This window comes from Solea solea, chromosome 4, assembly GCF_958295425.1.
Source record: "Solea solea chromosome 4, fSolSol10.1, whole genome shotgun sequence".
Taxonomy (NCBI): domain Eukaryota; kingdom Metazoa; phylum Chordata; class Actinopteri; order Pleuronectiformes; family Soleidae; genus Solea; species Solea solea.
In genome coordinates, this window is record NC_081137.1 from 9,980,518 (window position 1) to 10,102,413 (window position 121,896).

Sequence of the window (121,896 nt, forward strand, 5' to 3'; positions counted from 1 at the left end):
CCACAACCCACAATGTGCTGGCCGACTACCCAAGAATATTGCTTTGAGTGTTCTAGAGCTGTTGACCAAATGTGAAGTTGATCATATCTCCCATTTAGGAGGACTCCATTGTAGTAAGACATTCAATTGCCAAAAGAGCTGCTGAATTTAAAATGGCCCACGTCATGTCTGTGCATTGTATGTGTCACACAGAGGAAAAGTGGTTAGCATTATTGCCTAAGCAAGAAGGTTCCAGTTTGACTGAGGGCCTTTCAGGTACACTGGCTTCCTCCAACATTCCAAAAACTCTGAGAGAGTGAATGGTTTGTTTCTGTATATTGGCCCTGCGATGGACTGGTGACCTGTCCAGGGTGTGCTCTCCCTTCACCATATGTCAGTGGTGATTGGCTCAAGCCCCATGGAGCACAACGCAGCATATTTGAGCATATGTCGGCCCTAAAATATTTCATTTTCCTCAGAACCTCACAGCAACAGGGTCACTAGTTCAGATCCTGGTTCAACTGTGGGCCTTTATGGCTGGATTTTGCATGTTTGCATGTACAGTGGTACAGTGGTACAAGAGTGGTAAAGTGGTAAAGTGGTAGAAAATTGATGGTGTTTTCCTGAGAGGATTAATCATTGGGGTTTCAATAGCATCCTCATACCAGGTGGTGCTGGGGCCCTAATAAAGTAAAAGTGGCAAGTACCTTTCCAAAGGCCCCTTATTCCCTCATCTCGTGCAATCGTCTTGTAGGCGTCCATAGTCCCCTTGTATCGCTTTCCACCATCAGCCAGTCGTACCTGGGCTTGGAAACGCACTTTCACCACATCTGTTGGTTGAGCAAAAGCCACAGCCATGGCTCCTGTGGTACAACCCGCCATGAGCCGAGTCACAATCCCAGCACCTGAGCAGAACATCAGTAAGGGTCACAATAAGGCAGCAGAAGGGAAACAACACAGTGATTCTCAAGTTATGATACACACTCTCAGTGCTCCGTGTGTAGAATTGCTTCATGGAATCATAAAGACCGATTCGAACAGAGGCAAAGCTCATCTGCCTCTGCAGTCCTGCCACCAGTCCACTGTAAAGACTCCTGGGCCCCTCTGTGCGTACCATAGTCATGATGGTGCCAAACACTCCTCGGTACTTTGTGGCACTAGCCCCTTCAATTTTATGAGCCTCTCCTTGAATCTGATATAAAGGATGACATTCATTTTGATCAAATATAAACATATTAAAAAAAATAATAATAATAATCCCGAGTCAAAATTCATTTAACATGGTGCATCTAACCTGTAGTCTGACTTTGGCGGTATCAAGAGGAAATGTGATGAGGTCAGCAATGCAGGCTGCCGTTCCTGCACCGAAGAACTTGACTGCTGCAGAGGGCCCTGCATCTACGGCTTTCCTTGCAACCATTTCTGCACCTGCTTTGAAGACACAGGAAAAATTTGCTTTTTATACAAGTTGTCCAGGATCTCAGTGTACACCACACCCCTGTACACTGAACACACAACACAGCAGTACACAATTATTACTCAGCTCAGCTGGACACACACATAAGTCTTCTTCATTTAACCATATCTGTGTAAAGTGTACACGTAGCTACATTTTAATTATTAAATAATTTAAAAAAATAATCTAATTTTGGTTATATAACACGTTAAATTCAGGAACATTCGCTGCTCTGGAGAGAAAGCATTTTCAGTCTTTACTGCACAGTTGTAATTGTTTTTACATTCTCAGCCTCTATTTTCCAACATATAAAATGTGTGAGGAGAAGAAACTCACCATTTAAGTTTAAAAAAGATTTCTTTTCTAATTCATCTTCAAAGTAAAGAAGAGTTTTAGCTTACTTTTAGTCTAAGGAAGTGTTTCTGTTGTGCAAAGTCTGTGGCCATAATTTATATTTGAGGTGAGCAAGCCGGCATATTACACCGTGTAAAAGCAAGTCATCCAGGAAAACTCATCTGATATGCTTGCCATAAAAGCAGACACATCCAGAATTTTGTATTCTATATTATATAACATATTGTTGTTGATATAAATCTACTATTAAATGCCAGGTAGTATAAGTTCAGTCTGTCCTATAAAAGGTCCATTATTTAGTTGTTTATTTTAAATGTTAGTCAGTTAGTTTACCTTCGTAGTTTCCAGGGAAGTTATAATCCAGCAAAGTGGGAAGAAAAGGGAATCCGTTCAGGAGTTAGTCCTGTTAGTGTTCTCATGCTGTTTGTTCACTGTTGTGAAGTGAGGAGGAAGCTCCTAAATTTATAGGCACCTCTTGCACATGACCGCAGGGCAGCATGACACTCCTGTTATATGATTCTCATGTTTACCCAATATCCGTCTGAGAGACGGGTGGAAACTTAAGCACTTGTTGATCTAGTCCTCATAGTCTCATTAAAGCAGCCTATAGTATGGCTCTTTGAAAACAGAAACAATAATGTTAAATGACAAAAGAGTAAAACATCAGGCACTTTCACATGAAAAGGAAAACATACTTAATAATACCACTTAAAGTATTTTGTCAAGTTCAGCTTTTTTGTCATGTTCTTAGAGAACACCTGCACACAACTGAAGTCTAAATAAACAAAGACAGGCACACCTCTACTCAGTTTTTCCAATAATGTCATAATAGTTTAACTTTAACCTGCTCAGATCTGAGCTCATGTACACTGACATCACTAAGTGAACCTCACATTTCTATTGGTCAGTATACGTGTGTGTGGCCAATCTAGAAAGAGATGCCTGTCTGAATTCCAAAATGTTTTCCTGGGGCATCTGACTGCCTGAAATGTTACACCAGTGTCTGCCCCACACAGTAAAATGCAACACGGGTTGAATTCTTTCTCCCCTCCTCCCTGCAAGCGGCAAAGTTACATACTGTTCCAGGCGAAAGAACAGCGATGCTTCTTAGCCAATCGATATGCCGACTGAGGGTGGGTGGATGCTCATAGCATGTGTGTGCAATCACTCAGCCATTAGCATCTGTAGCAGGACAACGAAGCAGAGGGGGTCAGAAAGGACACAGTCAGAAGTGTTGGTGGTCAGAGTGTGCATACTATACATACTATACAACATGTGACTCCATAGCTGCCCCAGGACATGGTCTCAGCAATCTTACACAACAGACCATGCAGTTGACTGAGCAAAATACTGCCCACTGTCCACTAATGGTTTTTACCTGCTGCCCCACCAGTGATTCACACATTCACTGACTGATGCTGTGTCAGTGTGGATAAGCACTTTTCACACTGTGCTGGATAAAGTTACAATCATTTCATGTTCCACTTGATCATGTTCTTATTAAATGTTTATTAGATTAGATTAGATTAGATTAGACTTCACAATTGATGTGTGTTTCATGAGAACGTAGGGATTTTGGCACCAAGACAGAAGCATGAGGTGTTTTATACTTTATTTTTAAGGTTAAATAATATATACATAGTATTGTCTAGTTTCGGACAGAAAATGTTATTATTATAAGAGAAAGCACAACGACATTAACAGGAAGCACTAAGAGGAAGGAAACACAAATGTAAATGATGTAATACAACAAGATATATATATATATATGTATATGTATATATACATATATATATATATACATATATACATATATATATTCATGTATATATACATATATATAATTCTAATACATAATAAGAAGATGATCTCCTAAACCTTTTTATGTTCACGCAGTTATAATTTTTGATTATTTCTTCATTTATTTCAGAAACTACCTTTTCCATCTAAACCATTAAAAAAAATTACTTGAGTCATGAGCGATCAACAAGAAAAAATGCTTTTGATGAGGTCAACTTTAACTGGTCCAGGGTTTATCTTATTTACAGTACATTTAAATATTGAGGTGATGTGCATTAAATTGTTACAACGCTGTGCCTACAGTCTACATATCAGTGAGATTAAAGATTAGATTTGTACATTTTCTTAAAGGACATGGTTAAAACCTGAATGAATATAAAAAAGATGCTGCTCTCACCACCTTCTTTCTTTGGCCAGCTCTAAAAACAGCTTCCTGAGAACACAGCGTGGGTAACCTTTGAACACAGTCTGACCAGTAAACAATTTCCTGGTCCAGCTTCAACCAGTCTGTGGTACCCCCCAATCCCCCCCCCCCCCCCCCCCACTATCCGTGAAAATGAAACCCAACCAGCACTGCAGTCCCTCGTCATCATCATTGTGACCTTCAGTATTTGGAATACCAGGAACCATGAATCAGTGCTGTGAATTAACTAATCTTCACACTATTAATACATTGTCTTGATCTATAAATAGCCAGCCACTGCGTCACTGGATTGATAGCAGAGTTGCCCACTGTGTCTGTTTTCTACATACAGACATGTTTACCCATGAACTTCTGTTTTAAAATGTATGTGAAGTCACAATTTGGTTTGAGAGTAAGGGAAAAAAAGTGCTATGTAAAATGAAATGTCTGAGGGCTGTTACATAAAAGACACTTTTGAATACTAAATGTGATCGATAGTGCACGTGATATTTAAGGGCCTTTTTTTGCATTAACAGAAAAAATTACACCGACATTACCCTATACCGGAAGAGACGGGACCACCAAGCTGGTACTTCCCATCATTCATGATCATATTATATGGAACAATAACAACATAGTAAGAAGTAGTTTCCTAACTCCAGATTATTTCACTCAACCTATATATTTTCAACTCTAATTTATGTGTTCATCACATTTATCAGTAACTTTACTGTTTGAACCGATAAGACAAGCAGCTTCCCCAGGAATCACTGGTGAAGTGAGCGAGGTCTCAGTGCATCACATGGTCACAGCTCCACAGTCCACACTGTCACCAGTGTCACGATGTCCAGGACTGCACAAAGTGATAAAGTGCAGTATGTCAGTTTCCTCTCCTCAATGAATCCACACAGCAGCTCGTTAATACATCGATAATAAGTTTGAAAATAAATGCTAATGAGCAATGAATAAATAACTAAAACCTGCGTTGTCTAAATATTTGAAAAAATGTAGACGCCTTCATTTATTCACATTTCTCATAAAGTTTTCATATCGTACCGTTCTCTGACAGTAGTGCTGTTTGCGAGACGCCACATGACCACGCTTTGCTGTGCTTGTTCACAGCTGTGACGTCACTCTGGGAAATAAGATTTTTCTGGGCTTTTTATGACCTTTGGGAATGTTTCACAAATATGAAACTCCATGAATTATAGATATAAATATATAGAATATAAAGATCTATGTCCTTGTCTCGAGGTGTCCTGTGGACACTTTTATATGTGTCTCTTTTATATTGTGGTCAATGGGAAAAAATGGGCCACATGAGTATTTTCTGTTGCAGTACCACGAGTGGCCACCATGACAAACTTGTCTTCAAGGCAGAGGGGGCGGTGCTCTATCCAGTTCTTATAATAAATCCATGTGAACTACCGGCAAGAAGGTACCTGCAGTTTGTTAGAAACCCGACACCATGACGATGAGTTGAGACCATGAGTTACACTCGTACACGCTTCTCTGTGCTTCTTTGACTCCTTTCGAGCAGTCACCACCTAAATACCCCATAGAGACTGTGTCTGTCCCACGACCTATTAATGTAAAGTGTAGAGTAAAGTCGAGTAGAGTGGATATGCAGCACTTCTATTTATGGCGGATGCCACAGCATAGCCGCATAAAATTACCAGAATTGAGCAGGCGCTGGAGAGGAAGTAGGAAAATAATATAGCCGGTTTACTTTTCAGAATAAAAGATCCATACATCGTATTTCACTTAACTACATCACAGAAAGTATCCTCGCAAGGTCAGCGTGCTCCTGTTTATGTGGTCGGTAGAAATACCGCTCTGTTTTTTGTGTTTACAACATTTACAGTGTATTTGTGTGCGAGAAGAACCCCAAAAAAAACAATTTTTGCGACTCCAGCTGTCCAGCTGTCTTAGTGGGGTTCCATGTATAGGCAATTTGTCATTTTCATTTCGTTGTCATTCAATTTTGGGCCAAGGACCAGACAGGCCGGTCAAAACATTGTCTAGGGGGACAGGAATCATAGACCTGAATTAGAATTGCAATAATTGATTAATTAATAATGTATTAATTAATTAGAAATGTTCATAAAATATACAGTATTTACACAATACAGAAATAGAGATACATACTGTTGGGCTGTCGTCCAGATGCTTGCTTAAAAGACACTCCTTTTGAGATGTTGATCCAAACATGATCTCTCCACATCCCTAATCTTCTGTGAGAATAGCCTCATTCACAGAAGATTAACAACAATATCTTCATTTGAGTCATTGGAATACAGCCGACAAGTTTTGCCACCACTTCTTTCATCCTTGGTGATGTTTGGCATCACAATGGTCGACAATGGTTGCACATTCCACCATGAGGAATGGCACATTGTGTATCAACTTGCAGCAGGATTTCTTGACCTTGAACTTAAAAGAAGATGTGCACTCCGATCTAGTGAATTCAAGGAAGAGAACCATGGCTTTGCATGGTTGTCTTTTCAGTCTGGCAGAATCTTCTTGTGGCAGGAAGCAATCCTTCAGAATAACATTTATTTTGCATTGTCAAGTGTTGTTGGCTGGTAAAGGTTACGACAGTTTTTATGCCAGGCAGCACGATTCTGATGCATGGATTCTTCATCTGGGTGGGGAGTAGCACCAATTTCTCTGAACTGACGTGCATGGCTGGCAATTTCTGTGTATGCTCCCTCTCTACGACTGATAATTGGATTAGCAAGAGGGCAAATAAGTCTGTCCTCTGTTTTTGGCACAGAACACATAGCTGCCATTACGTTGTCCCAGCCATCTCATAATACCTAGGCCTGTCGCAATATGCAATAAATCATTTAATAAATCATCAATTTCCATTTGCATGCCTGTTTGTTTTCTTCGTCTCTTTCTCTCTCTACCAAAGAGACTGTATGACCACTCCGGTGCATCAGTGACCCTTCTCGGTTCCTTGAACCCTCGTGTCAGTCACTTGTCAGCCTAGTTGAGAGTTGGAGGAACAAAAAAAATAAGATGGAATTGGTTTCAAAGCCAAACGCGACAGCTGCAGTGTGGGAGCATTTCGGATTCAAACCGAATGACCGTGGTGAACCACTTAACCTGAGCGAGTCGGTATGTCACATTTGTTGTATACAGTAGCAACTAAACACGGCAACACAACAAACATGCATATGCACCTAAAACACAATCATCCAGTGCAGGAAAAAAAACAGTTTCACTACTACTTTATTCCAGTGCATTTTGTTATGCCATTACCATTGAAAATGTCTCAGAACGACAATATTATCGTTTATTGCAATAATTTCTGTTAGATTTTCTTTCTCCGTTTCAGGGTTGGTTCAGCAGTAACAATAAAAGAAGGAATACTTACTTTTTATGTTCATTGCAACTTATGCATTCTCTTCAAAATAACAGTACCACGTGCAGTTATCCAGTAAAGAGCCAAGTGGTTCAGTGAATTGTGATCACTGAGAGGCATCACTAAAAATGCACGATGGAATTCTTGTTCTCTTCAGGCATTTATTCACTCTTCCTACATGGACTGAATGGACTTTGCAAATGTGGCACAGACGCATTAACTTAATCAAGTTGATAACAGTACTTAATCAAGTTCATGCATCTGTACCTCATTTGCAAAGTCCATTCAGTCCATGTAGGAAGAGTGAATAAATTATTGTTTCTTTCATTAAAGAAATCTAGATATCTTTAGATAAATCTAGATATCTTTAGATATCTACTTACACTTCTAAATAGTGTTGAGCTTAAATCATTTGGTTTTATTTTGGAGTTGAAGATTGCTCATTTAATGCACATTTTGCACATCTGTTCTTAATCCAAAGTCATTAAACTGGTTTACCTTTTATACAATCTCCCATGACCTAAAGTAGGCACCAAACATTGACTCCATAGTCAAAAAGGCCCAGCAGAGGCTGTACTTCCTGAGCTGACGCAGGAAGTACAGCCTCTGCTGCCCCAGGAGCTGCTGATCCAGTTCTACACGGCAATAGTTCAGTCTGTTCTCTGCACCTCCATCATCATTTGGTTTGGATCAGCCACCAAACAGGATAGAAACAGACTGAATCGCACCATCAGGACTGCAAAGAGAATCATTGGTGTTAAACTGCCCACCATCCAGGACCTGAATACATCCAGATTCAAGAAACGGGCAGGTAATATATCTGCAGATCCATCACACCCCGGACACAATCTGTCTGTCAAAACTTCTTCCCTCTGGCAGGCGTTTCAGAACACTGTACGCCAAAACTTCTAGACATAAGACCAGTTTTTTCCCCCAGGCCGTCACACTGATGAACACTTGATCAGTCACCCAGTGTCATTAACCACTCCGAATCCAACAGAGTTTATAATTATTCACTATTTTGCACTTTATATTCTCATCCTGTAAATAATGTAATATATATATATATATACCTATATATATGTATATTAAAAATAGACTGGACCTCTGGACACCTTATTTATTCACTTATACCACTCTTATTGTTCTTTGTTGTCCTGTTCTTTCCAGTTAAATGTATGTTATGTTAATGTTGATGTTAATGTATGTTCATGTTTTACGTTTAATGTACAGCGTGTGCTAAGGATAAAACTGGAGTCAAATTCCTTGTATGTGTTCACATACTTGGCCAATAAAGCTGATTCTGATTCTGATGTTACTCTGCTATCGAAATGTACATCTAGAACTCAAATTACCCCTCTGACTCCAAATCATTTCCAGGGAGTTTCAAAAAAGTATTCTCACTTGTGGAAAAAAAATCACTTTTATCCTCTTTATTTTGTTGCTCTGTTGGTCTTTGGTGTTCTTCAAAGGAACAGGCTTCTGCCTCTTTTTCTCCAGAACGTTGTGCTCAAGTGTACAGTTGCGCAGTAGAGGGCAGTAATGAGTATCATTCTGTTACTGAGCATCGAAGAAGAAAAGACACTACTTGAAAATAAACAACATAAGCAGCAGCAGAAGAAGAGTGGGAGAGGACCGCTAGCCGTTAGCATTCCGCTAAAGCTAGTTAGCCTCAACTGATATGTGTGTCTACTGCTAGCGTCACTGCTGGTGTCTTCGTAAAGTCATATGCTGCGAATGAGAGGGGGGGATATATTAGAAGGCCCCTGACACAGACCGAACCTGCTTTCCACAACATGGAGAAACAGTTGCATTTGAATCTGTTAGCTTCCAGACCTCCTATAGCTGGTGGTTTTCAGTCCAGCTCCAAAATGAAAATGGGGTGAGTTGTCTTAATTACAAGCTGCTATTCCACCAAAAGCCATCCCACCACGACATTATTCACGTCAGTTTATACTCTTTTCATAAAACAACAGACTGGATTCGTGTACTCACGCCTAGTTTAAATAACAGTGAAACTGGCTGCGTTAGCCAAGTTAGCTTATTATGAAAGTTACTGACTGTCGAAACGCTTCATAAATGTTGTTTTAGCTGACCTGTTAGCATATTTACTTGGTTTGGTAGATACATATTGGCTCATGATACAGTAATGTCAGTGCGGTCATCTATGATAATTGACTGCTTTAGATCTTCCTGTGTGATGAAGTCCTTCTGCAGGAATTGGATGTCCAATAGCATCCATTAATGTAACTAACAATAATGTAACAACTGCCAACAATTAGGGATGCACGACATAGGACCTTTTGCTGATATATCAGGAGTGCTTTGGCTGATATACCGATATCATTTATTTAGTCTCTTCAGTAGTGAAATTAACATAACATTTTCATACTCATGTCACAGTAGATTCACGTGCAATATAAATTAACATAAAAATAGTTGGATAGGACACCAGCACAAGGAGGTAGCAGGCTTCTGTTTTAGTCATTTGTGAAATCAGGGGATTCTGGAGGTTATTACATTTTCAAGCCAACATTGTTCTCATTAAAGCCAATATAACGTAATAACTGATACAAAATAATATAACAACATTATAAACTTTTGTCCATGAGCTAAAAAGGCATATCATTATTGGATAAATAAAAAAAAATCACTAACAATGTGAAAACAATCATGATAGTTGATGGTAGAGTTATCTGCTGCTCTACTCCTTAGTGATATGAGAATTATTATTTGCAGGGATGAGCCGATACGAATCTCAGTATCGGTATTGGTCTGATACTGACAGATAAAAGTGTAAAATCTGATACTATGCACAGACAGTAAAAATGTGAACAAACATCAGCAACAGCAGTTGAGTCATGTTGTGGGCTGTGTGTTCCTACTTTGTGGGAGAATGCAGTCTATGTATTGATATAGTATTTGAAATGGCTAGCACAAAAGTTTTGTTAACAGTGAAAACCAAAGTCACTGCACCCGTTTACCTTTTTGAAGTTGCTGATTTCATTTTCCAGCTGGATTTGGCACCTGCCCATACCGCAAAAAACACCAAAAGTTGGTTAAATGACCATGGTGTTGGTGTGCTTGACTGGCCAGCAAACTCATCAGACCTGAACCCCGTAGAGAATCTATGGGCTATTGTCAAGAGGAAAAGGTATGGGCTTCCATACCACCTCAGCAGTGCTACAGACTGATCACCTCCATGCCACACCAAATTGAGGCAGTAATTAAAGCAAAAGGAGCCCCAACCAAGTATTGAGTACATATAAATGATCATACTTTTCAGAAGGCTAATGATTCAATTAAAATGTTTTTTTTTTTTTTAAATTGGTCTTATTGTGTATTCTAATTTTTTGGGTTCTGGTTTCTTGTTAAATGTGAGCCAAAATCATCACAATTAAAATCACCAAAGATGTAAACTACTTCAGTCTGTGTGTATTGAATTTATATAATGCAGAAGTTTGACTATTTTAGTTGAGTTACTAAAATAAATGAACTTTTCCCACGATATTCTAATTTATTGAGATGCACCTGTATATATTGGCAAATAATTAGGGATGGCACGATGCCATTTTTGGTGTCTAATACCGTTATCACTAACTCAAGTATCTACCTGATAAAGTCATTTTAGACCTTTTCAAATAGAACGCTGTTAACAAAACTTTTGTGCTAGCCATTTAAAATAATATTTCCCACAAAGAAGCAACACACAGCCCACAATATGACTCAACTGCTGTTGCTGATGTTTGTTCACATTTTTACTGTCTGTGAATAGTATCAGATTTTACACTTTTATCTGTCAGTATCAGACCAATACCGATACTGAGATTCGTATCGGCTCATCCCTGCAAATAATAATACTCATATCACTAAGGAGCAGAGCAGCAGATAACTCTACCATCAACAATCATGATTCAGTCTGTGTATATTAAATTTATATAATACAGGGTTTCACTATTTGAGTTGAATTACTGAAATAAATGAACTTTTCCATGATATTCTGATTTATAGAGCTGCACCTGTAAATCTTAAAACAGTAAACCTCATCATTCTGTGATTCCAATGAGTTAGTCTGTCAGAGTTGCCAAGTCAGTATGACAAAATTATCCTATTGGCAACAAAGCTAGCCCATAAAACATTCCTGCCATAACTCCAACAGTATCACTGTCATTGCCAAATATGTATCTACTAAGGCTACATAAAAAGCATACATGTTAAGTGTGCCAGTATTAAAAAAGCAGTTCGTTCTAAACAGTTATTTAGTCAGTGTCCTCAAATTTAATTTTATAATTAGACACAGTGTGTTATCATAAATTAAAAAGAAAATGTTAATTCGATATATTTAGTTTAAATGATTAAATGCATTTGTCTTGTCTCTGTGTGTTTTTCAATACAGACCTGGACGGAAGAGAGATTTCACGCCCCTGCCCTGGAGTCAGTACTTTGAAACCATTGAAGACATCGAGGTGGAAAATGAGAATGGCAAAGATATATCCTTGTTACGAAATTCTGCATGAATTATTGATATAATTGATCATGCGCATTATTCAAATCATAGTCATATTTGACCCTTTCCTTACTTAGTTTGTCATCATCAAACTTGCCGGCCATTCTGGTATATATTAACAGGCTGTTAGACACCTATTTTTACCTATAGAAGTAAGCAAAATCAATTGATTCAATAACTATTTTAGAGACAGATTCAATAAGAAGTCCTCATTCAACTATTCCATATGCATCAGCCTGTTTTTTTTAAACTCACTGTTATGGCCAAGATAATGAAATTAATTTGACACAATTTATCACCAACAGTGAATTTTACCTATGCCTTTAAAATAGTAATGGCTTTCATGAAGTTTATACGACTGACTGCAATACACTCAAAATAAATATTGATTTGAGTATACATTTTGGATCTGAGTCGAACTGGATGACTCACAAACAATTAGTATATGTAGTTGGCAATCTTCAAATAAATGAGGCTTCATAAAATTCTAGTTTGAATGGTATTTTCATCAGCTGAATTTTAAAAATAAGCTCAAACACTAGCACTGTTTCTTTGCTGAAAATACTGAAGCACTGGGCATTAAAACATATTTACTGAACTCCCAATAAACCTTTTGGATGCGATTATTTTATTCTTACTGATAATAAAAAAAATACCAGCAGATGGCACACTGGGCATTATACTAGGCATAGCTTATGCTAATAAAATCTAAATTTTACATTAATCTAACGTGACCTAGTGCTAATATAGAGGCTATGTAATAAAAGAATAAGGCTTTAGCAAAAGCTGAACATAATGAGATAGCACTGGGGCTGAGGATGCCTCATCCAGCTTTGAGCAGCTTGCATTGACTTTACTTGCTGTGGCAATTATGCATGCATGCTGTGAGTTGTTGTAGGTTGGTAACAAGGAAAATCTGGAGTAGATTTTCAGTGGTATGGGTATTCTGACAATCAAGTGGAATGGATTTATGGCGACACAATGGAAACAACCCTGGGTGGATAGACCATCTTTTCCTTGACTACGCTGAACATTTTCAGACTGTACTGTAGTGGGTCTCATGGTCCGGTGCTGCTCCTGCTCCATGGAGGAGGTCACTCTGCACTCTCCTGGGCAGTGTTCACTGTGAGCATATTCACTGTTACCTGTCCCTGTCTTTAATTTGGTTAATCAGTATATTTATGAAGCTGCATTTCATTCTGTCATATTAACTGTCATATTTTGATGATTTGAGTGTGTGTCTTTGTAGGCTGTCATATGCAGCCGCATCAACTGTAGAGTGGTGGCTATGGACCTTCGAGCTCATGGTAAATATCGCATAGTTAATTCCCAATTTAGAGAGAGAGAACTTAAGGGAGATTTGTCAGTTTAGTTACTTGATTTCTACTCGCAGTGGGTTGTGGTGGTGGGGGGTGAATGGGGTGAATGTCAGCTGGGACTGACAGGGTGCCAATTCATCCCAGCCCCAACACACAGAGACAAACAACCATTCACTCTCACTTAGATCTTCTTAAAGATGGGAAACTATTTTGGTGCAAATCCCAACATAAATAGACAAAAGCATTTTTTTCCATAATGCAGTGACTAATGTACAGCTGTATCTGTAATATCCAGTATCACTTTGCACATTTGTTTGATAAGATGTTTAGTAAAATAATGAAACTGTAATTTTATGCATTTTATTTAAAACATATACTAATAAATCTGAGCTAAAAGTTTTGAAAAATTCTGTGAATTTGTTGGGAACCGGCCACACGGTTGGTGTATTGGTTAGCACTCTTGCAACAATGCTAGACACTACTATCCCCCAAGGCCCCAGTTTTGTTACCTCTGAAAGTGTAATTGTGTTAATGTAAGCACATATAGACATCCTTTTGATAACTGTGAAATATGTTGGTCACTGCTTCCCAGTACATCTGGCTTTTTATTCACTTAATGTGGAATATTCGTAACACCCACTGTTGCTGTTAAAGGAGCCACCTTTAAGTGACAGCACAATAGCTTTTCATTCAATGTAGATCTTACAATTTCTCCTCTAGAAGTTTGTACCAAAATAGGTTCATGACATTGTGTGATCTGGGATAAGTCTCCCTCTATAACATGTTAGGTCATATTTGCATTATTATTAGTTCAAGTAGGACTGCAACTACCTATACTAATCTGATGATTATTTTCTCAATTCATTGTTTAATTCAGAAAATGTTGAAAAATATATTTTGCATCCACGAAAATATGATGTTCTCAAATGTCTTGTTTTTAACAGTTTAATCAGTTTTAATAATTTCTTTGTTATATGGAACAAAGCAAATTTTCACATTTAAGAAGCTAAACAAAAGTCAGAGAGCTTGTTTTAATTATTAAAAAAAGAAAACCTCATACAGATCATCATTCAGATATCAAGATCATTTGCTTTATTTTCACCTGTAGGTGACACCAAGGTGAAAAACCCTGAAGATCTCTCTGCAGACACAATGGCCAAGTAAGTTGCTCAGTGTGTGAGAACACTTTCATCAGCTTTGCTGGCTTAAACACAGAAAACCTGTAGACTCATGATCAATTTGTCAGGAACAATAACAACGTGTTAAAAGCAGTTTTATAACTTAAGATACTTTGACTCAACATTTTTATCTTCAAGTCTTATTCATGTCACATTTATCAGTAACTTTATTAACCGATAGTGATGATAAGACTGATGAAGTGACCGCAGGGCTCAGTGCTTCACATGGTCACAGCTCCACAGTCCAAACCGTCATCTGTCCCGTGTCACGATATCTGGGACTGAACAAAATGATAAACTTCAGCATGTCCGCTGAACTGCCACAGTGGATCATCTGCTTTCATCTTGACCTATCCCCTGTGTCCTCTTCTGCTACACCAACTGTCCTCATGTCCTCCTTCACATCATCCATGAACTTTCTCTGTGGTCTTCCTCTTTTGCTCCTGCCCTCCTCTGCATGTGACCAAACCATCTCAACCTTGACTCTCTTACTTTATCTCTAAACTGTTCAACCTGAGCTGTCCCTCAAATATGCTGATTTTATAATCCTGTCCGTCCTGGTCACTCCCAACAAAAACTCTTAGCATCTTCAGGTCTTAAGCTACATGATCCATGTATATGTTTATAGTCTTCATGTTTGTGGTTGTTTGTTCAGAAACGCTGACACCTGATTTTAATTTTACAATGTTAACAGATTTCTCTTGTTTCAGGGACATTGGAAAAGTGATGGAGGTGCTTTATGGAGACAACACTCCTCCAATCATGATCATCGGACACAGCATGGGCGGAGCCATTGCAGTTCACACAGCTGCTGCCAATCACATACCATCTCTGCTGGGCCTTTGTGTGATTGATGTTGTAGAAGGTAAGAGCTGGAAATTTCATCAACCTCAATCGCTATTTTTAATTTATTAGGTGATTCATTGGAAAAAAAGCTCACTGAAGTATTGACTGTTTATATTAATTACCAATGCATTTTTGTTAATTGCATTCAGGGACAGCAATGGATGCTTTAAACAGTATGCAGAATTTCCTCAGAAGTCGGCCAAAGTCCTTTAAATCTCTGGAGAACGCCATTGAGTGGAGGTAAACACATTATCATTATCAAATAAATATTTACTTTACTAAAACCAGTATTGTTAAAATAATTGTTATTTACTGTATTCTATGTGTTTTTACTGAAACTGCATCCATTTCACAGATTGTTTAACTTGCTTCATTCTGGGTTTTTTTGCACAAATGTCTTTATTTCCTTTGCGGGTAGTGTGAAGAGTGGCCAGATCCGAAACATTGAGTCAGCACGAGTGTCAATGGGAGGCCAAGTCAAGAAGTATGTCTACTCTTGTGTCTACACATGAAAGGAATATGTCGGGGGGGTTTTCTAATGTCTTGTCCACACATAGCTGGGTATCATTTAACAGAGCTTTTTTTTATGCATTTTGTTCTTCTGTCCACATGTAAACATGTTTTCTGTCACTCACTGCTTTTACATGCACAGCTTAATTGAGCTGTGGCCGTAGCTAGACTGAGTCAGGTAATCTGACGACTTGCAGAATCCAAGTGTACATGCAAAGGACAAATTTGATTCATTGGCTGTGTACGTCTAACTCCGCCTCCAGAGGTGGCACTGTATCTCTCTATAAGCTAGTGCTATTGAATCAGTTTCCTTTTGACCTTGTGTCACAGACAAACAAACAGCAAAAGGTGAAATGAATGGCCAAATCCTTTATTTTTGCCATAGACTGAAAACATTTGGGTTTGACATCAAAAGATAAATATGAGACAAAAGATGAACATTTCAGCTTTTACCTCCTGGTATTTACACCTGGGTCTGATAACACAACATAGAATATAACACCTTTTGTTTGAGCCCACTCATTTTTCATGTGAGCAAAAGTATTGGAACAGATAGACTTTAAAAGGATTAAAGTGAATAAGACTTAATATTTAGTTGCAAATCCTTTGATTTCAACAACTGTATCAAGCCTGTGACCCACTGACAGAACTAAACTTTTGCATTCTTTGGCTGTGATGCTCTTCCAGGCTTTCACCGCAGCCTCTTTCAGTTGTTTGTTTTGGGGTTTTACTCCCTTCAGTCTCCTCTTTAGCAGGTAAAATGTGTGCTCTATAGAGTTTAAGTGTCGACTTGGCCACTTCTTTCCGCTGATGAACTCCTTTGTGTGTTTGGGGTCATTATCTTGCTGCATGATGAAGAATCTCCCAATAAGTTGGGTTGCATTTTTCTTTAAAGGGGACATATTACGCAAAGTCAACTTTTTAATCATTTCAATACTTATATTTGGGACTCTGGAGGCCCTACCAGTCGCCAAAGTGTGGAAAAAGAATACTCAGTCCTTTTTTCGTGGTCCCCCTTAGTGTAAGTATAGGCGATAAAACACGCAAAGTTGAATTCCCTGCGCTTATGACGGCAGCATGCACATTTCACCGCGAATGTTACCACCCACCAGTAAGTTTACTTCGAGAGCTCCACCTTAGCTCCACCTTGTCCTTATAAAATGCAAGTGTGCAGGCGAGGGAGGAAGAGCGGTATTATGTCAACACGGAGGGACAAGTGTGCTGTTCGTGGCTGCACAGTGGAGCACAGTGTTTTACACAAACTTCCAGCCTCAGAGGATTTTATATATGAAGCTAATGTGCCGGATAAAGTCAGCAAACGTGTGTTTGTGTGTTCGCACCACTTCACATCAGACTGCAGCCAGCGGTCGCCGTATTTAGTCAGCGACCGTATTTCACCGACGTACAAACACACACATTTTTAAGAAAAGGTCAAATAGAGCTCTGACCATTCTGACAAGTCCTAATTAAAAATATTTGTTCAGTACGTCCTCCATGACTGGAGCACAGACTCAGTCTGACACAGTCACATAAAGCGGCAGTTTATGCAGCTCGCCGCTGGCGATCAGCGGTGGTGATCGGCGGTGGCGATCAGCGGTGCTGTCCCTAAGTGTTTTTAACTGATTTACAGTTCGACTTGATCCTTGTGTCGGAGGTCTCCGGAGCACAGACTCATTCTGATACAGTCGCATACAGCGGCAGTTTATGCAGAATTGAATGATGAATCAATAGTTAAGTAAAGATTAACCTTTTCGTTGCAGTCTCTTGACCTTTTATAGTTATTATACTCAAATGTAACTCATTGTTTCCACTCCATATAATTGTCTATGGTTACCGTTTATGACAATCGCACCGAATCCATCCGACCACTGCCCATAAGGATGAACACTTCACCGTAGAAGACCTGGTGTAGACCATTCAGGGGAAACATGAATACCAGGCACCAGGCAGTACAGCACCGTAGAGATTCTTCATCGTGTACTTCAGTCACGAATGCAGCCAGGCGGCAGGATCGATGATGGTCAAGCTCTTACTGTAGCATCCCCCAGCTAAATACCTGGTAGTAAAAGCTGAAATGTTCATCTTTTGTGTCATATTCATCTTTTGATGTCAAACACAAATGTTTTCACTCTATGGGAAAAATAGAGGAATTAGCCTCACTGTTCCAATACTATAGGAGGTCACTGTATGTTAATCATGAGTGGGTCTTCACTACAGCTTTTGCTATGCATTTCAACGTACTGACTGAAAACAGAGACTTTTGAAAACTCCGGCTTCAGTGTTTGTGTGGATGGGGAAAATGTTGTTTTTGCCTCTGGATGTTAGGATGCTTTTGTTAACAAGGTCTGTCCTTCCAGAAAAATGGAGAGAGAATTTTCACATGACTAGAATGCCTCTTCTGTCGCTGCTTGGATAATCACTGCGATTGACAGGGTCGCCATGCATTGTCGTGTAGATGGAGATATTTTTAAAAATGAACTTATGTGGAGTGTTTTTTGTACAAAAACGATAGCAGAAAATAACTTTTACAAATACCTTGCCTGGACCAAGTGTGGTTGTTGAAGCTACTGACAGAGAACCAGCTTTAGACATGATGTTCACTCTCAAACATAAGTTTAAACAGATTTTAGCCTCCTAAAAAGAAGCCTCACCTAATAAAATCTACACCTGCTGAAATATATGATATCTTAAGAATTGTGCTGTCCAAAAACAAGTTGAAAATTTAATATTGTAGACTTACACAGGAATAGACTTTATTAAATGAGTCTTATATTCAGTTTTGTTTTGTTTACGTCAGATGTGAGGCGTCCAGCAGCAGTCCAGGAGTCTCTAATAGCATCGGTGATGATATTATAGAAGAAGAGGATGAAGAAGTGGAAGAAGAATCCAACAAGAAAAGAATGAAGGAAGATGATAAAGAGGTTCTGTTCTGCTTTTTCATGTAACATAAACTGTATTGGTGTCATTGAAAAGTAGCTCAAAGATTTTTTTTTTGTGTTCCAGATGAAAAAGGAAGTCATGTTTACCTGGCGAGTAGAGCTGTCAAAGACAGAAAAGTACTGGGAAGGCTGGTTCAGTGGCTTGTCTGCACTCTTCCTCACTTGCCCCATGCCCAAATTGCTCCTGCTCGCAGGTTCACACTCTCACTTCTTATCATATACAGTATCTGGTTTGGAAGCTCTGATGTCATTACGGGGCAATTTCACTTGTCTAGAATAGATAAATATAAATAAATAAATAACGTCATTGTCACAACAGCACAGTGAATTTCATCACTGATGTGTTTCATTGTACAGGAGTGGACAGGCTTGACAAAGACCTTACTATTGGACAGATGCAAGGTAAAGAGAGCAAATAGGCATGTTGTGACTTTTGTTCCTGTAGAACATATACTTGGTCTCACTGTTTGTGTGTCCACAGGAAAGTTTCAGATGCAGGTCCTCCCTCAGTGTGGTCATGCTGTCCATGAAGATGCACCTGAAAAAGTAACCTCTTTTACTTTATCTATGTTCCATTTATGGTTTATTTTAAAATCAGTTGTGTTTATTGTGTATTACTATTCTCTGTGTCTGAAGGTGATTCACTTTGTATTCAACTCTGCCCTCTGTTAGGTAGCAGATGCGATAGCAACATTTATGGTCCGACACAAATTCACTGAGTTTAAAGAAGGATATCTGTGGTAAGTTAACACCACACACAAGACCTCTGACATTGTGTTTCTTTCATTTGCTATACAACTTTTAATACAAATTTCACATGTACTAAACCTTTTGGATTTTGTATAAAGTAGATTGAAACTTGGACACAATCAACTTAAAAATATTACTTTTAATATTGATGTTTTAACCCTTAAGCACTTGTACAGTAATTTGTGACACTACAGCAGGGTGCCCAATCTTTTTTTTAAATCAACATCTACTAAAAAGCCTGTCGAGATCTACTGGTTCACATAGTCGTTGCTTGTCACTTGCCGACAGCCTTTGAATGACGTAATTAGAATGAAAGAAACTCACACATCCAGATATAATCGAAAAAGTATTTTGTGAGTTGCTGAAACATGGCAATTTATGCATGCAAGGTAGAAAACCTTGGTGCTCTGGCACGGGGAAAAGGAAGCTAGTTTGTTTTAGTCAGGACAGTAGGAGCTGGTTGCAATTCTCAGGCAGACCACAGGGTGGTCATCTGTCACAATGACCTGACAGTAGAGTTTAGATCGGCCCCAATAAAAACAGCCCGACCCAATTCCGTGCACAATCTGTCGGGGCTGACCCGACCCATTAGGGCTGTTGGAACGAATTTCGGGTGTCGAATATAATTCGAATATTAAAAAAATCAATGATAATTGAATGCTGTAATTACTATTCAAATGTGTCTTTTTTTTAATACACGTGTTAAAAAGTGGCGACGGAAACCCGGCCCTCTTTCGTCTGTGTGAAAAACAAACTTTGGTCATGTAAGACCTAACACCAAAATAGGATGTTGCGATGACTCATGCAAAAACTGCGTCCAACGTGCCGGTCTATTCCCACGTAGGGTCCACAATCAGTTTGGAACACCAATAAAATGGTTGCAACAAGATGTGTGTACACAGTGGAAACAGCACCTATTAAATGCTAGAAAGTCTCTTTGCACAAAAGCGAAACTTGGCTGCAGACAGTGCAGATTATGAACTCCCTGCAACATTCACTTGACACCAGAGAACATTATCTTCTCGCCTCCTTTGAGCCACTAACTAATCTGATGCTTCTGTGGCAGACGTTATTCCCTTAATTGCAACACTAACGCGTCTTCTACACAAAGAGGTTGAGATGGACCACAGAGAGAACACAATGAAAAGTATGCTCTTAAGAGTCTGTCATGCTGTAAATCAGTGGTCACCCACACGGTGCCTGTGAGTACCCGGTCGCCCGCAGGCAGCCAATGAGGTGCTAAAATAGCAATGACAACATGATGTGGAGCAGCACAGCTGTGTGTGAGTTTAGCCACAGTCGATGGACATTAATAAAATAAACAATAAAAACCTGTCTTGTTAATGACTGTTGATTAAAGTGATCTGTCATTGAACATATGTGCAGTGTTTATATCATCACTCTGTAAAATGTCTGATATTGTTCGGCGTAAGCACTGACATGAATGTGTTAAAATGGAATTGTAAATGGTAAAATGCAAATCCCTCAACATAATAGCCCTTCATACTATTCTCCAAAAGGTTGGTGACCCCTGCTGTAGTTCCGGCAGAAGTGATGAAATTTCCCAGGGTCTGTGAATGTATCTCGTTAGCTCAACACACAGTGAAGCCTGCGTTACTTCCACTAGCTCTCATGCGCTGGTGTTTATAATATTTGAATAATCGCTGAATAACACCATTGAACATTCAAATAGCATTTTAGCTAGAAATGCTAGTGTTCAGATTTCTTGGAAGCTGTTCATGTCAGAGCAGCACTTTGTACCACCATGATTTGGTGACTGTTGCACTGTGTGCATTACATTGCTCTAAACAGGAGAAGAAGAAAAATGATTGCATGCATACATTTCTGAGACTCAGTCAGGAATAATCTGATTTTTACAGATTTTCTTGAGTTTAAAGTAACATGACTGTCCAGAATCCACTTGTTGTCCTCTTAACCAGTTGTCTTCCTTTTGTTTTTCCACAGCTAATGTCCAGTTTTCAGTCTAAATATAGCCAGCAGAAGACATCATCATACCATTTAACAGAAACTTAAGAAAGATATATTATTATTCTGTAGATATTTTGCCTTTAGGCTTTGCCTTATTTTCATTTTCAAGCACTGGGATTTTCTTGTACTTTTCCATTACAATATACTGTATATGTTTTGATTTCTGAAATGTAAAGCTCCCCTTGTTAGCATATTTCATTTGAAGAATCATTGTAAATGTGTTTGTAATGTTTGAAATCAAACAGTGAATAAAGATGAATGCTGCTAACACGTGTCACCCATGCTTTAGCACACCGTTAGTAATTGTTGCTTCAGTCATTTCTGTGGGCTGCACTATGGTAAAGACTCTGAAGTCAGATGTGATGCTGTGCTGTGCAGTGGTTCTCAAAGACTGGCCGGGGACCCACAGATGGGATCTGAAAGTTGCCCCTCAGTCAAATAACATTAGTTATTATGTGATGTAAATGGTAAATGGTCTGTTTTTATACTCATCGGCATGTAGACTAGCGGAGCCGGGAATCAAACCCACAACCTTCAAGTTGAAAGGCATACATCAGGTCTTGGTTCAGCCACATTTTGTGCCCAAAGAATGAGGTCAGCTGACTACCTGAATATAATGAATGACCACATTTTTCCATCAATGGATTTTTTCTTCTCTTATGGCACGGGCATATTCCAAGATGACAATGCCAGACATCATTTTCACACATGGAGGGGACACCACAGAGTCCAGACTTTAACCCCATTGAGAATCTTTGGGATGTTCTGGAGAAGGCTTTGCTCAGTGGTCTGACTCTCCAATCATCACTTGCAACACTGGAAAGGAAATAAATCTTGTGACATTGCAGAAGCTTATGGAAACAACGCCACAGTGAATGAGTGCCGTAATAAAGTGACCCTTTTTTTTAAGCAGCGACTTTTTGGGCCAGGCAGTGTATAAGACTAGTGGTCTTGCCATTTACTTGGAGCTAGGCTAGTGTGTTAGCCTGCTGAAAGTACTTTTATACACACCCACACCCATACAGTCATATGAAAGAACCCCTCTCAGCCTGCATAATAATTGACTCTGCTTTCACAAAATAAAGATGAAAGTGGTATGTCTTTCATTGACCGGGAACATCTAAGTACTGGGGTGTTTTCAAAACAAAGAGTTTTAGTGGAACACTATTTAGTTGTATGAAATGAAATCAATGTGAAAAACTGATGACCTGAAACACCAAATTGATTGGATTAGCTCGTTAAGCCTTGAACTTCACAGACGTGTGTCCAATCATGAGAAAATGTATTTAAATTGCACTTTTCTGAAAGAATGGGATCATCAAAGCAGCTCTCAAACATACAGTTGCAAGATAAAGTATGTCAACTCTTTGGAATTACCTGGATTTCTGCATAAATTGGTCATAAAATGGGATCTGATTTTCATCTAAGTCACAACATTAGACAAACACAGTCTTATTAAATTAATACCTCACAAACAATTGTATGTTTTTATTGAACACACAATGTAAACATTCACAGTACAGGGTGGAAAAAGTATGTGAACCCTTGATTTAATAACCAATAACAATAACCTCAACCAAACATTTCCTGTAGTTGCAGATCAGACCTGCACAACAGTAAGGAGGAATTTTGCACCATTCCTCTTTACAAAACTGTTTCAGTTCAGCAATATTCTTAGGATGTCTGGTGTGAATGTCTCTCTTGAGGTCATACCATAGCATCTCAATCAGGTTGAGGTCAGGACTCTGACTGGATCACTCCAGAAGGTGTATTTTCTTCTGTTGAAGCCATTCTGTTGTTGATTTACTTCTGTGCTTTGTGTCATTGTCCTGTTGCATCACTCATCCTCTGTTGAGCTTCATTTCTGTTGATGATGACAATCTGTCCAGACCCTGAGGCAGCAAAGCAGCCCCAAACCATGATGCCCCCTCCACCATACTTCACAGTTGGGATGAGGTTTTGATGTTGGTGTTCTGTGCCTTTTTTTCCTCCACACGTAGAGTTGTGTGTTCTTTGGTTTCATCTGTCCACAGAATGTTTTGCCAGTCGTGCTGTGGAACATCCAGGTGCTCATTTGTAAACTTCAAATATGCAGCAATGGGGTTTTTTGGACAGCAGTGGCTTCCTCCGTGTTGTCCATCTTTATGCAAGTCAACAATTGTTACTTGTAGGGCTTCTGGGAGCTCTTTTGTGTGAGGCATCGTTCACATCACGCAGTGCTTCTTGAGAATAGCAACCTCAAAAGTGGTGTGTGTTTTTATGGGGCAGGGCAACTTTATCCATCACCTCCAACCTCGTCTCATTGATCGGCTGACTCCTGAATCCTGACTCCTATTAGGTCTTGGAGAAGTCATTAGCCGAAGGGTGCACTTACTTTTTCCACCCTGCACTGTGAATGTTGTTATAATTGTTTATGAGGTATTAGTTTAAGAAGACTGTGTTTGTCTATTGTTGTGATCAGATTTTATGACCAATTTATGCAGAGATCCAGATAATTTATTAGGGTTCACATACTTTTTCTTGCAACTGTGGTTCAAAAGATAGTTCATTATCATGGTTTAGGGGAAGGCTGCAAGAAGCAGAAGAAGGTTTCAACTGTCAATTTCCAAAAATACCTCCATCCAGTATCCAGACACTCATCACAGGCTACAGGAGGCGTCTAGATGCTGTTATTTTTGCAAAAGGAGGCTCAACTAAGTACTGATGTCATTTTTCAAATGTATGTACTCGTCTAATTTTGTTCTGATGCCTATTGCATATTTCCTGTTAATCCAATCAACGAAATGTCACTGCTGTTTCCCATAGGTATGTCATATATGAAAAGGAAGTTGTTTCTTTGAAATCCCAGCTAATGATGAACAAAAATCCAAACAATTACTGTTTCATATGACTGTATATTCTCCCTTTACACACATACATGTTGATGCTGTAAACACTGTCAACAGTCACTGTAACCATGCATGAGTACATTACATCATCATTTCTCCTGCAGGGGATAATCATAACAGGATGAAGTGGACAAACAAAACTGTGAGACAAAATTGACATGTTTTTTTCTTCATGGAATTACACGCAGGTTTTAATTGTCCCTCTGGTGATCGACACACCCAGATGTGTTGCAGTGACACTCAGTGTAAACATTTGAATTATTAATGAGCCATAATGACTGTCTCCACAGAGCTGAAACTGCTGAGATTCATTGTGTGCTTCCAGTCTGTAAACACTGGTGATCTAACCAGAGGTGGACATTGACATTAATTGCATCAGTGACACATGCTTTCACTGTTTAGCCTGAAAGCATATGGTTTAAAGATGCAGCAGAATTACTACACAATAATAAATGAACTCTGCACATTTATGTATGTTACCTGTTTATCTTTGTCAGTTTGACATAAACACTTTCACTTGTCTACCACTTTATCCTCCACATGAGGGTTGCAGAGGGGAAATGGCGAACGGCGGCTACACCATGGACAGGGCATCACATTCACACCTATGGTCAATAGAATTAACCCTCTCATAATGAATTTCCTGTTTAACCTTAATGCAATGTAATGCACATCTTCAACATAATTCAAAATAAGAATCAGCTGTGTTAATGTGTTCTTCTAAGTCAGATACTTCACCAATTAACCTCTGCATGTTTTCAGACTGTGGGATGAAACCGGGTTCTCCAGCTTCCTCCCACAGTCCAAAAACATGCAATATAGGGATTAGGTCAATTGGACACTCTAAATTGACCATAGGTGTGAGTGTGAGAGTGAATGGTTGTTTGTTCTCTATGTGTGTGTGTGTGGCCCTGTGATGGACTGGCAAACTGTCCAGGGTGTACCCCGCCTATTGCCCTACGTCAGCTGAGATTGGCACAGCGCCCCCCGCGACCCTCTGGTGGAGGATAAAGCGGTAGATGATGACTTTTAAGAATTGTTTTATCTTTGGAGGTAGCTGTAGGTCCAATTTGCTAGATGCATTTGTTATCTTTGATTATTATTAGATTCAAGTGCCTTATTCTGGGTTTTTTTTGATGTGAGGTTTAGTGTTACCTCATTTAGAAGGATGTCTGGGTGGGTTGATCCAGATTGGGGTAAATTTACACGGGATATGTGAGGATCCATCTATTTTAATGAATCCCCACAGGCTGACAGGGAGGTCTATTTGTTTTAAGTAGTGGAGAATAGTATAATTGTGTTAGATCTGACAGTCTGGAAGAAATATTGAAATATTGATAACCAGGTTACCTGACTTGAGTGGATGTGGATGATTTGAAGCCAGGGTTGATGGGTAGGATAAATGATTTTGTCCAATGTATTGAGTAATCTGAAATTGCTGAGAATTTATCAATAAGTGTAATAGTTTCAGAAAGAGAGCTTTTTGAATAAAAAGTAATACATCATCAGCATAAAGGCTTATTTTGTGCTGGTTTGTTGTTTAATTACCGTCAATATTTTTGTTTGCAGCTTAATTAATATGGCAAACAGTGTGGTGTGAATGGTGTAAGATTTTGATCCAGGAGATGAAGTTTTAATATTATATATATACATGGATTCTAGCTTTATGAAAGTGGTCATATACTGGAGTTGGATATGCTCTGGTGATGGTCATTTCCTAGATGTATTCAAGTTATAATATATATGGAATATGAGGAGTTTGCACAGTGTTGTTCTTTTACATTTTCTCAGTTTTTATTGACATTTCCAGGTGAATTTTCACCAGGTTGATATGTTTTGTTTAACACTGGTTCAAAGATATGAATTTGCTATTGCAATTTCAATTTGATTTGCAATATAATTAAATATAAGTCAAGTTTCAGTTTAATATTCACTCTGAAGTAGATTGAACATGTGATGCAGCATTGTCCCACAATACCTTCCAAACACTAACTATTTCTATTGTGAGGATGAGAAGTCATGTACATAGAAGACAGAACAATCAGAATAATCACATCAACTGCATTTGCTAATTGAGTAATTTTTTAAATTGTGATTTCCATTTGAAAATGACTCAATCTCTGAGTCATTCAAGGAGAAGGAAACCTATTCTGAGCTTTGATTGGCTGTTGACCTGACACAGATGATGATGTCAAGAGACATATTACTATTTAAGAGGATGCATCAGCTGGAGACAGAGACACTTCACATGTGGCCCCAAAACTTTCACCTTTAAATGAAGAGAGACTAAACTGCGAACATGTAAGCTCTATGTCTTAGTGATATCATACATCTGTTTGTTATGCCTTTAACTTTACTTATATATAAGTATACTAGTTTGCATAGTTCTGGACTGTGTTCTTGTTACTGTGAAACTGTCTGTGTAGTTTTTGCATTTGTGTCAGTACTTTGAACTTCCGGGTCACTATACTGGATTCATTTTACACAGGATTGTTCATAATGTTGAACTATCAGTCTATTTCTTTATGTTGATACTATATTGTTGATTCTCTACTAGAAATCAATAGGTATTCAGTATCATGTCAACTTATAATCAGTCGACAATTCTACTGTTCTCCACTGTTTTTCCCTTTAATGAGATGGTTGTGATACACATTTACAGATGCAAGTGTAGTTTTCCTGTTTGTCTGTCAACATTTAAGCAACAGATTTTCAAATAACCTACGACTTAATGTTTACCTATTGTCAACAGACAATCAAATGACAATTGTTAGTTGATCCTGTTAACTTTCCAGTGACTAATCAGAAGTAGATAACCAACTAATAAGATGCTGACACAATAGTTAAATGATGGTTAATAACATTTTGTATAGGGTTAGGGTTAGAAACACTTGAAGCACAGACGACTAGCAGTTAGTGAACTGTATTTTCACTAACCAGTTGAATAAGTGATTATCTGATGATACTGGATACCTGTTGATTATGAATAGAGTCAACAATGGACTAATAAAATAAGTTGTTGCCAGTATCAGTCTAATGTGTTTTGTGTATGTTATGCTTTCACAGACACTGCGTGAAGCCGCAGTCATGAACAACACAACAGAAATAACCAACACAAAGCCTTTGAAAATCTTGCTGTCCGTCCTGCCGTGCTTTTTCTTCCTCTACGTAAACGTCGTCATGCTGTTTACTCTGCACAGGAAGCCTCTTTTCCTCGAGTCCTCGCGTTACATCCTGTTTGCTCATCTGCTCCTCACTGACTCCCTGCAGCTTCTGGTCTCCATTGTCCTGTACATCTTTGCCGTGGGCATGTTCAAAGTGTTTGCTCTCGTCTGTCACATTTCCTCTTTGTTAGCGAACATCACCCTTAAACTATCACCCCTCAATCTCGCTGTGATGTCTTTAGAGAGGTATGTGGCCATTTGTTTTCCACTGAGGCACACTGATATTGCCACCACCAAGAGGACGCACCTGGCTATAGCTGTTTTATGGATAGTGGTCTCTGTGGACTCTTCCACTCAGGTTTCTCTGTTTATCTCTCTTCAGAATGAAACAATGGCCTTGTCAAACACTGTTGTCTGCCACAGGAACAGAATCTTTCAGAAACAGGTTGATTCATTACTAAACAAAGCCTTCATCATTGTGTATTTTGTCCTGGTGAGCACTGTTATCATTTTTACGTACATTGCAGTCATGATGACTGTGAAATCAGCCTCGTCTAATGTCCATGAAGCCACTAAGGCCCACAAGACTGTCCTGCTGCACCTGCTGCAGCTGTGCCTCTGCCTGGTCTCTCTTCTCTATAACATAATAAACTCCAGCCACACGTCGTCCTTAAAGGGGGATGTGGCTATTCATGTTCACTATGTCTTATTTGTAGGTTTTATCCTTTTCCCCAAGTGTTTGAGTCCACTCATATATGGCCTCAGAGATCACGCCTTCAGGAAGGTATTCAAGTATTATTTCACCTTCGGCCTCTAAATCACATTTATCAAGACTGGATGTCAAACACAGTAAATGTTGCATTCATTACATACTGCACATTCATCTCTTCTGAATGACTCGTTTGCTGATTACTAACTAATTAAAGCACTTTCCAATCACCGCTTTATAGTTCGTATATGAAATATACAATATACTATAATATGCTATATTTATAAATGTGTATTTCAAATGTAACGGTTTGTTTGTGTAAGGAGCCTTTCATCATGTGTCCATAAAAAATGCAAACATTTTGATGTCAGAATTATATTGTTTGTATAATGTCAGTGAAAATAAAAAGGAAATAAATAAAAATAAATAATTATCATCATCATCATCATCTTTTTGAATCTCACATCTTACCCCTTTGTAAAGATCTTTTCATCTTTGACAGATGTTTTTTTAAGGTTTTTCATTACAATATACATTTTTCTACTCTATCTACATCATTTATTTTTTTTATTCTAATATTATTTATTATTTATACGCATTTGTACTTCTGTGTAATCCCTCATGTCTTTAAGTGAAAGTAAATCATGTAATGAGCTATGGCCTCTCATATATAAGGATGGTCTCACACATATACATATAATAACTGGTCATGTATCTATAAAATGTGGCAATTTCCATTAAAATTTTGTATAAATAAATCATTTAGTATCTGACTTCTAAAAATGTTTTCACTTAGCTCCATGTTCATCATTTGGCTTCAGTAATACAGTGAAAATGAATCTGCAATAAAAGAAGAATAAGGATCCTGACTTGGTAAATAATAATCATACTTACTGTTGTTGTTTTATTCATTATAAAAGCTTTCACCCAGTCATAATATGACACAATATGATTATTAAAAGCGCAGTAATACACTGAATGTACAACATTCATAAGAAAAAAGAAAAACCTAGAGTCATTTATTCACCTGGTTGTTATGTGGTCGACATTAATTCAGATTGGATGAGTCGTTTCCTTGTGTATTTATTCACTGATTCATTCATGGTCTACCACTTTATCCTCCACATGAGAGTGGCAAACTGACACGGGGTGAAAGGACAGGTCGCCAATCCTCATATACAATTGTAAATGGAACCACTTCATTAAGTTAGAACACTTAGATTACAGTGACACTTAGATAAGAGACATTCTTTATGATGAGTGTTCATCTTTTTAACCAACAGATGTCACCATTGCTCTGTGAATCAATGACGTGGCTCCAGCTGCAGCAATTTCACTTCAGTCTGCAGTTTAAAAGTAAATCCCAGATAAAGAGAACCCCAAATGTCCCACCAAATCGCCCATCTACATCCCAAAATTTAAAATCCAACACCTTTGAAGTGTTGTTTTAAATTGCTCAATCTCCTGCACCAAAGGCCAAAGACAAATATCTGCATCTTTACCTCTGGAGCTGCTGGTCTAGTGCTGCCTTGGTTGATAGGTTTGTATCACTACGGTAACTCCAAATGAAGGCTTTCAAACACTGCAGTCACAAATGAACACATTTGAATTTAGCTGTGTGCTGTTTATTTTATGTTGATTAAATCATTGGTTTTCTATTTGAAATTAGGTGCACACTCAAAAATACAAGTACAAGACAAGAACAATTCTGTATCCAAAGGAACACATTTTGGAGAAATCAAAAGAGGAACAAATGTGTACAATTTCCACCACAAGGCTATAGACACACGTTTTCCTTTTGAAACGTAAAAAAAGAGAAAATGTTCCTTAGAAATGTTATTTTACAAAATGTGAAACTTTAGTTAGGAGGCTAAAAAACTGCTTTGTGTTCCTGTCAGCAGTCGTGTTTTCACTCTAACTCCATTTCTCAGGGGCTGTCCACACAAACAAGTCTTGGTGTTTTTTTCCACACAGAAACAGTGTTTTGAAAGCCCTGAAACAGCTCGACTGCACCGTGTACGCGGCTGTTTTTGTCGTCCTTCTGGGAGGTTTTGTGTGGACGCCGTGTATTGCCCTCAAGCTAGTTCCCACACTGCAAAAACAGAAATTAGAAATAGAACAGAAACAAGAAAAATATTCTTCAATTGATTTAAATGTTCTTGAGAAAGAATGTGCCAATGAGGTGAGCAAATTTAGCTTGAGAAGAATATTTAATCTGCAGCCACTTTCAGCTTGTAATGGGCCCTAAAACCATGAAAAACGGGCCTCATTTTAAGAAACAAGCAAAGGAAGTCTTCCTTTAGTTAATTAAGCTGACTTTAACAATATATACTTTAGAATTTCTTATATTTGCACACACACATAGTGAATTTAACACATAATTAACACACCAGTAGTGAACACACAAACCAGGAGCAGGAGCAGTTGGGATTGAATGCAAACCATTGTTTTAGCTTGTTACTAATTAACGCTTAAAGTAAGCTTATTATGAATATACTGTGAATATGAATATGAATATACATTGAATATACATTCTTGAATTCTTCTGTCCCTTCATTGCTCTCCCAGTCACAACAGTCTGGCCCTGGGCCTGTTTAGGTTGAGAAAAATAACATGAACTAATAATGAAATTATTGATGAGATTCTTGTCCCCGCCTCTTTCTCACAGTCCAGATGGACACTTGTACAGAGTGACAATAGAAACAGTGCAGAGAACAACCAATTTATGTGGGTAAACAGGGAGGGAGGCGCAGAACCATAGAATAAAAGATGCCTCTGAGCAGGAGGTGGATTAATTTAACCGGTCTTTACTCCACCACAATCCTGAAGCCCTCTCAATACCTCACTGGGCTGTGTGAAAGAGCACTTGAGAGGCTGAAAAACATTCCAGAGAGAGAAAGTACCTGGTGACAGAGAGTGTACTGAGTTTATAGCCAGAGCTGAAGGGAAAGTGTGTTATTTTGATCACAAGATCCATCTCATCCTCAGCCAAGAAAATGCACTGCAAAAAGTAAAATAAGTATCATTTCTGGGAAATTGTTAAATTTAATAAAACAATTAATAAAAAAAATGGTCGGGAAGTTTTGCACTAAAAAAATAATTTCATTGTAAGAAACCACATCTCACTTAATATTAATAAAATACTACAGAAGTAAAATCCAAATGTGCTAATAGGAGACATTATTAAATAAATAAATATATACATTTTTAAAGTCAGTTTAATCAAATGAAAGGAGACTCATTTTGAGTAAACTTTTCCTACATAACAATTTGTTTGCTTGTGATAAGTTTAACTTTCTTAAATTTGGGCCGGTTATGTCTAATTTCTTCTCATCGAGAAACATTACAGTCTGAAAGTGGCTGTAGATTTACCAGCTAGTTTTAAGAATTATAACCAAGCTAAAGTTACTTACCCCATTGGCAGAATCTTTTTCTTAAAACAAGAACAATCTAATCAAATTAAGAATGTTTGGCTTACTTCAAGTAGGGCTGTTTTTGCAGTGGCTCTGTGGTTTTGGTTTCTGTGAACACAGCTTTTGGTTTTGAACTGTTTATAACTCTGATGGATTCGAGGCAAATACTTTTTTAAATAGGGGCCACATGGTTGGTGTAGACCTAGGTTGGAGCCCCGGTTGGAACAAGGGCCTTGCTGCATGGAGTTTGCATGTTCTCCCCGTGTGTGCGTGGGTTTTCTCTGGGTTTTCTCCGGGTTTTCTCCGGGTTCTCTGACTTCCTCCCACAGTGTAAAGGTAATTCGGTAAAATTGGACACATATTGACCGTAGGTGTGAGAGTGAATGGTTGAATGGTTGTTTGTCCCTGCGATGGACTGGCGATCTGTCCAGGCTGTACCCGTCTATCGCCCTGTGTCAGCTGACATTGGCACAGCAGCCCCCGTGACACTCCTGTGCAGGATAAAGTGGTAGAAAATGGATGGATGGACTTTTTTTTAAATAACATTTAAGGAATGTGCATCATGTTGTATCGGGCAAAATGCTAGAAAGAAAAACATTAAAGTTATCACTTGAAACTAATGACCATTAGATTAATTTAGTTGCCTGTCATTTAAAACATTAAACAATGGACAAGGAAGAAGAAAATTATTTATGTAGTTTAATTGAATTTAAGCCAGTTGTATTTTCTGTTAGTTTGTTCAGATGTGAACAATTAAAAATACAAAGTGTGTACATGCAATTACACCATAGAGTAATATCAAGGTCAAAGAGGTTGAGAAAAAGTCATCAGGAAACTTTGTAATGTGTAAATGTTAACACAGACGGGAGTTAGGAAGGAGTTACATCTTTAAGTCTGCTCCCACCTTAATTCTAAAAAACAACATACACTGTAGCTTCAAGTCGATACTTTACACCTTGAAATCTTCAGACTGCGAATATGTTGAGGAAGTCCATGCTGTTTTGCATGTGTGCACTTTCACATGCTCAAGAGCCTCTGCTTCATCGTGTTGCAGACAAAAAAGAGTGGTGGGAGAGTAATTATAGCGCTTGTGTGTTTCCAAAGGACAGCACTGAGACCCAAATGAAAGCACTGACCTGGTTAGCTCTCTGTCAGCAGTGGGTGGGGGTCGCTGTGAATGCCTCAACAACTCCCACCCACATTTACTCTAGCGATTAACTTGTTGAGTCAGTGAACTATTGGCAACAACTGGAGCAACATATGTTTGAATATGAAAGTGAACAGAAGAAAACTTCAGTGTTTGATGCCCATCACCAATTCAAGTATACGTCCACTAAGTTATAGTCATTCATTCATTTTGTTTCATTTAACCCTGATTGGGTGTTGCATCATGGGTGATAATCATGGTTTATGGGTAAGCCTCGTTATGCTCTTCACCTCCTCCAGAGGGATTCTAAGAGTTTCACAGTGTCATATCCATGCCTGACACTCTGTTGTTTCCTGTATTCCCCTCCCTTCCTTGTGTGTCACTCTCTCCCCAGGGAGAGAGTGACTCCCCAGGGAGAGTCACTCTGGCCTGAGCCTGCCTGTGTAACCTGCAGGCTCAGGCCACTGCAGGTTACACACCTGGTGCCGATCATCTCATCAATGCCAGATCGTTACAGTTTCAACGTGGTAAACAACGTCAGGTCGACCTCTCAAGGGTTCTCAGTGTTTCTTCCCAGTGCTTCTGAGAACTTATTTGGTGTTTCCGTATTTCAGAAATCCTCCTGCCAGCTCGCTGCCTCCCTGGACCCGCTTTCCTCACCACTAGCTCTTCTGCATTCTCTGGACCACTCTACTGCCTTGTCATCTCCTACCTACTTCTCACCCCGAGCCTCCTCCTACGCCTTCCTACCAACCTTTCCCCATCAAATACATCTGTTCATTGCTCAGCTCTGAGGGTTCTGGTCCTAGCCTATCCAAGCTCTCCTCACTGTGGGATTTGAAGACCTCAGTATGGATTCGTCCAGGAGGAATCTTGACCAGATGCCCAAACCACCTCTTCTGACTTCTTTGTGAAGAACAGCCCTAAAAAGACTCAATACTGTTTGTGATCAACTGTAGATTAGAAATAATCAAACCTCTGATCTATAAATAGCCCTGATTTAAATCTGGCTTTCCCTGCCCTGTATTCATATACACACTGACACTGTGTGTGTGTGTGTAATGTGTGTCCAGGTATTACTAATGTTGTGGGGACCTAAACCTGTTACAAAGTCACATTATGGGGACTTGTCTTCCTTGTGGGGACAAAAAGCAAGTCCCCATAATGTAAATTACAAGGTGAAGATATGTTTTAAGGTTAGGTTGAGGTTAGGGTCAGGGTTAGGATTAGGCCAGTAGTAATTGTGGTTAAGGTTAGAGTAAGTCTCCAGGAAATGAATGTAAGTCAATGCAATGTCCCCTCAAGTCATGAATGTCGAACATGTGTGTGTGTGTGTGTTCGTGTGACAGGAGAGAAAGAGTGAGTGAGGAGAGGCACTTCCTTGAATCAAAGCTCTGCTCACCCTGCTAAAATAAGATTTTAACTATTAGAAAAACCAATCATGTGGTGATCATTGTTAATATTGTGGTTGCTACATATAATGTATGAGTGCTAATTAGTGTAAAACAAGCTGTGAAAGTACAGCGGGTCAGAGATGTCAGCTCTCTAATGCATCCTGAGGACAGATGGTGTTCATGCAGCTCAATGGTCATTTGGTGTTCACACCTGAAGATAACATGATCTGCCTGTGATCAGATCAACACAGACAGATGACAATAATACCAGGTATGAATGGTGTCAAAGATGCAGAAAACAACTATGGTGCAGAGTTTTTCCCCCTCTCTCATTAACTCTGAGAAGAGCAGTGATGCAACGTGACAGATGCCAGCAGCCATGAAAACTCCATGAACAAGCAAACATCTCTGAAATCACTCAAAATTTCATTGCAAAATCTTAATTACAGCATCATGCACGGCAAAGTTGTCCAAACAAACGAGAAAGTGTCCTCAACTTCACTAAATGAGCTGCCGTCTGCAGTCACAGCTCTGTTCAAAACTGAGTGAAAAAGCTGGTTTTTGGATGTGAGCGTCTGCTGACTCAGCTACAGTGAGAAGCAACGATCTCCTCGTTTTTTCAGCCCATCATCACTGCTGCATCCAAACGCATGGTGACACATTTTTATAGCTCAGTGTCTCTCATTCCTAAAATCATCCCCAAAGTTTGAATATTTCTCTATCCATTGTCCTGCCAGGTAAGGTGCAATTTTATAAGTTATGGCTAATTATGCCACGGACTCTGTCCAAAAAAAGAAAAAGGAAATAAATCAGATATAATTGTTGCATTTTACAAGAATTATGGCATTTGTTTTCAATCAAATAAAACCTGCTTCTTTTGGAAGGGTCATCCAAATATCTTATATGATGTCATATGCCAAACCTCAAGAAAAATACATTCTTTGCATTTAAAATAAATAAATACTGGATGTCCAATCCATTGATTTTAAGCTGGCAATTCACAGTTCAGAAGTTATCAGAAAAGGTATCATTTGCAGAAGAAATTTGAATCTTGGCTTAAATTTTCCCATTTTATTGAATCCTGTTTGTGAGTTCACAATGTGTATCTAAATGGCTGCTAACAGAAGAAAAGGCCCGTCATTTGTAGGGGTTACACCAATTCTGTCAATATATCAATTATACTGCAAGACAGTCGTGTTGCAATACGTTTATCCCATCAAACTGCTGATACTACTACTACTACTACTAATAATAATAATAATAATAATAATAATAATAATAATAATAATAATCATAAATAAACATTATTTATATTGCACCTTTTAAAAACAGAGTTTACAAAGTGCTTTCACAAACAAGATTAATAAAAGCCAAAAAAGATTAGAAACAAAAGAAAGATTAGACAAGAAACAAACAAAAGTAAGAAGGAATCAAATTAAAAAATAAAATACATTGATAGGGGTAATACAAGAAATAAACAAAATAAAGCAATTGAGGACAAAGGTTTACAAGTCTTTGAATGTAGCAAGGGGCCAGAGCCATACTTAAGCTTGAAAAGTGAGCAGTTAAATCTTAAAATCAATTCTAAAATAGACAGGGAGCCAGTGAAGGGCAGCCAGGACTGGGGTGATGTGATAGGCTTAATCAGTATTGTGTGAACTCATTTGACAATGATTTGAACGTAACAGACATGTGTTCACATTTTCACACTATAGTTTTGAGACACCTTTGTGGGAATCCCCTAAAATGTTTATAATTGGTTATAGGAGAGTTGGGAACCCACTAACTAGGCCCAATGCCACTGCCTTGTTTGGAACATTTTACTTCATTTAAGCACCCACATTGTCAAATTACAGTATCCTCACCATACTGCTCTTCTTAAGAATATGGCTCCCCCATTATTTTTCTGCAAGCTATGCATGGTTCACTACGGAAGCTTAGAACTGTCACAGGGGAGAAAAAAGCCATTTCTCATTATAACAAGAAAAGCATCTCGTTATAACGAAGATATTTGTTCTCCCCTGTGGCAGTGCTACGCTTCACAGCAAAATGGACAGTGGGAATAATATTTGATCAGTTTCAGTATCTATATCTGCACAAGAAATCACAAACACAATCCTTCCTGTACCCCTTTCAAAGTAAGAGCACACAAACGTTCCATATGGAGACCCACTTGTTTAAGAGGCAAACACTATAGATCATGACAAGAACAAATTAGCTCATAATGTAGCAACACATTTACAGCCATATCTGTAACACGTTTGTAACACATTTGTTTGGGAACCCAATAATAATAACAATAATAATAATAATGATGATAATAATAATAATAATAATAATAACAATAATAATCTCCATCTGTAGATCCCGACCCAGATTTTGGGAACCACTGCTCTAGTATTTTGGTTCCCTAAACACATTCATTTTTCTAACAAGGTTTTTATTGGGAAATATTTTCAGAAGACCTGGGTTCGAGCCCCAGTTGGAACGAGGGTCTTTCTGCATGGAGTTTGAATGTTCTCCCCGTGTGTTAGTGGGTTTTCTCTGGGTTCTCTGGCTTCCTCCCACAGTCCAAAAGCATGCATTATGGGGATTAGGTAAATTGGTCATTCACTGAATGGTTGTTTGTCTCTATGTGTGCGGCCCTGATGGACTGGTGAACTGTCCAGGGTGTACTCCGCCTATCACCCTATGTCAGCTGTGATTGGCACAGTGACCCTCCAGTGGAGGATAAAGTGGAAGAAGATGGATGAATTTCAGTACCCATTAATCTCTACAGTGGCTCAGTGTGTTTCAATCTGGAAGGTCATGGGTTTGATTTCCTGCTCTGCTAGTCTACATACTGATGTGTGTTTGGGCTCCACAATGCTCCCAACGGCTGTATCAGCAGCATGTGAATCGGTATGAAAGATGTAGAGCTGCAACTAACTATTATTTTGATAATCGATTAATCTGTTGATTATTTTCTCCCTTAATCGATTCATCGTTTGGTCCATAAAATATCAGAGAACCTTAAAAAATGTTGAGTGGTGTTTGTCAAACCTGGAAATGCTGATGTTCTCAAATGTCTTGTTTTGTCCACAAACCGAAATTATTCACTTGTATTGATTTCTTTGTTATCCAGAGCAAAGAAATGAAAAAAAGATTCACATTTAAGAAGCTGAAACAATCGGAAATGTTATTTTAATCATGAAAAAAGCTTCAAACCGATTAATCGATTATCAAAATAGTTGTCGATGAATTTAGTAATCGATTAATAATTAATTGTTTCAGCTCTAGAAAGATGTGTGATGGAAATGGAATTTCAGTATCCGTTTTAACTGCTACTTGCATATCTTATATATATTTAACATCCAAATCCCTACACCCATGCACAAGAATAGTTTATAGAGTGTATGTATTAATTGTTGTTGCATACTAATATTGTATAACCTTTTTTATATAGCTGTGATGTATGTTCTTATATTTAATCTTGGATGCTTTTATCTTTGATTGTTATATCATATTTTTGTATTTCATCTCTAATGTTTTATAAAAAAAAACATAGATTATAATGTGCTTTATTAAACACAAGGATTTCCCACTTTTGGGATAATTCCAGAACGTCCATTATTCTGTGTATCCTGCTTTTTATGTTTTAGATGAATCAAATCTATATGTAGGGTTACCAACAGAGATGACGTAATGTGTATCAAAATGGACCCTTCCTCCAGGGGGATGCTGTTGTAGAACCTCGACAAATGCTCGTTCAGTGCCAGTGTCAGGTGTGCTCCCGGCCTCCCCTCTGGCTGCGCTGCAGATGGTACGGTCCACATGCAGTTCAGAGGAGTTGTTGCTGAGGAGCTTCTCTGCACATACCGTTAAACAGTCCTGGAGCGGGAGGCATCGCTGCTTTTCCAAACATGTCACCGTCCTCTCACCGCAGTCACGCCACGCACGCCTACCTTCACCTCCTGAGCTGTATCACAGGTGAGTCTCGTGTTCGGTACCGGAGTTTTATTTGTTCTCTTGTCGCCACACAGAAGTTTGGAGAGCGACGCGTGTGTGTGTGTCGAGCAGAAATCCCAGTGAGGAGGACTGGTGACCAGTGTGAGCTTCAAACTGGAGGCTATTTAAAGTTGCAAGTCAATCAACTTTATCTGATAACATAGACAGAGCAAAGGAAACTTGCTTACAAGTTTGATGGTGAACGCTTCGTAAAGAGGCAGCTGGTCAGCGCCACCTCCGCGGGTGATGGTGCGACCCGAGGCTGCCATAGAAACTGTGTGTGTGTGTGTGTGTGTGTGTTACCTCTTTAGGACCGTTTCTGTCATAAAGACTGACAGAAATCCTCATGGAGACAAAAACCTGGTCCTAATGAGGTGGAAGTGGTTGAGTTTAGGGCTAAGATTTGAATTTTGTTTAAGGTTAGGGATAAAGCCATGGGTAGGGTTTCCAAATTAATGGAAGTCAGTGCAGTACGAGAATGTGTGTGTTACCTCTGTGGGACCTTTGGTGACACTCACCTTGTCAGGACCAGTACTCCTCTTAGTAGGGCTGCAACGATTATTATATTAACCGATTACTAATTGATAACTAAATCAATTTTTGATAATAGGTTTAAGTGTTTTTTCAAAATTAAATTAAGCTTTCTGATTTCTCAGCTTCTTAAATGTGTTTATTTTCAGGTATTTTCCATACAACAAATAAATCATTAAAACAGAAGGATTTTGGTTTGTGGACAGTTCTCTACATTTTCTCACTTTTTACGGATTAAACACAGGATTTACTCAGTTAAACAAGAAAATAATTTACAGATTACTTGATTATGAAAGTAATCATTAGTTATTTGCAGCCGTACCTTTTTGGAGACCAAAACATGGTCATAATGAGACAGAGTTCCCCAATGTGTTTTAAAAGCAGAGAGGAGCTCACACCGCATTTTTCTGTCAGAACCCGAGTATGAGGGAATATTGATGAAACCCTGCACGTGTCCTGTATGTTGTTTTGTCTGAGCCTTACCCTAACCCAACAGTTTAAGCAATCTTTAGCAATCAAGTAATCCTTAGCATAATCTGACTGTCAATGTTGTTGTAGCCTTGTTTATAAGTGTAACTAAACCCTTAAACCACTATTCATGGGTAAAGCAGTGTATATGAGTATCTAGTAATGTTATTTTGTTGATCTATATATATATATGTGTATGTATATATATATATATATATATATATATATATATATATATATATATATATATATATATATATATATATATATATATATATATATGTATGTATGTATGTGTGTGTATATATATGTATATGTTTACACATGTGATAAAAATCGCTGCATCTGCTACCTCCCTGATGAAACACTTGCCACTGCATTCACTTTACCATTGGCTATTTTAGTCCAGTCTTGCGTCACTGGTACACACATAAGTCACCATTTCAACCAACGTGAGGCTTGTTGTCCCAGACTTCTCCCCCAACACCAGAGATGTCGCTTTGTCATCTATCTCTCTCTGTCGGGTGTGAGTGAGTGAGTGAGTGAGTGGTTCTCACAGAGTACCTCACACAGTTGCAACTCGGTGGCAGGGACTGCCCACAAGAAAATGAGTCTAGATGAATTTGCTGAATATTTTGTGTTTTCGCGTAGACGACCAATACTTTACTATTTTGGGAAAACGATAACGTCATAATGCCACCTCTCTCTTGTACTTGCATTCGCTGTCACTTATCTTCATTTTCTTGTGTTTGGAGATGGTCTGGACTTTATGATAACTTTTATTTTCTTTCCTTAGTCACCCTGTCTGTCTTTTGTATACATTGTAATGCATACTAGTTTAAAATTTGAAGAAAGATTTATTCCAAAAAAGTTTGTACTCGGCATACATGCCATATGCACACGCTCAGCGTCTTCTTCTGTGGTGTATTTCTGTGGCAGTGCTACAGCACCACATGGCATACGTGCTACAGTGTTGAGAGTTGTTTTGGGCCTGCATTTACAAGTATAATAACACTTCAGACTCGCTGTAAGATAATCATTAATTTACTTGAACTTTAACCGCCAATCACATCAAAACAATATGTAAATGATGCATTCTCTTGAGACACTCTAAACAGGCAGCTTGCTGAATGTCGTCTACTGTATGCAAGGCACTCACTCTTCATAACTTCCTTATAAACCCCCACTTCAAAAAACCTGCAGTACTTGTTCAAAAGACCTCAGGATGAGTAGAGTAGTAGGAGCACAATAACCTGTTGCTTAGTGATCCTAATAAACTAAACTAACTAAGATGGCGTTGCATTTTGTCAAAATGTTGAGAAACAAACTTGCATATGTCGGCACCTCCCATGTCAGGGTGGAGGAGGGTCAGTCTGCACACTATGGATTAATCAAAGAGCAGTATACTGACACTTTTTTAATCACTCTGTCCACACTGACCTCTAGTTAAACTTTGATTAACTTTCAAGTTGAATGCAAAGAGATGTGGATGAAGCTTTTTTCCTATAAAACTTAAGTAAAATCTTTCTCTACAAAACAAAACCTGAATAATTTGGATTATTTAAGAGATAGTTTTTACTGCGGTGAACTGCTGTGACGTCGTTTTATACACGACACACACACAGATTAGTTATGACCAAAGCAGTTGTTCTTTTTTGGTGAACTTAATAATTAGAATCAGTTAATTAAAAAAGTTTTCATTCAGTAACTCCTGCATAACCGGAGCGCAGACTACGTCTGACACGGTCACTGAAATAAAATATGGCGGAAGGGGTTGTGATTCAGCTCACATTTCCAGGCTTTTGGCCGTGCAAAATTCTAAATGTGCTAAATAGACCAGACTCCTCTGTTAAATATTGCGATTTTTGAAAATTCCTTGCTAAATTTTTGAGATAAACACGTTTTCAGGATTTTTTTTAAGTCTTTTTAACTGATCTACAGTTTGGCATTGTTTGGTTTGATTCCTGTGTCAGACATTGCCCTCATGACGTCACTCTGACCAATGTCGACGTCACATTTTAGTATCGGCTTAGCTCGCGTGGTGCCTCGCCAGAGCGGGTACTAAAAAGTGAAAGAGTACAAGGTACTATTCCTCTCAAGTCATGCCAAGGCGAGTTGTGCTAGAACTGTATTGTGGAAAGTCACCATATGTGAATTTTTTATGCTATTATTATTTGGATATTCTAATATTCTAAACTCCAGTGTAAGAGAGCTAGTGAAAGTCATGCAGGGTTCACAGTGTGTTAAGGAGCTAACGAGAGCAGCTAATGAGATGCATTCAAGAAACTTTGTAAATTTTATCCCTGCTGTTACTGTCTCCTTGTGGTGCAATAGATGCACCACATATTGGGTCGTCATTGAAGTATTGAATAGTATTGAAATATTTGTTTTTATGAATTTAGTCAATGACAATTGGGATGTCCCGATCAAATATTGATATCGGTCCGATATCAGCCAAAAAACGAGTATCGGATTATATCGGACTGCCTCTTAAGTCTCCAAAATAAGTGCTCTGATAAAACAGTCCATTCCGTTCCAGCACTTCTACCCAGTAGCGCGCGTTGTGATCACGTGGGCTCTGCGTGTTGGATACATGTAGAGCCCACATGATCACAACAACAGCGTGTGTGTGTGTGTGTGTGTGCTACTGCTATTTCAGAGGTTAAACATTTGGTAACGAAGCCGCACTGCGAGCACGAGCCAGCCGTTAGCACTATGCTAGCTCATCCTGAGGCGAGCTGCTAAAACATTATTTCATAAACCAGCGCCAATGTGTCCTGAAGCTCCACACACGGCGCTAAGTACGTATGTGGGGGCATACGTCCTCGGGCTCCGGGTTTACCTGCAGGACGTGTCCCTCACCCTGTGTGAATTGGGCTAATCCAAAGAAGTGAAAACAAGGGGGGTGTTCTCTGAAGACACGCTGTTACCTGTGAAACACTGGTGCTCTGAAAACACCCCCATGAGCACTTGGTACTTTCCTCCTGATGAAATAACCATAGACTGTATGAAATTAACCTACTACCTACTGTTGCTGACTATTGTTCTCTGTTTAAGTAATATCAATTGATCAAGCCTTTTCTAACATTCCACACTACAAAATAAGTAATTAAAGTAAGTATGATTCTTGCTGATATCGTATCGGATCAATATCGGTATCGGCAATACTCAAGGCTGCAATATCGGTATCGGCAATACTCAAGGCTGCAATATCGGTATCGTATCTGGTTAAAAAGTTGTAACGGGACATCCCTAATTGACAAAACATTTGTTTTGTATCTTTTTAATATGTTACAAATAGTCAAAGTCACTTACTGACTTTATGATCAAATGAATAATCAAATACTTGCCCATCACCAGTTTGCAGTATCATGCAGAATGTTTGCTGCTTTATCTCACTGTGAGACAGACTTGCCTAGACGTAAAGTTTGAAACTGCTTACTCCCCACACTGAAGCTCAAGCTAGTTCCCTGCACCTGGGCCAAGCACAGCACAGTTGGCATTGACTGTATGTCAGTATATCATACAGCCGCACAAAAAGCATTCTAAACTACAGTATGTGCCCAAAAAAAGTAGAAGGCCAGATGATTTCTGTTTCTCTTTTGTTGTAAATGTGTAAAACTGCTCAAAGCTACATCATACTTAATGTAATGTAATGTAATGCTGTTATTTTCAACTGCTCTCAGGTTTGTCTTTTTCTTCTGACTTAAAGAGACATTAGAGACATATTTTAGTCCTAAATATAATGTTTGTTTATCTCCTTCATGCAGCTGAAGTTGTCGAGGCACAGAGGCAGGTGTCCATTTGACCTGCATTATTTCAAGTCTGCCGTACATTTAAATGAGGAGTTTGACCTTGTACCTATGTTGAATGCAAAGTAGATGCACACACCATTAAAGCTAATAATGTAAAGCACTAAAGGGGAGCAAACCATGTTCCTTAAATTAGGTAATTAGGGATGAGCATGAGTATTTGATTATTTGCTTGATAATAAAAAGTCTATCAGTTAGTGACTATTTATAATATATATAAAAAGATACAAAACAAATGAATTTATCAATGATTGCCTTTATAAAACCAAATCTTTCTACTCCAGTCATCACAATGTGGCAGCGGCAACAAACATGTAGTGTTTGCAGTGTGATGAAAGTGATGAATTTTGAGGGATTGTTTAATTCTCAATCCTCATTTGAAGGTCAATAACTAGAGGTGTTGGTACGTACCTGATCAGCATTAGCACATATTTTGCACTCTGTTTTCTCCTTGCACTGGTGTTATCCACATTTGGAAGATGCCGTTTCAGATGAATTATGTTTAACGGCACAGCCGATTTCAGCTGAACAGTGCCGTCACGTCTTCACTTGTCTTTCTCGGCTGCTGCTGTAGTTCACTGGGAAACCGTAGTTCACCCAAACGGCAAAGCTGAAGGAGTTGGTGGCTCCTCAAGCTCTGGCTTCTCACTTGCATTCTCCATACAAGGCTCGTCTGTGTTAACATTACCCCGGGATTCCACTGAATGCTCCAGCTAACTGGCTGTGCTGCTCACTGATGGGGCTGTGAACAGAGCAGGAGGGTGTTGACGGATGGCGCTCACACAGCAACAGTGAAACGGAGCCGTCATGCAACGCAACACGCATGCAGTGGAATCCCTTTCCGTCGGTTCCGCTCTGCAGTAGTGTGGTATATTCAGTGTATATAGCACATGTATATTTTCAAAATGCATGGCAATGCATGTAGTGTATTTGTAATAATCTATTTTCAATTATTTTGTTTATGTAATCATAAACTGGGAGAAGACATTTTGATCCAACCATTGAAAATGAAATCTAGTCACTGTTTACATGGATGTGGTAGCATATTTTGCTACGATATATATATATATATATATATATATATATATATATATATAACTTGGTCTGCAATACAAGGAAGTTCTACAGGTGAGATATGAGATAATATGAGAGGAAAGTGTTGAGCAACACTTTTATCTGTCCAAAATATACAATAGCTGTTGCTCATTTGAATTTGCATGCCAGACGTAAACTTAAATGACTGTAAAACCTGAAGACAAACACAGATCTGTTATTACTGTTGTAAGATTGGCAACAGATAAGATCAAATAGACTTTGTCCATGTTGTAGTTTCTATTCTGAGTTGTAGAAATGAGGACATGCTTATGTAAGCTTGTCGTCATGTCACCACTAAAAATTTAATACAGTACCCATACCCCTGTGTATTCTGCAGGGGAAATGCTTTTTCTTCCCTGTTCTGATCTGCTGTCCATGCCATGAAGCCTCCTCGTTGAACCTGGCATATGCAAGTCATAAAGGGATAGTTCAGCACTTTGAGCAGCAGAGAGAGAAAAGCGAAGTAATGACAGCTCTGGCATTTATAAAAGGGGGAGGAATCTGGGACAACAAGCCTTGCACTGACTGGACAAGAGGGTGATGAAAGAGCGTACCAGTTACACGCAGTGATGGGAATAACAGCATTCAAATAAACGGCATTACTAACTGCGCTATTTTTTTCAGTAATAGGGTAATCTAAATAATTACTGTTTCAATCCTTACAACGCCATTACTGTTACTGACAATAAAATACTGCGTGTTACTATAATTAAGCTCATTGAAGCTGTTTTCATACGACCAGGCTCTCTAGTTTTTTTTTTGTCTTTGGTGAGGGGAAGGGACACCCACAAGTACTGAAGATTGGCTAAGGTAGAGTAAAATTTCCTGGTAAGCCAATCAAAGGCAGAGTTGAGCAGGCTTTGACACACAAACACACACACACAGTCGTGCATACACAAATAACCAAGAGACACAACCAGCGATGGCAACCTGCAAATTCTGAAGTAGCGTTTTTCAAGTACAGACATAACTTTTGAGATGAAAGGCAAGAATCATCATCATCATCATCAAAAGTTCTAAAACATCTTTGGTGTTTAATTCTACTATTAAAATCATAGTAATGATTATATACACAATAATGTGTTACATTTGTTAGGCGTCCTGTCTCCCAATGTCCAACTGCAACATTAAAATAGTTCATTTTAGATTAATGTGCAATGTTTTCTGTTATTTTGTGTCCAATTCATTCATTAAACATATTCAATATTCCGTTTCATTATCAATAATTGAACATGCAGTTGAACTTAAAGTTTTCATGGGGGGGGATACATGTTTTTTTTGCATATTTGAACATGAAAAAAGTAATGCAATAGTTACTTTCTTTGGTAACTACTTTAACAATTCAGTAACTCAGTTACTAACTTGGTTACTTTTTGGGAGAAGGAACTATAATTAATTACTTTTTTAAAGTAATTTGCCCAACATTGGTTACACAAGAGTAGACTAAGGTCTTACCACATGGAAACGGGACTTTCCGTATTCTTTGTAGTTTTTTTTTGTAAATGACATTTCTGAAAATGTCCTTATCCGCATGAAACACCCCTAAATGACCTTTTAAATGTTGTAGTACATATGCCAGGCCTGTACTTGGCACTGTAAAGCTGCTACACCAAAACAGACTTTGAGCACAAAGCATGCACACTGTGTGAAAACTATTTATTTATTTTAATAAAGCTTTATTTGACTAAGTATACGTTACAATCTACACAATCACACATAGAATAGAGACATTGTGAAGAAAGGCAGGATGAAGTGAAAGGAAATTAAAGTTATCTTAAAGCAAAATCTCCAATCAAAAGTAGAGCAATATGACAAAGACAATGATATAGCCACAGCAAATGCCAGAGCAAGAGAGAGGAGGATTATAACATGTTGGTTTTCCTAAAGTAGAGTATTCATTGGTGTTTTGAGATTTGCCCACTCTCGGACCTCCTTTCAAAAAATAGTAGATAATGTCAAATACTGGATAATGTAAATGTGCTTATCTTTAAAACAACAATCAAAATATTATCTCAGACTATATATATCCTGCCACCATGAACACCCATCCATTGTCTACCGCTTCACCCTCACTGTTGTAAAAACTCACCCCTGACTCTCCCCCTCCCTTCCCCTCTACTGGCCATGTGCCTTTATTTTCAAACACAAGCTGTGGAGCCTTGTCCAAGACATTTTGCATGTGACAATAATTTCCTCTTCCTTGCTTTCCCCGAAAATGTTTTTCTCTGCTGCTTTTTCGCTGCCTCTTCCATGATGAATGTGTAAAATAATGCTCTCGCTGCCTTGATCTACCGGTACTGGTAGGGTGGGTGTGTGTGTGTGTGTGTGTGTATGTGTGTGTGTGTGAAGCACTTTGTGTTTCTTGCGAGACCCGAGGCTTTGTGCTAGTCTCAGACTGGTTCTCGACACAGATGTGTCAGTACAACCACACTTAAAACATAATGAACTATCCCTTTAAAAGCCATTTTATATAGGATTCCTTTAGCAGGTGGTATAGATCTCGCATCAATGATAACTCTGTGTGTGTGTGTGTGTGTGTGTATCCACAGCCTTCAAAGCTCAACATTTCCCCACTGATATCTGCTTCCTTTTCTCTGCATGAGCCACACAATGACTCATGATGCCTATTCTTCCAGAAAAGAAATGCTATGAAGTTTCAATTCTCCCAACTACTTTGTTGGCTTGTGTTGTAAAAACTTATTTATAACCAGATTTGGGCTAACATAGAAATTATTAAATAATTTACTGTGCCGAACAAAATGTTATACAATTAACACTATGTCACACTAATTTGGATTTCTTTTGTTATTATCTGGAAGCTGTTATTATCAACTTTGTATTTAATCTTTGTTGGAAACTGCCTCACAGAATCAAACTTTACATACATGTTAGAACAGTTTAATGCAAAATGTAAAGTGAGACCATTAAAAAGGTTTCTTTCTGCTGTTTTAAATGTGTGAGGACATGGCCTTCTAGTGGCTGATTGGCCTGAGACAGAGCTGTTTTTGGCAAAACAACAATAGAATATTTGGAATCAGTTGCGAAGCAGCACAGCAGGTTTTGATTTATGATGATGTCTTTCCTGCTGGCAGCTTGTAGCAATTAGTGATCTGCTTGAAGGCTTTGGCAGTCTGCTGGTGTTATATTTTCTTTGCAACTCCTCTGTTATTTGTTTGCTGGAATCCTGGTGATATATTTCCCCTGACTTGCTTCTTCATATGTGACTCGGCTCTCTCCTCTCCTCATTCAGCCTTCTCTTTCTTCTCCCAGCGATGATGTCATCATTATGTGTTAGCATAGCTCATTCTGTCAGCTCATTTTCTGCTGCCAGTCGCCGTCTGCTCTCTTCATATCACTGACTTTCCTCAGCACAACGCTGAACTCCTGCTTTCAAGACAAGTCACATTTGTGACAAGTGCAGGTGACAGAGTGCATAGGTTAGTTATATCCGGACAAAGGACAGAAAGACGACCTGCTTTTGATTCCTGTATTCAGGTCAGGATGAGGAAATCTATTGAGACAAAACCCATTCCCAAGGAGCAGTCAGTCACACAGTCAGCTGTGTATTATTTGCTTGAGCGCCTGCTGTGGTGGCGTACTCTGGTTCCAGTCTGATAGTAGAGGTAATAGCAGAAGCACTCGTTTCACACTGATGCTGTCATGGTATTAGGGGTGTCACAATCTCGAATGTAAATCAAATATTGATCGAAACAACGTCACAATCTCGACCTTCGAAAGCAAAGATGGAATCGAGGATTTAACTACCACAGTGCGATGTGCCAGAGGGGGAAGAAAACAGTGTTGTAGCCATATCTGCTGCCAACTAATAACCACGGCAACTGCTGATTTGGGCGACGCATCGACTGAACTCAAACCCACGTTTCTCTGAAATCACCTGTGTGGAAATATTTTTGCGTTCCCCGTGATTTGTGTCAACAACGTTTGCACTGACGACAAGAAAACCACGGTGTGTAAGCCACTTTACACGTTTACACAGGTAACTCTTCTGTCCTCGTGGTGCAAGTGGTGGAAAATCCTGGATTTAAGCATTTAATTAGCATACTGGAGATTTCAGAGTAAGACAGAGCAACATGAATTATCTTCTTTTTACAGTTAGTTTCCAATTGTCTGGTTATTCTTTCATTCATATTGTTAATAAGTCCTTTAAATTTGACAATTTAAGGCCTTAGTGTTGTACATTGCAAACTAATAATGGGCATATGACTCATGACACCATATAGACAACTGAAATGGGAATTAAAAAAATTGAAATGATTTATAATGACATAAAACCAATGTTCTTAAACTAAACCAAACAAGTCTAAAATGGCAGAGAGAAAAAGAGAGAGAGAAAAAAAATTGAGAATCAATTCAAATCATGACGTTAAAATGGAAACTTTTCTCCAGGTTCTCCGGTTTCCTCCCACAGTCCAAAAACACACTCCAAATTGACCGTGAGTGTGAGATTGAATGGTTGTTCATCTCTGTGTGTTTGCCCTGCAATGGACTGGTGACCTGTCCTGGGTATACCCGGCCTTTCTCTCTATGTCAGCTGTGTTTGGCTCCAGCTCTCAATGACCCTCATATGGAGGATAAAGTGGTAGACGGTGAATGAATGAAGTACAAAGAAGATCTTTCCGGTGTTTACACTGACTAAATTGTATTTTGCAAATGTATAAAAATTGAAAGTGACACCTGCAACACACTCAAAATTGGGACAGTTTGCAGGACTGAAAATGTTATTCTAGCAACAATATTCTGGAAGGTTCCACATGTAGCAGGTTGAGGGGTAAATGGTCTGTGTCTATATCATGTTTTTCTCATCTTGATAACCACTCAAAGCTTTACACTACAGTTTTGCCATTCACCCATTCACTCACATTCATGCAAGCATCTCACATCTACATTCAGCACTTTTTCTACATCACACAACTACCCATTCACACGCTGCTTTTACAACTTTAAAGAGAAACATGGGGTAAAGTTTATTGCCCAGGGACCCACCAGCATGGAGCAACTTGGAGCAACTTCACAAACCCTGATATGGATCCCACCATACAAAAACACTGCTACTTTTACTGTTAACAGCGTTTCTGTCATTTGTTTCACAGTAAATCAGTAGTTCACGGTTTAATGCAACTGTAGACGTGTTGCTACGGTGTTTGTTTGCACAAAATACCACATAGAGCAGTGTTTATCAAACCTTTTCAGACCAAGGACCACTTAACCCATAAAAAAACTCTCATGGATCACCTAACTCAAAATAGCCCCAAAACAACATGCCAGCGTCAACAGTTCACAAATTACAACCCCCTAAAATGAACTAGTTGATTTGATATTGAAAACAACACATATGTTTGAGAAACACTGACATTTTAAATTTTAAAACATGATATGTTACTTGCTGTCACCTCACAGACCATGAGTTGCTGATAAAGAGCCTTGTCATTGACTTTTATTAAAAACAGTGGCCAACCCCAGGTGCATTTTCGACTTACACGACTGGAACACGGTGAATCCAGAGTGACGTCACTCCCAGTTGTGACTTTTGATGTAAATGTAAAGCAACACAAGTTTAATTAGTATCGCAAGTTAATTTCTTTTGGCAACACATTTCGAAGAATGGGCTCTGGAAACGTGAAGATGAGGATTATACTTCACTTGAACTGAGCATGGCATTTTAAAGATGTTTTGATAATAAAGGCAGTTTAATGAATTAGTTGTGTTATATTATACAATTGCAAATGAACATGATTGCATGTGGATTCAGTTTTGTTTTTGTGTCTGTGTGCAGGTGTGTGGAGCAGTCAGGTGTTGGTACCGCAGAGGGTGAGCGCTGTGCTGGGGAAGAATGTGACATTGGAGTGTAGGGTGGAGGTGGGAACAAATCTTACTCTCACTCAGAGTTCCTGGGAGCATCGTCTACCATCAGGCTCTGTCACGGTGGCTGTGTACAACCCACGCTATGGCATCTCCATCCCTCCAGAGTTCGGTCAGCGCTTGTATTTTCGTTCGCCTTCCTCTCATGATGCCACTATCATACTGGAAAATGTTGGCTTTTCTGACGTCGGGATCTATACCTGTAAAGTTGCTACATTTCCTCTGGGAAACACTCAGGCTTCCACTACTGTCAATGTGCTTGGTAAGTGTTTTACCGTATATTTAAGTTACAGTAACGAAAATAATGCAGAGTCACTTTTAAGATAAATATAAAAAAAAATCACATAAGTGAGAACAGACTGAGAAACCATTGATTTAGTTTGTGTCTTGTGTATAGCTCAGGTAGCTGACATCACACAACAAAAATAACGTCCTCTGGCAGGAAACAACGCTGTTCGTCTCTATAGACACGTATAGTCACATAAATCTGACAATTTGTCAGACGACTTGTCTCTTCGCTGGCAGTTTTCAGTGAAGATGGTGGATAGATGTGCCAAAACAGTCAGTGACAGGCTAACGGGAAGACATACAGATCTAGAGAGACGGTGAAGGTGAATCTGCTGTAAAACGTGCTCACAATGAGCAGAAAAGAGCAATGGATGCTCTTGGTAAATCATGGACTCGGACTATATTTACTTAGAGCTAGTCTGCACAGCAACTTTAACACAGCAATTATTTACATTTACGCTACCTGTTGCTAATGCAACACTTTCAACAACGCTATCTTTAGTCATTAGACTCCAGAATTTCCCTCCAGGCTGTTGTAAACTTTTAGTGACTCGCTAGAGTAAGATGAAGGGAAGCTAATCAGGAAGTTCAGTGTTTCCCCTAGGGGGGATGATAGATTTGTTTTTCTAGGAAAATTTAGCAAGGGGGAGCTCAGCATGGTGAGGGAGCGGATCGACCTAGCGGGAGTTTGGTGTGGAGCTTTTGAAAATTTGAGGTAAAAATAGGGCATTCTGAGGCTTTTTCAAGGATCATTATGGTGACTCATGAAGTCAGGGCAAGTAAATTCAAAATGGGCAAGTTACCACACACGCAGAACATTACACAACTCTGTATTACAGAAAACATGAACAAGAAACATCTTTATTGGCAAGAACAATACAACTAGAGATGCACCAAAATTAAAATTGTTGGCCGAAACCAAAAATTGGGGAAAACGAAAAACTGAAATAAATTATAATGCCAATTTTGTACCATTGTTTTTAATTTTGTTGTTATGGCGGGGACTGTGTGTACTTACCTCAGTAAAGTCTAGGCATCGCAATTATAGTGTATTATATTATAGAGTGTGCCCCTCATCTGATGCAGACAGACAGGCCTTTTTTTCTGCGCACCGTTCATGCGCTGTGGCTTCTCCGTCTCCAAGCGGGCTCTCTGTAACCAACGCAGACTGGATCATTTCTCTACGCGCAGCTTTATCCCCACATCCAAATAATGATCTTCATACAGTCTCGAGGAAGTGCAGGGGATCTGAGTAGATCTTAGTAAAACGTGTTGACAGACTCTTAAGAGTGCACTTTTCATTGTTTTCACTCCGTGGTCCGTCTCAACCTCTTTGTGTAGAAGACACTTTAGTGCTGCAATTAAGGGAATAACAGATGCATCAGATGAGCCGGTCTCTTTAGTTAACTGCTCAAAGGGGACGAGAAGAGAGAATGTTCTCTGGTGTGAAGTGAATGTCGCGGGAGTTCATAATATGCGCCGTATGCAGCCAAGTTTCGCTTTTGTGCAAAGAGACTTTCCAGCATTTAATAGGTGCTGTTCCACCGTGTACTCGCATCTTGTTGGAACCATTTTATTGGTGTTCCAAACTGATCTTGGACAGACTCTACTCGGGTATAGACAGGCGCCTGCTGGCCACAGTTTTCGCATGCGTCATCACAACATCATTTTGGTGGTTTTGTTTTGGTGATAAAAGTCTTTCATCGGGTTTTCATTATTGGCAGGAAAACAGATACCGATACAAACCGATATCACAATAATAGGCTAATATCAGGCCGACATTATCGGTGGGCTGATATTATCCTTAGATTATTCAGGCAGAAGCATTCTGAACCAGTTGAAGTTTGCATAGTTATTTGTTTGGAAGACCAAAGAGAAGGGAGTTACAGTAGTCAGTCAGGGAGTTTATGAGGCTATGGACAAGTCTGTTAAGTTTTGTGATATATATCCGTTGATTACCATGGATTTAAAGCAGGGGTCTCAAACTCAAATGACCTGTGGACCACTGGTCTCCTCAGGTCAGTCGGGGCCAGTCAAGTAAAAAAAAAGACCAACCTTTTTGGGAAAGCAACAGTTGCGGTTGACGTTATGAGCTCATATCATCAATATGCCATATTCATTCCTTTTTTTTTAACAATAAAAGTTATTTACAAATGTACTATTTTATAATAATTAACAATAAATAATACATTATACAGCCGAAGCTGCAGGCTGTACAAAATCTGACCAAGGGCCAAGATTGGGCTGGACTTGCCTGGCTTAGCTGAAGAAGTAACTGTGGTAGTAACTACAACAATGAGCACTTTACTAACTTGGCAGGAAACATATATTAGAGTAACAATACTGTATATGCAGATAAACGCACACACATACTCAAATGTGCTGCTAGCTCTCCCTCGCTCACCCAATACAAGCGGGGGGACACACTCACTCATGCTCATGCATAAAAAAAAATACCATGAAACCGTGAATAATATAATTTGTTGGTTGTACCGCTCAGCACTATGCACAGTAAACTTTGAAAGGTTGAATCCAGCACCAGGCTGTTCATTTTTGCTGCATCTTTGGTTGTCATGATGGAGGTTCATAGTCACGTGATATCCTGAGCTTTATTGGACCCTTTTGAAAGATCTATTTTGTGTTTATTTGCATCACAGGTTGTCATCACTGCTGGCACGTAAATCCATTGCCTGCTTAGATGCAATCAGTTTATTCACATTTCACATTGCAGGGATGGCTATAGCTGCTAATAATCAGATTGACTCAGTTATAATGGAATGACAGAGGTGAAAATGTGGAGCAGAAATTAAGCAACATGTTTTTGTTTTTAAGGGTATTAAAGTTCTAATGTGTTTTTCCTTACTTATGTTTCCTCGCTCTACAAATCATAGTGGAGCCGAAGGTATACGTCTCCGCAGGTTCAACTGCCCTGATCGATGATGGCAATGAAACGGTGGTGGCCACCTGTATTGCAGAGCGGGCTCGCCCCCCTGCAGAGGTGTCCTGGGAGTCCAATCTTTTCGGTCAGTCAGAAGTGCAGCTGTTTGATGAGGTCAACGGGACCACTAGCACACAAGTGCGCTACCTGTGGCAGCCCACACGCCACATCCAAGGTCACACGCTCACATGTGTGGTCCGCCATCCGGCTCTGCCAAGGGACTTCAGGATCCCCTACCAGCTCAATGTACAGTGTAAGTTTCTTAGTAGAGTGACAGATTTATAATAAATATGTTCATTTATAATAATTCTGTCCTACTATAAGCTTTTCATTTTTGATGTTTTGAATGTTTAAATTAAACAAACTGTATTAAAATGAATAGTTAGAGTTATTTGAGGTGTGCTGTAATGCTGTAGCTGTAGCGTTGGAAGTGGCTGTCATCCATCCAAACAACTACCCGCGCTTCCTGTCTCTTCTTTCCACCAAAATACACTGACTTCTGGAATTTGGATATATCAGACTGGTCAGAAAGAACATGTAGAGTACTTTGAGGTCCAAAGTTAGCTGTCATTTACTGACAACAAATACAACAGATATTTATTTGCTTACTTTTTCAGCTAAATAACAATGATAAAAGTGACGCTATTGATAGTCCTCTACTGTGTTGATGTTTGAGTTAGTTGAAGCACATCTTGGTGCTCCACCTTAGCTCCACCTTAGCTCCACCTTAGCTCCACCTTAGCTCCACCTTGTCCCTATAAAATGCGAGAGTGCAGACGAGGGAGGAAGAGCGGTATTATGTCAACGTGGAGGGGCAAGTGTGCTGTTCGTGGCTGCACAGTGTTTTACACAAACTTCCAGCCTCAGAGGATTTTATATATGAAGCTAATGTGCCGGATAAAGTCAGCAAACGTGTGTTCGTGTGTTCGCACCACTTCGCATCAGACTGCGCCCAGTATTTCACCGACGTACAAACATTTTTAAGAAAAGGTCAAATAGAGCTCATAACTGACCATTCTGACACGTCCTAATTAAAAATATTTGTTCAGTACGTCCTCCATGACCGGAGCACAGACTCAGTCTGATACTGTCACATACAGCGGCAGCTTATGCAGCTCGCCGCTCGCCGCTGGCGATCAGCGGTGGCGATCAGTGTTTTTAACTGATTTACAGTTCGGCAGTGTTCGGCTTGATCCTTGTGTCGGACGTGTCTTCCTGTGACGGCACTCTTGCTGTTTTCCATGCACGCTGCCATGTTAATATTGTCAGAGAACTAGTGGAGGGAGGGGGAGAGGAATGGAGCGGAGGGAACAGGAGCTGAGTGAGCGCAGTAAAAAGGACAAATCAGAAACCCCCTGGAAGAAGTGGGTGTGTGTTTGCCTGTGTCTCATTTGCATATAAAGGGACCATGCACGAAAACCGAGCGTTCTGAAAGGGGCAGTTTTGGCAGGGTTATTGAACTGCTGTGGTGCTTCATCCTTATGGTATTTTGACCAAAGCATGTTCATTAGTACACCAGGGAACTATTTTAACTTGGAGAGATAGGGTATAATATGTCTCCTTTAATAAAAGATGGTCCTTTGTGTTTTCCATAATTACATTTTTTTTTGTTAAAAGTGGGCATTTCTAGCAAAATGCTTTGAAGTTCAACATTGAATTGTATTGGTTGTTGAATATTCTAAACTCCAGCGCATCAGAGCTAGTGAAAATAATGCAGCGTTTACTGTGTGTTGAGCTAATAGGAGCAGCAACAAGATGCATTCAAGAAACCTCTAATTTTTCATCACTTCTGCAAACACATGAAGTCCACTAACTTAATGTTTGCTGATCCTGCCAACTTGTGATAATAGGTGCACCACAAATTAGGAGGTTATTGGAGTCAAAATAATTATTTTGTATCTGTTTAATATACATATGTAACCATGGTAACTTTTTGGTAGCTAAGCAAATGATCAAATACTCATGCCCATTCCTATTTTGTAAGTGCTACAAATAGTCCAGTGAAAGTGATAAAATAATCCACTTGAATATATATATATTTATTTATTTATTTATCTATTTTGAGAAATAGATAAAAGTTCCATTTAAATTCTGTTACGTGACAGATCGTAGTCACAACACAAGGACTTTGTGCCCTTTAGTGTTGGCACAGTGACGGATATAATACAGCAGACATTTGTCCATGGAATTTATAAGTAACTGAACAAATGGCAAGTGTATAAACAAATGTGTAAATCCCATGATGACTTGTCACTGAAGAGGAGTGGAGAACATTGTTGTTCTCAGTAAACTCTGCCATAGTTCACTAAACTATCAAATACTCCAGACTCCATGTAATGCTGCTCACTAACCATGCAAATGCTCTTCTTTTTATTTATAGTCTCAATCAAAACTATTAATACTGTTTTCCAGCAGGAATATCTTGAAAATTCACCGTGACATTCCAGGTTAATTAAACCTGGTTAACAGAGTGCAGAACTACTGCTCACTCTGTGCAGTAACAGTCTTCAAAGGATGGTTGTTCATTATTAATTATTTATTTTTCTTTGTCTCTCTGTAGTCGCCCCTGACATCTCAGTCGTGGGTTATGATGGAGATTGGTATGTGGGTCGGGAAAACGTTCAAATGATGTGCAAAGCTAACGCAAACCCACCAGCCCATCACTTCAGATGGATTAGGTGTGTATATGTCTGTATATGACATTTTCCTTTATTCCTCTGACTTTTTACAGGCTACTAACCCTTTAACACTAATTCAATTCAAATTGTTGCCTTTCTTTAAACGTTACTTTTGCAATTATTTGCATTATACTTGATAAATGATTCCTGAAAATATGTGAAAACACTGAGAATTATGAATGACTAATTTGTGGGTTCACACCGTTGAAACAGTTTCATCACTTTTGTGTTCAGCATTTATTGGGTGGTCCTTAAAATGGCTCGGAGTATCACTGGAGCTGAAAACACTGTCCCCGTAGCTCACTCAGACCATAAACATACGTAACAGTCATTATGTTAGCTGAAAACCAAAGAGTTTTGATCTAAAACAAGAATGGTTGTGACAAATAGAAAAAGGTAAGATATGATATATTGTATGTCGATCGCTGTTTGATCATTGGACATTGATTTTGCTTTGGCTGCTGCTTCAGTGACCTTTCATCATAGAGGACTCTAGACTTGCTTATAATGTAGTGTATGCTATAGCTTGTGTTGTTAGCATGAAGCTAAAGTGCTCTTCATACTCAGTGTGGGTGCTTTCATGATTAGAGGTAGACACATTCAACATTAGCCAATTATTATTTATTAATTAGGCACTTATTATGATTTACACATTGTTGTTTTCAGAAACCTGATAAATGGTCCAAAGACACTAAACCTTTATTTAGTTAAACTTTTGCGCAGTCTTGTCTTGGTCTTGGTTTACGCAGTCTTGACTACAAGTCTACGATATAGATATAATATCCATATATTGCACAGCCCTAAGCTTTATGGGCGTACAGCAGATCTTATACACATGCTAGCAAGGTTTAGCTTGTCACTATTGTTTTTTATTGGTGGCGACTGATGAGTGATGCAGCTGCTGACATTATATGTGTCATAGAAACATTATGTCACTGAAGTTTGTCTGTGGAGGTCACATTCTAATACTGAGAATATTGCTCCTTTTTAATGCTCATTTTTATACTGTGTACTGCAATTACGTAAAATGTCCCATGTGCATGAAAAAGGCGTTTGTCATCTGAATGTGTGTCTCTCTTGCGTGTCACAGATTGGACAGTGAAATGCCAGAAGGGGTGGAAATAATAAATAGCACTTTGCTCTTCCTGCGTCCCCTCCAGCGGAATGACTCTGGAGTATACAGGTGTGAGGTTGCCAATGACATCAACCTCCGCAGTCGGGATGTGCGCATTCTCATACAAGGTGAGTGGGATATATACACACAGCTGACTCATATCGCCCTCTCTTCCCCATAGGAAGCAGTGTGCGTGCGTGCATGCTGGGTCATAGAGGGTATCACTGCCTCTGACATTGTCCTTCAAGCTGAAATGTGACACTGAATCACTCTGGCTCGTTCAGTTCATACTGATACTCTATAAAGCGATCACATCCATAGCACACAGTGCGTTGGCTCTGATAATATTAGGTTCAGTCCCAATTGCTTGCTGATTAGCTTGATTAGCCCCGATTAACATTAGGTCTCCAGATGTTCTAAAGGGGAGTTCCTGTGCCACACAGCTGCAAGTATTTAACGCTTCTTCAGCACACAACCTCTGCTCTGTCCTCTTAACATCTGTGTGTGTCATGTCACTGTTGTGTATGATGAACATGTTGTGGTTAATCGAAGCCTGCCATGATGTTCTGATAATGGTGGGATTTTTCCTTTACATCTTCTTTTATCTCCTGTATGTGTCACACAGTAAGAGGCACACACCCTGCAGCCTGACTGAGATGATGTCCCAGATTCATAAAACATTAACTAGTTCTTTTCAACTCCTATTTATTATTTATCATCCATATTTCATTTTCCTTTGAGAGGGCCTGTACGGATATGCATGAGCTTACACGTGTCGGTGTTCCCTCAGTCATGTGCATGTGTCGCTGTGGTTGTGCTCACATATGTCAGTTGACTGCCTCTGCATGGAGTCAGATTATTTATGTACAAATATTTGGGTTCATGTTTCTCTGCTCTCATATGGGAATCTTTTTCTCACATCTGGACTAGGAATAGCAGCATACCACAGTCCAATACCGATTTAAATTTAAACCAATTTAAACCTTTTGAGACATAATTCTCCAACTGAGTAAAAAATATTCTTCTCCCATGAAGTAAACGGCCTACAACAGTAACGTTAAGCAAGAGAGAGAAAATGATGTGATGCCTGGAAAATGCTAATGTTAAGGTCTGTGGCTCACCAAAGAAAATTACAAAGACTGGCTTACCCAAGATCGCATGCACAATCACTTGGCCAGATGCAGAGCGTGCTGCAAGTCAATAAAAGTGGAAGCTGCTCTTACAAGTTGGCCTCCCATCTTAACCTGTGTCAGCACATTTGGTGCTTGAATTTGAGGAAATATGTCCTGGAAAATCCTTGAATTTGATGTCAACCAATGTGTGAGAACCCTGAAAGAATTTATGTGGTGTGGCCTTTCTCTCTCCACTGCCTGAGGCGGTTTGGCATCACAGTCACACCTTTGGTCAAGTTAGAGTGTCCACTTAACCTCTGCATGTTTCTGGACTGTGGGAGAAAACCCACACACACGAGCATGCAAACTCCACACAGAAAGGTCTTTGGTCAAACCAGGGTCCGAACTGGTGACCTTCCTGCTGCAAGGCAGCAATGCTAGCCACTGCTTAAATGCACAATTTGCACAATCAAGTTGCAGTGATAATTGTTTACGAACAAATTATAATATATTAATATATTGTATAATAATTATAACAATACCTAGAGATTCCCACCCCCCAATTACAAAGCTGTGCGCACGTTTTACAGGCAGTGGTCAGAAGCATCCCTGATATAGAATAGAATAGAATAGAATAGAATAGAATAGAATAGAATAGAATAGAATAGAATAGAATAGAATAGGTGATGAGGAAAGCCAACAGCAGACACGTTGCTTCACAGAGCTGTTAGTGACTCACCAGACACACACTGTTGACATTGACAAATACTGGCATGCTTTGCATTGGTGACTTTTGATTAAATACTTGACTTCACATAATTGGATATCCAGTTTGTCAAAGCCAAAAGACACACAGGAGAATTTCAATAGATTTTTCTTGTGCCTTCCATGTCAGTATCCTGGATTAGGTTTAATGTTTTCATTTTGTTTAGATTATACTCTGTTCAATCTTTCATTTCTTCAGAGGCCTTATGTTTCTGTTGTTGGCAGCGTTTGAATGGGTGTGATATGTGGTAAAGTGCTACATATTGATGAATGGGTGAAAGGCAACTGAAGTGTAAGGTCTTTTTAGTGGATCTCAAGACTAGAAAAATGCTATATAAATAGACAATTGACCTCATATGGCCATATAGGCCTGATATATCTATATCGTGACATGACATTAGATTTTGGATATTGTCATATTGTGATGAGGTATCTGTGATGACTTTTACTGGTTTTAAAGGCTGTTTTATTGATTAAATTAGTGAAATATGCTAAGTATTATGAATTCAATATTATATATTGATTAAGACATGCATGAAATTAACAAATTACATTTTAAGCCTCACAATTTGACCATGTTTATAGGCAATTTTGTTGTTTCTAAGACGTAAAATGTCCTTCATTTAACATTAAAAAGTCAACGACTTAAACCAGGTATTATCAGAAATGAAAGGCAATAAGTGAATTTTAGGTAGGTAGAATAACCTGTGTGCAGCTTTATATCCACATGTCTCATACATTGAAATATTGCCTAATAATATTAAGATATTATTGATAATGATACTGATAATGGCCTTCGGAAAGCTGTACTGGGTGGTGGCAATCATCTTAGGAAACCTAATAGTGTTGAGTATTTATAGCCAAGATGCTATTGGAATATTCTATATTATTATTCGTGGAATATTAGAATATTCTAAAGTTGGCGTATGAGAGCTAGTGAAAGTATTGCAGGGTTCCCAGTGAGTTGAGCTTCTGGGAGCAGCTAACAAGATGCAGTCAAAGATCCTGGTAAATGTCATCACCTCTGCGGGATCTACAGCGTGTTGAGCTTAGAGGATGCATTCAAGAAATCTTGTAAATTTCATCACTTCTGTACACATGAAGTCCTGTCGCTGATGATGCTTGATGACCCACAAGATTTGTTTTTAGAAATGCAATCATTAATACATCATTTATTTTCATTTTAATAAATTACAGAATAGTCACAATAACTGATCAGCTTTTTATTATCAAGTGAATAATCAAATAATTATCCCTGTCCCTAAAAACTTCTATTTTGTCGCAACAGAATTCATTTTTTTGTCATCTAATATTAGATTGTATCAACTCAGTTAACCAAATTCTATATTTTTATGTAAAACTTTCATCTGTTCATCATTGTTTTCTGAATTCTGATTGGCAGTGCAAACTTGAGACTGCTGTGAGCATGTACTGCAGTTTAAATGTGTGGAAGTTGATGTTTTTCTGTCAGCCTATCCTTCTTAGATTAATGCTGATGTAGTTGGCATTGACAATCTCTGCTTCTCTGTCTGTTCATCTCTCCCTCCCATCATCTACTCCCCTCTCACCCTCCTTTCCTTCATTAGATCCTCCCACCATGCCTTCCACCATTACTGCTCCTGTCCTAGCTGGCACTGCCTCCTCCACCTTAGTGGATGATAAGGGCCAAGTCCTCCTCAGCTTCCCCACACTTGAAGCCCTGCCTGAGAGAAATCTTGGTTCCATAGTGGGTGGGGCTGTGGGTGGGGCCTTGTTCCTGCTGCTGTTGTTGTCTCTGGTGGGTGTGTATTACCTCCGCAAACAGCAGACCTTCCACGGGAATTACTACACCAAGCAGTACCTGGGTCCCAGTGACCTCCAGACCGCCCCCACGCAGCACGAGCTCCGCCCAACCAAGGCTGGCAGCAGCTCCAACCATCGAGACCAAGACAGAGAGGAGTGGGGCGACTGCCAACTCAAACATGAACGTGACCGCCATCACCATAGCAACTATAACGGAGAGGTCTACCCCCCTAATGGCTACACTAGAGCAATGAGGGAGAGCAGTCAGCACAGTCGTCAGCAGAATCACCAGATTGAACACTCACAGTATTCTAGTCCTCGAAAGGCCAAGTACCCTCATTCACCCAAACTAGAGGGAAAGGGCTCCCCCTACCTGTCGGATGACTGCTACGATAGCGGGCCCGATGGCGAATATGTGTCTCACACAGACGGCTCAGTCATTTCACGCAGGGAGTGGTATGTTTGACAAACCAGCCGCTTCTGCAGGAGCAGGTTTCATTTGTGAAAATTAGGGAACATTAGGATTCCTGTTCATGCACACACACACTTCTGTAATTCCCGTGTTTTGTAAGCGTCCTGGTTGACACTTGATATATATAATGTTCTTCATGGGGACAGACTGGACTGCACAGCCACTTTGACAGTCAGCATCTACACGCCTACAGACGTGGGCATGTCGTTTTTCTGTGTGTACAAAACATGATCATGATGGGGGTGTGGTTTCTGCCTTACCACATGGACTGCCACTTCAGTTTGTTTCACTTATAGAGTGAAAGCCTTGTGGCTACGAGATCACATGGTTGTGCCATGTGATCTCGTGACAAAATCCGCCATTTAAAGGCTATGTGACACTTGTTTGTATTTGTTTATGTGTTCCCACTGATACCGTATAGTTTAGAATATGATGATAGAATATGTGGATGTGATTGGCTTGTATCCATGGAAAACTGAAAAGGACACAGCAGAGGCATTATTGTGAGATTCAACGAGGAGGTCACAAACAGTCATGCAATTATTGCACTGCCTTTTGCATAACGTGCTGACGTGGCAACTAGATCATCGCTCATCGATCATTTGTTGTCTACTAGAATATCTGTTCTTAAAGTGTAACTAAACCACCAGTGTATGTGGGTATCTTGTAATGTTACTCACTGATCCAGGTGCAAATCTTCAGTTTAGTGTGCAGGGGTGTCAAACTCAAATGACCTGGGGGCCAATGAGTATCTACTCTAGTGAAGACTGGGCCGGTTTAGAGGGAGCAATATGAGCTTTAGCTTCTGACACGATATTCCATCATGATATCACAATAAAGATATTCATGATGATATTTTCACAGAATTTCAAAGTAAAGGTGTTTGTTTTGACATGGAATGATGCAAACTTAATATATATGATGCAAAATAAATCTATTAATTTCAAAAAACAGACATTCAATCCAAAATGAAGTAAATAACAACTCTAATTAAAAACAGTAATCAAGCTTAAATATATTTTACATACATTTTTTAATGTGATAATTACAACTGAACGTCTTGTTATTAATGTAATAATATTGCTAGAAACTATATGAGTATTATAATCGCTCGCAGCTATGACTGAGCCACATGTGCGGTGTTTAAAGGAAGAGGAAGTTGCGAGTCATGTTTTCATTATATCATTGACACATCTGGGTAAATTATTCAAATTATACATGTTTTAAAATCAGCGCACTGCCTCTCTCTGGTCAAACACCAGCTACTGCATTCCAAATTCCTCTGTAGCTGTTTTAGTCCGCTCTTTCATCACTTTCTTGTCTCGTCAGTGTGAGGCTCATCGTCCCAGACCCCTCCCCCTTTTTCTCTGTGCCATGTGATGCACGGTGTGAACAGCACATGGTTTGACAGTTGTAACTCAGTATCAGATTTCACTACCACCGCCAGACCACACCCACTCACTGCTCCCCACTGTCCCTCCCTCCTCCTCTCCCTCGCTCAGCTCACTTCTTGGCTTTTTCAAATCAGGAATTGGGCGACGTTAGCGGAGAAAGAGAGGATTTGGTTGTGCTTTAGTGTAATGTATCATGAGGACTTCACCACTGATGTAATTAAATTCATTAAAACTGGACATTTGAGTGGAAGCATTAAGAGCTTTCCTCTCTTTGTCCTCACCTCTATTTATCCCCAGGGTAAATAGGATGGGGAGAGAGAGAGGGGGATGGATGGAGAGAGGCCAAACAGGGAGACCATGTGTGATGACAGCAATTTTACACTTTCTTGGTCCTTTTCAGTTAAGCCACAAACAAATCTTGTTATTTATCACATGACCTGTTGGAGAAATTGCTCTCCAGCGCTAAACAAGGCTTCTTGTAAATTCAGGAGTCCTGTCAGCAGGGACTTTGTTCAGAGCAGGCTACAGTAGTGCAGCCACCGTGCCGTGCGTGCGTGCGTGCGTGCGTGGCCTCCTGCTCACAAAGTATTCCGTCACACAATGAAATCATTCAGGGGCGCAGCCACAACATTCCCTATAACTCCCCATGGTCAAACGTCACTACTCTGTATAATCTGTAGGAGCAAGAAACTGTTGCAATTGGAGGAATTAATCAGATTATTGTGGCTTGTCCATGAGTGCAGCTACATATTAATCGTACTTACTGAAGCATTACAATCAGACAAATCTGGACTCTCATGTTTTGTCTCAGTCACCTGTGGTCATGAAAATGTCCACTCAGCTTTTTATCCCTCTGCACATTGCTTATTCATCACAAGGCAAGGACAGTATTTTGTTGCAGTGATGATCAAATCATTTTTGTTTCTCCAAAAAAAACGATATCCTGTTTTGTTTTCATGGTGGATTAACATTTATTTAAATCTGTATTTCCTGTAACTAGATAAACTGGACTTTGATTGAGCTCAGGTGGAGGTGTTTTATACCTTTATACCCGTATTTGTCAGGAGTTTGGATTTAAAGATACATTTCAGGGTGTGTTTTTTTTTGCTGGTTTATTTTTATTTTTTTTTGCACATGAGTAAATTCACAAATAAAATTGAAATGTTTTTCAACTCATGCATCTGTTTGCCAGACTCCATGACGGAGATTTATCATTCTCTTTCATGCACACTAGTGTTGCATGAATGGTCCCCGTTATATTAACATTCGCTGGCAGATGCCAAATATTTGTTGAACTTGTATGTATTGATATAATGTGATGACGCAAAGTATTACTCACTAGGTAGCAACTGGTTAAACACGTAGCTTTATATGAATAATGTGTTACTGTTGTACACAGGGTCCTGTGGCCTGAGATAGACATGAAAAGATGCTTTAGGCCACGTTTTGCAGTTATGAGTTGTCAAAATAGAAATTAGTCACTGCTATGAACCTAAACTAATGAGTGAATAGGCTGGGATTCTCATGGTGAGATTAAATAATGAGCCACTGTAACCTGCAAGCAGAGAAGATTACTGCAGTGAATGTTTCAAGTGTTGCTGTGCAGTGCTGTAGGACTCAACAATAACTAACTCCGCCCACATTCATGTAGTTTGTTTTGAAATGTGTCAAGAGACTTAAATGGACCGGAGAAGGTGTCACTTGACATTGTTCTCTCTTGTAGAATTTTCAGTGTCACAGACAGTAGCTATGTTTACATGGACACAAGTAAAAAGTTGTCCAATTCTCTGGCAAAACAGTCCATTCAAACTGAATGCTTGATGCATGTGTACGCACACATAATCGGATCATTTAATTTTGCGTCCATGTAAACGATGGAATTGTAAATTGCAATCGTAACGAGTGAAGACATTTTGCACATGTAAACATAGCTAATGTCATCTTTTGTTTTGCATAATGTGATCAGTCGTCTCCCTCTCCATGAGTCCATCTATTATCAAAACAACAAAAGGAACACAGATACAACTAAACAAGCTGACTCTGATGGTAGAATGTGGCTCCCTTGAAAAAAATGTTTACACCGTGCATCACCTAGTAACCAGGTTAAGACATGTTCATTTTATTTAATGTCATTTTAAATATGACAAACACAGAACTCCATCTTTCGTATTTTACTGGGGCGCCAGTTCGTAGACGGACGCCTCCACACTTGAATTCACTCATGTGAAACTGTCTCTATAACTATTGTTTGGTCCAAACAATGTCTCCAAACCTCCATTTGATGATGTTTTACTCAGTTTTAATCATGTCTTTGTGATATTGGAGCAGAAACCCTGAAAATATTCACATTAAAGTAGCTAAAAAACCTGAAAACAAAAAACAGTCAAACTGATTCAGCGATGATCAAAATAGCTGCCGGTTCAGTTGGTAATCGGTTAGTTGTAGATTAGCCCTAATCTCAATGTGATGAAAATAGTTAAATATAGTTTTTTTTGGTGAAAGCATCTTAAAACAAGTCAGTAATTTGGAAACCATAGAGCATCATTTAAATGATCTGTCAGGTTTTTTGGGGGGTGGTGCTCTGCTTGTGCTCTCTTGCACTATGACAGAATAAGATACCACACTTGCTTGACGACTCAGTTGACAGACTTTTATTTTCATTTAAGGAAATGTCCTTCACTTAGTGTCAACGAATGCAACTAGTGCCTTAGATGAAGACTTTTGAGTGCTTTCTTATTATTGTTTACTTATGAATCTGGTAGCCAGATTTTCACTGTAACACTATGTGGTGCCATATTCATGTCTTTGCCCTTGTCAATATGACAATTACTGATGCAGGCATTCAAACACACACAAAGACAAAGATGCTTAAATGAATTTTAGTGTAAAGTCGGTTAAATGTCCGTATGTGTTTTTCAGGGTTTATTTTATAGTTTTGTAGAATCACTGTTGTTCATAAGACTGAATTTACTTCAGCCCCACTTTGTCCATGAGAAGCACCTTGTGATCATTTTTGTATATAAAGGAGGAACTGTCATTTTTCTGGGCATATAAAACCATGATGTTGGTGACAACAGTGGAATATTCCTTTGTCAGTCATTCTAAAAGACTTTAGTTCAATAAAGCACCTTAGCACCTGTGAGTTAGTCTCTGGAGGTTTTTGAGCGTGTCATTATTTCAGACTGCTCGGTCTCTTTGTGCTTCTGTAAATGACATCATCTCTGGCTCCCTAACGCATAATGCTGCATAACCACCTCCCTGAATCCAGTATGCACGTGCGGGACGCTGCACATAACCTAATCATCACTTTGCCTTATCTTCACAATTCTCCAACAATCCTGCAGGGTGTATAGAATTTACACTGTTACATACAGTTCGACCAATCTTTTATCCAGCAGCACCTCCGCTCTCTCTCTGTGTGCCCTCTTGTGTCTGCTTTGTTTCTGAACCCCCCCCCACACACACACACAAACACTGCCCCTCCCCCTGTGTCTTTCTCCCACTGTCTACCAGCTGGTAAAATTAAATGCCGAGTGTTTATGTCTGGCCCAAAGTCCCCACTCTCCAGCCCATTGACTGTCCCCATGGCAACAAGCTCATCTGGAGCTGCTGTTTGGAGGCTGTCTTTGTACAAACTCTACCTGTCCACAGAATGTGGAGGCAGAGGGATGCTGGGAACGATGTGTGTGTGTGTGTGTGCATGTGCGTGCGCATGCGTGTGCGGGTGTGTGCGTGTGTGTGTGTGTGTGTGTGTATGTAAAAAGGGTTAAGTGTGCTGCTGTGAAAGGAGGAAAATTAGCTGCTGGAGTCTGAAATGGCACATTGTGCTCTGCTCCACTACAGACAGCTGCACTGGCTCTGAGGGCACATCATGCCAACGTGACCTTGACACTTAGAAGCATGGAACCCAGGTCATCCTGTCAGATAGACTTTTCCTCTGGAAGTGCTTATTTCAGCTGACCTACGTCTTCTACAGATCTTGTGATGGCACCCGTTGTCACTTTGACCTTGAAATGGGACATGCTCAGTGTGCACATCCACAGCGCAGTAAATGATGTCAGCCAGCGGAGCCTCAATGTGTTTGACACACTGTTGGAGAGGATCAGTGGATTTGCTTATTTTCCTCCAACACAACAGTTTCCAAGGATACTTTTTTAAAAGACAATGAAGTAAGAGTCTCAGGCGGCATAGAGACATGCAGCGCTGACGTCTGTTAACAAGAGAGACTTCAATGTTAAAGGGATGGTTCAGGTTTTTTGAAGTGGAGTTGTATGACATACTGAAGAGACACGTTTTTAGACACTACAATCACTAACAACAGGGCTGCCAGAGGAAACACAAGGAATACAGTTATTAGTCACTGTATTCATACATTCATAATAAAAGACTCACCTTTGTAAAATGTCCACTAGCAGACCAGACTCCTGTGTCCCAGCAAGCTAAAAACACTGATTTTATCGATGGACTTTTGTACGGGACAGTGAGCAGTTTACAAACTTTCATTTTTCAGTTGAAAAAACGTTGTCTGACAGTGATATAAGTTGGTAAACAAATTCTTAAGAAGAATTAAGTTGGCATGTGGGGCGGTCACACACAGTGAGTCAGCACTGTGTCAACACCTTATACAACCACACCAAAAACTGACCCCCATCAGTGAGTTCATAATGTTGAATGAGCTGTTCTTTTGTAACTGAATATTTTTACTTAACAACTAAATAAAAATAAACCACCACCTAAATAAGGCACAAACTAAACAAAACCATAAGGACAAGAAAAATAAATAATTAAATAATAAATAAATAAAAAAAAACAAAAAAAGAGAGAATAGAGAATAGAAGACTCACTCAGTGGAAGCAAGGAAATTGAAAGTCTGACAAAGAGGCGTCAAGTAAGGAGTTCATCTTATAAATAATTTTAGTGAATCAGCTGCTGCATGCCAATTGTTTATGGAAGCCTCACTAGCACCATTAAATCTAGCAACAGTCAACAGTTCTAAATAAATGATACCCAGAAAAGTGAGGTCCCAGTGTCTGATGGTGAGAGAATGGGGAGGTTTCCATTAGCTTTTTGGCAGCTGTCAGACTGGCCATTAAAGTGCGCTTTTTAAGTGAAGTAATATGCAACTCTGACAGATCGTTCAGCAAAAGGACAGGTATAGTCAGTGGTATGGTCACTGACACTAAGTCACATAGCTCAGCTGCCACTCAAGACCAAAATTGTGTGACCAATTCCACATCACATGCAAAAACTAACCGGAGGCTTTCATAGCGCATACGCTACACAAGGGATCTGTTATTTACTTCAAACAGTGGAGCATATGAGGGATCAAATATGTTCTGAATATACTGTATAGTTAACATGGATCTGCTGGTAGTCCGGATTGTGGGAAGCCTCTCTAATATTTTCCCAGACCAACTCATTTTGATACAAAAACTGGCATTGCTTATTGGATCACCTTTGTCCAAGCAAGGGAGAAACCTCAAACCTCCAAGAAGACCCAGGGGGGCCTGCTCACAACAGCAAGGGACTGGCAGCTCCTGGTTGACCTAGGGAGGCAGTTGCGATTCCCAGACATCATCACAGCCACGACACTCCGGCCAGACATGGTCTTGATGTCCGGAGCAGCAAGCAGGTGGTGCTCCTTGAGCTAACTGTCCCCTGGGAAGACAGAATGGAGGAAGCGCAGGAGAGGAAGAGGGCGAAGTACGCCGATATTGTGGCTGAGTGCCGGAGGAATGGGTGGAAGGCCTGCTGCGAGCCTATTGAGGTGGGCTGCAGGGGTTTGCAGGCAAGTCCTTACACCGGGTCCTGGGGATCCTTGGCATTTGTGGACTGCACAGGCGAAGAGCCATCAAAAACATCCTGGAAGCATCTGAGAAGGCTTCACGTTGGCTCTGGTTGAAGAGGAGGGAGGCGTTGGGTAGTGCGCTACCTGGACACAGGGGACTGATCACCCCCGGCTGGGTCGCCTGGGTGAGGGTGTCTGATGAAGACCCGAAACACCCTATGACCCTGGGACCATCACTGAGGATGTGTCCAGGTTGCACCATGAGGTGTATTACAGTACTGATGTATTAGCAAAGAGAACCTCTTGCAAGTCCCACGGTCTCACACAATTTACTTGTAGCTCATGCCAGTAAACAGGGGCATTAGAGTCATGGTGCATGAGCAAGGCCTAAGTGCGTATGACCAGAGAAAAAGCTTACAAGTAGATACTGATATGCCACCGCTGGCCATTCCCCTTTGTATGGTGGACATTTTCAAGCATGGGTGTTTTCTGTTCCAAATGAACCGTGACATAGAAAATAGAATGTATTTTGTTCCAGTAATTGACAGGAGAAGAGAGGGGAATCATTGAAGTGACAAAACTGATTCTGGGAAAAATGTTAATTTTGAGTTTGTAGAGACATGGGCTCTGTCTAAGTCTGCTCAAAATATGTGTTTCTCAGTAGTTATGCTTTACAATGTGGTTCAAGGATGGGAAGATTTATATTGTGAGATACTTAAAGGGGACATATTACGCAAAATCAACTTTTTAACCATTTTAATACTTATATTTGGGACTCTGGGGGCCCTACCAGTCGCCAAAGTGTGGAAAAAGAATACTCCGTCATGTTTTCGTGGTTCCCCTTAGTGTAAGTATAGGCGATAAAACACTCAATGTTGAATTCCCTGCGCTTATGACGGCAGCATGCGCATTTCACCGCGAATGTTACCGCCCACCAGTAAGTTTACTTCGAGAGCTCCACCTTAGCTCCACCTTGTCCCTGCGAGAGTGCAGGCGAGGGAGGAAGAAGTCAGCAAACGTGTGTTCGTGTGTTCGCACTAGACTGCGGCCAGCGGTCGCCGTATTTAATCAGGGGACGTATTTCACCGACGTACAAACACACACACGTTGTTAAGAAAAGGTCACATAGAGCTCATAACTAACCATTCTGACACGTCCTAATTAAAAGTATTTGTTCAGTACGTCCTCCATGACCGGAGCACAGACTCAGTCTGATACAATCACATATACAGCGGCGAGCGGCCGTTTATGCAGCTCGCCTAAAAAAAAGCTGATCGCCAGCGGCGGCGACCGTCGCCGGTCTGCACCGGAGCTGGCGATCAGTCGCATACAGCAGCCGTTTAGGCAGCTCGCCGCTGGCGATCAGCGGTGCCGCGGTGGCGATCAGCGGTGGCGAGGTCTCCGGAGCATAGTCACCGGTCTGATACAGTAACATACAGCGCCAGCTTATGCAGCTTGCCGCGCCGCTGGCGATCAGTGGTGCTGTTCCTAAGTGTTTTTAACTGATTAACAGTTTGGCAGTGTTCGGCTCGATCCTTATGTAGAACGTCTCTTCCTGTGACGGCACTCTGGCTGTTTTCTGCGCACGCTGCCATGTTGATATTGTCAGAGAACTAGAGGAGGGAGGGGGAGACGAATAGAGCTGTAAAGTGCTGTAAAGAGGACAAATCAGAAACCCCCTGGAAGAAGTGGGTGTGTGTGTGCCTGTATCTCATTTGCATATAAAGGGACCATGCACGAAAACCGAGCGTTCTGAAAGGGGCGGGCTTAGCAGGGTTATTGAACTGCTATGATGCTTCATCCTTATGGTATTTTGACCAAGGCATGTCACTGACATGTTCATTAGGACACCAGGGAACTATTTTAATGGGGGAAATAGGGTATAATATGTCCCCTTTAAAGTCTTTGACAACTGGAATGCAGCTGGGAATTGCAGCTAAATTAATCTTAGCCAAATAATTAAGGGGAATTAGTGTGGATTTGGATTGTAGTGGTTTCTCCATAAAGATCAGAACGTCATAGGCATATAATCACAGCTGATGATGAGTGTGGTGAACTGAAATACGACGCACAGTGGAGGACTGACGAATCATCTAAGCAAGTGGCTCGAGAGAAAAGTGCTAAAAAGTTCTGGACTCAATGAGACAGCACTTTTTGACATGATGATGAAAAATCAAACTGCCCACAAAAAGGACCACAAGCCAACTAAAGCCTTCATAGTATCAAGCTGACATTGTCTGCAGCTCGTCTAGACTTTACAAAACCAGTCCCATCACAGCTGACTAATGTCGACATGTGATTCTGAATGCGTCGGATCAGCACTTTTGCATATAAGATCTGCATTTAATAAACTGAGTGGTCTATAACTACTACAGTCTACAGGGTCCTTGTCTTTCTTTAAGGATATTAAAGCTATATTAGCGTCTCTTGAAAAACTGCCTTTGTCATCTCTTTACTGCATGCATGGATTTTTGCATGGAGGAGAGACACTGTCACCAAGGACGGTCTAAAATGGTCTCTCCCTTCCTCCAAAAGTAAAACAAGAACAGACACCATACCTAATGTTATCTAATGTTTACCCTAACAGATGCCATTATGTGCAACCCTTACGTTGACCTTTCCTGGTGACCTTTCCCTATCATATAATCACCCCAGCATTCATTCACAGCTTGACTGTTAATTGTTGTCTTAGAACATTACAGGAAACAAGAAGAAAAACAGTTATTTCCCACATTTCCTCCCTTTTGACACAAAGTGTCAACATATTTTTGGGAAATCACATGGTCTCATCAACTAACTCTTTCTATGACTACACACGGCAAACATATTAGTATAGGTATAACTATTAGAATATCAGAATATAACAAGAGAGAAATAAAACAACAAACAAAAAAAAAAAAAAATTCTATTCATACTATCTCTTCATCTGAATCACTCTCACTATATGGGTTCCCTGAGGCCCATCCTGAAATGTGACACAAATTCGATTCACAATCTTTACTTGGTTCACAAGATATTTTCACATACAATGGTGTTTTGTCACCTCCAAGTACTCCACCTATACACCTATACACAGAAGCTTGCATACAAGTGAGTGCACAAGTACAACAACAAAAAGTTATACAAAACACAATTTACACAGGGATACACACATGAACAATCATTTCATCCCAGGGACCAAATTGTTCATTTAACCATCTGTTGAAAGTAAAACCTTATTTCATTCAGCGTGCAGAACGTGTGTCCAGATATTCGCTATTGTCCAGTTTCCCATCCACGACCAGGATGTCGACCAGTTGGCCAGTCGGATGTTGGCCCATCTGAGTTTAAAACACCTCCCACACACAGCTTCTACCTCGTCTTCATCTGTTGGCCGTGGCTGTGGATTTGGGAATGTCAACATAGGCATCTGGTGCACGTTCCCTTTGTCCCCTTGACTCCTGAGCCAGTAGTCAAAAGAAGTTGCTAATGGAGAGGAGACACTGTCACCAAGGATGGTCTAAAATGGTCTCTCCCGTTTCTCAAGAAAGCTTTACCATTTATACAGAAACATCCAAGTAAAACAAGAACAGACACCAGACCTAACGTTTATGACCCCATTACATCTAATGTTTACGACGACTAACAGATACCATTATGTGCAACCCTTACGCTGACCCTTCCTTATCATACAATTTCCCCAGCCTTCATTCACAGCTTGACTGTTAGTAGATAGTTATCTTAACCACTATAGGAAACAGAAAGAAAACTGGTTATTTCCCACACTATCTAACAGTATCTCTGACTGGTATAAATTGGAGTAAAACAAGCTAAATGTCTCATTCATCTGCTTGGGCTCAGTAACAATTTTGCCTGTTGCAGACCTGATAGAATGGATGTCAGCAAAATACTCATTGGTCATTATTTTGGAGGCTAGAAGATGGCAGGGTCTAGACCCCTGAAAATAGTAACACTGTCTAGTCTAGTGTCTAGTTACTTTGTAGGGTTGAGTCTATTCCAGCCAAGTCAGCTTCCAAAGCTTATTTGAGGTGAAGCGGGTGGTGTTGCTTTGACCACATCCCATACAATTCTGGGGTCATAGACCGAGCCTAAATTAAAGAAAAAAAGACCCAAAAAAGTCCTGGGTCAAAAACTGGGATTTATGATCCTCACATCTGAACAAAGTGGTGTAAAAGCGCCACCTAGTAGCACGCTTGGATAAGCAGCCCAAGGTTGCATAGGCAGTAAAGCAGCAGCATCAATTTTCTGTTGTGGAGAAGTGAAAAGAAAATCTGTCCTTGAGAATGATTTATATCTGGCTGAGAAACTGTAGGGTTAAAGGAACGTCCAAGAGTCTTCGCCCAGGATCGCAGTCAAGCTGGAAAGATCATGTGTATGCTATGCTGCTTTTATGTCGGCCCCCCACAATGAGACAATATTCAAATAATTCTAGCATTCTCCTTCATTTTGAGATAATGTTTACATATGACAGCCATTGTGTGGTAAAACCGTGGCCAAGTCTCTGCTTAACAGGTGCGTCTCCTGTAGAAGAGCCAGGTCAATTTTCCAACAACGCATAAAAGTAAGGACACTTTTCTTTTACGTGGTGTATTTAACCTGATAAATCACCCATTATTGAATGCTGATCTCAGGGTAATCCACCATGTACCTGGCAATAAAATATAGCACCAGTAGCTGTGACTGCCTGACTCACCGATATGGCTGATATAAATATAAAATGAGTAAGCCTTTCCCTTAATGATTAGTCTAAAGTTCCACTCCTGTTACCCAGAATATGACAAGAATAAAGACAATTTCCCCCAAAATAGCCTCTGGTGGTGCCCGATAATTAACAAATAACATAAAGCCCATTAAACAAGACCAAAAAAAAATTACAAAACATTTATATCCATGACCTAGTATGAAAATGGGCTATCGGGAGAACATGGTTTTAACCCTTAACAAGATTTCCCAGAATTCTTCGTGACCATATAACTGTCAGGTTAGCTTACATAGGGAACAGCTCTCCTCTCAGGATGTCCCGGCACCCATACACGCACAACACGTGAGACCGGGGAAAGAACAAAGCCATGCACATGGAATATATGGACATATGGACTGTCATTCGAGCAATAAACAAGGTCTGTGTCCATAATTAACAGAAAGTGAAAACCAAAAAGGTGTGACAGATAGCCTTCAATTAAATAAGCCTAACATTGCCCTCAACATTTCGGCTGTAGCGATTAGCTAGCTAGCCACTGGCTAAATGATGCCACAGTGAACGCACAAGATTATAGTGCTGGTGTAACACCTGAATAGTGATGATTCTGTTACAGAGACTGTTTAAGTATGTTTCCATTACGCTGCCAGCAGGGGGCAGAGTCGGTAAAAATGACTGTCAGCCAAGTAGTGGAGGAGAGTTAAAGGCACATACAGTATTGACTAATCATAAGAACGATGAAAAAAGAGGCCTATCGAACACATTATATTAACAAACCATCTGTCCTGTGGCAGAGACTTTGTATGTAAACTTGTTGTGTGACAAAGTCGCATTGCATCTGGTATGAACGTAGCATTAGACCCTTCAGGTCCTTCAGGTAGCCTGGTGTCGCGGACGTTGCATCGTCTGCTCCGATCCTCCACGTCAGCTAGATTAAGTTGTATCGTCTCCATCGAGCTGCACTGACCTTCGTCAGCCTCAATGTGCTGTGTGTGTGTGCGTGCATGTGTGTGCGTGTGCGTGCACGTGCGCGCATGTGTGTGTTGTTGAAGTGGAAAAGACAGAGAAGCCTTTGCACTGGAGCCAGATCCCAGTTGGGAGGGGATGGTTGATCCGCCACTAATCCCAACCGCTCCAGAGAGGATGAATGGTTCAGATGGGACAGAAATGTCATTAACACATATTTTATGCATATCATTTTCCAAAATAATCACGAGTGTTGTGAAGGAGAACATGAGGACAGTTGGTGTAACAGGAGACAAAGGACACAAGGGAGAGGACAAGATGGAGGCAGGTGATCCACCGTGCACACCCCTAAAGGGAGAAGCTGAAAGAAGTTGAATACATTTTTTGCCTAATCACTCAGAACAGCATATCAGAGGCACCATTTGTGATCACTGCTGTATTTATTTAAGCTGCCAGCTCTTTCATATCAAGTTTAGACGCTTTTATCAAACCTCTGGAACTCCTGATGGTGTTGCTCACATATTGAATTTAAAGTACGTACAGTATTTCCTGTCAGTTTGAGACATTGTCTGTCGCCAGGCATTTAAGGAGGCAGCTTGATGAACAGCATCAGAGGTAATAGAATAGTTATTACATGTTAGAGGACAGCAGGAAGGGACATGATGGTGAGAGGGTCAGAGGGCCAAGCTCTGAAGTCCCAGCCCGTCCAATCTGCAATCAGCTGTTTTTTGGGATTCTGATCTTGGCGATTTAATAGATTTTCCCCTCAACATAAATGTAATTTAACTGGAATTGAGCTACTTTACTTTTCTTCCCTTCTTACCCTTTGTCCACAGTTGCTTCAGTATCCCACAGTCACTGCTGTTTGGCCAAATCCGTCTGTTCTGTGTGTTTAATGCATCTTAATCAGGATTAATCCTAATCCTCTCAGTAGACAACATGGAGCATATGCAAACATATGGTCTGTCAAAGCTAATTAAACAGGAGAAAACAACAGTATCTACACATTAAACATAAAGGATGGATGGATGAGGACCAATTAATTTAGATTCATTCATTGCCAAAATGTGGCATTGGTGGTTTATTTTTAAGAAGTGGGATTAGAAGTGGGGTCTTTTTACAAAATAGTCAAGCAGTGTGTAATTTGTTTGTAATTTAAATGTTCTACTTTACTATAATGTCATACTGCCTCCCTATGACTTTTATTTATGTTTCTGTACAGCACTGTGGTTGTTTTACAAATAAATTTGTGCTTTACAAATAAAGTTGGATTGGATTGGATACTTGGATACTCATACTCATATCCACTCTCAGCCATAAAAAACCAAACAATATTGGTCGACCTCTATTTGATGGATGGATGGATGAACATCTGAACATAGCTGAAACTGCAGCTAATGCAGCCATGTTAAATAACAGCATAACCAATGAGATGCATAATGACAGAACTAACTAAAACACTCCCAAAACCTGTGGTTTTGGGAGTGTTTTAGTTAGTTCTGTGTCATAATGGTTCATAAAGGGACCCAAGTACAGAAGAACACAGACAGATGCTTCATGTGTGGAGCCTGCCAGTCACACACACAGGAGGGTGGAACTTCCAGGATCCTGACGGTGTGAACAGGATAGTTCAGGATAGTACATTATAAACGCTGCTGACTATGCTGTGCACACCAACAGCTCACTTCCAGCCAGCATCAAGAACCAGCCAAGAGACTCTGCCACTCTCTGACACCTGAGTTTGTAAATCTTAGGGACACAGAAGCTGCTGGTCTACTGCTGCTTTGTGTGGTTAGTTTGTGTCACTGAGGTTAATCTGAACAGAGGATTCCAAGCACTATAGTCAGTAAATAACACATTTACACTTACAGATTCGAGAAATGCTGTGATGTAAAATTGCACATCCTCTCTATGGACTTTGGTGTGGGGGTTTTTTAGTTTCCAGTCAGAACATGCTATGTATTCATGAGATATTGTAAACTGATGTAGATGTTATTAAGTGGGTACCACTGGGAACCCTGTTTTCAGTGAGAGCAAGAGTTCCTAGCACGGGGGGAGCACGCAGCCCAATTAGCACTGACTTTACAACCACACTTCAAAAATTAAAACTGTCCATTTAAATTTAGTTGTGTTTGTTTTTATCAAATATGTGCATTAAAATCAACCAATGTGAGGTTATGAAGACTGGCTTTACAAGGAGCATGATTTTCCAATCCAATTTACTGATAAAGCACATCTAAAACAAAGTGCCGTACAGTCATAAAGTAACAGAACAAACTCACACTGATGTTTTTAAGACAGACTTAAAACAGTAAGTGATGACGCCTAATGTGCAGCGGCAAATCATTCCACAGTTTGGGGAGCTGTTACCGCGAAGGCCTGATTCCCCCTGAGCTTCAGCCTCGTTTTTTGGGACGACCAAAAGCAGCTGATCAGCTGATCATTAGGGATTGCAAAGACGTGTACAGTATACGTCTTAAGTAGGTCAGAGAATTGTCAGTCAGTTTAAAGACAGTGTTTCTCAGCTCAAGTTTGCAAACATTGTAGGTCTTTCCCCATTTACACTTTATAATCTCTTGTAAAGATTTAGGAATTTTGATGTGAAAGGCCAAGGGCAGAAACTGAATATTGACCCCTCAGGAGGTATGATATTTAAAAACATCATAAAACTGTTTCATGCAAAGAGGAGGTTATATATCATTTGTTTTCAATCAAAGAGTTTTCTGAACTCATTTTAGAGTGAAAGACAGTGGGAATGTGTTCTGAGGTCATTGGATTATTCATTCCAAAGATCATCCAGACTGTTATCAATGAATGAGTGATGATTTGAGGAAGCATCAGTGAACATGTTATAGGTGATCTGAATATACAGTATGTGATGGTACCACTGATGGAGAGGCTTATGTTGGAGTTTCATATTTTATTTATGAGAGTTACAGACTTATTTCATATTTTATTTATGGGAATTGCTGACATTTCATTTATTATATTTTATTTCACATTTTATTTTGGAATTTCATCATATACCCCCATCTTTTACCAGAAACTCCATGTCTATTTCAGGAGGATGACACCGTGTCTGATTCTGCACGAGTTACAGCACAGCACCATAGACTGTGTGGGCTAGACTGATCTGTCAGAAGTCCAGGGGCCTCATTTATAAAGCTTGTATACGCACAAAAAAGGCGTAGGCCACTTTCTATGCAAAGTTTTGTTATTTATAAATAAACAAACCTGAGGGGAAACATGCAAGCATTCACAGAAACTCTGATCCATGCTTACGCAAATAAATGAGAGAGCGGACAAACTGCACATCTGATGAATAACCAGAAACTGTTTGAAATTACTTCACAGTGTTAAATAAATCTAATTATTACAAAAGATATCTGCTGTACGAATGAAATGTTTTGCTAGTATTACTGTTTGTCTTGTACAGTCGGTTTCACTGCCTCACCTGAAACTGTTCCAGGGTGAACAGTGCTAGAGGATGAAGCAAATGGAAGCTTGCAGGACAGAAAACACACACAAACCCCAAAACACATGCAGGACAGAAAACACACACAAACCCCAAAACACATGCAGGACAGAAAACACACACAAACCCCAAAACACATGCAGGACAGAAAACACACACAAACCCCAAAACACATGCAGGACAGTAAACACACACAAACCCCAAAACACATGCAGGACAAAAAACACACACAAACCCCAAAACACACGCAGGACAGAAAACACACACAAACCCCAAAACACATGCAGGACAGAAAACACACACAAACCCCAAAACACATGCAGGACAGAAAACACACACAAACCCCAAAACACACGCAGGACAGAAAACACACACAAACCCCAAAACAAACGCAGGATAGAAAACACACACAAACCCCAAAACACATGCAGGACAGAAAACACACACAAACCCCAAAACACACGCAGGACAGAAAACACACACAAACCCCAAAACAAACGCAGGATAGAAAACACACACAAACCCCAAAACACATGCAGGACAGAAAACACACACAAACCCCAAAAGACACGCAGGACAGAAAACACATACAAACCCCAAAACAAACGCAGGACAGAAAACACACACAAACCCCAAAACAAACGCAGGACAGAAAACACACACTCCTCTATGGCGACACAACCGTGCCAAAACTCAGTCGAGCGACAAACAATGTGAATGCAGGCAAAATATTATTCCACATGCGTAGATATGCTCTCTTGAGTTCTGCTTGTGTGGGTTTACATTCTACTTGGGTTAGGGAACCCGGGGAGGACTGGCTCTATTGTGATTGGTTGTTTCTGAGAGCGAGCAAGATTCTCAAAGTCTGTGAAAAAATTTTTTTCTCAATGTGGCCCTTATACTCCGTCATAGATAACCTCTTAATAAAGGTCTTTTAATAAAGTAAGAATGAAGTAGTCCCGGAGTATGTATCGAATACGAGCGCTCCCACAGACCCACCTCCGTTTCTGAATATGCTTGTGTTTTTGTTTCTGTCGGCAACGACCCAAAGCACATCGAGCAATCGATGCTGAAATATCGAGCTATTCAATAACTGAAAAAAATGTGCGTGTGTTTTGGGATTTGTGTGTTTTGGGTTTTAGGTTGTTTTTCTTTTGCAGTGCGTTTCTACGTTGCATTTCTTTGTGTTTTCGTTTGTGTTTTTGAATATGCAGCTCATTTCTCCTTCTGCATGTGTTTTGGGTCACTGCAGTGTGTTTGCACCTGTCGCTCACTGAAGGTTTACCCATTTAAGTTGTGGCCACTCGCTCACACATTCACAGCATCTGCCACATTCTATAACAGTCTGGCCTTTTGGCATCAGTGATGTCAACACTAACTTTTGTTTTTATTGTATGGTTATTATTCTTACCCATGTTTTATGTATTTTAATGGATTTTATTAGTTTTTTAGGTATTTGGATTGGATTGGACACTGTGTCCACCAAATAAAAAGGGTTTTTATGCATGCATCCACGTAGTACCCCAATTTCACAGTGTGTGAAAATCCTCTTTTCTGACTACAGGCAACTGTGGGCGTCAACCTGATGCTCACAAAGGCTGCTTGTGATTTTTAAAGAGAAACTGGACGTGCGTGCCGTGGGTTTATATATCAGAATATATATGTGCGAAAGCAACTTTTCAGGTGAATCCATTTTTATAAATGAGGCCCCAGATTTCTCCTATTGGAAATGTACGGCACATCATGAAGAGGAGAATCAAACAACGGCAACCACAGACCATTGAGCAGTCCCAGTCTTGTTTACAGCAGGAATGGACAAGCATTCCACATGGAAAGCTGCAACAATTTCAAGTCTAATTACAGGAAAAGTCTCAAAAAACACAAACCATCAAACTATTCACTTGAAATTTCTACACAGAACCTACATAACCTCCTATAATAAGACAGCAGCTAGTTGGCTCTTTCCCCTCATTGTCAATTTTGTTTACAAGGTTGTTTTGGCACTTTCTTACATCTGAGAGGGCCCTGAGGTACATAATACTGTACGTGTGTATCTGTTTTATGAGATAAACGGATACCTACACTCTTTTTGTTTCGTTCTATGGTATGAGCATGTGTCATGAACAAATGATGATAACCTTTCTTTGTCCTTTTTTCTGTTAAAAATAAAGGTTCAACTGAAACTGTCCCAACTTTTCTGGAAATGGGGTTTGTATGACATGAACGAATGAAAAACAAAAGAATATGAGCTTCATTTTTGTCTGTGAGTTTGTTGAGTCTGCCCGTTGTGCTCTCACGCTGATGTTATGATGTCTGTGGTGAACTGTCTCTGTCTCTCTCCACTCTGTCTCAGACCAGTCTCGAGCAGAGAGGTCAAACTCCATCGCTGTGGCCGGCGCTGTAATGGGAGCAGTCCTCGCCCTCTTCCTCATTGCCATCTTCGTCATTGTCATCGTCACTGCCCGCAAGGCTCCGCCCCCAGCCTTCACTGACAAAGTGTGAGTCTAACCGATCATTCACACGTTATAGCAGTCCGGGTGCAATGACCCAGCAGCTGAGCATGAGGTTGTCTGAAGCCCAGCTGTGGGTTCAAGGTAGTGCTGGGCAGTATTTATTTATACAAAATAACTATTTTATATCATTAGATTTCAATATAAATGAAATCAATATTTCTGTAAGACTGGGTGATGTGGCTTATAAAAAATATCTCAATATTTCTTTGTTAATATTTAGTGGATAGATTTATTTAATATAGATATATCATGTCCCATTTATTGCGCCGGCAGTTGAAGGAGTTGCTTTGTTCTCCTGCTGCAGTGTTTGCCCTGGAGCAGCAATGCTGTGAGACACTGTTGGGGATGATGGCTGTGTTGGCAGCAAGCCCTCATCCTGCTTTGCTGCTGCTGTTCCTATAGAGCACCAGCACTTATGTTAATGTTGGAGCAAAGAAGAACTCTGAGGTTAAATTATTTACACAGGAAGCTGGGTCACACTGCCACAGACCTGTGACTGACATTAAATCCCTTGAGCATGCGTGCATGCTCTTGTATTTGTTTCCTGTTTTCCTGGCATAAACACTGACCTTGTCAGGACCAGTAGTCCTCAGGGTGGTCCTAATGAGACAGAACCTTATTTCTGAAGACCCGGTTAAGTTTAGGACTAAGACTTGAATGCGAGTACACGCACATGCGCTTTCCCCTCATACTTTTCTGTGTTGTGTCTGTTCTCATTAACTGTGACAGATGGGAAATTCTAGGACTGAACCAGATCTTTTATGTGTGCTATTGCACAAGAATGAAACCTTGAGGGTTTACTCTGATTTAGTTTGGGTTCACAACCTGCGTGTCATTATGAGCGCAACTCTATCATTTGACACACACATCAAATCTGTCACAAAATCTTCCTTTTTCCATCTCAAAAATCTCCCGACTCTGGCCGTCGCTCCCTGATTATGTCGCTGAGACCCTCATCCATGCTTTCATTACAAAATTGATTTAAATATACATGGAATCAACAATCTTATATTTAAAAAAGTCACTTAACCCTTCACAAGATTTCAACCATTATTATTTGTGTAGAATTAACACACGTAAATATCCTTCATTTAACATTAAAAAAAACAAAGAAATAAACCAGATTTGATTTGAAATGAAAGGTAAAAAAGTCATATTGTCCAGCCTTACAGAAGCATTCATTTGATTGATATTGTGATATATAGATATATATAGTGTATATCGATATGGAATGATGTAAAAATCAGTATATCATGATAATTATTATGCCCTATTATGGACCAAAGAATTACTGGAAAAAATAATCGAAAGATTAATCGGTTTTGAAAACAATCGTGAGACTTAATTCTGTGTGTCCAATACTGCTGACTGACCCTTACATACCAATCATGCGTATAAGGCTGCAGCCTGATCCCATCATCCATCCTGGATATTGTGTCTTGGTCTGGAAAAAAAAGAAGTAATTCAGCCTGTGAACAAATACGTTTAGTTTTTCACTAAAAATACATGTGCTCCTGTTTTAGTGTTTGAACTTCAATGACAGTGCCATCCTCTGGGATGTTTGAAAGTGTGCATGCCTCAGACTGTTTCACTCTCGTTATGTAACAGTGCTGGTGAAAATAGCCCACCTACGATTCCTGCTTTTTGTTTGAACACTGATAGAAAACAGCATGAAGCGAAGGGAAAAAAAACATATGTGCGTCCTTGAGTGTCCTGCATCACTGTCCTGACGCTGCGAGCAGGTATATCTGCTGTCTCTTTGGTCAATGTCGTGACAAGCGTAGCATCTTAAGTGTGACCGCGCCTGGAAGTCCCACTGGGATGATAGGAAGGACGCGGGTGGATGGACATTGGCCTTGTCCCTCCCCTTCATCACACACAGACGTGACTGGACAGCAGCGGGTCACTGGAGAGCACCGCGGTGAATGACTGACCACTGCTCATGTGGAGTGGAAAAAGGGAAGTAGAGCATCAAATCATGTACAGAGTTAGAAGAAAATCAATGCCTGTCATGACATCGTTTTACAAATGGCCAAGGTCAGTTTCTGGGTTTCACTTCACAGGCGGACGGGGATTTCAGACAAATGAGAGAAGGGCTGGTATTCTAGGGTTGTACAGCGCTTTAGAGGCACAGCTGTCAAGAATCTTAAGATGTACTGTTATGTCTGGAAGTACATCACCCTTATACACACACCTTTTCTCTTTTATTGATAACCAAAGAATCAAATGCTACATCTCCTTCAAACGTTCTTCTCTCTTGTGCGTTTGTATACATATGGAGCCAACCGTTGATTAAATGGCTAAATCAAAATTATGATATATATTATATATTAGTAAAGGAATTGTTAATGAAATTGTAATAACAATAATGAATAACATTGAATTAAAACTTAAAATAGGATAATAGAGAAATTAAATGTATACTGTATATATGCACATTTTCGATTATCCTAAACCCTAGGCATGATGTTGTTAGCATTACTGTACACCACCACCATTTCCATAGAGCTCTGCTAGCTGACGTCACCCAACCAAGGTCACGCCCTCTGGCAGGACACTGTTCACCTCTATAGACACATACTGTATACTAGACACATAAATCTGCTAATATGTCAGACAACTGGTCTCTTCTCTGGCTTTTGTCCTCATAAAAGTAAAGATGGTGCAAAGATGTTGTGCCAAAACAGTCCGGGAGAGCATTTTACCAGATCCCCACAGATCACAGCTGAGGTGAATCACTGCTATGAAACATGATCACAATGAGCAGAAGACGACGGAGCGATGGGAACCCACAAGCAACACTCTTGCTAGATCATGGACTCAGTCTAAGGCCTTGTTTAGACTGCTGCCCAAATCAGATTTGAAAGCATATCCAACTGTTCACATTATATATAGCAAGTGATCAGATCCAATCTCCATGTGTCCTTACTGACACTGTCTTGTCTAGTCTTCCACTAGGATTTCTATAGTTACAGGGCTTACTGACACCAGATGAGAAGTGACAGAAATGTGTGCTTCATGTGCATCAATTAACCACTGACATCTGACTTTAGTACTGTATGATAGGCAGGTAAAATAGGATTAGGAATAGTATTTTATTTTATTTTATATAAGATATTTTATGGAAACTAAAAAACTATAAATGATCTCTTCATGATGTGAAATGTTATGCATCATTAGGGCTGAGATTACTGGTTATTTTCAGAGATGTTTAAATGTTTAATCTGACGATTATTGTCTTGTTTAAAATTGTTTAGTCCCTAAAATGTCAGAAAATGTTGATTGTTGTTTCACAAACCTCAAAATGATGATGTCCTCAAATGTCTTAAAATGATTCATTTTTAATGATTTTCTTGTCATAAGGAGCAAAGAAACCAGAAAATATTCATATTTAAGAAGCTGAAAGATTTATAATTGGGTAAAAAAAAAAACACAAACTAATTAATCGATTATCAAAAACAATGCCGATTTGTGATAAATAACCAAGAAGTGAAATATTTGTCATCATAATAAGATAATTTATAGCAGGGTTCGGCTAGTAAATTTGGCCTAGAGACAATATTTTCTAAGCAATTGAATATATTGAAACTATTCAATATTGTACAAAAATGGCAAATTGAGGAGTTTTGGCCCATGGGCTGCCAGTTACAAACACTGATTATCTTGTTATGAAGTAATAAGTATGTTTTATTGTATGTCATAATGTCATGAATATATGGTGATATATAATGTGAAACGTTTCATGTTTTAGGTGACAGTGATGCCATTTTTCTGGTGACACATTTTTATTGCGTTTATTGTCCAACTTTTCAGTTTTACAGCGTTGACAGGTTTTGGAGCCAAATTGGATCTGTATGCTGAGTAGTAGTAGTAGTAGTGCAACAGCCAGTAGGTTCACCTCCTGGTCAAAGGAGGCTGTAAACAGAGCAGGTGCAGAAGTGTCTCTGTCTTTCTCAGGTCACTTGATTTACAATATGCTGTAAGATTATTGTGGATTTATTGATGAAAAACACAACAACAAAGCCTGACTACTGAACCCTTTACATTTTATTGACTAAATGATTTTGTGTTACTTACAGCTATTTGTGAAAACTAAACTTGGGGATTTTTCCCCTATTTTCTCTGTCTGTGAAGGATTGACCTTCCTCCGACACACAAGCCGCCTCCTCCGTACTCTGAGAGATCACCAGCCGTACCTCTGGGGGTCCACGCATCACAAGTGGCCTGGCTCTGTCAGGTAACGCTGTCCCTCGCTGCTCCCGCCTCCTCCTGTTAGTACATTTAGCTCTACATGACTCATCACAGACTTGTGTCTACCAAAGCTTGTGATGATGAGCGCTGAGTCACAACAGGAAGTAATAACAATTCAACAGGCGTCATGAGTTATTATGAAGTCCTAGGCCTAATGGCTGTTCTCATTTAACATGTCAGAACATTTGTGTTCAGCTCAAGCTTTCATGAGGCTGTATTTCTTTCTTATAAGTTGAAAACAAAGAGCTTCATCTTTTCTCTCTTTAACACTTAACTGAAACACAGAGGCCCGGCTTTTTTACTGTATGTATGGATGTTTGGATTCAAAAAGCAAAATATCAAAGAAAAATAATTCTGACCTAAATCTTACAATTCTGAGGGGGAAAAAACTCTTTACTGAGTTCTGACTTAAATCTCAGTTTTTCATTTATTTATATTTTATTTATTTTATTTCCACATGTGACACTTATTTTTCCATCTATTGTCTGAATAAGACATAACAAAATCTGATAAAAAAGGATCAGGACCACATGTGAATATGTTTTGGAGACAAAATAAAAAAAGCCAGAGTCAAAGTCAAGAGTTCTTCCTTTAATCTCTGAATTCTGCATTATTTACATAAGATATAACAAAAACAAAACACAGACACACAAAACAAACAAAAAAATAAAACATTTAAATCATCACTGCTATTAATAATATCATACACAAATAACAAATCAGTAATTTGATCTTCTTTAATCTTTTTTAATTAACATGAGACTTAAGATACTCAAGTGGAACCAGGTCAAAGTATAATATAATGGCGTGTTTCCACCGGCTCGCCTCACCTGGGCACGGCACGGTTATTTTGCATTTCCACTATCATAGTACCTGCTACTTTTTTTAGAACCTGCTCTGGCGAGGTTGTAAGCGAGCTGATGTCACCAGACTGCCGGCCACTCATTGGTCAGAGTGCCATCACAGAGAGGGATGAGCAAAAGTCCGACACAAGAATCTTTTTAATTCACTGATTCTAATGATTCAGTACGCTGAAATCAACTGCTTTACAAGTCACTGTGTAACAGGGTCAGTTACTGCAGCATAATCGTGGTGTACTGCAATTTATTACACACCTGATATTTATTTTACTAAATTAATTACACTTAATTACACATAGCATATGTAAAGCAGTGTTGTTTTCATCGACAATGACGCAATTATTTTGTGGTCGCCGCTTTTTTCATGACGATACGAGACAGTGACGAGATAAACCTAAACACAATCACAACCCCCTTGAACCTATAGATCTGCTGTTCTCACAACTTACGTGGGACACTCTTGTATGATGAAGTAGGCGTCGATTCATGAAAAAAACTGTTGAAATATGTTAGAAAAAAAGTTGAAATGTTGAAATATGGAGATAAAAGGTTTCTGTCCATCAGCAATCGTCAATTCTTATTTACCTAAATTAATTTGATGCTGAATTTGACACACTGTAATCCCTGTGTTTCTCATGCTGAGTAGGTACTATTTGGTTGTGGGTAGAGTTTTAGCTTAGTATCATATTTATTTATTGTCTTTGATATTATGCTATGTTGACTTTCTTCTCTCTCTTTTTTTCAAACCTGCAGACTCGTAGGGCTGAGCGTCAATACGAACAAAACCCGCCCACGCTAAGGTCAGGACCACAGAGCCCCACCCAGCAGCTGTCCCGTCTGGAGTGGGTGTGTCATCAGAGTGGGACAGACCAAGTGTACATCAACCGCCGTGAACACTATGTGTGACAGACGCACTTCACCTAGCAGACATTCACTCAGTCGCACTAACACGGATGGACTGGATTCTCTGACTCATCAAATATGATGTCTCTTACTCTGCAGTTTTTTACTTCTTTTTTTTTTAACTCTCCTTAATGTGAAATTTATCAGCATTTATTGGTGAAGTTACATATTTCAGTTTAGTATCCCTCACCTCACGCTTCCCTTCCAAGTGTGTTGTTGCACCTATGTAGCCTTCAGTTAGCATCAAAGCTCATGGTGTCATATCCAGCATGTACTTCTATACTACAATAAGCCACAATAAAAAAAGTAAAATGACAGTATCTGTCTGACACTGGTCAGTCAGTCAGTCAGTCATTATCATCTATGGGACACAAATAAGCAGTATTGAGCCATCCGTAGTGACTGAACCTTATTTTCAGCAGGAACATGTCAGTAGACGTCTGCCGTTATTTATGTGCAAGACTTCCAGTCAGTAGTTGTGTAGCTTTATGCAGGAAGCAGATAACGTTGCTTCTAGTAAAATAAGTATTGCATTGGTTAATATAACAGTTGGTTTAAGCAAGAGGCTTTAATGGAACGGGAATGTTTGGACCATCAGCCGCAATTCAAACAGACATTGATACAAAACGCTGTATAAACCGATTAACAAGGAAACGCATTTCTGCTTAAAAGCCTTAAATCTGAGGACATTGTCCATGTTTGTTTCACTTTGTTGAATAAATAGACCTTCAGAAGATCATCCGATACCAGAGAAGTGACTACACTATGAAACGCTGGTTAAACCTTCCCTAGTTACTCCCACATTCAAAATAAGGTCATTGACATGAATGTACTAGTTTTAGATGTAACCACCAACATCTTTCTGGGTTTCCCCTGTCACAAGGGTTTCATGCAGACTCTGTATTTTCTGGCACATCCCTAAACCAAACCAGGTCAGATCCAAACCAGATGCAGATGTAGCACCTGCATCACAGACCACAAAGGGACTAATTAAGGTATTTCTGTCACTGGTCTGTGATTTGCTGTCATAGTCTAATGATGCTGTGCCTTTTGGCAGCAGAAACTGTAGATTTGTGTCATACATTTATGCTGAGTCATAATAATCTACTAATCGGGGATCACAGTCATGTGAGACATTACTGATATCAGTGTTTTTTATGTCTTATATATTATATTTATATGATTTGAGTGTATTCCCTTTTGAAATAAGCTGTAGAGCCATGGTTCTCAAATGCTGGTACGTGTACACAAACTCTTTGTTAGTGGTATTTGGAAGAATATTAGAAACATATTGGAATATATTAGAATATTAGAATATTAGAACATTAGAACATTAGAACATGTGAAGCATGTATGAGGAACAGTAGGATTGTGCTCTCACCTGTGCTCTCACAGCTCCATATGGAAAAGGCATCCTCATTAGGGGCCGCCTCCAAAAGGGAACTTGGCCTGTAACCAGAGGGTTGCTGGTTCAAATCCTGACAGGTCAAGGGCTCAGGTACCTCTGAGCAAAGTGCCTAATTCCCATTTCTCTCCATTGATTGGGTTAATTGGTCACTCTAAATTGACCCCAGCCACATCCAGTGTACTCTTACAGTAGTGCCAGTCACAAGCCACAGCTGACATCAGCCTGATAGCTCTGCATAGATCATGCAGATCGTTCCAGGGTACTCATACTCAATCTCATTGAGATACAGTCTGGCATTAGCCAGGCTAGTAGAGTATCTCCAGTTTGGTTAGATTGCTTTAAGCATTGTGTTATTTGATATATCTATTAAATTGTCAGCGGCCTTATAATTGAAACTGCATTAGGCAGAAAACATAGTTGATGTTGAACTGAATCTGCAGGTGACTATAATTCAGGATCACAGCTCTCTGTCCTGAGCTCCTTTTAGACAGAAGCACTTGTTTCATATGCGACAGATGACCTGAGACAATCCCTCCAACTCTGTCACTTGACAGGTTTATTGTGTTTTTTCTTCATGATTGGTTAAAGTCTCCTGTGAGGCAAAAGGCAGGGTACAGCATGGACAGGTCGCCAGCCCATCACAGGGCAAACATACTGAGACAAACAACCATTCACTCACGCCTACTGCCAATGTAGACTGTCCAATTAACTTCATCTGCATGTTTTTGGCCTGTGGGAGAAAACTGGATGACACAAATCCAGGTCTTTTTACTGCAAGGCAACAGTGCTAGCCACTTATCCCACCATGTGGCCATGACAGCATAATGCGGTTTTAAACTGTTTGTGCATGTATAATTTAAACTTAAAAAAAGAAAAAAAAGAAAAGAAAGAAAGAGTCGAATTTTAGTGAAGAAATTATTGTGAAAGTAATCAAACCTTATTGCTGTGACGCAACAGTGCCAGTCATTTCGCTGCTGTGTGGCCCTGAGCAGTAACAAAAAAAAAATCATAAAAATAGTCCCAAAAAAATCCTGCCTTCTGTCCTCATACTGAGAGTAACAGAATAGACTGTTCAGAGAGAGAAGAATGTCCAAACTCCTGTGTCAGGTCAGTGTCAGGTACAGTGATTCTCCTTACAGCAGAGATCTCAAACGCAAATGACCTGGGGGTCACTGAGCATCTAGTCTGGTCAGGAGGGCCACGGGCCAGTTGTGTGAGAAACAAACAAACCTGTTCAGACGGGGTTGGCGATATTAGCTTTTAATTATATCACAATATTCCATCATGTATAGCAATAACAATATTTTTTCAGAATTTCAAAATAAATGTATTTTGGTTTGATATGGAGTGATATATAGTTGTCACACATTTTTTTATAACACTAAATGAATCTATAAATATCAAAAATGTAAAGTTAATATTATGTGGTGGGCCACATGTTTGGCTTCATTTGTGCAGAGCAGTCAGTGAGCTGAGTTCCTCACTCTTTCTTGAAAAGGGGGTGAAACTGACTCTCTCCAAGAGTGACATCTAGTGGTCAAATGAGTCACTGCATCCCATTGACTGAACAGTATGAGTAAATGTGACTCTGGTCTGCTCAGTGTCAGTGGGATATTTGAGAATTGTGTGATTTAATTCTTGTTTTATGACTAAAATAGGAGTCAGAAAAGTGACTGACACTGGACTGCAGGGAATATCCGTTAGAAATGACCCTCTCATATGGTGGAACATTAAAACAGAAATGATGGACGAATCAGTTACTGTAGTATTAAAAATACTGATACTGAGTGTTTCCTTCATTAGCTCACTACCATGTGGCTATATTTGTCTTCTTTAATAATCTTCTGCTCCATTTGTCATTGTGGTTTTGATTTTATTTATTTGTTTAATTGACTATTATAGTGACTTTTATTTCTTGAAAAATTATAATAGCATGTTAATTCAAATATATATATATATATATATATACATATACATATATACCCCCAGTAGACAAAATAGTTTAATACATGTCACAGATGAACCAAACTTGTAATTACAAAATGAATGACGCTGGTTCTCTTTCAAACCTCCCTCGGTATCTCACTATGGGAAACGCCCTCTGCGTGACCGATCATGGAAGCTCCAATGACACCACGTCTGTCATATGACAGACCAATCAGCTCGAGATGCACGGGCCAGCTCGCCCCCCTTATAAGCGCCCTGCGCTCCGCACCCGCCATTCTCGCTTTCTTCCACCGTGAAGATCACCGAGCTCCTCAGGTCCTGTTTGAGATTATTCATTTAACTGCTCTTCCGACGCGCCGTCAAGGTAGTCACCGAGCGTGAATATTTCTATATTCAGGACTTTACACTGTTTTTTGTTTCTCGCTGCTTTCGTTGAGAAAGCCAGGCGTTTTTTGTACACTTCGTTAGCCGTCGAGGTCTGACGTGGTGTTTCTTTTCTTTACTGACCGTCAAGGTTAGGTATGACTACCGCATCCTCTAAGGGGGCAATGGCCAGCGGCAAGGTGAAAGACGTCGAGTCCCGCCCTTGTCCAGCCGCTTGCGGTTTCGCAATTTCGGGGAGAGACCCACATCCTCTCTGTATTGCTTGTATGGGAGTCCAACATGCTCAAGCATCACTCGCGGACTCCGAGTGCTGCCAGCACTGCAGCGCCTTGCCAGCTAGAATTCTGGAGCGGCGCCTCAGAGTTTCAGCCGCTTCTAAGGCCGACCCCTGCCTCTCGGACAGTGTGGATAAGCCGAAGCCGGCTAAGGCTACAACCAGCGCAAGCTGGGACACCCTCATGGAGGAGGATTTCCCGCCGTTGTTCGAACAGCTCCTAGAGTCGGAGGACGAGTTCGAGGCAAAGTGTGTGGAGGAGGATGATAATCTGGATCTTCTCAATGACGAGAACGACGACGATGACGAAGACGCCATCCTCCCCTCAGCCCAGACTTCCCGCCCCGGCAGCTGCCTCAGCGGAGAAATCCAACCCTCCCCTGTTCCTCCGGAGGTCGACTTGCACGAGGTGTGTAAGCGGGCAGCATCCCGGCTGGGTATCGACTGGCCCGCGTCACCGGATGACAAGGGTGAGGAAAGGGATCTTTACGACGGTAAAATTCTGCCTTCCCGCCGTACACCGACGAGTCATGTCATGCCCGCCGTCCCAGCGTGCATGAGGGAGATGAAGCGGTTTTGGGATAAACCTTTCCGCCACAGGGTTCCCGTTAAGGGTTATTCTGGCCTGGAGGTCGTTAACAACGAGGAGTGGGGTCTTGGGGATCCCCCAGTAGTGGAGCAGGCGGTGGCTTCTCACCTCCACCCCGGCCGGCGCTCCGCGCTCTCCGCAGCTGGCCCCACCCTCCCGGGCAGAACGGAGCGCTTCGCTGCCTCCATGTACCAGAAGGTGTATAAATCAGCAGCCCAGTCAGTGAAAAACTTAAATGTTGTCACCCTGCTGATGGCCTACCAGGCTGAGCTTTTCCAGGAAATGGGTCTCCTCCTGGATAAGGGCTCTCCGAGTCCGAAGGTTTGGGAGGAAATATGTGTCGTCACGGATCTCACCCTCCGTGTTTCCAGAGGTGCGGTCCAGGGCTGCGGCCGCGTCATGGGGCTCGCAGTGGCAGGGGAGAGAGCGCTCTGGCTGAACCTTTCCAGCCTGCCTGACCAGGACAAACAGGTCATAATTGACGCTCCTTTCGACCCGTCCAGGGCTAAGGGCTTGTTTGGTGAGGCTGTCACGGCCATGCAACAAACCAGTGACCTTAGGAAGAAGCAGGGTGAAGCCTTCGACCTCTGCCTTCCACGTAAAGTCGCTCCTCGCCCCGCACCGCCACCACGTCACGGGTTTGCGGCTGCAGCGAGAGGACGCGGCAGCGGTTATAATGAGCCCAAGCCGCGAGCGTCTGAGCAGTCGTCGTCTCAACAGCGCGGAGCGCAGACCCAGAGACGCTGGCCCAGAAAATCATTCGCCGCTGTAGCCGCCGCTCCAGGCGCCGTGCCGAACCGCCCGTCCCACCCCCCGGACGGGAAGAAAAAGCGGTCGGCATAGGTGCTGTGGTTCGTGGGGACAGAAGCTCAGCAGTCAGCACTCACGGAGATCTCTGCTCTGAGCCCCCCCGGAACAGACCGGTTGTTTCCCTCTCCTCCCAAGAGAAGGAGGATGGACATGTTGGACCAATGTTCCGGTCAGCGCTGTGTGACGGCCCCGTTTGGTCATTCCGTTCACAGACCGAAGCAAGCACTCGTTCCCCCAGTGCAGAGTTTGTATCCCCCCCCTCAAGTTCAGAGGGTAGAGGGAAAACGTGCTATGTTCACACCAAGCACTTCACATGGTTTTTTAATAAACACGCTGTTGCATCCAGGCTTATTCACAAAGCCGAGGGCGAAGCAAAAACAAAACAAAACAAAAAACCAAGAGGTGCAGGACAGTCTGTCGCCACCAGAGGGCGCAACTGGTCCGTTAAGCTTCAGGCCCCCTGGTCCTCTCGCTGTCAGAGCGGAGGTTTGGCGCGCATGCGCAGTCAACCCCTGGGTGTTTACAACCGTTGTCAGGGGTTACAGGCTGCAGTTTGCGATGAAGCCGCCTCGCTTCAACGGGGTGCTGACGACAGAAGCTTCTGGGGAAGCCGCGGAGGCTTTAGAGAGCGAAATATCTTCTCTATTAAGCCGAGGGGCGGTTCGCATTGTACCGGAGGGGGAGAGAAATCAGGGTTTTTACTCCCGTTATTTTCTCATCCCAAAGAAAGGCGGTTCGCTACGTCCGATCCTGGATCTGCGTTGCCTCAATCTACACCTCCGAAAATACAAGTTCAAAATGCTCACACACAATGTTCTGTTCCGATCCATCAGACCAGGCGATTGGTTCACTTCTGTGGATCTGCAGGACGCTTATTTTCATATAAGCATATATCCAGCACACAGGAAATATCTCAGGTTTGCTTTCAAGGGAGCAGCCTACGAGTACCAGACCCTGCCTTTCGGGCTGTCATTAGCTCCGAGGGTCTTCAGCAAATGTGTGGAAGCAGCTCTGAACCCGGTGCGAGCATCGGGCCTCAGAGTGTTTGCTTATCTGGACGATTTTCTCCTTTGCGCTCCCAGCAGGGAGGAGGCGGGGAGGGACACGCAGAGACTGATAGTCAGGCTGAGCAGCCTAGGCTTCAGTATAAACCAAACAAAGAGTGTTTTGTCTCCCACTCAGAATATCGAGTATTTGGGTCTCGAAATAAACTCTGTTTCATTTCGGGTATTTCTGTCTCAGGTTCGGGCGGAAAATTTTCGCCGTCACTTGGCTCTCTTTCAGCGGGGAAATTCAGTGTCATTACGAGACTGTCTTCGGCTGTCAGGGCTGATGGCATCATCAATTTCTGTCGTCCCTCAGGGACTGCTGAAAATGAGGGATTTTCAGCGCTGGGTAACCTCGCTGCGCCTGGACGCACGACGTCATCTCAGACGTATGGTGAGGGTTTCCCCGGAATGCTGCCTAGCTCTCCGTTACTGGAGAGACCCGGGGATATTCACTTCCGGCGTCCCACTGGGAGCCGTAGTGATGAGGAAAACAGTTACGACAGATGCCTCGTTAACGGGGTGGGGAGCGGTTTTCGAGGGGAGGTCAGTGAACGGGACCTGGCCCCCGACGCTTCTCCAGGCACATATAAACTACCTGGAGCTGTTGGCTGTTTTCCTGGCACTCAAACATTTTCTGCCTCTCCTGGGAAGGTGTCATGTGTTGGTCAGAGCGGACAACACAACAGCCGTAGCCTACATAAACAGACAGGGAGGCACGCGCTCTGTGAAGTTACACAGGCTGGCTCAGAGTCTGATATTATGGGGCAGCGAACACCTGTTGTCGTTACGCGCGGCGCACGTGCCGGGTGTACTGAACAGCGGAGCGGATTTACTCTCCAGAGGGAATCCCCTGTATGGCGAGTGGAGACTGAACCCCGAGGTGCTCCACCAGGTATGGGAGAGGTTCGGCCGAGCGTCCGTAGATCTCTTCGCATCGCACGAAAACGCACAGTGTCCCCTGTTTTTCTCGTTAAGAGACCGGGACGCACCGCTGGGTGCGGACGCACTGGCGCACCCGTGGCCAAACGTGCTGCTGTATGCGTTTCCTCCGCTCGGCCTCATCACTCCGATTCTGATCAGAGTGAGGGAACAGAAGTTATCACTAATCCTGATAGCTCCTTACTGGCCCAGCAGACCGTGGATGGCGGAGCTGATGCAGCTCGTCCACAGCCAGCCATGGCCGTTGCCGTTACGCGCGGACTTGGTGTCACAAGCGCGCGGGCAGATTTTTCATCCACACCCCGAACGGCTGGCTCTCTGGGCTTGGCACGCGAGAGGGTGAATTTACAGGAGTCTGGTCTCCCATCTAGGGTGATTGAGACTATTCAATGCGCAAGGGCGCCATCCACGCGATCATTATATGATAATAAATGGCGCGTGTTTGAACGGTGGTGTGAGGCTAAGCAGATTATTCCGTTTCAGTGCTCGGTCCCAGAGGTGTTATGCTTCCTGCAGGACTTAATGGACGGTGATAAAGCTTTTTCCACCATTAAGGTTTATTTGGCCGCTGTTTCAGCTTGTCATGTGGGGTTTGGAGGTGCACCTGTCGGGCAGCACCCTCTAATTAAGAGGTTCATGCGGGGTGCGCGCCGCCTGCGGCCCGTGCGTAAACCTCTGGTCCCGTCATGGGATTTACCCATGGTTCTGGAGGCGCTCTCAGGGTTGCCCTTCGAGCCGTTAGAGTTTGCTGATTTAAAGGTACTCTCCCTTAAAACTATCCTGCTTCTGGCTTTGACATCAGCTAGCAGGATCGGTGAGTTACATGCTTTGTCTGTGCACGACTCATGTATGCAGTTCTCCGCAGATTATGGGAAAGTGATACTACGTCCTAACCCGGCATTTGTGCCTAAGGTTAGTGATTCTGCCTACAGCTGTTCCACACTTGAGCTGCTCGCTTTTCACCCACCGCCGTTTGCAGGAGAGGATGAAAAACGGCTCAATGCTCTGTGTCCTGTGAGAGCTTTACGCATCTACGTGGACAGGACCAAAGGGTTCAGAAAGAGCAACCAGCTTTTCGTGTCCTGGGCTCCTTCTCACAGGGGGAGGGCCCCGACGCGCCAGCGCCTGTCACACTGGGTGGTGCAGGCTATAATCCTGGCTCACGAGAGTCGTGGGCTGCAGCCCCCGGATGGGCTTCGGGCCCACTCCACCAGGGGCATAGCCACCTCATGGGCCCTTTTCAGGGGCGTATCAGTGAGGGATATTTGTGCCGCTGCCAGTTGGGCATCCCCACACACGTTCATTCGGTTTTACAGGCTGGATGTGACCAAGACTTCTCTGGCTCATTCAGTCCTGAGTGTGGGTTCAGGTTGATTGCGTGCTAGCCCATGGGGAGGGTTTAGGGTGTCGACCCACTGCGGGTCGCGGCTTTGAGGGCTTCGGAGCATGCAAATCCGGGAGTGGGCTATATCTCCCATAGTGAGATACCGAGGGAGGTTTGAAAGAGAACTTTAGGTTACTCACGTAACCCCGGTTCTCTGATAACCGAGTGAGGTATCTCACACACACTGCCCTACTTGCATAGGTGGGGTGGAAGAAATACGCTTGAGAATGGCGGGTGCGGAGCGCAGGGCGCTTATAAGGGGGGCGAGCTGGCCCGTGCATCTCGAGCTGATTGGTCTGTCATATGACAGACGTGGTGTCATTGGAGCTTCCATGATCGGTCACGCAGAGGGCGTTTCCCATAGTGAGATACCTCACTCGGTTATCAGAGAACCGGGGTTACGTGAGTAACCTAAAGATTTCAATCAGCTTCGGAATAACAGGATGTGAAGTGTATGAAGTGTGTAACTGTGATTCAAATGAACAAACCTGCCTTCCTTTTGGTTATATCTTCTATTTTATTGTGGAGCAACATTAGTATAGACAAAACAATAAATAAAAACTATAAATTCCTATAGAAATGAGTCAAGTTTGTGTCACTTAGGTAAATCCAAGCTAAGGGATTTCAAACACTTGAGTCACAAAATCAGTCACACTGGTTCAACAACTCCTGCTGTGAGGTAAATTAACACATTTTCAAAGTCACACAAACTTCAGTTTCCAGTCAGAAAAGGAAGTAAATCCTGAAGGCATTATGTAGTATCATATCTAAATAGTTATTTTTTTTCGTAAGTGAAAACAACTTTTCTAGTGTTTTTCTTGTCATGTTTCTAGTGAGAGTGAGCGTCCGTGTGCTGCTACACACTGTGCTGACGATGTGTCAGTAAACTAACCCTTTAAAGTGACATGCTATAGTTACTATAGTATATAGTTACTTACAGTCATATTAACAGCTGCACTAATATTGATGTTTTACAGTTGATTGGCTCAGATTCAGCAGGGACACACCCTCACCCTCCTGGTCTCTCAGATGATGAATGATCATCATATATCAAGAGAGAATTCAAGTGAAGTTTTAAACTGTAGTTTGTAACTTTTTAAGGATAACTAGGCTAACTCCACCCAATGCTAGATTTTGTAAAATACTAATGGCGTGTTTCCACCGGCTCTACTCACCTTGGCACGGCACGGTTAAGTTACGTTCCCACTAGGATAGTACCTGGTACCAGGTACTTTTTTTAGTACCTGCTCTGGTGAGGTTCCACGTGTATATTTTCCAAATATGGTCAGCTGTAACCACGCTAATGCAGAAAGTTGAAAATATACAGTATATACATTTTATTTCATCCTTAGTTCAGGAAATGATGGTCAATTAGCCACTGTTCTGTTTACAGTTGAGTCTGTTGAGTCGTCCTGTGACATTCACCTTCTGTACATAAGAAGCGATTTGTTAGTGATGTGTATTACGGCAAGACAGATGCAACTCTTAAATATTGAGTTATCTTCATGTACCACGTTTGAAAGTCTCACATTTACAATTAAACAAAATGAATTCATTATTTTTTCTCTCTGTTAATACAGTACATCAAATGTGCGTATTGTGTGCCTGCATGGTGATACCCAAACATTCCCTAGTTTGGGCCTGAGAAATTGTGACAAACCCATGTTGACCTTTTGTGTGCTGTTTATCTTGGGGTTGCACCCTAGGATTGTTTTGGTCTTGCATGTACGTGATATTTGTCTGTTTTTGTCGGTCTCTCTTTTTCAACTTCAGTGCCTGTAGACCACTGATGGGCCCACTATTCTATTATATCCATTATGGAATCCATATGAGGAAACACATATGATTTATATTATTACTTATAATATTTTTCTGTAAAACATTTTATTTTGGCTTTCAGCATATAACATTGACCCATTATCATCATGTACTCATTTATTTTGAAAGAAATGATATACAACTTTAAAGAGCAATAAAAATATGCACATAAAAACAGACACATGCGACACTATAAAAGCAAGATGGCTGCAAACAAGTTGTTTGACCTGTTTCAGAAGTGAATTCTACTGCTCAAGAACCCAATGATTTAGCAGTTTAATGGGTTATATCCTTCTTGTTCCTGCGCTGCTGCTGTATACACACAAACACTCCGTCAGTCACGTTTGATAGGGTTGCATGACAGAGCCGGTTTTCAGATAATGTTACATCATCTCTGTTCATAATGACTAAACAGAGGCAGAATATTACAATTAACAACAGCAACAAAAAATCACCAAAGGGTACGCAATGCAGCTTTAAATATTCACATAATTAATGGTAACAAATGCACCTCTCCATGTGAGGTCTCCTGATATAAATATAAATATAAAAGGCTCATTCTGTGGTAATGAAAAACAACTCAACTAACTCTTACCATCAGGTGATTGTACACTTATGAACATATTTACTATAATTCATTATTATAATAATCTTCAATTAGTGCCAAATGTAAAATGTATAAATGTGTAGGTTGCTATTTTATGTACTGAAATCTTCTCTGTTGGTTAACATGTTCACACAACTCATTAAGACAGGAGTAGTAGATAGTTATAAATTATATAAGACTTATTATCAACATACTGTTATCAGACAACTCTAATTATAACAATAACTTATATTTATAAAGAGCCTTTCAACTCTGCAGTTAACATCAGCTCTACTAATGTAATCTAATCTAATCTAATCTAAAATCTAATCTGCTTTCCCCAAAGTGTGAAGTGCAGGGATGCTGGTGTTTTATGTCAGAAAGCAGCATCATTTTAGGATTCATGTCACGCTTGTCTTTCTCTAGTAAACTGCTCATAGTAAGCCAGTGATTCTGCATCTACATGGCAAGTGTACATCTGTGAATGTTCATTAACACCAGGTGAAAGTCATTCTTTCATTTCTCAGGCAAAATAAAAATAATAACAACAATAATACTAGTATGTTGTGCATCATTTCTCAGATACATGGGAAAACATTGCTCATGTAAAAATGATCAGAGAAAAACAGTGATATAGTGTTGTATTGTGAAGTGATTATCGTAAACTCTGCCAACAAAACATTCCTCTGCTTCCTGCCCTTTTATTGAATGCTAGCGTTGTTTCAGTTGTCGGAATGGATTAATTCCTCTCCCGTGAACAAACATCTCAGTGCAGAGATGGAGATAAGCAGCTACCCCTTCACGGGCCCCACAGAGGGTGAACCATTCGCACTTTTTTTTTTTTCCTAATCCCAAACGCTGGCTGCCTTCAGTGTGTGACAAAAATGTGTTACTTTGACTTGGTTTTCTGTTTGACGGCAGGTGAAGCTGCAGGTTTGGAGGCGGGAGCAGCAGAGGGTCGCACTGAATGATACAGACTGAGGCACCTGCAAAACAAAGAAGGCGTCACTACAGAAAGTATGTTCTTTGAATAAATAAAAAAAGGAAGTATAGTACATAGTGCTGTCAAATGATTTCAATATTTAATCGCGATTAATCGCATTAATGTCATAGTTAACTCGCAATTAATCGCACTTTTTTATCTATTAGAATTGTCCCATGATTTCTTTTTGTCCCATTATTTGTTGTCATTTGAATGCTCTTATCAACAGAGAAAAGTGGATTGCTTGCTTTTTATTGAGACAATATCTCTGTCACCCAAAATCATATATCAAAGTGAACTTACATGTTTTGGATTTTCCTCACAAACCCTCTGACTGTTCTGACTATCCTCCTTATTCGCACCTGTCACAAAAATGAATAATGATTTTGGTGAATTCAAAGCATCTCTGCTGCATCTCAACATCGTTTTTTCATTGAAGAAAAAAGAAAACACGTCATCATCGACTTGTCCTCTCTCTGGAAGAGAGTATGCATGCAGTTTGTAATGTTGGTAAAAAGAGACTTTATTTGGAGGTTTGCAGTGTGCACCAGCTCACCTGCTGCTTTTTGTATAGCAGAGGAAGAGAGAAGACAGCAATCACAGCTGTAAAACAGTGGAGAAGAAGTCTGGTTAATTAGTTGAATTAAGAGAGACCGGTACCCTGTGTGCAAAAGACATCATGGTCGCAATGGTCGCAAGTTCGACTCCACCCCTGACTCAATTCCGTTGTAAGTCGCTTTGGATAAAAGTGTCTGCTAAATGACATGTAATAATGTAAAAGAGAGAGCTTCCCAAAGTCACCATCAGTAAAGAATATTCATAAATAATTATCAGTCCAATACTGGATAAAAATCCTATTTATCTCATGCTTCAGCAGCACAGACTTACACAGATTTCTTCTTAATGGGAGCTTGAAATGGCTGTGGTGGTTAATGCAACAGCACAAAGTTGTTGTTAAAGATGTAAAAATAGTCGGATTGATATTGGTATGAATAGATACTCAAGGTTGTGGTATAGGACATGAAAAAGTGATTACACGCCATGCCTATTTTTCATTTTCAACCACCACCTGAACTGTCCCTTTAGAATGTAATAACAAAATGAGTCAACAACATTTTAATTAGACATATTCTGATATAAATTATATAATATAATATATATATATAATATATATGTGTGCTTTTCAACAGAGAAGCACACATGTTTTAAAGAATTCTGTACAATTGTCCAGTCTAAGACCAACCTTCAATACTCAGTGGCCCCAAAAGTGGCCCCACCACTCACTTATACATTACTTTGGTAAGATACTGTATACTGTAAAAGGTGTACTATTACAGCACTTCAAGGCTGTGGATGTGGATGTTAAAAGTTGGGATGGAATCATTTTAACTCACCGATTATGATCAGGGTCAGTCCATTGATCAGGACACCGATGTAGGACAACAGATACAGGAGCACAACAAACTGAGAGGAGGAGCAGACAAAGAATGTGACATGTTCTCATGTGACACTGACGGAAAGGTCAAATCATTATGTTATCATCGTGCTCAGACCTTAATAGAGTCAAATATGTTGTCGATGAAAACCAGGCGTTTGAACTCTGTTACAGCAAACGCTATGAGGAGCACCACCTCCTCCACCAGCATCACCGTGTCCGTGTCTGTCAGAGTGCTGTCATAATCCAGACACGACCTGAGAACACACACAGTTACAAAAAAAGCTGTTTTGGTGATTGTTGTTATTCTGTCTCTATCTTGTCTTCCTGAACAGAAACATTGCTGAATGCTTTATGCTCCTCATGACGGTCTCTGGGAGCTGGAACTAATCCTAGCTGACACTGGGCGAAAAGGGGAGTACACCCTGGACAGGTGACCAGTCCATCACAGGGAAATCACACAGAGACAAACAACCATTCACTCTCACATTCACAAGCAATCAAGCAATACTATCAGACCTGACTGAGGGGGCTTTTGTGTGTATACAGCAGCAGTGCAGACGTGGGTAAGGACAAGAAGCATTTACCCTATTAAAGCAGAAGAATTGACCATGGTCACTTCCTGACATTTAATAAACTTGCCCGACTTTTTCCAGTAAACTGGCCGCCAAAGATACAGAGATGTTCTTCTGTAGCTGGTGTCTTAGACCTTTTAGCAACACATTATAGAACTGAGTGGATGCTGTAACACTGTCCCCTCACAAGCTAAAAAATGTAAACAACTTTTTCACTGCAAGTCATTTAAACTTTTTTAAATACCAGAAGTGTTACTCGCTAATATTACCAAAGTCCAGTCCTTGAGCTGGCTTATATTTATGCAAAAGTTGCATTAAGTCAATTCACTTCTGAAACTTGTCTTGAAGTGCGCAAATTATGCAGGTCCCACATGGTTTCAGTAACATGGGCCACCAAGGAAAATTTACAGACAAACCCCCTTGGGACCCAAAATGAACCCTTATGGGGCCCACATGGACATGCTGGCTGGGGATCTTGACATAAAACAAATCATTATTGTGTGAAGTCATTACATCACCCCACGGGTGGAAGTATTATTTTTGGTGGCTCTGTCTGTGTCTGTCTGTCTGTGTGTGTGTGCTTCCGCACTTGCTTGCAATATGAGCAACAGAGGCTTGTGGGAATTTTTGATAGACACACCTGTTGCCCAAGAATTTTGACCCTGACATGGATTCGAACATACAACCTTCTGATGTGGAGAGAGACGCTCTACACACTCTAACACACTCACTGGAATGGATGGACCCCAGGGTTCCAGCGCAGCAGCTCCAGCAGCTTATAGTAGAGACGAAGGGGGAAGGTGACACACATGAGACCCAGGAAGACGTGGGAGAGCACGGTGATGACACTGAGCTGGAACAGACTTGCCAGACCAATCACCAGTCCTGTGAACACCACACCTGTCCACCACATACTCCTCCAGTACACCAGATCCACAACTGTGAAACAAGGTGACCGAGGGTTAGTCCAGCTAGTCTACCTCATGTGTCCCCGGGCAAAACACTTGATCCCAAGTTGCTCATTGTAACTGTGCCAGCAGCATGGGAATGTGAAAGTTGTGTGATAGAATTAGCGATGCACACAGCTGTGTGAGTGAATGGGTGAATGGGTGAATGGGTGAACTGTGAAGCAGCTTTGAGTGGTCATCAAGACTACAAAAGTACAAAACGGATACTTTCATTTTGAGTTAGGTGAAAAGTAATAAGTAAGTAAGTAATCATATTTAGGATTTTAGACAATATCATCTGCCAACACTGTGATAAGTAAATGACTGAGGGGTGAAGGAGATGAGGCAGTGACAGTAAAGATGCCTCAAAGTAAGAAAAGTGCAGTGAGACACTTTCAGTCATTGATATGATATTATTGAGAGCTATGCCAAGTCTATATCAGCATACAAGGAAGGCTCAGGCTCAGGGTCAGTACATTTTAATTCAAAGTACATTTTTAAAAAGTCATTTGTGTGTAAGAATGAGCCAAAACAATATCAAATGTAAACATGAATGAATAAAAAACGACAGTAGGAATATAAACAGTAGGATGTCCATGAGCTCATGAACAATGAATCAAACAAACAAAACAAAACAACACATGATGCCATCTTGGAATCTTTATATTCATATTAACTCACCAGAAAAGACCCTAAAACCAGTCCCAATGATCTCATTGTTTTTAATTAAGAATTGATAACTTTACAATGAGTCACAGGGTATCACATCTCATATACTAAATCATCTGGGGAGCCTCCTGACTCCAGTGTGAATGTCAGGATAATTATCTTATTAAAGCAAACACTCAAGAAGCTTAGAAATGTACACATGTACTGACAGACACACAATAACAACAGCTTCCAACAGACAGTTTACAGTATATCACGTACATGTACATAAACACTGAGAGACAGAAACAAGGCCAGCATTAACATAACCTGCCTGTGACTTTAAACTGACAGTTCAGGTTTATTGAAGTGTGGATGTAGGAAGTACTGACACATAGTCACAAAATAACTGTCTAGTGTGATATAAAATCGTCAATTTTCTCTATGAACTTTGGTACTGGAAAGTAAGTGTGTACAAACGTCCATTAAAGTTGGTTTAACAGTGAGATAAATGAATGTTCCTCAGACTCAGGAGTAGGTTTTATTGAGTGAGCCTAAAACCTGGTCTGTCCCTTAAAATAAAAGACATGTGTCAATGTCCTTCTACAATTGAACCTTTAAGAACAAAACAAACAATAAGAGTGATTATGAAACTAGGTCTGATTTAGCTGACTCTGCCTGAGTGTCCATCAAGTAACTGACATGTCCACACCTGCCCAAGAGAGGGGCAAAACTAAATCCAGTGGACCCACTGACCAGTACCCTCACTGTTCTGAATCACTTCACTTCTTCTATGAAAGTTAGGAATAAATAATCTGCTTACGTTTGGAGGCCATTTCAGCAGCAATCCTCCTCGCTCTTCTCTCTTTCTTGTGCTTCCACCGTTGGCTTGCTCTCCAGGCTTTTTTTGGCCACCCAAGCCCAGTCAGCAATATAAGGCCTGGCTGGCCTAATTTTATCCTGTATTGGATACCCCCATTTGGATTCACACACACACACACACACACACACACACACACATGCACACATGAGGAACCTGAGCCATCAGCATTTACATGTCCCTCAGCTTTCAGAGACTCTTGTGGTTCCTCAGCCAGTTTGTAGAAGACTTCACATGCAGCATGTTAGCGGGGAACAGAGTTTATTTATTACAATTATGCATTGGTCAAAACTGAAGTCACAATTCTCACACAGTCAGCAAAACACAGGTCTGTGTGAATTGAACATTGAATCATTTTCATTACTTTATAAAATCCCTGTATTTTCCAAACACCTTTTCCAACAGTTATCAAAAACACATTCAGAACTTAATAATATACAATTTCATGTAATTTTGCATAACCATATTGAAATATATAAAAGGATATTTAAGATCAAATAAAAGGAATTACAAACATGACCAATCTCAGCTGAGAGCTTCAGCAGATTTCCTCTTTTTAGTTACAGAACAGACAAAATGTTTGGAAACATGGATGATGGTAAGTTCATCAATCATCATACAACATACATCATACAGGGTTTTTTTCTGTATTTTTCTTGTGATTATTTTGTGTTATATCCATCCATTTTTCTACTGCTTTATCCTCCACAGGAGGGTCGCGGGGGTGCTGTGCCAAGTTCAGCTGACATAGGGTGATAGGCGGAGTACACCCTGGACAACCAATCAACCATTCACTGTCTCATACAGTTAATTTAGAGTGTCCAATTTACCTAATCTGCATATTGCATGATTTTGGAATGTGGGAGAAAGCTGGAGAACCTGGAGAAAACCCATGCACACACAGGGAGAACATGCAAATTCCATGCAGAAAGGCCCTTGTTCCAACCGGGGCTCAAACCCAGGTCTTCTTGCTGCAAAGGCAAGAATGCTAACCACTACACCAACCGTGTGGCCCTATTTGGTGTTATAGTGTGCAGGAAATTGCAATTTTTGACATGGTTATATAGAAATATATAACCAGAAAAGCTGGCAGAAATTGTAATTAACTGTAATTTGTGTATTTACTGTAAAATATTATTGCAGCTGTGGGATTTCATGAATTTCTTGTAAATTATTGAGGATATAAAGTATATAAAAGCAATTTGCTCAACTTCTGAGTCATTCTTTTTACATTTACATCTGTGTGTCAATCAACAGGTATTCGTGAAAAGCATATTTAAAACTATAAACAGTGGTGAAAAGATTTGTTGGAAATGTGGATCACATGTGAGGTTTTGTGCAGGTGCAACCACATTTGCAGGGTTCAACAAACAGTAAATACAAAAAACAGATCCTGTTACTCATAATTCCGTTCAAATGTAATAAGTTGCAAAAAGTTTGAGTTTTTTTTTGCAATTTTGCAAATAGGAATTTATTTACTATTTATTTAGACATCATCAGTGGGTAGCATTTGATTACTGCTCAGCAGTAATCAAAATGTGGCAAAATATGGGTCAGAAGTGCGACTGAATATTAGGGTCATACTGAAGAAAAAATATTCAAGATTTGGAGAAGGAAGATATTACAAGAAACTTTAGCAAAATTACGACAACAATAATAATCACCTCTATTATAGCTAACAACATAATCGTTAGTATTCAAAAATGAAAGTGCCAACATAACTACTTCACCAGGGCAGCTAATAGTGGTCATTTGACTGAACAAAAAAAATAGAACTGATGCCATGTGTGGATTAGTGATCAGGGAGTTACAGCATTATCACACTGTATCACTTGATTATTTTTTATGTATTTATTATCATTATTATTATTATTATAATATGTACTATGATTAAGTAGCAGTTTGTATCTTTATGTTTATTTATGAATTGCTCTAAATGGCAAGACCCAATAACAAAAACGAGGTACAGGATGAAAATGAAGCACAGTGATTGGATGAGTTTTCCTTTTGAGCATGTGACTCTCCTCTCAGGATCATAAAGACAGTGGAAGCACAAGAAGTTAAACAGATCAAGAAGACAAAGACATGGGTATGTGTGTGTCTTCCTTTTATTTCTTGTTATTTGTTTTAATAAGTTGAATGCAGAGGTGGAAAGAGTACTGAAATATTCTACTCTAAGTGCCACTATTTTGATCAAATTTTACTTACAAGTAAAAGTACTGGTTTAAAAATGTACTCAAGTTAAAGTAAAACCGTTTAAAATTTACTCAGAGTAAAAGTTCTTGGTTACTTTTTTTGTTAGCAAAGTTTGGCAAAAAGGACAAGGGGATACAAATCTCACATGAATTGTTTTTAATTATTGATTTAATTATAATCAAACCTTCACAAATTTAAGTGCTGACAAAATAAAATACACATGTATCACTCAAAATGGGTCAAGGTCACAAATGTCACTCACTCAGGGACCTTGATTAGCACCAATTCACCTGCCCTCATCATTCACTGCCAAAGTTTCCTGTGAGGGATTTTTATTTATTTTTTTTAATTCAGGCCAACATTTTTTTATGGTGATTTAAAATCTCAAAGTACAGTACTTCCAAAAAAAACATAAAGTAAAATTACAAACCTACTGAATTACAGTAATACATTACTTTCCACCTCTGGTTGTATGATTTTATAATTCTATGTGTCTTAGTGGCAGCTAGCAGGAACACAAATACATACAAAATAAAACAATGAGACAAAAATAAAGATAATGAATGCAATTCTGAATTATTCATTCAAGATTCAAAGTGTTTATTGTCATATGCACAGTAAAGAAACACGTTTCCCTGTACAATGAAATTCTTACTTTGCTGTCCACTCAAAAATACCAGCAAAAAGTAGTAAAGAGTAGTAAAGAAATAGTAGAAATAGTAGAAATACTATTACAAAAAATAGTATATACATATAAAGAAAAATAATAAATATTAACAAAAGATATGTGTGTGTATATATATATATATATATATATATATGTATATATACATATACAATGTTACAATTCCTGTTACAGTTGTCATCAGTCAAGTGAAAATTATTATATTTTATGATGAAATACAAATACACACAGTGTACTAGCGGGTAACATTGTTGCCTCACAGTAATAAGGTCACTGTTTCGACCTGAGGGCCTTTCTGTGTGGAGTTTGCACCCCCAACCTCGATAAAATGTGTCTTTCTGCTTCTCATATAGGGGTCGCACTTCCTGATAAAAACCCTCCCATTATCCAGGCTTGGGACCAGCACTAGCTGTGGTCTTGTGTGAAAAATCAATCAAGCTTAAAAAAAAAACAGTTTGTTATTTATGTGCTGTTCCCAGGTGAGTAAGGTAAGTGTTGATAATGCCATTGTTACACAGTGGAATAAGAACTCAATCAATGTCAGTGAACATTAATCTCTTCCAGCAGTAGCTGCAGAAATGTCAGTGGTGAGGATAATAAGCCTTGAATTCCTGTATTGGTACAATACATGCACCACTACCACTGTTCAGTGTAGAAAAGCAAAATATAAATTTAAAGTGGTCTGTGTCCAAAATAAAACACTGTCAGTGACACACTATTTCTAAATGGCAGTCCTGTTATCTCTGCCAATGGCGGCCTGTAATCCCATCTGCTCAAAGGATGAGATTAGCGGAGATGTGGGAGGGGCAGTGCTGCGGATAGGAGGACAGTGAAAGAGGGTGAGCTCAAACATGTCAGTGGGGATGCAAGTCGGGCAGGGATTGGTGCACACAAATAGCCAGCCAATCAGAGAACAGGCAGGGAAAATAACTAGATGAGAGGAGAGCTGGTGAAAAAGGAGAGCGCTAGGAAAAAGTGAGGGAGAAGGTAAAATCACAGCAGCACAGAGGCAAGACTAACACACAGCAGAGGAAGGATGAGTACAGACGGGACGGTCGGATGATCAGTGAGGTTTCAAGAGAAGGGAGGAAGAGAGAGACCAGGAAGAAGATGAGCAGTGAGAGGGGGTGAGCAGCCAGCAGCACAGGGAACATCCATCAGCTCAGGCAGCCATGCTCTGAGTCCCGGAGCATCAAGGCTACGCAGACACTGCACAGGCCTAGAATCAGGTTCAGCATCAGGCCACAGACGCAGGGGAAGGGACAAGAGAAGATTCCCCACACACCAGCCTCACTTCAGAGCCATGAGGACCGCCAGGAAAGGCAGCGTGGAGATGCCTGCATTTGTACGCCAGTTGGTGAAAGAGACAGAGAAGAGGGTCAGCTCCTTGTTCAAGGGGAGTCGTGGAGGAGCAACAGATGGAGAGCAGCCAGGAGAAGAGGAGAGGGAGGAGATGATGCCCAGCCCCTACCTGGACCGGCCTGTCCTAGATAAACTGGCAGAGGAAGGCTCTGCCCGCTGGGGCCTCACCTATGCTCTGGGGAGCATGCAAGGCTGGAGGGCCAACATGGAGGACTTCCACAACTGTGTGCCACAGCTGGGAGGAGAGCTCACCGACTGGAGCTTCTTTGCTGTGTTTGATGGTCATGCAGGCAGCACAGTGGCAGAGCACTGTTCCCAGCACCTTCTGAGTCACATCCTGGGCACAGGTGAACGATCTGAACGATTAATAACTTTGGAGTGTTGTTGGAGTCTTTTATATGATATAATAATAACATAATAATGATGATTAGATATCAAAGATAGAAACTTTATTTTAAAAAATGGCATCAGATATCAAAATCCTGAATGTTCTGCTCACTAAACTATTACATTTATATCTTGCTGTGATGTGTTTTAGTGGTGTGTTTGTGACAGAATGACCTATATATTTTGAAAGTGAAAGCCTAGAACAATACACGCACAAAACACACAGTCCATAAATCGTTATTCATTTATTTGCTCATCATGCCAATGATTGATAGTACATTTGACCTCTGCATTTAACCCATCCTTTCCACGGGAACAAAAAGTTTCCCTTGCCATTCAGGTAAAAGCTAGTTGGGTATAACCCATAATTCTCTTCCCTGATTGGGAATCAAACCCAGGCCACAGCGCAGAGAGCAACAGATCCAAATCATTAGACCACCAGGCCATAAAATCTTTAAAGAGGATCTTCACTGGGTCAAAACGTTATTGTCAATTAAGTTTCTTGTGGCAGGGAGTAAGTGTGTGAGCTCTACCTGCTTCTCTGCATATGTCATCAGTCATCTTCCAATTGGAAGGTCCGGGCTCAACACTCGACATTTAACCCCACATAGTTCCTGGTGGCACTTCCAACAGTGTGTTGTGTAGAAAATAAGGCTCCATGTACTCAGCAGTGGACCACTACTATTGTGGCATCTTATCTTACATCCTGCAACTCTGTCCTGCCTGCCAAGTTTTCCCTAAATATGTAATCAAATAAAAAAAAACAATTGTTAAACAACAAATTTAACAATAAAAAAAAGTTACAGGTTATGATGAAAGAAAACATGCTGTATATACGGTGGATGCATTGTATTAATGTTTATGTGAATGGGTGAATGGGACCTGTTTTTGTATGCAGGTGGAATAGAAGCAGAGGATGACCCTGAAAAGGTGAGAGGTGCCATCATTGAAGGCTTCCTGCAAACAGACAAGCAACTTCACTCTGTGGCACGCCGAGAAGGCTGGGAGAGAGGAGGCACCACAGTGGTGTCCACTCTAATCTCACCATATTACATCTACTTCGCCAACTGCGGTGACTCAAGGGCCATGCTGTGTCGGTCCGGCCAGGTTTGCTTCTCCACTGAGGACCACAAACCCTACAGCCCGCTGGAGAAAGAACGTATTGAGAGCGCAGGAGGATCAGTGACGTTCCAACGCATCAATGGTTCCTTGGCAGTCTCTCGTGCTCTGGGGGACTTCAACTACAAGGGAGCAGAGAACCGAACACCCAGCCAGCAGATGGTGTCTCCAGAGCCAGAGGTGTGTGTGGTGGCACGCTCACCAGCAGATGAGTTCCTGGTGCTGGCCTGTGATGGGGTGTGGGACACCATCAGCAACGAGGAGCTGTGTGCCTTCATCCATAACCGTCTGTGTGTCTGCACTGACCTGAGGGACGTTTGCACTCAAGTCATCGACCTCTGTCTCTACAAGGTCAGAACGTGCTTCATCACCAAGCAAAGGCTATGCTCAGATTACCGGTCGCATTGTTCAGATCCAATTCAAAGCCGATTCATTACAGATCAAATTTGGCAGTTCACATTCTTAACCACAAGTGTCTTGCATCTGAATGTGACAGCCCTCTCACATTCAAAATATACATACATGAAACATCAACATCATCATTTTTGTATTGAAGCAGGAGTTATAACCTAAGATAGTGAACCTCCATTAGGAAAAATCTGAAATTTGTTGTGCGATTTATTATTAGAGGATGACACTGTCTTCCATTGTTGTTTGATTTTGCTGCACTCCTGTGGTGTAGGTCAATGACGTCAATGCACAGCTAATGCATACTGCCAGTGCTCTTTGAAAACACAACACAGGCAAAAAGCTGCACTAAAAATAAAAGTTTACAATTGGTGTAATATTTAAAAATTTCTCAACCATTTTCTTATTTTTTGCATCACTTCTGATATGACCGCTCTCACTCATGTCACAGGGCCACATATCAGATAAATAGCTGGTCTAGTACTGAAGTGACACAGATGGAGCGTTTGTGTTTATACAGCAGCAACACAGGGGTGGGCGGGGACAAGACGTTTTTGAGCAGTAAAATTCACTTCTGTGTTTATGTTTTTAAGTTGAAGTTTTATTAATTAATAAATTAAAGTAAGTGTGTCAAATGTGCACACTTATTGTGTGAACTGTTGGGTTTCATTCCATAATGTTTTTAGGTCTCAACCCTAAGTGCCTTGAGATAAGGCAATTTATCATTTTGAATTGTGCGAACATTAAATTTAATTGATTCATACTGAATAATATCTGGTTCAGTCTCATTTACACTGGGGTTGTAAGACAATCTCAAAATAACCCAGCAGAGGTGTCAGGACAGGTTACATGGGATTATTCTAGAGAACTCAATTTAGCGACTGAGACAATCATACAGTGAAAGGTTGATGCTCAAGAACAGCAAATGACATTTCAGACCAGTGAGGGAGAATAGTTTTTACTGTGGAGTAACTAATCTGGAGGGCATTTTGTAAATGAAGCTCAACCATTGCATTAAAAATGCTCTATTATATTGTTTTCATCAATTTAATTTAATTCAAAATGAACTTCCATCATTCCTTCCCCATCCTTGATTTAAAACCAGGCTCCACTGAACACTGAACCAATGAATAACATGAATGAATAATATCTCTAATACGTTTCTGCTTCTCTCCACAGGGAAGCTTGGACAACATCAGTATCATCCTGCTGTGCTTCCCTGGAGCCCCCCAGCTGTCAGCGGAGGCATTACACCAGGAAGCTGAACTGGAGGACCTGCTGGAGTCCAAAGTGGCAGGTGTGTGTGTGTATGTGTGTGGGGGGCAAGACACTTAACCCCAAGTTGCTTCTCACAGCTGATATAAATGGGTGTGACAGAGAAAGCGCTGCATTTAGATGCTGTATTAATGTGTGTGAGTGTAAGTGGATGAATGAGTGTAAGCAAAAACTGTAGTGTCATTAAGACTAGAAAAGCGCTTTATAAATACAGACCATTTACCGTCTACCAACCAATAAGTGCTATTTAATCATATTTATTTATATTTATAAATGTAATCTGCATGCAAACCTTGAAAAGTCCTTTTTTTAAAAGCCTGTTGTTTTTTTCTGACAGAAATTTATGATGAGTTGTGTGCTCGAGGAGAGGAACCTGACCTGCTGTCTGTCCTCACAGTCCTCGCTTCCACTGTCATCCCAGGATTACCACCAGGTGGAGGCATACAGAGCAAGTAAGAGACACCACAAAACATCTTTCAGTGTGCTGTGTGTGTGTGCTTGTGTGTGTGTAAAATGACACAATGGAACTTCTGTGTGTTACAGACGGAACTGCATTATTTCCGCTTACTATCAACAAAGAGAGACACACAAGCCCACATCACCAAATGTGAGTACAAAGTAATTATACTTATTATAATTATTCATTATTACTAATGAATAGGAATGCACAATATTATCAACATGTGTTATTGGATATCTTCAAGCACACCAAGATCCGCCAATATGACTAATGACTAAACAGTAGGATGAATATGTTGCCACCTCTTTGACTTCTATGTGTGTGCCCTTCTCAACTATTTCTTTTTTATGTTTATTTATTTTGCTCAATGAAGAAAATGAATATCTACATCTGCTGCAACATGAGTGCGAAAAATTTAATAAGAGGAAACTGAATTCTACACAGAACACCTACATGTAACATTAACATTCAGCTGGAACTTTTCAAGATCAGAAGTGATTCATGGTTAATAATCAAATGAATGTTAATGTAATCAAAAACAAAAGATAAATGCATTAATAAAACAAACTAGTTACATTAAGTTACTCACCTTGCATTGAGTCAAGTTCCCCAGTTGTCTGAACAGGTAAATGAAAGTCAATTAAGGTCTAAAAATTGCCTTGTATAAATAGACACAATGTACTGTATTATATAATTAAGAAAATATAGTTCTGTGAATGTGGTGATCAATAATGCACAGTTTACAAGGAAGGAGGGAAGTGCTGCATGGCTCCAGCTGATCCCAGGTGTGAAGGAAGTTAAAAATACATAAAACCCAGTGGTCCTGCTATAGATGTTGATACTGCAAAAAAAACAGACCAATGCATTTCAACATACTAACAAATCAAGCTCCATGAATCTTCAATATTCATCACTGTTCATAGAAGAAACACACAATTAAAAGTGGTTGTGAATTAACATAAGGTATATCTGCTTCATTATGATTATTGCATGTAGATAAACAGTAGCCAAACCCTACAGGACAACAACAGTTCTGATGCCAGTTAAAGCCTCAGTCAGCATGCATTGTAGAGTCATTAGACCCTGGAATGACTACCCATTAAACACATTCCCTTGGTCAAAACTAAAAAAAAATTCAAAACGACAAATGAAAAGATTGTGAAGAACAAGTTTCCGTGTGAATAGGTTCCTGTTTTTAGGTGCCTGTGTAGCATAGCAATTATTTTATGGAAGGGGCCTGTAGGTGTAGTCTGAACTAACCTGTGATTGGTCCAATCCTTCTGTGATGATAATGAGTTATGAGTTATAATGCTGTAAACAGAACCTGAAGCAGGGGCAGACATGTCTGTCTCTCTCTCTCTAGCTCAGATTTCATGATTTACATTGTGCTGAAAGGTTATATTTTTAGGGACGCCACGTAAACACTATTTCGTGTCTGATACGTTAGCAAGCTCATAACGTAACCCGTATCCCCGGTTGGGGCTACTACTGTTAGTCAAAGTTAGCAAATTCATACCCTTGTATGAATCTTGTGGCAGGAGTATTCAACAATGACCCTGAACCAGAAGCACTACAACATGCTACACAAAATAAAATAAAATGCACCAAGCATACCTATGGATGTATAAGATAACCCATTTTGGTGGATAGCAGGGTGGATAGGCATCTGGTGCCTTTCCTTCTGTTAAAAGCATGGAAAAAAGCATCCTGCTAACTGTTCCTTTTAAATGCAAATGTGAATGTAAATGTTGTGTAAATTCACTATCATTATTTTCTCCCTGTGTATTCAGGGTCTGGGAGAATCCTGAGAAACTCTGGCGGAGTTAGCCTCCAGTGATCCATGAAGAGACTGTAATTAAAGTCCATGTTCAAACAGTTTTCTTCTTTATGTGCAATTTGATGAAACAGGGAGGAGGTGAACAGCAGTCATGTTTGTTTACGTCATGCTTACAATTAGCATTTAGCCATCAAAAATACAATGCAAAAATACATCTAAAGTCTGATACACAAACATATATATTTATATAAGGACCTTTTGTAAAACGTTCTCAGCGACACTGACCCAGCAACAAACCTCTGCCTCATATTCAGTGAACAGACACTACAGATGTTTAAGTCAAATAAAGGCCTGTTAAACTGAATAATCAACTGTGAAATTGACAATAGGATAAGAAGTGTGAGTTCATGTAGTGATGTATTTTAAATATGATGTTTTCATGAATAGATATAATTAAGTGATGATTCAAAGATAGTTTGCCTGCCTTTCATATCCTGGAAGGAAAATTGTGAAACACTGTCAGTGCTAACCAACAGCTAAGCATGTGCTAACGTGCAATATCCATTTGTTACAAGAGGAGATGCTAACGGCTAATGGGAGAGCACAATTTGCAAAACAAAATATTGTTTTTTGTTCTTTATGTCTGGAAGTGACAGGCATTTTTTTTTCTTCTTCTGTAAATGAAGTGACTCAATCATGGAAAAAATACATCATATTTTTTCTAAACATGTAGAATAAAATCCAATTTGCTAGGGTGTTGTTTGGAAATGTATTTTTTTTGTTGCAAATAAAAGTTACCTCTACAGTTTTATTGTGTAGAAATTTAATAAAGTATCCAAACAAGGTAAGATCTATATTTCCTATAAAAGTTTATTCAACCCAAATATGCTCTAAATGTTAGTGCAATTCTTTCTATAAGTGATACTATATTTCTCAATGTATTCTCCATTGTGGGTGAAATTTATTTTTTTCTGGATGTTATAACTGTGCTGCCTTATTCTTCTTTAACAGTTGGTAAAACAAACTATTATGTTCCAGTATCATACTGTTTCTGTGTACAGACTTTACATGTTAAAAGTCATGATTGTTTTCAACGTAAATAAATACTATTTGACTGACTGCCTGCTGTGGGTTTTTTTTATAACGGTAAAAAAAGAAAGAAAATATCTATTTTCAAAATTGCTTTACTATTAGAAGCAGAAAGGACATTATTTTACACTGAACTAGAGAACATTTTATAATAACATATTATAACAGTTTCCGTATATGCAAAATTATTTTCCAAACTCTCATCATCCAAAGGAGTGATGAAAATATGCAAAACAAATGATTGGTGATGATGCAGGATGGATTGAATGTTTTTTTTTCATAGTAAAGGATCTCCTCCAGGTAGATGAGGAGAACCTGAATGTTGCTCTGTTAATGTGATCTTGCATCTGTCTCTGTGCTCCACTTATTCACATGAGTGCGTCTTCTACAGGCCACACATGATTAGATGTGCTCCAGTGAAAGCTCTGGATGTCAGCGCTCAGTCGTGATTACGCTGAATTTCAATGACATGCGCTGATGAAACAAGGGCGATGCGTGAGCGATCCACAAATTAAAAAGTATTTTCCTCTCTGCTCCTCTAGAGGCCTTAAGGGGCTCTGTTAAATCACCCTTCCAATGTTTTACATAATCATCTATAAGAGGAGGCTGTAGGTAAAGTCTGTATGTTTCCTTACTGCTACCTCACATACAACCATGAAACACAGGCCTCTTAAATCAGCAGTCTTCTGTGAGTGCTCCTCCACTGCTTCTCCCTTCTGATTGAGGCACTCACTTCAGGACATCAGACCCCTCTTCACAGTGATGCTGGATTTGTTTTGTCGCTGTCGGTATGCTGCTCAGGATTCCTGCTCGAGCTTAAGCCCTGCTTTTGACTTCCAAAACAGGAACTTTTTCCCCTTCCTGACACAACCCTTCTTTTTATAGGGGCTTGGGACCAATAGTAGGAGTGCACTGGATGTGTGTGTGTTTCAACAAGAAGTAAAGTTTAGTATGAGAACAGACTGCTTCCATGGGATATTTACACCAGTCACAATCAGCTGACTCTTGTGGGGGTAGACAGTCTTGCTCCACCCTGTACCATTTTTCTCTGGTACGCCAAGGGAAGGGTGCCAAAAGATGAAATGGTAGGGGCTGTCATTTTGGTACTATTCCTAATGGAAACAGAAAAAAAATACATACCATTCTATACCGCACCATTCAGTGAAAACAAGGCATTAGAGTGTCCAAATAACAATTAGAATTAGCCCAATTCCTTTCCTCTTGACCATGGGTTCCCCCCATGTGTAATGGGGATTGGGTGCCTTGCTAAGGGGGCTGTCCAATCAAATCCCTGACATGGATTTGATCTGATAACCTTACAGTTACAAGCCCAATGGCTTTCTGCTTCGCCATGAACTGACCCCTTCCAAAACAGACACGTTATTCTGCTCTCAGAATTTGGTTTTGTCATGCTGTCAGATTTTACTCTCTTAATATCATTCAGTAAGAAACTAGGTTGGACAGCTCCAATAAAACACCAAAAACAATCTACAGCACACGTGGGCAAATAGGCTTTATATGGCCAGCGATTTACTAAAGGTGTGCTTTAGTAAGGCCCTTCGAGCAGTTAAGGTATCTATTACACAGGACATAATATAAAATGATGCTCAGTATCTGTAGAGTGCAATATCAAATTACTGCAAAATGCATCTTTACATTAAAAAATATAAATGTAAAAGAGCTTTAACACAGCTTAACCTTTATTTTGAAATAGTCACATGAAATGCAATGTATTATCACTACAAAAAGTTACAATGTTATACTAGGGCTGCAAGCAGCACTGAACGGGCCCTCACACCCCTGTGAATGTTGGGATGTGGAGTGACTACAATGGCCACTACATGGCGCTAGAGAAAGGCCACCAATAATTTGTTATGACAGCGTACAGCAAATGTAGACCACACGCTGAAAGCTTTATATAAATGAAATCATTTGTCTGTTGTTAGTTTGTTACTTCCTGTTGCCAGAAGGAGGCACAATGACTGGCTTTGCAGGTTATCATCATGGACCAATTGGCCTTTAAAAGAAGATCAATAATAGAGAGCATGCTATTCCTGCAAACCTATTCCTGCAAACCTACTTTTGGCCACTAGTATGGTTGCTTCAAATGCTCTGAAGCATATTGGATATTAGGATGGTTTAAAATAAAGTTAGTGACCTTTTTCCTACTGTACATCAGGATGGATCTGTGGAGAAAAATATTGCCTACCTCTGTTCTACAGCAGTGGTGTATTATGTAGTGCTACCTATCCATACTTGTTTCCTGTAGGCGATTATTCATAATGGCCAAAGCCCCCACACCACCAGAAAAGCCATTTTGATGGCTGTAGCTCTGCTGTTGGCCCTGGTGAGCTGTTTCACTCAGCTGCTTCTGCAGCAGTGCCAGTGACACCCTGTTGGACACCATGAACTCGCTGACAGAGATCATCTCTTCTGACAGACGCTGCCCAACATAGACCCCATCAGCCAGTGCACCAGCATCTGTCTCACTGTCACACACTGTCTCCACTGAGCTGTCTGTGTAGTGGTGCCTTCCAGCAGGACAGTGGGATGTGATGGGCTGCACAGTGTTGCGTTTAAAGTGTTTTTGCCTGAGGTGTCCAGGCACGGGCCTCTGGTGGTGAGTTTTGTGTTGGAAGCAGGTACAGCAGAGTCCCCAGCAGCCAGCTGTGGAGCAAGAACAAGGCTGCTGCTGTCCAGAGCAAATCAGCTTAGCGAGAATCCAGTTAAGAGTTTGCTTTATGACAATAGAAATGACATTAAAAAGCGAATAGATACAGCATACTCCCATTAAGATGAAAAGGCAGTTCCCAAGTTGATATGCTTCCTGAGAGTCATACTGCTGTCTCTGACTGCTCACCAGGTCCCCGAAACCGATGGTGCTGAAGGCAACGAAGCAGAAGTAGAGTGAGTCCACGTAGCTCCAGTTCTCCATGGAGCAGTAGAGAGTGGAGGCACTGCATGCAATCACAATTGATGCTACTCCCAGGATCAGCATAACATAATAGACTGATGGTTTCCAGCCTTCAAGGCTGTCTTCTTCACCAGAGGCCTCGTCTCTTCTCGACATCACCATGACCCCACCACACCTTAGCCGACGCTCATGACACCAACGCATGATGTAAGCTAGCATCGTGATGATTCTCTCTAGGAAGAGGTTAAAGAAGAGGATGGTGGCAGCACAGCCAATGAGACCGTAGACTACTAAGAATATTTTTCCAGGTATGGTCGCTGGTGTAGTCATGCCAAAGCCTAAAGAACACATATAGAAAATAAAACGTCACCTTTCACAAACAGTACTAGTATCTCATTAGCAAACAAGATATACAGACGTCTTGAGAAGGATTTTGTCATGATTTTTTCATAATGTGCTAACTTTCACCCAATCATTATTTTAGCACAGTACTGCAGAACTTTTGTTTGTTTGTTGTAATGGTTTTGCAGTTGGTTATGAATAATGCATTTCCTAGAATCCTCTGTTCTCCCCTTCCATCCATATCCCTGGTAGTATTTGCTAATACATTTCCAGACAACTACCTGACACATTTTGAATTACTCAACAGATCAGCCTGTTCAAGCCTTAGCACACACATACTTCCTTAGATGTATCTTACTGTAAAACAGAATAGGATCATTTCTTAATGAGAACCTCTAAATCATACATTAACACGTGGACAATACATAGTTTTTCATAACTATTGGCAGTTTTATTTAGAATAATACTTAATACCATCATCATAATGCAATGCAGTGCCTATAAAAACATTCTTTTCTTTTAATTTGTATTCAGAATTTTTGTTCCCTTTGCACTCAAATCACAGCCTGCTTTTCGTTTCGATGAAGACATTACATTACATTACATTGTATTACATTACATTACATTACAACTGTAACTTTAGTTCTATTTCATTGGTTTGTCATGCAGACAGGTGCAGCCCAAACATCTGATCTACTGCATTGTAGCACAGCTTAATTGCTTTTGTGCCTATATATAAATATGTTGAGAAAATATTAGGCCTAAGACATGATCTGACAACCTGTGAAAATATAAAAAAAATAGAGCTCACAGTAAGAATTTCTTTATTATATTTTTCAGTTGGGCCTTCGACAACATGTTCTCTCTTCTTTTCCAATTCCAGTTCAAACTCTGTGCAAATGTAGACTCACCAATAGTGGAGACAACAGTTCCCACAAAGTAGAAAGCTCCAGAGAAGTCCCAGCGAGGCCTCAGAGTGTCCACTCTGATACCAGCTCCATTCGCCTCCTCGTACTGCCGTAGCAGAGTGTGCAGGGAGTCCAGCTTCACCCTGTATCTCTGGGTGAAGTTGTCAAGCTGCTGCTTCCAGAGGCGACGAGCACGCAGCTCAAAGGGATGCTCCAGTGCTGAGAAGATGGCCGCCCCACACAACAAGTAGAGCAGGATGAGTCCAGCCAGCAGGCAGAAACGGGCGTTGTCTTCATTCATGGGCGTCCTTGAGCAGCAGCAGCAGCAGCAGCTGGCGGCAGCAGCTCTTCTCTGAGCCATGAACAGCACAGATACACCACTGCTTCTGCCACTGCTGCCTATGTCTGTGCTTCAGGCATCATCACCTGCAACACAACACACAAGTACTAATTATATGAATCACCTTTGCTTCACATACACACTCATACATTTGGCTCCAAATTAAGAGTAGGGTTGAAAAAGTCTCACAGACAGACTTTATGTATGTTCAACAAACATATCATACAGATAGAAATCATAAAAACGCACAAAATGCATTATACATTTTAGTCAGCATACATGTAATCCACAATTAGATGAAAGAAATAAAGGTTGACAGTAAAAAAGTGTCAGCTACAGTACCTGGTCGCTCTGGCAGAAGCGTGTGTTTTCTGACTGATGCTGCTCTGCTGAGCTTGTTCAATGGAACTGCTGAAGAGTTAGCACTGAGAGGAAGCCTCTTGAGGTGTGTATGTGTGTATTTGTCTGTCTGTGTGTGTGTGCGCGCGCACAAGACATCATCATTCACTTGCCCACACCCTCCTTTCTTGAGCACGCCCCAAATGGTGCATCATCTCTTCATTTTAAGGTGATTTTTCCGGGCAATGGTACACCTCACATGAGCAACTTCCACAAAAGCTACAAGACATGATAAGATAAGATAAGATAAGATTATATATGGTTATGCTGCTATTGGCCTAGACTGCTGGGGAACTCTTGTGGTGCACTCACACTCAGGGTTTGAATATGACTTTATTTATTCAATTCAATTTTATTTGTGTTGCACCAATTCATAACACACATTATCTCAAGGCACTTTACAGAGAAACCCAACAGGAACTTGTTGGGTTAGGAGAGAAAGGAAGGGGAAGGGAAGGGAAGGGGTTTAGGATAGGAGGGGTGGGTGAAAAGAAGAATGGAAAGAGAGAAGATAGAGGAAATATAGGGACCAGGAATGGCTGTGTAACAGTATTTTAAGAATCAATAACATTAATAATAATTATCATCATCTTGTCCAGGGTGTGACATGGCTGCTCCTCCGGCTGACACTAACCCTCTCCTCTAGTTTGTGTTTTTCCTTTCAGTCCTCTCTCTCTGTCTAATTTTTTATTCTGCAGGTTACAAGGTTATTAGTAGTAGCAGTAGTAGTGGTGTTGTCATCATTTTTATCCATCCATCCATCCATTGTTTACTGCTTTATCCTCCACTATCCCAGCTGACCCTGTACAGGTCGTCTAATTTTTATGCTATGACTAAAATGTATATCAGTATTGTTTTGTTTTTTTGCAAATATTCATGCTTCTGCTTATATAAATTACATAGTAATATATATGTGTATATATATATATATATACATATATATAATGTATATATCACAACCGATATTACTGAACTTGCTTGCTCATTGTGTGAACTGTTGGATTTCTCTTCTCTCTATAATACTGTAAGGTCTCTGCCTTACTATGTACAGTGCCTGGAGATATACAGTATGTTGTGATTTTTGAGCTATACAAATAATATTTGACTTGATTTGATCTTTCCTCTGAAGGGACATGTATGCAGAGTAGCTGTAGTGTAGTGGAACAGCTGGAGTGACCACACGCTCTCTGACCTTCCCTATGGTTGGTAAAATCCTCCTACAGTTTTAGTTGTGAGGCTGTAAACAGATCCCAATTTCTCTGAGATCACTTGATTTATATTATGTAAATTGTGTATGGTATTGATATATTTTTTTTCCTTTTGGCTTTTCCCTCTCTAGGGGTCAGCAGCAGATCACCTGCTTTTCCAGTGATCAGCATATTTGATTTGGCAGGTATTTTTTTTATGCCAGATTAGGAGTACATTGGATGTGGGCTCCCATGGCTGGGGTCAATTTAGAGTATCCAATTAACCCATTCAATGGGGAATAAAACCAGCAACCCTATGATTATGGGCAAGGTCTCTTTCCACTAGGCCATGGACTACCAAATGGAATTATTGATCAAAATCTTATATCCTAAAAATCGTTATCACTTCACTAGCCAGGAGCTTAGGAATGTCATGTCTGTAATTTTAGTAGATAATGGTAAAAACAATGCCACATTATGTCACCAGACCATCCACTGGATAAATGTGGACGTGCCCCGCTAACTTTAACATCACCGGGCTGCAGTTGAGAAACGCACTACAGTAAAGGTCCGTCACAGTGGGGTTTGCTCAGCACATCAGACTGTAGCTGTGCAGCTCTTCTGACAGAGCTTTGTGTTGTTGCTGCAGACTGTGTGGGAGGATTTGATGAGCATGTCCACTTTCACTTTCTCTGTCTGTTCTTACCTTTAATCTCGTGTGATGCTCCAGGCGAGGGCAAGAGTTCATCCACTTCCGTCTGATGACTGAGCCAGAGGAGTGCACAGCTGTGATTGACACACACACACACACACACACACACACACACAAAACATGTGCCTTCACCTCAGTCAAACCTATATCAAGTGTTTGATTAATATTCCTCTCTACAGATACTGCGAGAGAAATCTATAGGTAAATACTGTATGCCCAGGACATCTACATATTATCCGAAAATACATTTAGATACTGAAGGGAAAAAACTCAGGTAGTACAGGTAGAGAAATGTACAGCTAGGTGGAACACCTGCTAGGAATTGATGCCAGTCGCACCTCCTCCGGTGCCCAAGGGTCAGCTGCAGGGTCATCAGCCAGGAACCACCATTCACCAACGTTTCGCTCCTTTAATCCTGGAACGTCTCATGGTGGTGGAGCAGTGACAGGGACGTCTCCCTGTCTTCCCCTGCAGCTGATGTCGGGGTTAGTTGTTCTTTCCCCAGCTATTATCTTTCCTCCTCAGCCAGAGCCAAAAGCTCCCCTTCTCGGCCTCCTCCGCTAGCTCTTTGGTTGCCTTCTTCAGGTTCCCTCCAGTCACTCCTGCGTCCCTCAGAAGGTGTATGGTTGACAGCCCCACGTAGCCTCAGCATCCAACATCCACTGGGTAGATGGTGGTCCTCCAGCCACTCCCGGCACTCAGCAGCCAGCTCTGAGTACTTGGCCTTCTTGTGTTCGTAGGCAGCCTCCATCCCCCCCTCGGCTGGTATTGTAAGCTCAATGAGGAACATGGATATTGTGTAGTGTAACTGGTCTTGCTCTCACTCTGGTTTCCTCTTTATTCTGATATAAAAAGCAGCAAAACACAATGCTGTCATCAGTAATGTGTTAACCAACTGCATGTTCGGGTCTCCGGCTTAGAAGTTTTCTTTGCCGAGTCGCGTAGGCTACGGTGCCGGAGAAGGAACACTACCCATGCAGTTGCACATTTAACCCACCAGGTGGCTCCAAAACATATATAAAAGGGCAAGCACATCAATTTTGTAGAAATTTATAATAGGTTATTTCTAACTCTGTTACACCCACCCCCACTGAATTTCACCCAAAATACCAGATGTGCCAAGACGTACATTAACCATTACAACCCAAAAGACACCCAGTCATGACAAGGTTACATAAACACTCCAACTTGAAAAGTATCCCCAAAAGGATGAAGTGGAAAGAGAGTGGCGCCTATTTCTCAACCAACTCCTGGACTACACCCCACACAAACCTTTTCCCATAAATAAAACAATGCCCTACTCTTGGACTTGAATGCATATATGGTGATCCATCATGTCCTATACTTACATTCTGAAGAAAAGAAGCCCCAACATTTGAAGCCTCAACATATACGTAACATTGACTTTTCAATGAACTAACTGGTAGTACTAATACCACGCCTGTACATAAGATGCAACAGACGGTAAACAGGCTTCACTACACGTCAAAAACAACTATCTCTGGGTATGGTGCATGAATCAGAGTAAACTGAAGTTGTTCTCACACTGTTAACATTGGCTGAGTGGAATGTCAGAGTATCGGCTGATGTGTCCAAAGCTCGTCTCCATCCGTGTCTGAGGGTGTGAACTGCCTGTGTGCTCAGACTCATCATCCGTACCACTTCAAAGCGAGGAACTCAAGGCGATGAGCAGGGTAATTCTTCTGACCTTTTGAAAGGGATTTACTAACGAAAGCCACAGGTCATGCCACAGCGTCACCTTCCTGAACTTGAGAAAGAACCGCTCCCAACCCAT

General features: G+C 40.4%; 8 protein-coding genes across 12 annotated transcripts in view; 5 read left to right on the top strand and 3 right to left on the bottom strand.

Moving 5' to 3' along the window:
- LOC131458992 (dicarboxylate carrier SLC25A8-like) overlaps positions 1-2,231 on the bottom strand; it is a 4,642-nt gene extending 2,411 nt beyond the window's left edge. For 2 of the 3 annotated variants that reach the window (XM_058628402.1, XM_058628399.1), the window contains exons 1-4: positions 2,123-2,231; positions 1,274-1,410; positions 964-1,171; positions 687-884 (exon numbers count right to left, since the gene is read on the bottom strand). In XM_058628402.1, the coding sequence (XP_058484385.1) occupies positions 687-884; positions 964-1,171; positions 1,274-1,399 (532 nt within the window). In that variant the 5' untranslated portion in view covers positions 1,400-1,410; positions 2,123-2,231. The remainder of the gene's footprint in view (positions 1-686; positions 885-963; positions 1,172-1,273; positions 1,411-2,122) is intronic. The other variant, XM_058628401.1, reaches the window with a different exon arrangement.
- Positions 2,232-8,944: 6,713 nt separating this feature from the next.
- Positions 8,945-21,668, top strand: ppme1 (protein phosphatase methylesterase 1). Its single transcript, XM_058628174.1, has 14 exons — positions 8,945-9,244; positions 11,759-11,852; positions 12,902-12,994; positions 13,119-13,176; positions 14,297-14,348; positions 15,077-15,231; positions 15,362-15,452; positions 15,631-15,696; positions 18,520-18,643; positions 18,726-18,855; positions 19,019-19,063; positions 19,143-19,207; positions 19,334-19,401; positions 21,377-21,668. The coding sequence occupies exons 1-14, from the start codon at positions 9,159-9,161 to the stop codon at positions 21,378-21,380; spliced, it is 1,131 nt and encodes a 376-aa protein (XP_058484157.1). The 5' UTR covers positions 8,945-9,158; the 3' UTR covers positions 21,381-21,668.
- Positions 21,669-27,373: 5,705 nt separating this feature from the next.
- Positions 27,374-28,269, top strand: LOC131458659 (odorant receptor 131-2-like). Its single transcript, XM_058627859.1, has one exon. The coding sequence runs from the start codon at positions 27,376-27,378 to the stop codon at positions 28,267-28,269; it is 894 nt and encodes a 297-aa protein (XP_058483842.1). The 5' UTR covers positions 27,374-27,375.
- A 9,678-nt stretch (positions 28,270-37,947) lies between these two features.
- On the top strand, positions 37,948-86,203 carry nectin3b (nectin cell adhesion molecule 3b). 2 transcript variants are annotated; one of them, XM_058627944.1, is made up of 8 exons: positions 37,948-38,084; positions 49,803-50,150; positions 53,068-53,367; positions 55,675-55,792; positions 56,883-57,034; positions 79,713-79,857; positions 84,007-84,109; positions 85,737-86,203. In XM_058627944.1, the coding sequence occupies exons 1-8, from the start codon at positions 38,018-38,020 to the stop codon at positions 85,887-85,889; spliced, it is 1,386 nt and encodes a 461-aa protein (XP_058483927.1). In that variant the 5' UTR covers positions 37,948-38,017; the 3' UTR covers positions 85,890-86,203. The 2 variants fall into 2 exon arrangements, with proteins under 2 accessions (XP_058483927.1, XP_058483926.1); XM_058627943.1 differs by lacking the exons at positions 79,713-79,857; positions 84,007-84,109; positions 85,737-86,203 and adding an exon at positions 60,370-63,603 and having other exon boundaries at positions 37,950-38,084.
- Positions 86,204-91,856: 5,653 nt separating this feature from the next.
- Positions 91,857-94,904, top strand: LOC131458661 (uncharacterized). The gene is made up of 2 exons (XM_058627861.1): positions 91,857-92,442; positions 92,541-94,904. Exons 1-2 carry the CDS (start codon positions 91,857-91,859, stop codon positions 94,658-94,660), a joined length of 2,706 nt encoding a protein of 901 aa, XP_058483844.1. The 3' UTR covers positions 94,661-94,904.
- A 1,683-nt stretch (positions 94,905-96,587) lies between these two features.
- On the bottom strand, positions 96,588-102,592 carry rtn2b (reticulon 2b). The gene is made up of 7 exons (XM_058627574.1): positions 102,485-102,592; positions 100,798-101,005; positions 99,610-99,748; positions 99,451-99,520; positions 98,613-98,659; positions 98,360-98,418; positions 96,588-98,060 (listed from the first exon to the last, which is right to left on the bottom strand). Exons 1-7 carry the CDS (start codon positions 102,495-102,497, stop codon positions 97,964-97,966), a joined length of 633 nt encoding a protein of 210 aa, XP_058483557.1. The 5' UTR covers positions 102,498-102,592; the 3' UTR covers positions 96,588-97,963.
- A 3,759-nt stretch (positions 102,593-106,351) lies between these two features.
- On the top strand, positions 106,352-113,329 carry ppm1nb (protein phosphatase, Mg2+/Mn2+ dependent, 1Nb (putative)). Its single transcript, XM_058627420.1, has 6 exons — positions 106,352-107,131; positions 108,070-108,641; positions 109,878-109,995; positions 110,311-110,425; positions 110,517-110,580; positions 112,224-113,329. Exons 1-6 carry the CDS (start codon positions 106,726-106,728, stop codon positions 112,239-112,241), a joined length of 1,293 nt encoding a protein of 430 aa, XP_058483403.1. The 5' UTR covers positions 106,352-106,725; the 3' UTR covers positions 112,242-113,329.
- A 1,724-nt stretch (positions 113,330-115,053) lies between these two features.
- On the bottom strand, positions 115,054-121,422 carry kcnk12l (potassium channel, subfamily K, member 12 like). 2 transcript variants are annotated; one of them, XM_058627418.1, is made up of 3 exons: positions 120,096-121,422; positions 117,467-117,889; positions 115,054-116,551 (listed from the first exon to the last, which is right to left on the bottom strand). In XM_058627418.1, exons 2-3 carry the CDS (start codon positions 117,822-117,824, stop codon positions 115,542-115,544), a joined length of 1,368 nt encoding a protein of 455 aa, XP_058483401.1. In that variant the 5' UTR covers positions 117,825-117,889; positions 120,096-121,422; the 3' UTR covers positions 115,054-115,541. The 2 variants fall into 2 exon arrangements, with proteins under 2 accessions (XP_058483401.1, XP_058483402.1); XM_058627419.1 differs by lacking the exon at positions 120,096-121,422 and having other exon boundaries at positions 117,467-118,941.
- Between the last annotated feature and the right edge of the window lie 474 nt (positions 121,423-121,896).

Excerpts from the sequence above, each read along its gene's own strand:
- ppme1 (XM_058628174.1), top strand. The coding sequence starts at position 9,159 with ATGGAGAAACAGTTGCATTTGAATCTGTTAGCTTCCAGACCTCCTATA. Across the intron at positions 19,064-19,142 it reads TACTATTGGACAGATGCAAG|GAAAGTTTCAGATGCAGGTC; the intron begins GTAAAGAGAGCA and ends GTGTGTCCACAG. Across the intron at positions 19,208-19,333 it reads ATGAAGATGCACCTGAAAAA|GTAGCAGATGCGATAGCAAC; the intron begins GTAACCTCTTTT and ends GCCCTCTGTTAG.
- LOC131458659 (XM_058627859.1), top strand. The coding sequence starts at position 27,376 with ATGAACAACACAACAGAAATAACCAACACAAAGCCTTTGAAAATCTTG.
- nectin3b (XM_058627943.1), top strand. The coding sequence starts at position 38,018 with ATGTCACCGTCCTCTCACCGCAGTCACGCCACGCACGCCTACCTTCAC. Across the intron at positions 50,151-53,067 it reads CACTACTGTCAATGTGCTTG|TGGAGCCGAAGGTATACGTC; the intron begins GTAAGTGTTTTA and ends TACAAATCATAG. Across the intron at positions 55,793-56,882 it reads CATCACTTCAGATGGATTAG|ATTGGACAGTGAAATGCCAG; the intron begins GTGTGTATATGT and ends TGCGTGTCACAG.
- LOC131458661 (XM_058627861.1), top strand. The coding sequence starts at position 91,857 with ATGAAGCCGCCTCGCTTCAACGGGGTGCTGACGACAGAAGCTTCTGGG. Across the intron at positions 92,443-92,540 it reads GCTGAGCAGCCTAGGCTTCA|GTTCGGGCGGAAAATTTTCG; the intron begins GTATAAACCAAA and ends TTTCTGTCTCAG.
- rtn2b (XM_058627574.1), bottom strand. Across the intron at positions 98,660-99,450 it reads ACTGACCCTGATCATAATCG|CTGTGATTGCTGTCTTCTCT; the intron begins GTGAGTTAAAAT and ends ACTGTTTTACAG. Across the intron at positions 98,419-98,612 it reads TGCTATACAAAAAGCAGCAG|GTGCGAATAAGGAGGATAGT; the intron begins GTGAGCTGGTGC and ends TTTTTGTGACAG.
- ppm1nb (XM_058627420.1), top strand. The coding sequence starts at position 106,726 with ATGAGGACCGCCAGGAAAGGCAGCGTGGAGATGCCTGCATTTGTACGC. Across the intron at positions 109,996-110,310 it reads GCTGGAGTCCAAAGTGGCAG|AAATTTATGATGAGTTGTGT; the intron begins GTGTGTGTGTGT and ends TTTTTCTGACAG. Across the intron at positions 110,426-110,516 it reads GGTGGAGGCATACAGAGCAA|ACGGAACTGCATTATTTCCG; the intron begins GTAAGAGACACC and ends TGTGTGTTACAG.
- kcnk12l (XM_058627418.1), bottom strand. The coding sequence starts at position 117,824 with ATGGCTCAGAGAAGAGCTGCTGCCGCCAGCTGCTGCTGCTGCTGCTGC. Across the intron at positions 116,552-117,466 it reads AACTGTTGTCTCCACTATTG|GCTTTGGCATGACTACACCA; the intron begins GTGAGTCTACAT and ends TGTGTTCTTTAG.